General features: G+C 46.5%; 3 protein-coding genes across 3 annotated transcripts; all 3 read left to right on the top strand.

Annotated features, from left to right (window-relative positions):
- The first annotated feature begins 37,553 nt into the window (after nt 1-37,553).
- Slc18a3 (solute carrier family 18 member A3) lies at nt 37,554-39,245 on the top strand. The gene has a single exon (XM_051202601.1). The coding sequence runs from the start codon at nt 37,646-37,648 to the stop codon at nt 39,242-39,244; it is 1,599 nt and encodes a 532-aa protein (XP_051058558.1). The 5' UTR covers nt 37,554-37,645; the 3' UTR covers nt 39,245.
- A 1,966-nt stretch (nt 39,246-41,211) lies between these two features.
- Nucleotides 41,212-93,023, top strand: Chat (choline O-acetyltransferase). Its single transcript, XM_051202579.1, has 15 exons — nt 41,212-41,306; nt 43,226-43,326; nt 46,940-47,131; nt 47,783-47,901; nt 49,123-49,176; nt 54,226-54,406; nt 56,311-56,488; nt 75,629-75,798; nt 77,988-78,088; nt 78,868-78,996; nt 81,141-81,263; nt 82,852-82,993; nt 83,126-83,188; nt 89,982-90,119; nt 92,543-93,023. Exons 2-15 carry the CDS (start codon nt 43,264-43,266, stop codon nt 92,822-92,824), a joined length of 1,935 nt encoding a protein of 644 aa, XP_051058536.1. The 5' UTR covers nt 41,212-41,306; nt 43,226-43,263; the 3' UTR covers nt 92,825-93,023.
- Nucleotides 93,024-103,628: 10,605 nt separating this feature from the next.
- CUNH10orf53 (chromosome unknown C10orf53 homolog) lies at nt 103,629-116,409 on the top strand. Its single transcript, XM_051202552.1, has 3 exons — nt 103,629-103,725; nt 113,426-113,545; nt 116,075-116,409. Exons 1-3 carry the CDS (start codon nt 103,629-103,631, stop codon nt 116,137-116,139), a joined length of 282 nt encoding a protein of 93 aa, XP_051058509.1. The 3' UTR covers nt 116,140-116,409.
- Nucleotides 116,410-118,417: the final 2,008 nt, after the last annotated feature.

Below are 118,417 nucleotides of genomic sequence, written 5' to 3'. Positions count from 1 at the left end.
TCCCTTCCCACTCAACTTTGCATGAGTGCGAAGGGAGCCGGGCATGCAGCACCCCGACTCTCGAGGGACGCCATGATCGCAATCCAGACCCAACAGCGTCCTGCTGGCCCTGCACGCGGAGCCCCACTCACAACCCCAGAGCCCGGCCCGGGACCACCACAGCCCCGCGCCCGCCCGCCGCGCAGGTGAGAGCGTGCGCAACGCGTCACTTCCGGCTGCAGGTAAGCCCGCCGGAAGACAGCCGGCCCGAGGGCTGGACAACCCATCGCTGGCTCCGATGGGCTCCGCGGCAGAGCGCGAGAAGCCCACGGCGCGGGGCCACGGCCGCATAGGGAGGGAGACCGAGGCGCAGGCACCCCTACCTGACCTCCAGTCCGGCTGCCGAACACTCACCCAGGACCACGCGCCCGCCCAGACGAAAGCTTAGTCGCCACAGCCGCTACGGAGCGTTAGGAGAGACTGTAGCGCACGCGCCCTAGGCCTGTGATAAGCCCCGCCCCCCGGGGCGGCAGGGCCAATGGCGCATGCGCTTCGGCGTGCCGTCTGTTTGTAAGCAAGGGCGTGCCACGTGCAGTATGCAGTAACCAAAGGGAGCGGGCAGCGCCGGCCTTTGTCCCCTGGCCTAGGTTGGCCTGTGGCCATTGAGTGACTTAAATTACTCAGCGTAAACATCACCCTGTTAATGAATTAAAATGTATTTTTAAAGAAAGAGAAAGGGGCTGTCTTTGATGTCCTCACCGCTTGAGTCATCTGGCACATCTTTAAACAGAATAAAAAGAACCCTTATCACTCTTAACACTGCTCATCATCACCACCCCAACACACACACACACACCTACACCTGGGCGGGGCTTCTGGATACATGCATTTGGGGTACAGTGAATCCACATAAATAACTCGATTGCATTAACTTGTTCAATATTTGTCCAAAATTAAGTAGTAGAGAGAATTCTTGACCCGACCAAGAAGTCTAGCTTTGCGAATTAAAAAAAAAGAAAGGAAGGAAGGAAGGAAGGAAGGAAGGAAGGAAGGAAGGAAGGAAGGAAGAGAGAAAGAAATGAAAAGAGGCTTCTCATGAAGCTGTACTAAACTGGGAACCTCTCAGCCCAGGAATGCCAACAATGGAGAAAGTGGGCTTGTCAGGGTCCAAGGCACAAAACTGTGAATGGACACGATTGAGGGAGGGATGTTTGGGACTGGGTAGTGTCAGCAGTGAGAGCATGCTGCCCATCCTCAGCAGCCCAAGGCACTAGACTCAGGCTACACCAGGGTTCTTCGGCGCTGAAAGGAATTTCAAAACGAGCCAGTCTATGAAGCAGCGTTTAAAGAGTTTATTAAAGACATTTCAATAAGGGCTTAAGCTCAAAGCTTAAGGAGAGACCCTCAGAAGACATACATGAGGGCGCAAGTGGACTTCTCGAAATGCCGAGATTATAGGGTAACTGGAGATTTCTTAGATAGAATCTTAAAAGCGGAGGCTGAGCTGGCCAGGAGGCCAAAGGGGTAAAGACTCTTGCCTCAAAGCTTTAGGATAGCTTGTCTGTCTCTGACCTCCGCGCATTAAAATGATCGTTGTGCTCCTCCTGGTCTCCGCCTAGGGCTTGTAATGTTAAGCTGTATAAACTGCCTGCTCCTAGAGGATGCAATCATTTCCCTTGCTCAGCCGTCTCAAATTCCACTTCCCCCTTACTTTTCTCTTGCTGGTGCTCCTTGTGTCTTTACCAGGCAGCAGCCAAGGACTTTCTTTCCTAACTGCGCCAGGATATTAACACAAATGGACCCATGGCTGCACACATGAGCTTCCTTAGATGGGTCTGATGGAGGGGTAGCCTAACTGCATCACCCGATAATCCTATCCAACATTAATAGTTGGGATCTGAGCCCGGCCACGATGGCACACGCCTTTAATCCCAACATTTGGGAGGCAGAGCCAGGTAGATCTCTGTGAGTTCAAGGCCAGCCTGGTCTACAGAGCAAGTTCCAAGACAGCCAGGGCTACACATCCTGTCCAAAAATAACCAAAAGAAGAAGAGAAGGAGGGTAGTTTATGTTAAGAGGATGATGCCTATTCCCACATGAGTATTGCAGAGGCCTGTCTTTGTGCTTCCTGTCACTTAAAAGAGCCAAGAAGCAGAGACAGGTATTTAATCTTAAAGTTGTCCTTTTTTTCAGAGAGCCTTGGCTAAAAGTCAGAAATATCCTTGGCATGTCACTAGCACCATCCTTGTTATAGGCCAAAGATGCCACAATTGTTTAAGCTAAAATATCTGTTTTCTTCCTTATTTCTCTTCTCCTAACCTAGCACCATTTCCTGGAGGCTGTATGCAAAGATACAATTCAAAATATAGTCCAACAGCCACCCCTTAGATAAACAACTTTGAAATTGGATCTCTGGATTTTCATTCAGAAAATAGGTTATATCCTGATCTGCTCCAAAAACTAGAATATTACATACATTGTCTCCTACCTTAAAAATTAGTCCAGCTGGGTCTGTCCATCCCCTGACCAAGAAACCACTCCTCAGGAAGGCTGAATCACCATGTAATGAGGTGGGTTGGTTGATTACCCCCTTAATGACATTATTGCTTAGACTTCAAGGAAACTCTTCTCGCTTTGGTCACTTGCAGAGATTCCATTGTGTGCCCTGCATCCTTTTTTGAGTTACTCAAAAAAGTGTAACTTTACATTTTTGGTTTTTCCCCCCTTCCTCTTCTCTTCCTCCTTCTTCTATCTTTTTCTTTTGCATATTGGCCAAAGCCTCGGCATGCTTTTGCTGACACTCTGGGCTTTGTTGTTCATTCTCTTAAAGTTTGCCACACGTAAGCGTGTGAGGAATTCTGGACTTCCATTGAAAGCTTTCTCCCTCCTCTCCTCTATCTCCCTTCTCACAGCAGTGTCTGAGGTTGACAGCCCCTACCCCTTGTTTTTCTCTTCGGTTGTCCTCAATCTTCCTTTGCAGTCTGCTTCAAGATTCTTTTATTAACATGACTAAGAACTCTAAGGTCCCACAGGTAGTGATGTGCACCTTCCTCACTTTGAACCCCGCATGAGCAAAAAGAGAGTTGGGAAGGATGCCTAATCATACTCAGTAACACAGCCCCAAGTACCTTGGGCTGAAATCCCCCTAACTTGCCAGTACTTGGGATATACATCAAAATAGTTTAGAGTGTTCACATAGAACATAGTTAACTGCAATGCAGAGCAATGAGTGGGCAATGGCCAAAGGGATGCTGTGCCAGGCTGCATCTCAGACAGCAGGCTTCATTGCTGTTTCTAACCTCTTTAGAACACACTTCCTGAGGGTTTTTGTCCCATCCAGATGGTTGACAGAACTTTTTGGTTTAACTCTTTCAGGAAAGATCTTCTGAAAACAAGTTTATTCATTTACTTACTAATGGTCTTGCAGGCAGTTTAGGATGTCATGTCTTCTCTCAGGGTCAGATAGCTCAGGTCCTATTCTCCCCCCCCCCCCACACAAGACAGGGTTTCTCTGTGGCTTTGGAACCCATCCAAAACTAGCTCTTCTAGACCAGGCTGGCCTTGAACTCGCAAAGATCTGCCTGCCTCTGCCTCCCCAGTGCTGGGACCAAAGGCGTGCACCACCAATGCTGGGCTGATCCTATTCTTCTTACCAATCCCCACCATTAGCTCCCAGGCCTTGTTTTTACAGCTATTGATTATGAAGAGAGGGCTCTAAAGGGCTAATGACCTAAAAGCCTAAGGCTAGTTGGGAAACTCCTGATAAGAAGCTGACTGGCTGATAACATCTGCCTTTTGGAGCGAGGATCTGGGAAGTTTCCAACAAGGTGAATTTATGAGGGCCGCAAATCTACAGATGGAATCTTCTGCCTCTCAAGTTGCCTTCTCTGCACTATAAAGCATGGAAGCCCCCTGCACAAGGTGCAGTCTCCACTTCTGAGGAGGCTGCTGCCCTTCACTGTTCTAATACAGGAACCATGCACTTCCGGTGAGGTGGCTCTCCTTACTTCTCCTTACTTTTATCTTCACATTGCCTAGAGCAGTGGTTCTCAGCCTTCCTAGTGCTGTGACTCTTTAATACAGCTCCCCATGTTGTGGTGACCCCCCAACCATAAAGCTATTTTATTGCTACTTCATAACTGTAATTTTGCTACTGTTATGAATCATAATGTAAATAGCTAATATTTGGGATATCTGATATACTACTCCTCCATGAAAGGCTCTTTCGACCAGAAAAGGGGTCGTGACCCACAGGTTGAGAATTGCTGGCCTAGATCAATCCAGCTCCAGTGTCCTCCAAGCTAATACCTAGCCACCTGCCTAACAATACCATATTATTACTTCTGTTCCCCTGCTACCATACATCTATGTGTGATATCCCAAGTGAACATTAATGCATTTTTAGCCGGGTGGTGGTGGAGCATGCCTTTAATCCCAGCACTCAGGAGGCAGAGACAGGTGGATCTTTGCAAGTTCGAGGCTCGAGGCCAATGCTGTTACATAGAGAAACCCTATCTGGAAAAGAAAAAAGAAAAGAAAGAAAGAATGAATGAAAGGAAGGAAAGAAGGAAAAAAGGAAGGATAAAAAGCTTTACTGAATTAACAGTGACTTTATTATTTTGCTTTTTCTGAAGTAGTGGGACATTGAAAGGACAATACAACTGTATGTGGAAAGCCCATGTGGGGGACACGGAGTGAAGATGGCTGTCCACAAGCCATGGAGGGAGGCTTCTGGAGAAAGTAACCCTGCCAACAGCCTCAAGACTTCAGCCTCCAGAATCATGGGAAAGTAGAGTTCTGTTGTCTGAGCCAGCAAGTCAGTGCCTCCTCAGTAGCCCTAGCAAGTAAGCCTGAGGGGGCGGCGAGGGAGGGCACAGTTGGAAAGGAAGGACAGAGTGCAGAAAATCTGTTGAAGTAAATGCACTGACCTCCATTCCTCCACAGTTCATTTGCTCTGCCTCTCATTGTCAAAACCAACTGAAAGCCCTTACCCGTTGATTCATGGAGATTTAAGTTAGCCTCTAGAACAGGGGTGGGTGAGGAGAAATGGAGAGGGCTGGGCCCCAAACAGAAAATACACATTCAGCAAAAAAGTATACAAGCCTACTCCAAGCCCTCTTTCTGCTGCCCTGTCTGTAGGTAACAGTAAGGGCCCATAAGTAATGAGAAGTCAGACTGGATGATTCCTGTGCCCACCTGAGTGCTAAAGGCACCTGTCTTTGTAACCAGAACTTGCTTTGTGTGCTACCCATCACTTACAAAAGCCAATGAGCAAAGATGGGAATTTAATCTTTTGTTTTATTTTGTTATTTTGAGACAGGGTTTCTCTGTGTAACAATCCTGGCTATCCTGTAACTCACTCTGTTGACCAGGCTGGCCTCGAACTCAGAGACTGACCTGTCTCTGCCTCCCAAGTGCTGGGATTAAAGGTAGGCTCCACCACCACCCAGAAGGAATTTAATTTTAAAGTTATGCTTTGTTCAGAGAGCCAGCAAAATGAGAAGACAGTATGTTAGCATCATAGAGATGGACCTTCCATTACTCTCCAGCCTGCAGGTTGTACGGGGGGAAGGGGAGGGAGTTGGAACAAAGGCAGTTAATGATTCTGGAGCTCAGGCTTGCCCCTCTGGCCAGGTGGTGAGCCATGTATTTGAGACTTGTGATGTCTGTATTTCTCTCATTAGCATCCCTGGCACTCTGGATGCTTGAGCTCAATAACTTCTTGAAATGCTGAGTCAAGTTGGCTCTCATTGGTATCAACCTTGAGCTCCCCCCAGGGGCCTCTGGCTGAGAGGCAGTTAACTCGGGACAAAGCATTAGTAGTGTGTTATGCTCTGACTGTTCCTTTGCACACTATGGTATACAAGTGTGTCTTTATAACAGGATATGAAAGAGTCCTATCTGTTCCTCCTAACTGCTAATATCTTCATGAACAGCCACACTGTCAACCTCACTTAGAGTTTGGGTGTCACGCTCCAGGTGTGTGCTCAGGCCTCCTTCAGCATCACCTGTCACTCTCACATGCTCTAGTAGGTATGTACAGTCTTTTGACACAGTGGCATGACTTAAGTAATTTACAGAGTTCATATGAGAACTATGTGATCAAGTTACAAAAAAATTCGCAAAAACATATAACATTTTAAGTAAGTTTATGATTCTGTGCCGGGCCACATTCATAGCTAGATCGGAGCTTATGCAGGATAAAGGCTTCAGGCTGGACACACCTGTGAGAGCAATGTCTGCTCCTATTGCCTGTCACTTAGTGGGAGTTCCAAGAACTCTGCCACACCCACTGCAGTTGACATTCTCTGAGCTCTCCATTGACCACTACTGTTTTTATTGCCTGAGACCATAGCACTTTTGCTTGAGTCCCACAGATGTGTGCCCATCTCTAGCTTCATACACAAAAACCGTGTTGTCCACGGAAAAGCTCAACGGGGCGGATTCCATGCCATTGCCCCCACAGGCACACACACATGCATACACACACCATATTACATGATTGTTCACTTCAGTGGTAGTTCCTCAGGAGCTCACCAATGACACTGTGAAGTCTGAGTCCAGGACTTGTTTTTCAGACATGTCTGATTTCCAGTTTAAACCCAGCTTAGGAATCCCTGCATGGCTTGACAGCTAGCTGTACTTCCCTTGAATCGTTTGTTCTGTCTTCAGACTACTTACTGCCTGGATGCATAGGCATGTGCATTGCCCCCTTACACTGAACTGCCTGGACAGTTTATGGAAATCCATTGCTCTTGTCAATTCTGCACATGGACTGAGAAAAGTTCATGACTCAGGATCAGGGTACTCAAAGTACCTGTGGCTCCCGTGCTGAGCCTGGAAACCAGAATGCGTTCACAGCCACAGTTGCATACGGCTGGATTAAAACTTGCCAGCTCGGCCTGTTTCATTCTCATTTATTTTCCTCTCCTAATGTCTGGAGAGTGAAGGGATAAATGTCTGAGTCTTTGCTCACTTTCTTCCAGACAAGTTGTCAGTCTAGGAAGCTCTGCGCATTCTCCATGGTTGAGCCTGTCTTGGCTCGCGTTTTAGAAGCTTTCCATTACCTTCAAGCTGTCTGAAGTCCTCCTGGTTTTCTGTCCAGAACCACACTGTAGCACTTCGCCGTGCTGTTGAGGAGACCATCCACAGCCCCCCTCATTCCTGTAAGGTCTGTGGTTAGAGACCCACAGAGTCCTCAAGGTACTTTTTAAGGCTTCCTGCTCTGTACTGGCAAATTGTTAATCAGTTTGTGGCAGCATAAATAAAATTAGAGGCTTTAATTAAAACTAATGAACGAGTGAGCGGAGACCAGCCTGGCTGCTCTGCTCTCTGAGCCTCAGAGCAGTAGATAATGAAAATGTCACACATCAAGTGATGTGTTTTAGCAAAGTGTAAGGGCAGCAGAAAGGAGACCACAGAGCACTCCTCCTCCTGGGTGTAATTTGCAAGCTACAGAAATCCCCATTTTGATGTTTCTTAGTAACTAATTCTGCAGGAACTGTTCCAGTTTGCTGGTTGGTCTTTGTTTTGTGCTACTATAACAGAATACCACACATGGGATAATCTTTAATAAACAGATATTTGTTTCCTAGGGTTCTGGAGTCTGGGACATCCGATCCAAAATCAGGGTCTGCATCTGGCAAATGGCTTCCTGTTGCCAAACTCACATTTATAATAAGCCTACATTGACTGTAACTAAGGCAGTCCTCCAACCACAGCATCAGTCCATGCACAAGAGAAGAGTTCCCATGACTCAATCAGCTTATGAAGGGCCCTGCTCTCCACACCACTGCACTGGGGATTCACTTTGTAATGCAACTACTCCATGAACAGAGGTGATCTGGAAGTCAGAAAGAAGTTTTTGGTTTTGAGGCAGTGTCTTAAGTAGCCCAAGCTTTCACACAAGCTAAGTACTCAGCCACTTGGCCACATCTCCAACCCTGTTCTTCAGTTCTAAAGAGAGTAAATTAGTTCTGCAATATGAGTAAAATCCTACCAAAATTAGAAATGTATATCAAATAGGAGCTAGAGGGAAATCTTAGCAACAGCACACACACACACACACAAATAGTAAATCTTTTAGGAGATTTTTTTTTTTTTGAAAAGAAAATGTGGTTTGGATACACAGTGTAATTCTCTTTCAGTCACGAAGGGCATGCTGTTTGGAGGAAAATGGATTCAACTGGAGATAATAATTTTAAATTAATTAAGTCAGTTTCAGAAAGGCAAATATGAATGAGCTGGCTTTTTGGTGCCCATTCCCCATGGAGGGAAACCTTGCTCAGGTCCTGCCTCAACTTGACATGCCAGACTCTGTTGATCCCACTGGGAGGTCTCATTGAGGAGTGGATGGGGGGGGGGTTGGGTATGGGGAGGTGGAGGGGAGCAGGAGGAGGGAGAACTGTGGTTGGTATGTAAAATGAAAAGAAATATTTAATAAATACAAAATTAAAAAATAGGCAAATATATTTTTCTTATTTGCAAATTATACACAGGCTACCATGTATGTATATTTGACATCAAAGCAGAAGCAACACTATCTTGGGGAACAAAAAGACTAGTGGGGGGAGAAGGGAATGGGGAGAAATGCTCAAACAACCTTCTATACTTTTCTATTTCTGCATAGAATGCCCTTTGAAACCCAGTACCATGTACATTGAGCATATGCTAATCAAAACATTTTTAAAATAAAAATTCAGAAAAAGATACTAAACAGGATGACCAAAAATGTATTTTATGAGGATTTTTAAAAAGAAAAGAATGGTGGAACAAGACAGGGTCACTGGGTTTGCCATTCTATGCAACCTCTTTCGGGATTTGCCATGACGATCTGCACATGAGAGATGTCTTCAGAGACTGCTATAGTGCAGTCTTTATAACACTGTTCCCGTGTTTCTAAATGCACTTGATCACAGAATTGTTTTTACAGCTGGCATCTATTACTTTCTCCAGGACGTACCTATCATACCATGCATAGTTTGGAAGATATGCTTTAAAAGAAAGAATTCAGAAAATACAAGCATTTTAGTGTCACAGCAGAAAATGTTGGATTACAAATTTTCCAATGGAGGGCACTGGGCATTTCATCTCTGGTCTTTGTCTTTAAAATCAACGCAATACCTTGCTTTCTTTATGTAGGCAGGAATATGAAGGGGATGTGAGCCAACATATGATCTTTAGAAATGGAAAATATGGGAAAACTTCTTGTTTTTTTTTTTGTAAGTACCATCTTCTACCACAGCCATTGCAGTCATCACCATTGCCATAACAGAACAGAAAAGGAGACTCTCGGACTCCCAAGAGCTTACTTCTGAAGATACATCACAGTTGACCATAGGCCACTAGCCTGCCACAAGTCTAACTCCTAATGGGGCTGTAATAGAAGACATCACAAGTAGAATGTTCTTGGTACTGCTCATATACTGAATGGGCATCCTAGCTTCACACATGGTGCCCTGTACAATATCAGTGTTTTACTCCCTCAATGATATGACCAACTGGCAGCCATAGATCCCAGAGAGCACAGAAAAAAAAACAGTACTGTGCATTATTAGATCCAGAAAAGATCAACATTCAAAAGCTGATGTATACGTTATTGCTTGCACTAATGTAAAGTGAAAGTCATTAAGCCAGGGACCACCTCCATATGAACTCTTGGCTGGTACAAAGCTGTCATAAAATATCAGTCATTATTACTGCTATGATCCAGCTCCCCTCCCCCAGGACACTAGAACCAGAATCCCCATGATTGGCAAGGTAAAAGCCTTGCTCCCCAGTTCTCTCTGGAGAGCTGGGGCACTAAGAGGTGGCCCCCAGAATCCAGCCCAGGTGGCATGGTACCTGGCTCTGTCCTCTCGCACCTCTTCCTTGAATAGTTGTTGTCCAGACGTGGTAGTTCTTTTGTTTTTGTTTTTGTTTTCCCCCCTCAGAAGTCTTTGACATTTCTCACTGGAGAAATATAACATTTATATTTGCAGCTGTCAGTGACATAGGTTGGAAGGAAGAGTCAGGGTGCAGAAATCAGCAAATATCCCAGGGAAAGCCCCAACTGCATCAACAAAATCCTCTCAAACACCAGGGACCCAGCTTTAGCTAAAATATTTAAAGCAGTGGTTCTCAGGCTGTGGGTCATAACCCTTTTATTAGTCACATATCAGATATCCTGCCATCAGATACTTACATTATGATTTATAACAGTAGCAAAATTACAGTTATGAAGAGGTAGCAATGAAATAATTTTATGATCGGAGGTCAGTACAACATGAGAACTGTATTAAAGGGTCAAGCATTAGGAAGGTTGGGAACCACTGATTTGAAGCCTACCGGTGTAGGGGTGGGGTGCAAATTGGGAATCACTGCCTGTGTGGTGCGTGTTGTTTTCCGACAGATAAAGGAACTGAAGCTTTTGGTACAGCAGAGAAAATGCCGGCCTCAGCAAGTTTTCAGAGTGGGAGCAATCTGGAAGTGATTTGGAAGACTTCAATTACCTGCCCAAAAGGTCTAAACAAACCAAAACTAAAGCTTTTTATACAAATGGTTAGAAATAAAAGCAAAAACAAAAATTCATCAAAGTAAAGGTGTGTGTGTGCAACATATCGGCCCCTTGGTGTCATCTGAAGTAAATTAATGTGGAGGACCAAAGAGATGGAGTCGGCAGTATGCAACGCTCCAGGGACCCGCCTGTGAGTTTGTTCCTAGTATAGCAGAAATGAATGCTCCCAGCAAGCCTTCAGGGAGAAATACGACATGCATAAGTAAGATTAATCAGTAAAGCTAGCGTCTACCTAATGAGTTATCTTTGACATCAAGAAGCTAGAAAAATTCAGGGCTGTGGCCTGGCAGGAATGTATACAAACTCTCAGACAACACAAAGCAGGAGCCACCCATGTGTGTGGGTGTGATTGGCTCCTGAGTACACTGTCTCAGCAAAGAGGAGGTGATAGTGACCGCCTCCTGGGTGCTACTGACCACTGTGGGAAGATAGCTGGGTGGCTACAAAAGCAAGACTGGGGGGAGGGGTTCACATCCCCTCAGCAGCCCTCCTGTACTTCAGAGAAGTTCTGGAGGACTTTGTTTCTTTCCACAAGCAAGTGCAAGTCTCTAAATCAGAAATGGTACCACACACCTGTAATCCTAGCACTCAGGACACTGATGCAGGAAGACTACAAGCTTGAGCTAGTGTGGGAGATATACACAGGGAGTACTATTCTCAAAAAGAAAAGAAAAACGGAAGGAAGGAAGGGAGGGAGGGAGGGAGGAAGGGAGGGAAGGGAGGGAGGGAGGGAAGGGAGGGAGGGAGGGAGGAAGGAAGGAGCAAGCAAATCTCTAGGAACCCTAAGATTCCAGAGCAAACAGGACCACAGCTTTCTGAACTATACATTCCCAATACTTTCTCAGTTTTTGAAGTTTTCTTTAAACACTTTGGCATGCTGCAATGGACCCTCCCTCTATTGGCCACAGGAAACAGTATGACCCTGTTTTAGTTAGGGTTTTTATAGCTATGAAGAGAGGCCATGACCAATAAAAACACACACACACACACACACACATTTAATTGAGGGTGACTCGCTTACAGTTGCAGAGGTTCAGTCCATTATGATCATGAAGGGAGCATGGAAGCATGCAGGCAGACATGGCGCTGGAGTTGAGAGTCCTACGTCTTGCAGCAACAGGAAGTAGACTGACAGTCACACTAAGGGAAGCTTGAGCAAAAGAGACCTCAGATACTGCCCCCACAGTGACACACTTCCTCCAACAAGGCCACACCTCTCAATAGTGCCACTCCCTTTGGGGAGCTACTTCCTTTCAAACCACCACAGGCCCCAAGAGCCCTAAACTACTAGTTCTCCATGGTTAGAGGCCAGATCGCAAGGTCCCTTGCACAGATTCTATGGTATAGTGTACCCTACAGAGACCATTACCTGTCTCCAGTCCAGTATGCCCTGTCCATTTATCTAATTGGCAACCCAGCTTACTTCCAATTGCAGCATCCAGTGTGTTGGCATGTGGTCCCCTGGTTTACCCTGATCATCCCTGTCGAGAATGTCCCATTACGCTCTCCTCCTCAGGTCATTTGTATATAAAGGAAATGGCTTCCTCTGTGATGGTCAATGGGTGGCCAAACCGATGTGGCAATACACTCAGCTCGGTGTCCTGGGTCAGACGCCAGCGTGCAGCCTACCAGTGAGCTATCAGCACCAAGCCACCATTTCCACACTGTGGTGCTGTCCTGTGACTGTTTGTTGTGATTGTTATCTATGCCCCTGTACTGTTCTGGATGTCGAGAACACAACAGCAAGTCACAACACAACCTCTGCTCTGTCATGCAAATAAATACAATCAGATTGATGACAGAGGTACCATAGCTGGTCAGGCGAGAGGGAACTTGGATAACAGTGAAAGAAAATTACTGACAGGTGAGTTTTCAAGTGATGCTTGATCACCAATAGGAAGTCAGTTTGGAAAGCTCTAGTAAGGTGTGGGCAGAGAGGATTAGAGATCCTGCCCACCCCCACCCTCACACCCCACACCCCGTCTGTAGGAATGTGTTTCAACAACCTAGTGGATGCCTGAAACACAGTCTGCATCCTGTTATACATTCCTTAGATAAGAATTTAGTCACAGCAAGGGATTAACAATGTAACCAATGATAAAATATGAGAGTAATATAGTATGTTACATGGATATACTCTCTATGCAAATATCATAATGTGTTTCACTTTTGGGGGGGGGGGTGTTGAGACAGAAGGTTTCTCTGTGTAGCTTTGGAGCCTGTCCTGGAACTCACTCTGTAGACCAGGCTGGCCATGAACTCACAGAGATCCACCTACCTCTGCCTCCTAAATGCTTGGATTAAAGGTGTGTGCCACCACCGCCCAGCTTGTATTTCACATCTTAACAATGGCAGCATGTGATTTTTATTTCTTTCCTCACTAAATTGAGAACCTCTGCCTTTTTCCTTACAGCAAGCACTTCACGGCTTTTCTCTGGTATATTTGAATAACCAGCATCAGTGTTCTTGGGCTCTGGGGCTATACCAACCATGACAATTGATCTGATCACCAAGACAGCTACTAAATGACTAATGAATGTGTGGTGTATACAGCCCATATAAACTGTACAAAAGGATGACTTATGTCTGAATGGGGCAGAGTAGAATGATGTAAGATTTCATTATGCTACTCAGAATGACCGCAACCTAAGAATCACCAATCATTTATTTTTAGACTCATCTACTTAATATTTTAAAGCATGAATGATAGTGAGTAATACATTGCAGGAAGTAAAGCCATGGATAAGGGAGGGCACTGAACTCAATAAGCAGAAGGAGGCAGTGGGGTGAGGAAGAAGGAATGGGAAAAATGAATTGGAGACACGTGTGCGATGGGATCACATAGAGTCTTGGAGCTTGTCCTGGTCACGTTTACTATTGCTGTAATGAAACACCATGACCAAGGTAACTCATAGGACAGGGTTTATTTGGCTTACACTTCCACATCACTAGTCATCATTGAAGGAAATCAGAACAAGAACTCAAGCAGAGCAGAAAGCTGGAGGCAGGAGCTGACGCAAAGACCATGGAGGGGTGCTGCCTGTTGGCTTGCTGTTCATGGTGTGCTCAGCTTGCTTTCTTATAGAAACTCCCAGCCGAGGGGTGACACCTCCCACAATGGGCTGGACTCTTCTCCATTAATCACTAATTACTCCATTAATCACTAATTGCCTACAGCCTGACCTTATGGAGGCATTTTCTCATTTGAGGTCCCCTCCTCTCAAACGACTATTAGCTTGTGTTAAGTTGACATAAATCTAGCAAGCACAACTATGGAGTCCTCATCGTTTGAATTTTCTTCTAGGTTTAGTAGAAAATCGTTGGATGGTTTCGGTAAGAGGGATATTAGATTTTGATTTGGAACTTCAGCCCCTGCCTGCCTGCCTGTCATGAGATGGGTGGGTGATGGGGAGCAGGAAGTGAAGCCAGATGTTTTCCGAGCTACCTGGAAGCACCAAGAACCACTCCCAAATAGCAAAGGGCAAAGCACCGCATCCCTCATAAAGCCCAGTAGGAAGGCACCGGTGGGCACCAGGCAATAGGAGGCAGTCGGTGGAGCAGGCCAGGATGGATCAAATAAGAGAGAAAAATGGAAAGGGGGTAAACAGCTGATAAATGTCCTTCCGTTAGCCAAATTTTCACCAAGGATGCAGAGAGAAAGTTTTGTCAAAAGGAGAGTGGACCAAAAGCTCAGTGGGATACCAGGAGCATGCTTCACCTGGGGAAACCCGGTCTCCACAGTGGTTGCCATACAAGACTGCTCAGCACAGACTTCTGAGCACTGCTTCAGTCACTCGTCATTTATAAAGAAGGAAGCAGGGTGACGTTATTTTAAAACAGCTCCATCACTTCCAAGGGTTTCTTCCAAGTCTCCTATTTTTAACAAAACACAGTAATAATAAAAACAAAATGAGAGAGAGAGAAGAAAAAACCCACACACTTGTAATCATAAACTAAAGTACTTAACTCTGTGGTGTGTGTGTGTGTGTGTGTGTGTGTGTGTGTGTAAGAGAGAGAGAGCACTCATATGCACAGTAGAGCTAGAGACAGCTAGGTAATTAAATCAGGTGATAAACTTACCTTTGCAAATCAGGTTCTCTGTGACATAATATTCATATATCTCTCCCCTCTGGTCTCTATTTTACTTTCCCCTCCCACCCGCATCTCCCTCAAAGCTCTATTGACATTTAAAGTCTGACATGTAAACAAAACTCTGCCTGACTAAATAAGATTCCATATCGTATTTTCCAAAGTAAGGGAAACCAGGAAATCCAAATACATTACACACATTGCTTTGAATTCTCAGAAACTCCAAAGCTGGTCTAATGTCTGAGCTCTGCAACGGCCAAAGACCCACAGTGGTGTCTGAGGTCTTCAGACCTTAGTGGGTCTTGAGATTTCAGAATCAGCTCAGTACACTGGCTGTGCTGGGACTTGACAATGTCATAGCCCAGTCCCCCTCGAGTTGTTTCTGCAGTGACACATGGAGCTGCTGGCTCAGCCTCATGGCCACCCCAGCTCTCTGCCTGTCTTGGTTTAGCGTCCACTGTCACCTGTCACTCTGTCTGGACTCCAGCCAATGCAGGCTGCTCCCTCATCTTTGTACTGGGTGTGTTGCTCAATCACCGTCTATGTTATAAATTGGGGCAGGGCCTCTCACTTGAACCCAGAACTCACTGGTACAACCAGAGCAGCTAGCCAGCTTGCTCACTGGGCAAGCTGCCCTCTGAGTGCTAGAATCACAGATGTGCCATCTCACGCTTGCCTTGCACCTACATGGGCGCTGGATTCTGGACTCTGGTTCTCACGCTTGTGCAGCAAGCACTTTGCCAGCTGAGCCACTCCCCTGCCCCGCCCATCCCATTCTTGTTTAATGTGTGTATTCACAGTGTATATTTGCCTCTGAGCACTGTTGTTGTGCACCCTATAAGCTATGGTACACTGTGTTGATGCTTTCGTTCATCTGTGAGTGTTTTCTAGTTTCTCTGTGATTCGGGCATCTCTTGGTTAAGTGCATGTATTTCATTCACATGTTATGTGTGACCTTCATGTTTTCCCCCCTTCTCCTGTTTCCAGTTTCATCAAAATGCAGTCAGGAATGGCACTTGGTAAATCTTCAAACTTTTAAAACTTACTGTGACTTGCTTCTTACCCAAAATACGATCTGTTGCAGAAAATACTCCAGGTCTACTTGAAAAGAATAAGCTCCCTTCAATGAAATGCCCTCTTTTGTGTGTTGCTGTACATGTCTGTAATTGTTATCTTTCCTTGGTTAATTGACCCCCCTTATTATTATATAATGATCCTCTTTTTTACCCAAATGCTGCTTCTTTCTTTCTTTCTTTTTTTTTTTTTTTTTCCTTTGTTTGTTCAAAACAGGGTTTCTCTGTGTAGCCCTGGCTGTCCTGGAACTCACTCTGTAGACCAAGCTGGCCTCGAACTCAGAGACCCACCTGCCTCTGCCTCCCAAGTGCTGGGATTAAAGATGTGCACCACCCCTGCCTGGCACGAAGACTGTTTTTTTATTTGTTTGTTTGTTTTGTTTTATTTTCTAATACTGATGCAGCCAGTCTGGGTGGATTTGGAGAGTTTTGTTTTGAATGGAATTGTTTTAATTGCTAAGGAAAGCCAGACTTTAAAAAAAGAAAAAGGAAAAAAGAAAATACTCTTAATTGCAACAATAAAAACTTGAAATGCACACGTGGGGTGCAAGTGATGGACAAAAGCAGTTATTTCTCTCATCATAGCACCTACCTAGAAAAGGGTGAGAGGGGACCAAAGGAGGAGAATCCAGGAAGCTGAGGTCAGCAAAGAGAATCAAGCATCAAAAGTCAGGAGGTTCTGAAGCTGCATGGATCAGCACCCTCTTCTTAGAGAACACTCAAGGATGTGTCAGGATGGCTGGGTGACTGTTAGTGGTAAGTCTACAGACAGCATCTTCAATTTAAAATTTGGATTGCAGTAGGAAGCAGAACGTGGATAGTTACACTATTACAAAAGTTGTGAAAATTCAGTAAGAAACTACAGGATGGAAGAAAAAAACTAAACTAAAACAAACAAACAAACAAAAACAGGTCAGGAAGAGGGCTTCCGATGCCCCTGCTAGTCCAGTTTCACAGTGGAGGACTTGGTTTATAAGGCAGAGGATGAGGCTGGAGAGATGGATCAAAGGTGAAGAGCACTGGCTGCTCTTTCTAGAGGTCCCAAGTTCAGCTCCCAGCAACTACACCCTAGCTCACAACCATCTATAATGAGATCTGGTGCCCTCTTCTGGCCTGCAGGGATGCACAAAGGCAGAATACTATATACATAATAAATAAATAAACCTTTAAAAAAATAAGACAGCGGATGTGGGGGCGGGGTTGGAGAAGCTAGCAGAGGCAAAGGCTTTCCTCCTCCCCTCAGTATGGATCTCACAGAGGAGCCTCCCTGGCATCTCAGTGGTGTCTCAGCTCTGTGGTACAGCAGCCAAGGTGTCATCACATTCATCCAAATATCAAAACAAATTCTGCAAACCCTAACTCCCACTGTCGATTCCTATCCTAAAGTTTAGCCATTGCTGGTGCTCTTGATACCTGGCCATATACTCAGGTGGAAAACTAGACCCATAAGCTTGAAACTGGATCTTTACCTCCAAACAAAATAAAATGAGTAACAAGGTTTATAATACATGGCTCATGCTCATACACGTACAAGGAGAGACCGGGAGAGGACTTGAAGATCTCAGAAGCAAAGCTGAGTGACCCAACACACTCACTCAGGTGGGAGTCTACACAAAGAAGACCCCTCGCCAGTACAGTCACCAAGCCCATCTGTCCCCTGAGGATGACTTTCTAGGCTTCTCATAGGGTCAGAGCCTTCTTATTGTCCCCACATTTGGGCTGAGGATGACCTAGAAAAGGTTATGGGTCAAAGAGAAAAAGATAAAGTTATGGTGATATATTATTTATGATTTATTAAAGCTTGCCTGAAGGACCAGAGTACAAAGCTAGCCACAGCCATGGGAGCTGGGCAGTGGTGGCACACACCCTTAATCCCAGGACTCAGGAGACAAAAAGCAAATGGATCTGCATTCAAGGCCACCCTGGGCTACACAAGAATGAATCAGTCTAAAAGATTAACAGATCACGCCTTTAATGCCAGTACTTGAGAGTGTAGAGGGAGCTCAGTGCAGTCTCAGAAGGACACCACGTGCAATCTGGAGGTGCAATCTGAAGATCACCCCTTAGGTCTGAGTATTGGTGGAGGTGAGCACTCTCTAGTGGCTTGGCTGCTTTGTTTATCTGATCTGCAGCAAGAACTCCAATATCTGTCTCTGGATTTTTATTATTCGTGCCACATAAAGTTTCCCTCAAGACGCCTGAGAACACGGACAAGTACCAAAGCCAGTCCTCTTAAAATCTGTTCCAGTGTGCCATCTACATCACCTCCAACATGTGTTCTGAAAGACAAGCCCGGTGCTTCTCAGACATTTACTCCCTTAAAAGAAAGAAAGCGCTAAAGGTCCAAACGAGTTTGGAAAGAACAGATGAAACTTCAGAGATGTTCCAAGGTAAAAACACAGCACAGCCACGGAGCAAGTCTTTCAGTCTGCTCAGCCTGGCCCCGGTCCCTGACCTGGATCTCAGGCTTCGTCAGTGACTGAGACAGATGCCCAGAGAAGTCACACTAAAAAGTAATGCATCCATGGACAGAAATTGAAGGGCTTGGAAGCTGAAAGGCAAGTGACCCAAAGTCAAATTTCAACTTTTATAGCGTGGCACTCAGTACTACCACTTACCCAAAGGGTATAAAGATGCCTGTGCAGAGAGCTCTGGGGAGAGCACCTTTCGCTGTGCTCTGAAACGTGATCGATCCTCCATGCAGAAGTATTAAGAAGTGGTACCTGTAAGGGATGATGAGGCCAGGAGAGTTCTGCCCTCGATAATGGAATCAGCTGCCTCTTATTAAGAGAATTGGACAAAAGCAGGTCAGCCCTCTTTTACATGCCTTCCAACGTGTGAAGACACCTACAGTGGATAATTCTGGAAGCAGAGACAGGGCCCTTACCAGACACCAAATCTACCATGGACCATTCCAGCTTCTAACATCAAGTCAGTTTCTGAGAAAATAAGCGTGTGTTGTTTATGAATAATTAGTGCTGTTATAAATAGTGCAGTTTATCTGGGAAATGACTCCTCTCCTGTACACAGATGCCTGCTAAGCCTTCTCCCTGTCCTTCCTTGCAAGGGAATAAGCAGAGGCAGGGCTTAGGACATACTTCAGGACTGGCACTGTGGACCCACAATTTTTTTCCTAGGGGAGGAGGCTGGAACATTCCCCAAGTGTTATTGAAGCTTGATCCAATTGTCCAGGAAGGGCTGCAGGTAAAACTCCTTTGTTTCCCTACATAAATGCCAAGCAAGTCCCACAGTCCATGAACCAGAGCCATACAGCTACTCTGTACTCTACCTGCTCTTGCTGACAGCGCCCAGATATTGCAGGGTCCGGCACCCTCCTGTACAAATCAGAGGAAAGCCTTCCAATGGTGCTCAATCTCTGCAGCTACGTTGCAGTGAAAACACAGCACAGGCTAGCCCAGAAGGGAAACACAGCCCAGGTCTCTGCAGGCCCCAAACCTCTTCTATAACCAGGGGTAAAAGCAAAGCAGGTGGAAACTCATTTCCCTTTCAAGAAAACCAGGAATTCACTCACACAGCAAGTGGCAGATCCTGAGTTCAAATACAGGGTTTACAATTCTTAGATTCTGATTTTGATCAAATTACCTGGAGGAGAAAGAAGAGATGTTAGAAATAATTAACAACAATTGCAATGAATATAACAACTTAGAGGGGAGGAGGGACAAAGGGACAATAGTTTTTTTTTGTTTTGTTTGTTTGTTTGTTTTGTTTTTGAGACAGGGTTTCTGTGTATCCTTGGCTATCCTGGAATCCTGGAACTTGCTCTGTAGATCAGGCTGGCTTCAAACTCACAGAAATCCACCTGCTTCTACCTCTTGAGTTCTGGGATTAAAGGCATGCCCCACCACAGCCCAGCATTAAAACCCTTTATTTTGAATGTTAATTTTAAAAGTATAGATTTAACTTTAATTGCCAGAATTGGATACATTAATAATAATCCATAAATAAAAATCAGAGGCTGAAGTTGTACAAAGATGTAAAGCCTATAGGTAAATCAAATGTTCACTGGGAAATATACAAGGAAGAGAATTTACTTGTTAGGAAATACAGATTAAAATGAAACTGGGTGAGCATACATTTGATTATCAAAGGAAAAGCCTGTCATTCTCCACTGTGACCACACGGTGGCAATAAAGGCTAGCAGTGGTGCTGTCCTGGGCCTTTTCACAAATCAAGCTTCCCAGGCAATGAATAGCAGGGAACTCAGAAAAGCAAGTCTCAAACCCAGGTATGTACTCCTAGACTCTCCCGAGAGCCACTGGTTTCTCCCAGAATCACCAGGCACTATCTTCAGAATTGATTATGGATTTCTTTATCAATAGCCTCTGCCCAGCCATGAAACTACTTAGTTTTGATAGAAAAACAACACAACCAGCCGTCTGAGAATCTGCCTGCTACGCTGAGCCTCATCTGCAGTAAGGCTAGGGACAGGCAAGGATTGAGCCCTGAGTCCTCCTACCTGGGTGATGTGGCCAGTCACCTCCAGCCTACACCCCTCTCTGCCTTGATACCTGATGGTGGACTTTTCATTCTATCTTGGGAAGGAATCTGGCTCCATATTTTGTGTCTTGTCTCCTTCTAAAGGAGTTCTGTGGAGTTCTCTCTTTCCATAGTATCCTAGCTAATAGATTAGAGCAGAATCCATACCTGGCCCTCATATACAACTATACAACTATCTCTTTCTTGGTTCCTCCTCCAAATGTCTGGTAGCTCCCAGGGACCCCCATTCCCATCCTGTCCCCCACCCCACCACTTGCCCAGAGTGGATTGTCTACCCATGCTGCCTGGATATCGGTTGACAGCATTGCCAGGAGTGGGCAGAGCATTGCTCGGAGGAAGGCAGACCTACCCTAGTCTTAGCCCTGTTACTCAGGGAAGGATTTGCCCAAATCACCAAACCTCAGCTGTAAAATGGAAGCAAAGCCATGCTCTTGCTTTTCCTTGGCTGATCTGGCATCATTTGTAGGTTCCTGAGAAGTCTCCCCTTCTCTCAGGAAGTTGGGTGCTCCCATGCCTGGCAGTCTAGGGGCTGAGATGTCTATTTTGTTAGACCTCGTGAAGCTGAGATGGCAGGTATGAGTGTCTACAGGGTATTGGACACACGCAAAACCCAGCACACTAGCTGGCTGGACCTGTGGAATACAGGGTGTGGCCTTCCCTTCTAAATGAAGTAGTACTTAGCCTTCAGGATAAGAGCCCAAGTTTCCAGAGTCCCAAATGATTAAGCTCAGCCACCTGTCACAATCCACCAGCCAAGGAGAAGAGTAATGTGTAAACCAGAATAAGGAGTTCAGGTGTCCCTCTCCCTCGCCGTCTTTGGGGTAGTGACATGAACATTGGCTTAAATAGAGGAAATGTTGGGGCAGAGAGCAGCAGAATGGAGAATGAATAAATCTTGGTCAAGTACTGTAGTTTGGTTGAACATAAACTTCAGTTGGGCAAAGTGAGGGCAAAGCTTGAGAGGATGTGCCTGCTCCTATACAATGACTGCTTCTGCTTAAAAAGAGATCCTTCTGCTGGCTCTGCTGCTCCTGACATTCGAGGTCTAGGACAATTACTGAAAGCCTGCAGGTGGCTTCGGGAGTTCTGGAGCAGGACACAGCAAAAGCTGCTAAGATGCCTCTGAGGATGTTGGGTTGAGAAATTCTGTTCTCTAAAACCATAGATGGCCAGAGAGGGGTGTTTGGAGGGCATTTTGAGGACTTGAACCAGGAGTCACAAAGGCTCAGAGAAGTGGTTTCATTTCCAACTCAGCTGTAGAGGCCTAGGTGACGACTAGGACCCAGCATTGCAGGTGGATTTTAACTGTGCTTTTGGAGGACAGGAACCCAACTGGCTCCCTAGTGCAATTCTTTTCCTAAAGCCCTGCTCACATCTGTCTTCTCTGCTCCATCGGGCCCTGCAGGAGCTCCATCTCCCCTCTTATAGGAAACCACTGGTCCCAAGTGTGCCGCCGTCTGTCTTTCTGCTCCAGTAAAAGGAGAAAGCTAATGTTGTTGGGCTCTAAGGACATGTGTCTGGTGTCTTTATTGGGTAATTTGATCACTGATGTCAGCAGGACAGACTCACACTGGGGTCTCAAAGCCGTCTTAGGAGATGGGTAAAGTAGATTTGATGGCCTTCTATCTCCATGACTGGAGGAAGGGGGTCTCTGAGGACAGTTCCATTGTGTCCCAGCTCTGCCTGCTTTGCTCAGATCCTCAGTGACAGTACAGAACAGCAGTCCTTTAGCTTTAAGCTTTAGCTTTAAGAGGCACCAAAAGCCAGGAGACTTCTTGTGACTCATATGACTCTCAAGACCATCTGGACTTACATTATTTGGTGGCAAAACCTGACCCGAAATGACATGAGTCTATTTATGCACTATTGGTCTTCCAGAATAGGAATATTTGTCCACTTTTCTGTATAAATGTCAACTATTTGATCATAGGTAAATTACCCCAAACCTTGTGGAGGAAGTATAAAATGTATATGATATGTTGTACATGTATATCGTTTTTCCCTATAACATGTAAGATGCTCCATTCCAAAACTGATGAAGGCCCAGAGTCTCCAAGAGGGATTTGTGGGTCTTTGAGACTCCCACACAGGGTGGTCAGGATCACTTATGAGGCTGAGTTGTGCTCCTTCCAGTAGAGGCACAAGGCATGGTGCTGCTGGTGCTGCTCATGCTGGCTTGGCCCTGCCCTGGCCCATGTGGTAAGCAGCACACCCCTCCCAATGGCTCCAAACCACCTTTTCCTCCCTGATCTTCAGAGCATCCTCTGGGCATCACTAGTCATTCACAGTCCCCATGGGATGACCATTCTTGACACTGAAGCTAGAGACCCTGCTGTCCCCTTCCCTGCAGGGGTAAGCCCAATTGTGGCCTTCCTCCTGGTTGCTGGGGCCAAAGCATGGAGGCTCTGCAGGAGCTCCTGATTTCTGGAGTCTCCAGGCCTCCTAAATGCACCATTTGGAGATGCATTTTGGCTGTTGGGGGTAGAGGACAAACCTAGAAAAGGAAGCCAGGCCCAATGGCTCCCTTCCAGAAAGCTAGGGGTGGCTGCCGAAGTAGCTCCTGATTTTGACTTGCTCAAAGAGCTCACGTTGGCAGCTTCCAACTCCCCTGATGTCAGGCCTTATCCAAGAGGGTGGTGGCTCTAAGCCCCCAGGGCACAGGAGCCAGGGGAAAGCATCAAAGAGCCACTGTGTTGAGAGCATAGACAATCTAAAGTGAGGATGGGAAGAACTCCAACCCTTAGGACAGAGCTTTCTTCCTCAACTCTTTTTGTATAAATGCCTTCAGTTCAGGACCAGGGGGTCCTCTGCATCTCTCCTACAGGAGTCTCACAGAGAGGAAGGACAGCTTGGGCCAGCCCTTTCCTAGCACGACCAGAGGAGCCTTTCTTGGGAACCTTCCATGTAGGGTACAGCCTGGATCCCTCTTGAGATCTGGATACTCCCAGTAACCCTGCCCTTTCACCGAGGGTGACTTAAAAGTCTCTGTCCAGTCACTCAGAGGATGTCAGAACCAATCAACCACCATGCAGACTGAACGCTCCACAAGGGAGTCTGGAACTGACTCAATATCCGGGGTCAATGACAATGTTCCAGGTCATGAGATCTCCTACCAGATGGCATCTGAGAAATTCAAATGAGGAAATGGCACCTGTCATTTGGACATCCATGGACAGTTTACTCTGAGAGGATGCCTGGCAGGGCATGGAGCCAACCAATGGTCAAACATATTTCAATGGACCACACTCAGGAGACAGGCACTCTCCTTTGGGATGGATGGATGGGTGGGTGGATATATCATGATTAGACACTAACTTTAAATGAAACTTAATCAATTGCTTCATAATTACCAGGAAACAATTGTTCTGGTTACTCTTCTTGACACTCTAAGCACGTTTCCATATGAGTCAGAGTGCCTCAGTGGCCTGCCACCTCTCTGTGCTGCCTGGTCCCCACGCGCCTGTGGGAGGAAGGCTATGCCTGCATTCCTGTCTCCAAGTACAAACTCTGAGTTCCTGCCCACATCACCACTCTAAGCTCTAGCACCATTCCAGGGACTTCCTTTCCTCTGTCCAGCCATCATGTGCCAAGGATAGCAGGGGAACTTGAAACTTGTGTCCAATCAGAACAGTTCTGCATCACACTCTCATTCCACTTAGATACAGGCATTTTTCACATGCCTAATACTAGCAAGAGTTTAGAAGATAGACCCCCTACACTATCAGTTCATCGGACTTGCCGAGACCTCTTGCCATATGGGCACAATGTAACATTAAGATTTTTTTTTAGGTAGGCTTAATGACTTAGACCCTCAACAAGAAAGAATCAGAATTTTGAACGTTTTCCTCCCCGTGCAAGCCTTCACATGTGCCGAGAATGGTACCAGATAGTAGAGACACAGTGGAACAGTATCAGGCATTGAACAGCACTCATCTGGCCCACAATACTGACATTGCTACCCAAAGCTACTCACCAACAATATGCTTCAGGTACGTCGTGATCTGTTGCTCCCTCAGATTGATCACCACTGTGTCACCAGCACCTGGCAGGCTCAGTGTGACATCCTGACCTATATAGGAGTCATCCAGCCTCATGAACCACCATCCGTCATCGCTGCTTTGTGTTGGGGTTGGAGCACAGGCTCTAGAACACAAGCATGAGTTCCAACCCTGATATGGTGCTCTCTGATAATGTGATCTGGATTCTCTCTGCATCTCAGATAAGATGGAGGAGAATATCAGTTCAATCTGATGGAGGTAGTGTGTGTGAGGAGGGGTTGGTCAACAACCATTTATCTGTTTTAAAACCAAATTAGAAAACCAGATGTGGTAGCGTGAGCCTGTAACCCACATGCTGAAAGGTAGAGACAGGCTGATGTAGCGGTATATGTGGAAGGTTCACTGGCTATCCAGACTACATCATACCAGCTCTGGGGTTAGTGCCTCAAAATAATGTGAATATCAGGCCGAATGATTGCTTGCCTTTAATCTTAGCACCTGGAAGGCAGAGGAAGCCAAGTCTCTGTAAGTTTGGGGTCAGCTTAATCTACATAGTGAGTTTCAGACTGGCCAGGGCTACATAGTGAGACCCTGTCAAAAAATAAATTAAAAAATAGAACAGGACACCTGAAGTTGACTTCTGACCTCCCCATGTGAGCCTGTGCACATGTGCACACATAAATATGCACTCACACATTCATACATACATACATACACACACACACACACACACACATATACACACACACACACAAACATACACCTTCACCATCGTGCACAAACCCAAAACAAATTAGTGAGTTGTAACACTTCACTTTAGAGAGGTCTACACACATGTCTATACATGCATATTCAAAGCATTCCAGATTTCTTTTAGTCTGGGGCTCATGGTGGGCCTGAGAGATGCCAGCTGAATTTAACATGGCCAAGAAGCCTTCCTAATGATACTGGCCAATGTGCCCCTTGTTGGGAGTCACCTCTCCTTCTGGAAAAAGTGGGGGGGAAACACAGTAGGTTCTGGAGTCAGGATATCAGGATCCAGCTGCCCTGGGCAGTCAAGCCTATGATGGCCAGAAGTGCAAGGAGGAGGTGACAGGGGAAGAGCAGGCCACACACAGAGGGCCTCACAGCCTTTTACAGAGCTGATGAACTTGACTTTTGAAGCTGAGCCTGCCCTTTTGTGCCTAGGGTGAGATAATCCCCAGTGGTGATGGCCACATGGGTCCTGCACTGATGAAGAGGATACAAATATCTATTCTGTACTCATAGGTGTGCACCTAGCAAAATCAAATTATTACTCAATGTTATGTTAACCTAATTAAAATATTTGCACAGAAACTACAGGATTTTGCAGAAGTAGAATAAACTAAGGTTTCCCTTAAGTGCTGATTTCTGCCCACTTGTTAAAGCTACCCCTTATCTTGGGAAGGCAAATACCAGAAAGAAACTTCATTAAGGGGTGAGTCCCATAGCTATCTCTCTATTCCCATAGTTATCCTGTAGATCTTACTTGCTAAGAAAAAAATTGTTTATATTACTACCTACAAATGTTTTTGTGTTTTTTTGTTGCTACCTGCAAATGTTTGATCCTACTTTTGATCCTACATGTTTTACTACAAACATGTCAAATTCCTTTTGGTGGGCACAGGAATCAGAGACCACCCTCAGGTGGCCACACTGATATCTGACCTCCAAACGCTGTAAGAAATTATGAGATGCTTCTGGATCTTTCCAAAGCATTAGCTTGGAACCTCAACCTGCATGCAAATAGAATTTTGACTCTCTGGTTGCATGGTTTTCCTTCCTGGTTGCAACTCCCATAATATAATTTGGAGGCCCCAGCAAGAGTCCAGTCACACCAGCCCTTCGCACGGAGGAAACAACCTCTCAGCCAGGCTAGAGTGAAGGATTTCAAGTGAACATGCTAAGCACTGCCATTCCTCAGAGCAGTACTCTGACTCAGTACTTGACTCTACAGACAGTTGACATCCCAGACTAGACTCACTGTAGCGAGAGGGATAAACTTGACAGGAAGAACTTGCAGGATAAGGTAAGGCACAGAAGCCCTGAGTCCTACTCAGGCCCATTCTTGGGGTATAAGAGGGACCTGATCACATTAATAAAGATTTCATTCTAGGGTCATCAGGTCAGGATCCTCCCAAAAGGGCAAGGGAACATGATCACCTCTGAATGAGCATATGGATCATTGGTTTGTACTTCAAGTTCAAGTTTGTAGCTCTATGGCTAGGTGCCCTTAAAGAACCTTGTAAGCTATGGATTTCATGAGGGCTTGTCTGAAATATCATGGTGAATACATATAGCCTAACAGTGGCACCAGATTAAAGTCTGGTTGCATACCATGAAAAACTGAATCCACTATAGCAAAGTGTCACCAGAATGCCATAATGAGACATGGATAGATGAGTAACTGAAAGATTTTCTCTCTTGGAGGAGACTCCTTGTCTGTCTGTCTCACATCATCTGCACAGGAGGGGAACACTGAAAAATCTGTAAGGTGCAGTCCACAGAGACCCCTCAGCCCTCAGCACTTGGGAAATTTTTCTTTGAGGAAACCAGCCTCCTGTCTGGTAAGGCCTGGGGTCACTCTTACCTGCAGGTTCACTATTGCCCATGAAGTCTGCCTTCTCTGCACTCCAGAACTGAGCTACTGGCCTGTAGATCTCCTTTTCTTTGACACAAAAGAACCACTTGACATTCTAGGGTCTTTCCTTCTGGGGACCCCTAGGTCCTGCTCAAAATGAGGAAGCAGCTCTGGTTCATTTGCCACCATTTTACTTTTTGCCATCCTAATCCTCCATTAGGTTCTCAGGTCCCCAAGCAAGTTTTATCTCAGGCCCTTTAACCCATCTCTGTCTGAGAAGCCTGCCACTATGTGTGAGAATGGCCTGGAAGAGTCTACAGGGGCCCAGAGGCAGGGCAGCTGCTAACAGAGGCACCTGTAATCTAGTAACTTACAAGGTTAAAATTAAAATGGTTTCTGGTGAATTGAAATAAATAGTTTTTATCCTAGTGTGCCATTTTAACTCTTGTGACCAAAAAAAAAAAAAAAGTAGGTCTTAGAGAAAAAGGCATCTCTTCCCCATGGAGGGGTTAAAAGGGAGAATGTTTTCCCCTTGCTTCCCAAGGTCAGGTAGGTCCCAGAGGACTGTGAGGAAGCTCTTGACAAGTTCTGTAATTGTGGGGACTCACCTGTTCTCCTGGGTAGGCCTGGTGAACTCTAACCAGTATCCAGTCTACAAAGAACAGGGTCAATGCAAAGGAATAATTTGCTCAATACTTCCTGCCTTAGTCACACCTGGAAGCCAGCTAGTTTGTACAGGGCAGCCCTGCTCCTGTGACAAACCTGCAGTCTAACAGGCCTATGCACAGTGGCAGACTGAGGAACTTAACTTGGTTGTTCAGTAATAAGGATCGTGATATCACTTTGCCCCACTGGGAGTTATGGTGATAGTGGCCACTTTGATTTCTGTAGGACCGGCCATCATGGCTTCCTAGACTGGAACTTGGCACGGAGAATAATTCTAGCCATGCTTTATATAGGACTAGCAAGTTTGCTAAGAGGAATGACTTGCTTTCTCTAACCATTGATGTCTTGTTATCCATCCAGGTAGCAGGCCTTTTGAGGACTTCTCATACCCATAGTGTGACTGCTAACCTTACATCCCAAGTAAAGCAGATTTCTAAAATCCTTGGGCTAGTCAGAGTCCTAAGCTGTGCAGGGCTTATTCAGATTTTACATAGCAGGGTCACAATCCTATTGACATGTTTGTTACTTAGCAGACCCACTACATTAAAAACAAATGTGACGTTATCCTTTGTGGAGAATCTCTGTTGCCAGAAGAAAATGTCATATTCCAGCCAACAGTCAGAAGGCATATGCTGCCCTGTTGTAGGGTGCCCTTGATACCTGACATCCAAGTGTTGCTCATACACACACAGGACATTTGTTCTCCAAAGCCCTAGCAATGTGATAGACAGCCATATAGGGCTTCCTGGTGCCACTTTCCAGCTCCCAGGCTTGTCAAATCCTAGCCTAGCAGGTACAAGTGATCTTTCCTAACTCTTTGAGTGCCCCATCTGATTGGGATGCCCCATCTGATCACCATGCCAGGAGAAGCACATGGAAGCATTAGAAGAGTTGTCCATGTTGTGCCTTTGCTACTGGATTTGGGAATAGCACTGGGAATAGGGACTGGTATTGGAGGACTAGCATCCTCTGGGATCCAAGACAGACAACTGGTTACAAAGGTGATATAAGACGTGGGACAGGTAGCCCAGTCGCTAGGGACAATAAGAGACCAGGTAGCCTCTCTTGCTGAAGTAGTCCCCGAGACTAGAAGAGGCTTGATTTTGCTGACCACCAAGAAGGACTCTATACTTTAAAAATGAGGAATAGTGTCACTGTGCAAACAGATCTGGAATAATAAGAGGTATGGTCAAGCAACTGAGAGAAAGCAGAGCAAAAAGAAGGGATCAATCCTGGTGGCTACGGAAACAATTATTTAAATTGTTCCCTACAAATGTTTGCAGGATTTTTGTTTGCTAAATGGAAAACACCTACCTGAAAACATTCATTCCTGCCTTTGCTGTTCCTGTAAATGTATCTAACTACGTCAGACATTTCTTTCAATAGACATGAGATGCAGAGGCAACTCTCAGGTGGCCAACTGTTACCTGGCCTCTGGAAGCTGCAAGAAATTATGGGATGTTGCTGGACTTTTCCAAAACAAGAGCTTGGCTCCCAGCCTATGTACAAATTAAATGAAGTTTTCTGGTCTCTCTGGTTGCGTGGTTGAGTCTTTGCTGGCTGGAACTTCCATAACACTGCCTATGGGGGGGCCAGGAGGACATCAAGGGAAGCCCACAGAGGAATCCAATGAAATTCCAGGGCACTGAAGACAAAGTAAGTCAGACTGTGGCTTCGGCGCATCACTCCACACTTGTGCTGCTGATCTGAACTTGATCAAAGGGACTTTGGGGGACTAACCTTCCAGAGGGTGACTCAACAAAAAGCGAGTAAGGGGAAAAGTCTTCTATTAGGCTGGCCTCTTTCTCAGTGGACTTGCCTTTGGAAAGCCATTCAGAAAAACAGACTCATTGAAAATTTTCCTTCTCTGGATTCTGTTCCCAGCTCCAAGACTGCAGTGAGGATGACGGACATGAGACGCAGGCTTTGCAAAGCACCATCTTGCCACTAGAGGGGGCTTTCTCCTCATGCCTCCACCAACTGTACTCAAGGAGGAGCGGGATTTCAGAGCCGCCAGAAAATCTTGCACTCTGCCCACATTAACGGGACATATCTGGCAGATGGCCATTGTCTACCTGTTCAGAGTATTAGCCAGCCCTGTACCACATTGTGCTTGTGATAGGACATGGAGGGGCTCATGGCCCTGTTCTCCAGAGTCCCTGCCCCAAATCCACACTTTTTAGTAAAAGCAATGGTGCCTAGCCAGACCTCTTTTCCAGTCACAGCAGGCCTCCGAATCTAGGAGAGATGGCCGGCCACCTCTATTTATCTTCTGTTTTCCCAACAAAGGCAACTCTAAACTGTAAAATGCAGTTTCCTGCTTCCTCTCGCTGTGTATCCAGGGTTCCCCCCCCCCCAGGGATATGTCATCTTCTGCTTAAGTGCCCACCCCCCAGTCTATTCCAGGCTCCATGGCACTTTAACAAAATGAGAAATCCCTAATTCTTTTTGAAACAGGCAAATTTCTTGGTGGTCTGTTAAACAGGTTTTGCACCAGCCATGGAGGCAGGCTAAGTTACCTTAGATCACTACAAGGGTAACAGTCTATTAGAGAAAACAGTGTGCATTGGTGTAACATAATGTGATCCCCACAGTGATAGGCACATGGTCACAACAGAAAGGAAGACCAGTTTTACTCAGAGGTTGATTTGACACAAATGTTGAGTATAAGCCATCTAGGAAGGCAGGAATGACAGACAGTGCTTCTATAATAGACTCTGTGAGCACCATCAATGCACCCATTGCATAAACAGTAGGTAAGGTTTGGTGAGCTTTAGTAAGTCGTGCAAAGTCAGAGGTTTAGACACACAAAGAAGGAACAGCTTGTAAAAAATAGAAGGAGCAACTCTGTAAGGTTTTTAAAACAACAGATGCTAAACCCAGACCATCTAAGCAAGTTTTTCCAGAGAGATAGAAGGTGATAGAATCAGTAATTGAATCTAGGCACTGCATTAGAGCTGGGCAGTGGGTGTATCAGATAAAGGACCTTTTACATCAAGCTAAGGAACTTGAATTGTCTCCTGTCAAAGAGGCTCTTAGGGCTCTAACTGATGCAAGGAGCCTCACACTAACTTATCCTGTTCAAAAAAGTATAAACTGCCAGACCCAGAGTGAAGGTTTAGCAATAATTGTCATCTACAATGGGCATGTCCAGGGCAAGGATGGCATATTTAAAAATTCTTATGATTCAGGAAGAAAAGGACAACATGAAAGACCAGGAAAGTAAAAGAACAGGCGATTCACACACACACACACACACACACACACACACACACACACACACACACCACTCACTCACAAAGATGAAAAAGGAATGCAAATGGCCTACAAACATATGAAAAGGTTCCCAGCCAATTAAGCATTTAATGATTGAAATGACAGTGCACACTGTCTCTCACCAGACTGACAGAAGGAAAAGACTGCTAAGAGCAAGCCCGCATTGACGTGGGCTTGGGGGTGAAGGGCTATGCAACAATTTGGAAATTTCTTTTGAAGTATAAAATGTGCTTGTTGTGAGGTGGCATCCAGGAGGTCCAGGCAGGAATATCCTCTCTGAGTTTAAGGCCAGCTTGGACTGCAGAGTGAGTTCCAAGCCAGCCCAACCTACGCAAGAGACTTGTCTTAAGAAATAAAATGATGAGCTGGAGGGATGGCTCAGAGGTTAAGAGCACTGGCTGCTCTTCCAGAGGACCTGAGTTCAATTCCCAACAACCACATGGTGGCTCACAACTATCTGTAATGAGACCTGGTGCCCTCTTTTGGCCTGCAGGCATAATAATAGATAAATCTACAGATAGATAGATAGATAGATATTCATTTTAAAAATAAAATAATGCACATAGATTGCTGAGTAAGGCATGACAATCCCAGTTATTTGTTTTTCAGTGGGAGAAACATCTCCACAAGAAGAAAACATCCATTGCAACACTGTAACATCAGCAAATCAGGAAAACCCAGGTGCATCTATAGGTAGGACATCAGTGGGAAATTAATATTTTTCAAGAAAAAAATCCCATACTATAATAGCAGCTAAGAAAATGGATCTCAGGACTGGAGAGACGGGCTGAACAGTTGAGAGCACTTACTATTCCTGCAGAGGACCAGGATTCAGTTCCAGCACCCACAAGGCAAATCACAACCATTTATAAGTTCAGTTCCAGGGGATCTGGCACCCTCTCTTGACCTCCATGAGCTCACATCATGCACGTGGTGCACAGACATACAGGCAAGCAAAACATTCATAGTCCAAAAATAAATAAACCTTAAGGAAAGGAGAAAACAAAACCCCCTTTGTATAAACTAAAGTGGACTTAAGTGGAAAACGAGAGTCCCAGAATGACGCACTTATAACATCACACATTAAAATATACTTAACTAAATACAATAGTGCTTGTTAAATTTTATATGAGCTCATATCTATGCATTGAGAAGTTTAGAAGTAGCTTAGAAATACACATAAAATAGTAGTGGCAATGGAGGGGAGACTTAATATCTATAACACTATGACTTCCATATTCTCCTATTATTTGTGTGGTTTATTTTCATTTCAATAAATGTAGAGGTGAATTTGAAACCCACTAACACACCAGCTCCCATGCAAAGTGCTGTAGCCAACGCTTTAAGAGTCCCTACCAGAGCCCATCTCTGAAGAGATCTCAGGCTGGTGTGAGGGCACTTCCAGGGACGTGATAGCATACTCTCAACGTGCCAGCACTTGGGAAGCTAAAGCAGGATCATTTTGAGAGTTCCAGGATCTCAGCAACAACAAACTTGCGGGTTCCCCAGTGGGTGGAAATAAACTGCTGGGCTGATTAGGGAAGGTCTAAGAACTGGAAGGCTGGGAGGCCAATATTCCAGGAGAAGAAACTAGGTCCAGGTGTGGGGGCTCTGGTGACAAGCTGGGAATTTGCCTGAAGTTTGACAGAGTAAATAAATTTGTTGTTATGCAAGTATGCCTTGGCCAAGTGAGGGGCCCCATGGAGAGCTGTTGAATGTTCCAGTCTTGGGGAAGATGGAGTGTCTAGAGCAGCGATTCTCAGCCTTCCATATGCCGCGACCCTTAATACAGTTCCTCACTTTGTTGTGATCCCCAACCACCAAATTATGGTTATAAACCATAATTTAAATATTTGTGTTTTCTGATGTTCTGAAATGATCCCTGTGAAAGGGCCATTCGGCTTCCAAAGGGGTCAGGACTCACAAGTTGAGAAATGTTGTTTAGGGCAAGTTTTAGAAGAAGGGAATGAGCATCAGGGACTCTTTGAATTGAAATGAAAAGTAAACATGAGGGTTAAAACCAAAACGACTTGAGGCCAGGCTTCCTATCAGAATTCATGTGAGGTTCTATAAGTCAACGAGCCACAATTGGCCAGGTACTGTAGAGAACAGATCTGGGTCAACTCACAGTGAAGGAGACATTGTCCTTTTCTCTACTGTGTCCACTATATTGTCCAAGTCTGGGCCTTTAGGATGGGCTGGCCAAGGGCAGACACAGAGTTCTCTGGCTTCCAGCCACCAGACTCACAGGTTTCCGGGAAAGGCTGACACGGGCCACTCTGTTCTTTTGAATCTGAGAATATGTGGCTTGGAAGCCTAAATTAATTAAGTAATGCTGAAGCCCTGAGGTCCTCCAAAGGCTGCAGCACACGGGGGGGGGGGGTGAGGCCTAAGAACACTCTACCCCCCCCCGCTCAGTGCTGGAATCCAGAGCATCATTGGAACTAAGCCTGCATCTAAGTGCTTCCACAGAGACAAAGAAATAATAAATCAGGAGTAGGCACCCCGCCCACACACTGCCAACCACCACATCAACCTGCTTCTCCACCGATACTCAAGCAGTTCCCATCTCTGGGATGAATTTCCACAGTAAGCAACAAATGGTGAAGGTCTGGAATTGATGTGGCCCCTTTGACCATCTCAGAAAGGCAGCCCGGACAGGCTGACCCATCCCTCCACAGTAGCACCTACAGATCCATGACCTCAAGAAGGCACTGGTCCAGAATCCCCCACATCAGAACTCCCTACTCTCCACCCAGCTCCCCTTGGCACTGACCCAGAATGGAACAGTTTGTTCTTTCAAACTAAGGTCACAGTTGTGTCCACTGAATAAAATGAGAAGAAAAGTTGTCATCCAAAGCCCACCAAGACTTCTGAAGCCACTCAAGGTAATAATGAAGCTCCCATTGAGGATCAAGCATCAATCCCTGAAGACCATGGGGTGAGTCCTTTGTGCTGTCTGTCCTGCTGCAGCAGGATGGCACTGTGACTAGGAGATGGACATGGGGGTTGGGTGTGACCGGGTTGAATTACTTCACTGCAGTGTCCCTGACTATAGGAAGGCAATACGAATGTTAGTGACGTGATTAAATGACTTAGCACATGTTTAGTACACTGCCTGGCACACTGCTAGCTCATTTTTACAGGTTTGATGAACAAATTCCTTCCTCCACTCAGTCAGTTTACAATGTATGTATCCTGTAGTAACAAGCAGCTTCTACATTTTGAGAAAGGAGGGGAAGGGAATGCTTGTATTTTTCCCTCCAGGATGAATAGGAAATTTCCTCTTGTCTATAAGCTCTGCTCAAATATGAGAGTCTCAGGAAAGGAGTTTGCCAAGCACTGGGGTGAGGGGAAAGCGGCAGGCACAAAAACACAGCAGGGATGTGACCCTCAGAGGCCCCAGTCAAGCAGCAAGCTGGCCAGCACCACGGACAGTTCCAGCGGTTCCTCTTAGGCCTGGAAGGAACCCTTTTTCTCAGTTCTGACACATCTGAGAGAGGGCTTTTTGCTGAATAGATCCTCTCCTACAGGTAACCCCTGTATCCCAGTCCACATGGAAAGGCTTTTAACTTCTTAACTGGACGCTAAGGGATGACATTTAAGGATTCTGAAGGAGCCAGTCCAGTTCCATCCTCTTTCCAGTCTTTATCTGCCTCTTGCCCTTATTACCCTGCCAAGGTATGCAATGTTACAGATGGAGTGACACATGCATAATGAAACACAAAGAATACAGAGGCAGCACGAAGATCATGAAACTGGTTTCAACAGCCAGAAATCTCAGGCAAATGATTAGCTTCTTTCTCCATGCCTGGCTTCCTATGGAGGGCAGGTAGCATCTCCACTGTGCTAGCACCGAGAGAGGGTGAAGGAAGAGGATACACATGGCCAGAAGCACCCTGACTCTCTGGCTTATCTCTGGAATATGATAGGCATTGTGAACCTGGGTTCTGTCTGGGCTGGGGACTCATATAAAGCGGAGGTTGCGGCGTGGTTGCTTCTCCTTAGAGTTGGTCAGTAGCAGAGAGTCTGTTGTGAGTCCTGAAATGAATTGGCTGCATTCTCGGGAACAGCTATGGATTATTATGTGGGCTGGAGAGCTGGGAGACAAGGTCTGCTGCTTGCTAGCACTAGGAAGTTTCTTTTCTGGAAGATTCCCCTGTCTGTTAACCAATAGAAAGAAAACAGCTGCCTCCAGTCTCATCCTGCCTCCTGATTTTATTCAGACAGAACAACGATATCTGAATAATCAGTACCACGTAGGTTGGGGGATATCTCTTTAAAAGCCGTGAGGCTTTTGTAGGAAAGTCAGAAGAGCTCAGGGTTCTTAAACTCAGAGTGTCTGGAAGGCCAGGCAGGAGACAAAAGTTCACGCAGCAAGCTGAGGGGAAACTAGTCTCTGGAGTCTGTGCAATGGCAATGGATAAAGGTACAGGATAATATTTAAAGTAGTTTTCCTGCACTTTCTGCAACATGTATTTTGGTAACCTCTTAATGAACCAGGGAGGCACTGTGACTTGTCCAGGGCCATCCTCAGCCACGGCTGTCCCCATATTCAGGCTCCTTCCTCATTTAAAGCACAGTTGATCCACACAGGGCATGTGCTGGCAGCACCCTAAATAGGTGAGTTTCTCTCCCTCTCATGGGTACCTGTGTGTGGGCTGAGAGGTTGGGCACTAGACCACAAGACTGCTGTCTCTCCTCCAGACAGTCTGGTCTCCATCACCTCGTCTTGCAGCTGGCTTAAGACTAGAAACCAACTTTCCAGTTCTTTCTGTATATTCCACCAGCCCAGACAGAACCCAGGTTCACAATGCCTATCATATCCCAGAGATAAGCCAGAGAGTCAGGGTGCTTCTGGCATCTATCTCCTCTTCACAAGACCCTCCATTATGGCACGAACGTAAGGCAGCATATGCTCTGATAATAACAGCAAATATTGATGTTACAAATAAAGATGTCTCATTATGTGTGTACCACACCTTAAGCTGTGGGTACTCCTGTTCCATTTTACAGATAAAGGGACAGTGGAGCAGAAGGAGGAAACAATAGCTCCCTTGGCACTTCTACCTAGGAAGTGGCAGAGCTGGGAGCCATCCTGTCTGACTCTGGAGCCCAGATAAGATGCCTCCTTCTCGGTGGGAAGCTGGATCCCATGCTAGCTAAAGGCTAGAAGTATCTGAAGGCTCCTGTGACTCCGGAAGACAGAGAAAGTGCAATCTCAACATCAGTCCCCCTCCCGCGCCCCCCCCCCATCTCAGCTGACTGGAACCCTCTCGTGCCAATCTGTCTGTGGACTGGAACACTGGACTCACGGGCCATCTAGGGTCAAAGTTAGTCTGAAGACACATAGGGCAAAGGGTACAGCTTGATCTACTTCAGCTTGTAGGTTGCAAACCAGCCTGTGCAGCCAGCCCTCCTGGAAGGAAGGTGAGCCTTCCTGAGTTTCTACTGACGGCACTGCTGCGTGAGTCCCAAAGGCTTCCACGCAGGGCTTCTTAGCAGCGCCACACCACTTGTGAGCCCACTCAGGGCTCGGAGGCGGTTGGGGGGGGGTAATATGCAGAAAAGTGAGTGGAGGCTCGCAAGAGCAGAGGGAAGGCTTGGTCTGGAGAGGAGAGGACCTAGGAGGAGTAAGAATGAGGAGAGGGAGAGGAGAAAGGAAGGGAAAAGAGGCGGGGCTGGGAGGGAGGAGGGGGAGGGGGGACCCGCCACCGGGAAAGGGGAAAGGGAGAATCCAGGCAGGGGGAGGTCAAAAGGGGTTAGCGCTGACGTCCAGGACCCTGCGTGCAGAGAACGACTCCTCCCTACAGTCCTCACACGCGCACAGTCGGGAATTCTCGGCCAAGACATTCCGCCCAAGGGCAGGTGGGTCGGAACCAGACCCTGAAGGCTCTGTACCTTCCCCCTCCCTTCCCGGAGGAGGGGATGAGAGGGGCTGGGGGCGGGGTTGAGGAAGGGGGACGCGTGCGCTGAGCCCCCGGGTCCTGGCAGCGCGTTCCAGCTGTGAGAACAGATGGAGGCAGCACGGCTCACCTCGGGGGCTCCGTGCCCGCTGTGCGCCGAGGTCCAGGCTGAGGAGGAGGTCTAGAGCCCCCGGCTGTCCCTGCTCCCACCAGGCTGCGGGGAACCAGCTGCCGCACCCCTCCTACCAAGTAGGGGAAGAACGGGGCCTCACTCCTGTAGGTCCCAGAACAGGGGGAAACCGAGAGCCGGTTCTTTCCACAGCGCAACCATCCCTAGGGGCTTGTTTGGGACGCTTGCTCCCAAAGACCCCTTTCCCTGGCTTCCAGCCTGGGTGCATCTGATAAAGCAGACCCCTGCCCGGACGCGCCCCGCCCCCGGCCCCCGCCCCGACGACGTCGCATTAGCATGAGCGACGCCAGTGGCCCGGGCACCACTCGGGGGCCGAGACTCACCGCGTCATAGCCCCAAGTGGAGGGAGAAAAAAAGAGGCGGCGGAGGAAGAGGCAAGAACGGACGCGCGGGGAGGGGAGCGCGGCGGCGGGGCTGGAGAGGCGGCGGGCGGTGGCAGCATGCCCCTGGGCGGGCGCACACGGCCTCTGCGCTGCAGGGACTGCTCCTGCGTTCTCTGGGTACCGCGCACCCAGTCTCCCGCCTCAACCCCTCTGCTTGCCCACCTCCGCGGTTGCACCTGAAACAGAGGCAACTGGTCCCTGGAGCAGCTAAGAGCAGCAGCACCACGCGGGACAGTCCTTGCTTTTCTCTGAGCTCGGGGATATGAGCCCCGCGGCCACCTGAAGCACAGGGGGCGCTCCGCGGCTAGGACCGACCGCGCCCCCGAAGTCCCGTACCCTAGCCTCTGCACTGCGGGACGCCGGCGCCCGACTCCGGCAGAGGCATCTTCGGAAGGACAGCGGGCAGGGGTATGGAACCCACCGCGCCAACCGGTCAGGCCCGAGCGGCGGCCACCAAGCTGTCGGAAGCGGTGGGAGCCGCGTTACAAGAGCCCCAGCGGCAGCGGCGCCTGTTGCTGGTCATCGTGTGCGTTGCACTGTTACTGGACAACATGTTGTACATGGTCATCGTTCCCATTGTTCCCGACTATATCGCCCACATGCGAGGGGGCAGCGAGAGCCCTACCCTGGCCTCTGAGGTGTGGGAACCCACCCTGCCGCCGCCCACTCTGGCTAATGACAGCGCCTACTTGGCCAACACCTCGGCGTCCCCGACGGCTGCAGGGTCTGGCCGGTCAATCCTGAGGCCTCGCTACCCCACAGAAAGTGAAGATGTGAAGATAGGGGTGTTGTTTGCCTCCAAAGCCATCCTGCAGCTTCTGGTGAACCCCTTGAGCGGGCCTTTCATTGATCGCATGAGCTACGACGTGCCGCTGCTTATTGGCCTGGGCGTCATGTTTGCCTCTACAGTCATGTTTGCCTTTGCAGAGGACTATGCCACGCTCTTCGCTGCGCGCAGTCTGCAAGGCCTGGGCTCAGCCTTCGCGGACACATCTGGCATAGCCATGATCGCCGACAAGTATCCCGAGGAGCCTGAGCGCAGTCGTGCCCTGGGCGTGGCGCTGGCCTTCATCAGCTTTGGAAGTCTGGTGGCGCCACCCTTTGGGGGCATCCTCTATGAGTTCGCCGGCAAACGTGTGCCCTTTCTAGTGCTCGCTGCCGTGTCGCTCTTCGACGCGCTGCTGCTGCTGGCGGTGGCTAAGCCTTTCTCGGCTGCGTCTCGGGCGCGGGCCAACCTGCCCGTGGGCACACCTATCCATCGCCTTATGCTGGACCCTTACATCGCTGTGGTAGCCGGCGCGCTGACGACCTGTAACATTCCCCTTGCGTTCCTCGAGCCCACCATAGCCACGTGGATGAAACACACAATGGCGGCATCCGAATGGGAGATGGGCATGGCCTGGCTGCCGGCGTTCGTGCCGCACGTGTTAGGCGTGTATCTCACCGTGCGCCTAGCGGCGCGCTATCCACACCTGCAGTGGCTGTATGGCGCTCTCGGGCTAGCGGTGATTGGAGTGAGCTCGTGCATCGTGCCCGCCTGCCGCTCCTTCGCGCCGCTAGTGGTTTCGCTCTGCGGCCTCTGCTTCGGCATCGCGTTAGTGGACACGGCGCTGCTACCCACGCTCGCCTTCCTGGTGGACGTGCGCCATGTATCAGTCTATGGCAGCGTCTATGCCATAGCTGACATCTCCTATTCTGTGGCCTACGCGCTCGGGCCCATAGTGGCAGGCCATATTGTTCACTCGCTTGGCTTTGAGCAGCTCAGCCTTGGCATGGGCCTGGCCAACCTGCTCTACGCACCAGTCCTATTGCTCTTGCGTAATGTGGGTCTCCTTACACGCTCGCGTTCCGAGCGCGATGTGCTGCTTGATGAACCACCGCAGGGCCTGTACGACGCCATGCGCCTGCGTGAGCGTTCTGTGCAGGGCACGGACAGCGGTGAACCTTGCAGCCCGCCTGGCCCTTTTGATGGGTGCGAGGACGACTACAGCTACTATACCCGCAGCTAGCAGACCTCCAGGCCACCTACCCTCCCCGTTTAGGTCAAGATGGCCATTCTGCGAGAGTACTGGCCATATATGACTTGGGATCCACCTCCTCCAGCGAGTACCCTAGTACCCTCCCTAGCCTTGAATTCCCTTGCTGGGATCCCTTCTTCGTGACCCATCTCAATCTCACCGCCCCTCCCCCTTACACACTCTCATGTCTGTTGAGGGAATGGAGCAGGGAGGCATGAGAAACTTTTAGGCTCTTGGCAGAGGGAAAGAGATGTATGGGCGATCACCAAGCGCCGACAGAGCGCCCCAAAATACTCATGCAGCTGTTTGTCCTTCCTGCGGATCTTTCCAGTGCCAAACTTGGTCTGCTGCACCCCGGTGCTTCCGGCCTGAATTAATAAACCATATCTGTCTGAGGAGGCCGTCTCTTTACTGATTAGGAGTGGGTGGTGTGACACAAAACCTGAGCAGAGAGAAAGCTGGCCTGGGTTTCACGTGTTCAGTTCAGGCCTGAGGAGTATTGAGACCCCAATAGGCTCCTTTGCTGCCTGGTAAAAGAAAACAAACTCAAATAGGGCTCTCCCCCATGGATAACTAGAAACACACACACACACACACACACACACACACACACACACACACACACACCATGGTCCCTCCTTTCCAAGCTTAGTGCAGCACCTGGAGGTTCCACCCGAGGGAGCTTGTGGATATGCCCGGCCTTGGAGGACAGCTGGTACCAGGAGCTCTCCAGTGCCTGAACTGGGTTTTCACACACCCTGGAATCCCATCTTGTCAAGAAGCACGCAGGAGGGAACTGCTTTCTGCAGAGAAGGGAGAGGCAGTCCCTGCTTTAAGGGCTCCAGCCTGAGGACAGTATCCCTTACAGCTCTATTACCTGAGGAACCGGAGAGCAGTGGTTCAGTCTGTGGCAGTTTGAATGGAGATGAGAAGGAATGTGGATGTGGGAACTGGTGCCAATCCCTAGCTTGCCCTGTCCTGAATGAAATTGGCCATTCAGGATGTCAGGGAAGTTTCCCACCCTTCATTTCCCATGGTGGAAGCCCGGGTTGTAGGCAGCACTCTTATTCCTGGATCCTGCTGTCTGATCACAGACTCTGATTTTCAGAGTCAAGAGGCAGTGGGTTAGGGTAAGCTGTGTGTATACTGTTGGTGTGTGTGTGTGTGTGTGTGTGTGTGTGTGTGTGTCTGTCTGTCTGTCTGTCTGTCCGTCTGTCCTTGTCTATGAGTCTGCTTGTGTGAGATATATACTATATATTAATGAGGGTGTACTTTGCCTGGGAGATGTGTCTGTGGACCTTTGGTTGAGTTCTCAGACAATCCCTGACAGCCATCACAGTGGACCAAGTCTGTGTTTCCTTGATTCTCTTCGCTCCTGCAGGAATAGGATGGCAAAGAAAGGAAGGGAGGTCCCAGAATGGCCAACAAACTCATTAAATTATAATATTTTAAAGAGGTGCAGTAGGGTTCTAGCCTGGTCTAGCTTGTTAGCAGGGGCAGAATTGCTTCTGACCCAAACACTCCACAGGATGCTGCATAAACAGCTGCACAGGAGACCATGCAGATGGGGTAACCTGGGAACCACCGGGGAAGGCTGAGGTGAGGTGATGGGCATTAGCAGGACAATGTTCGACAATGTTCTGTGCCCCTTTCCAGAGCCTAGATGCGATGCCAGAGTACGAACTCATCCGTGAAGCTGTCTGAGACGGGTTTTGAGGACAGAAGATGGGAATCACAGGGCGGGGCGTAGGGTGGTAGAGCAGAGGACTGTGAGGAAGAGAAGGAGGGAGGGACGAGGGAGGAGGGGGAAAAAGAGAAGGGGAGGGAGGTGGAAGGGGAGGGAGTTGAGAGAGGTGGGGCTGGTTTGCTTGCTGTCAGTCGGGCAGCTGCTGGGACCCGGCAACGTCCGTCGGAGGCTCTACTACAGGGCTAGGCGGTGGCCCCAATCTCTGGTGAAGCTGCCTGGTCCTTCTGGCTCACACAGCCGCCTCCAGCCCAGCCCTGCTTGGTGTGGAGCAGCGCGGGTTCGGCGCAGAACAGCCCAGGAGAGCAGGTGAGGAGCGCAGGGCAGCAGCCCTGTGCTGGCACGAAGAGCTGAGCCGTGGTGCGCTGCAGACTCAGGCACTGTCCCTCCGGAGGAGCTGTCCACCGAGGGACAGCTCCCAGGAGACTCTCAGAGTCTCCAGCGTCCCAGGTACCAGTGATCGTCGGGGTACATCCAGGAGACTGTGGGATTCTGCTTCCTGGATGCCTGTTCTGGGAGGGCTTCATTATCAGGGCTCGGACTCCCCTGATATTTACCCGCCCACCCACGTTATTTTTACTTCACCTAACATCTACCAAGCCCAAGGTCTGTGGTTTTGGTGTCCAATACCAGGGGCCGTTGCTGTCATCCCTGGGTCCCAGTTTTCTCCAGCTGTTCTTGGGAAGGCAGGGAATGCCGGCGTGGCAGGTGGCAGTTCTGCAGGGTTGGAAGCCCAGAGAGCCTAGGCAGCCAGATCAGACTGATGTGGGACCTTCATGGCAGAGCAGACTTCTCTCAGTAGCCCTGACCAGCCAGGCCAGCAGAAGCAGAAATGGGAGGGTACCAAACCACAGGAAGACAAACACATACAAACCCACTAAGCCTGGGTAAAGGAGGTAAGGAGTTGGGGGTTGGGGGAGACAAGGGGACAGCCATCAGAATGTCAGCTGGCAAGAGTCCATTCTCCTCTCCAAGATATGAAGTCACTGCGGCCTGGCCAGTGTTTTCCCTTCCCACTGTTGAGGTGGTACAAGAGGAAGCATTTGGGTGAATAATCTGTAGAGCCTTTATCAGCTTGACCTCAGCTTAGTTGAACCCTCAAAGTAATCAACAAGACACTCACATATTCATTGGCAATTTCTAGGCACAGTTGGGCTCAAGGACTATTGTGTTGGGAGTGCACTGTAAAAGCCTGCAAGGCCTCTACATTCTCTTTCTAGTGGGGCCAGGCATTCCCAGACTTTTCTATCCTTGGGTCTGGTTCTTCCACCTTTCTGATTGGTGTCTCCCCAGGATAAACAGAGCCTTATGCCAGCACCTGACTGAGCTTGACTCTCAGTGAGGCTGCTGCTGGTGGTGGTCCAACAGGCTAAGCATCAGTTTTAGCTGCTTGGTGGAGAGTAAAGGGTAGGTTGGTAGAAATCTTGACTGCATCCAAGCAGGTTTTGGTTTAGTGGAGCAGAGGATGTACCTACCCTACAGCTCTAAAAAAAAAAAAAAATGGCCTGTGTCCTTCTTAGCCTAGTTTATTTCTAATGTGCCTTCCAAACTGGTCCGTATTTCCCAGGTCAGGAGACCCTAGAGGTCCTGACTACCTACTCTTTGGTAACATGTCCTTCCATATTCCCATTGTACCCACCCTTGGAGGCTGCTGCCCAGAGACTCCCCAAGTCACCACTCTGCTAGTTGACCCCAGGGTCTTCAAGCAGCCCAGAATGTCACACAGAATACAGGGCCTTAGAAGAATTGAGGCCACTCCAGCACACATGCATACATACTCATACACACACAGGACCTGGGGGAGGGCCTTTCTGAATTCACTTCTTCTCTACTGCACACCAGACCCAGGCATCCTAGAGGAAGATCCGAGCACAGTTTAGTATGGTTTAGCCCTTGAGGAGCTACAGTTTGGCGTTATCAGTTGAGTTCCAGGAGAACCAAACTACTGTTCTGACCGTGGTAGGTTGGGATGGGCAAGGGATGGCCAGTTAGCCTTGAGTCACATCAGCTTCATAAAAGCCATCAAGTTGGTGACTCAAGGCAGGATCCACTCTCTCCCCCCTCGGGATTCACAGAGGTCACTGTGCTCAGGGGCACAGGGCTGAAGGAGACTACACACTAGTGACAGCCTCTAGTCTCCTTCTGGTATGCAGGTAATGCAGTGGGAGGTGAAGGATTCATTCTGGCCTAAGTGGCTCATTGTGATGCCGCTTCTCCTCTGTTCCAAGGTCTATAGCTCTGCTACTCTGGAGCAAGAATCACCAAGATGCCCATCCTGGAAAAGGTCCCCCAAAAGATGGCTGCAAAATCTAGCAGTGAGGAGGAGCCGGTGAGTAACTTTCTGAGCCATGTGTCTGATCCCTGATCTCTTCTCTCACACACTCTTATTTCCAGAACAGTCTTGAGTGGCACTGGTCTCTGGATTGTTCCTCAGCTTTGTGTTCCCCTAGGCAGAAGGCCTCCTTCAGAGGAGTCTGATTGGGCCTGAAGGGCTAGCGCCCTGCTTCTAGAGTTTTAAGGCAGAAGTCCCAGTTCTGGTTCTAGAAGTTCCAACTGGCTAGACTAAGCCATCTGTCCTAAATATATCAATTAAGGGGGCAAGATGGTAAGAAGGTAGAGAAAAGGGACTTAATCAATGGACACATTGGGAAGATGAACAGGTAAAGAGATCCAGTGATCTATCCTAAATCTATCCTCAGGGCATGGCCATAAACTGGAAGTTTTAGAGGCAGAATCAGCATGGGAGCAGAAATATTTGCAAGTAAAGAGTCATGGTCAAGACTAAAGATGTGGTCTGGTTGATCATTATCTCAGCTAGGATTCTGCACGATGGTCAGAAGAAGTTGCTACTGTGACCATTTGGGGGAAGCAGTTTGTTTTCCAACATCTTCCTGGTCCAGAGGGAAGCTTCCTTATTTGGATAATTGCCCTGCTTTGCAGGGTTGTCTGCTCATTAAAGGCTTCAGATGGTGCTGTTTGGGGAATGCAAAGTAATTGGTGTTTAGAACAATGAATGGAGGAAAATCTGTGAGAGATGGTTAGGTTCCTCTTTGTTTTGTTTTATTTTTTTGAGATGGGGTTTCTCTGTGTAACCCTGGCTGTCCTTGAACTCGCTCTATAGACCAGGCTGGCCTGGATCTCAGAGATCCACCTGCCTTTGCCTCCTGAGTGCTGGGATCAAAGGTGTGAGCCATCACCACCAGGCTAGGTTAAATTCCTCTTATCTTTGTACTTTCAGCCATGTAGAAGGGTGAGTTGGGTTAGGTGTTGCTGTTGTTGTTGTTGTTTATAAACACTCCTTGAGTGGTTATCATAACTACATGCATGAGTCTTACCCAAACTAAATAGAACACACTCAAAAAATGAAGGCAGAGGTATCAGGCTTTCATCCCATTCTTAATTACCTTGTGGACCAAATGAGGAGTCAATGCTTTGGGAGCATTTTCTGCATGCCAGCTGTAGCCTCAGGCTGCTAGGGAATGCAGATGACTTTCTGAACCTCAAATTCAAGGGGAACCCCTGGCACCATTCAGGCACCATCTCCTTCACCCTATCCTAACCTCACTGTACCCCAAGTTTTCTTCAGATGGCTTCAAGCCCAACGTGCTTGCCTAGGCAAGGCTGAATCCCCTTCCCAAGCCCTGGCACATCCCAGCAGCATCTGCTGCCACCGGTTCAGCCCAGGAGCATTAAGCATCATCTTTTCCATTGGTCTGAAACAACATTACCCACCCTGGGCATCCTCCCTGAGAAGGCATCCTCCCTGCTACAGCTAACCTTGCAGAGATAGAGCAGAACATCTCTGTTCAAGTTCCGGCACGTGCTGGTTGGTGCCTCTGCCACACTCATCAGAACGTTCGGGCTTCTGTCCTTGAACCTGCTCCTTACATTGCCCCAGCTTCTATAGCTGACCCATGCTACTGCTGCTACAGCCCACAGCGTGTCCCTCTTCTTCCCCTGCTTTAGGATGTAGCATCCTCCACTGTCTCTAAGACTAGCCCAGGACCTGGCTGTGAGCCACTCAGGAAATAATGTGGACTCTGGGATTCTGAGCCTTTGCAAGGCTGGGGGTTCACAGCCATAAGAGGAGGAGCCATGCCTGGAGCTGAGATTTGTTCATCTTATGCATCACTGTTTCCCTCTCACCCAGGCTGTGCCACAGCACAAGGGAAAGCCCAGACACTCTAGTCAAGCCTGCCAGGAGATATGCATGTGCCTGTCCCATCCACACAGACCCCCATAAATATAAGAGGAGGAACAAGAGCGGCTGAGGGGATGTCGGCCTGGTTTGCTTGAAGTGGACTAGACAACCTGGGACACTGCCCAGACCTACCTTGTACTTGTAGTGACCCCAGGACAGCAGCCCCAGAAGGTGCAGGCTGACACTCCACCTCCAGCCAGAGCCCCAGAGACAGGATCAGACAGGTGGCAACTTATCCATGGTACTTGTTCTGCCCACCAGCCAGGGCTGAGTCTCAGGAGAAGGCAGGTGCTTTCAGCAGCCCACCGTGGGGGTGAGCCTTTGGCTACCCTATGGAAACTCGACTCACCACCTCCCAGACAAGAAACCCCTGAAGAAAGACACCCTGCTGTGTGCCAACAATTTAAGGGAAGATCTGGCTTCCCTATCATCAAAGGCTGAGAGAGGGAAACCCAAAGGGGAAAGCAGAAAGGTTGTGAGGAGAGGAAAACCCCCAGAGAAAGGAGGAGAAGCGAACTGGGGGTGTAGCTCAGTAGTGCTTGCCTGGCAGGCACAAGGCCCTGAGAGGGGAGAGGCAGGAGGGGAAAGGAGGAGAGGGAGGGGAGGGGGAAGGAGGGGAGGAAAATACATTGATTTAAAATTACTACGTGGCTAGAATTAGTCTCTCCATACTTTGGGCTTCAGTTTCCTCATCTGTAAAGACAAAAACCCCTGCCTGGCTATGTGACACTTGGGAGATACAAGCACACAAGACCCCTAGTCAACCATGGTTGATTAACGGGAACAGGCAATGCTCATGTGGGAAGATGCCAGTGCGGGTTCCTTTCTGCCTCACTTCACCTGGATTCCCGAGACCACAGGCTTCTCCTTGGGGTTCCCTTTGGATGGATAAGGCCAGTTAACCAAACCTTATATATGTTTATTGGAGCAGGTTATTTTTCTCATTTGTTTTCTTGGGATCCATGAGGTAGGAAGACTTTGTTGTTTGTGTCCGGAGGGTGAAATGACCCATGGCTTGGAGAGGTCTGAGCAGGAAGGACTTCCACTCCAGTCCCCTGCCTGGGTTTCATACCTGGAAGCGTGGGACAAGAAGCACAGGGCAGAAATAGCCACTGCCCAGGGAGCCCCGTCTCCATCCAAAGCCGCCTTAACCCATTCAAGGCTCTCTCTGTAAGAGTAGTCCTCCAGTCCAGGGAGCACTCAGAGCCCGGCGCACCAGCTGGGAAGAGTTCCCACATGAAGAGTGACCAGCAGTCAGCAGCCATGCCAATGATCTTTCATCCCAGACCCATCCTTTACGGGCTGTGAGCACATTCTCATCTGTCATCCGTTCCACCCTGTGAGAGGATCATTTGTCATGGGAAGAACTGGGCCCAGGCAGAGGGAGAGACTTTCCCAAGGACGTATAACTGATCAGCAGCAAGGTCAGGGTGTGAACCCACCCAGGCCTGTCTGGTGCCAACAGCAGGGGCAGGGTGAGTCTAGGTCTATTGTCTGCACTATGCATTCCTGAAACCCAGGTAGAGTGTGGGGCAGGGCGAGGGGCGGCAGCGGGGGGGGGGGGGCAGGGACAGCAAACAGGAAGGCTTTTAATTTACATCTCTGCTGATCTCAGCCCAGTGAACAGGTTCTGGAATGGGGAGTGGATGGGACAGAACGGGACATGTCCTGACATCAACTCAAGGACAGGTATGGGCCATATTAAGGAATGGGGTGAGTGCCCATGAACCCTCTTTTCCAGGACCTACCCAAATTGCCAGTGCCCCCACTGCAGCAAACACTGGCCACCTACCTGCAATGCATGCAGCACCTGGTCCCTGAGGAGCAGTTCAGGAAGACCCAGGCCATTGTGACGCGGTTTGGGGCCCCTGGAGGCCAGGGTGAGACCCTGCAAGAAAAACTATTGGAGAGGCAGGAAAAGACAGCCAACTGGGTAAGGGTTGCTGGACAGAAGCTGACAAGAGACCTCTGGAGGGGAGAGGAGGAAGATGAGAGGATGTGGGTGAGGGTAATAGGTTGGCGGTGGGATTGGGAGTGGGCAATGGATGGGGACTGGCTGGTAGCGCAGGTTGGGTGGCCGCAAAGGAGAGAGGCAGGCAAGATGGAAGATAAAGGGAAAGAGGAGGACAGAGAATGTGAAAGGTAAAGACAGAGGCGAGAGACTGGGAGAGATGGGGCCCAGAGCTGGGGACAGGGAAAGGTGGGGATAGAGATGAGCTTAGTTGGAGGCAGGGTGGGGTGACAGGTAGTGCAGGGGTGTATCACTGAAAATGGGAAAAGAGGAAGGAATAAGGGAGACAATGTGGGGTGGAGATGACAGGTGTGCTTGGAGGATTAGGAAGATGCAGGCTCAGCACAGAGCTGGAGCTTTAGTGCATTTGTGGAATGAATGAATGAATGAATAAATGAATGAATGAATAAATGAATGAATGAATAAATGAATGAATGAGTGAATGAACTATCCACAGGATGGGGGTGCTGATCCAGGGTAGGCAGACTAGGACTGCTGACCTCTGGTACCTGTTTAGGAGGGGTTTGAGGGGATTAGATGATGTAATGTACCTAATGTACCCTCCCCTGGCAGGTATCTGAATACTGGCTCAATGACATGTATCTCAATAACCGCCTGGCCCTGCCAGTCAACTCTAGCCCAGCTGTGATCTTTGCGCGGCAGCATTTCCAAGACACCAATGACCAGCTACGGTGAGGCCATGGTGCTACGGGGTGTGCATCAGAGGAACCCACCCAAGATGTGGGGCCAGGAAGGCGAGAACAGACTTTGTGCAATGGCTGAGCTTGCCAGGGCCAAGCAATACAACACATTAGCTCCCAGCGCCATCAGGCCAGGAGGGAAGTTAGGCACGGCATGGTAGTATTCAGTAATAAACATAGTCTTGCCCCAAACACATTATCGTCATCATTATCATCATCATGGGAGCCATGGGCCCCAGAAATCCACATAGTAGTTTTGACCCCGCCGGAGGAGCTATGAGCTGTCATTTAAAAGTAGCCCTGGCTGGGACATGCTGCTCCAGGTGCCTGAGAGTTCCTCTGTGTCCCCTGGAGCCCTGCTCCAAACAGACTCCTGGAGGAGGGACATCCCTCCCTGGCAGCACAGCTGCCATCTGCTGCAATTTCAGAGCTCAGTGAGCCGCTGGAAAGGCCTCTAGGTGCACTGAGGATGGCGCCAGTGGTGGGTAGGGGCACTTTCGGAGTCTGTTAGATTTTCAACCTTTTCATGTCTCAGCGGGGTGAAGGCAGGCACAGTCCAGGCCTAGCTCCCCCCTGCCCCCCTTTAACCTAAAAGAAAGAACGAGGATGGATAGATTCTGAAGACAGTTCTCCAAACTGCATCTGAGGGGCATTCCCCCCCCCCCACGTAATTAAGCGAGGCCTCATCATCCACGGACAGTTAAGACAGCACTGTCCCCTGGCACCCGTTCCTGAGGCTTTCCCTCCTGGGACTCACTCACTTTCCTTTTCATTAGCCACTAAAAGGATCCAAATGGCAGGCTTGCCCCCAGAAGACTGCATTTCCCAGAAGATCCAGCCACAGGGGGGCCCCAGGGGAACCCCAACCCTCACCTTCCCTTTCCTGCAGCTCACTCTGCCTGCCTGGCTTCCTCTCCCCACCCCCCAGAGCTAAGCCATTCCCAGTCCTCACCAAAAGACCATTTTTAATCCCAGGCTGTGGTGGGTTGACAGCACTGGGGGAGGGGCAGCAAGACCATCTCCCATTAGTGCACATAGGGGCCGGCATATGGCAGGCGATAGATGGGTGAGTTTGAAGCTGAGGGAGGGGCAGGGAGAGAGATGGAGGAGAAAGGAAAGGAAGAGGAAGTTAGAAAGGAATAAGGAAAAGTTGCGGGGGTGGGAGTTGGGGGTCTGGCTCACAAGACTCCTTGTCTCTCCGTGTCCCTGCAGATTTGCAGCCAGCCTCATCTCTGGTGTGCTCAGCTACAAGGCTCTGGTGGACAGGTAGGCTGGGCGCCCAGGCTGGGAGGGAGGGGGTAGGGCCCTGCGTGGTTGTCCCCTCCCACATCTGTCTCCCTGCTGAGATATACAGGGTGCTCCAGAGGGCAGGGAGTTGGTCTTTTATCCAGCTGTGTGGTGTCCCTTGCCACTGCTCAGCCTGAGGATGGCCTTTCTCTGACCTTTGAAAGTGCCCCTCCCTCCCAACCCCATCTTTTCTACTGTGGTATCAACCAGACCATTTGGGTCTGGAGATCCCAGGAAGGGTGGAGAAGGAAGCAATGATAAGAGGTGGTAAGCTAAACGGTACCAGCAGGATGACAGTCTCCACACTTTGAGCCTTAGCGTCCACATGCCCACCCTTGCTTAGTGAACGTGGCTACTCCTATAGGTGGTGGGAGCTGTGCAGGCAGTGAGTTCTCCTCAATTCTAGGAGGAAGGTCCCCCTCCTAATCAACCCCAGGACACTAGGGACACCAGGCAGGGCAAAGAGCCACAGGTGTTGGAATGAAGGAAGGGCCAGTAGCAGAGTCCTATGCATACATAAGAAAGAGAAACTCAGAGAGGTTTAGTAACACATCCATGACCACACAGCTGAGAAGTGGAAGGACGAGGGCACAGGGCAGCCTTCGCTTTCTGTTCTATGTGGATTCAGGTCAGTGTTTACCCAACCTTGGGACAGAAGCTAAGACACACATTGTCTCTGGGGAAGAGGCGAGGCTCTGGACCTGGGGTCAGCATACTTGCATCGGAATTGTTTACGACAGTGGTAGGAGCATTGACTTGGGCCAGTCTGATAGCTCTCTTTCCACACTGGCTACCAGGGCTTGTGGGCTGCCCTTCTCCGCCATATTTCCAGAGCTTCTTCTAGAACTCACTTCTCCATTCATGCACCGTCTCTGTCTTCAGAGAGCCTGTCCTTTTCAGTGCCCCTGCTGCAGGGTACAGGAGGGAAGATTCCGACCCTGGCAGCAGAGCCCAGGGACCACGGAGCCATTAATTACTAGCAGGTTTGACTCCCACCTCTTACAGGAGTGTACAGATACACATTACATGCACACACACACACAGGCACCTGTTTCCATGCGAGCCCACATAAAGGTTCCTGCGTCCTGTACTTGCAAATATCATAAGGCGGGGGCATTTGAAAGTGCCTGGCTAGGACGCTTTAGTCATTTACTCATTCACTTTTCAGTATGTTGGTATGGGAAGAGCACAAGAAGTTGGGCCTCTCACCTGCTCCCAAAAGGTTCTTGGGTGGACACAAAATAAAACCCCATTCCTTTCCCAAACTCCAGGCATCCCCACTGGGGCACCTTCTGGTCACTACAAAGGGGTCCAGTGAGCTTTGTATACTTCTTCCATGTGCACTCAATGCTGACCCATCCTGCCTTCTCTGTACAGGCAGTAGTACAACTGCATTGATAGATCCTCGAGTCTCTTGTGGTCACTCTTTCTCTCTGCGTGACATCCATGGTGCTCAGAAGTGGCTACCACCTACCCCAGCTGGCTCCCACACATCCCTCCTAGCTGGAGCACATTATTTCCCACCTTGACTGTAGCCTTCTTCCTGGTGCTTCCTGGAATAGACTTTGGTCCTCTCCCTACAGAGGCTAGGTCATTAAAAAACAAAACAGGACAGGACATGCTGGGAATATAGCTTGGTGGTAAGAGCACTTGCCTTGCATGGGTGAGGCCTTGGGTTTAGTTCTCAGTACTGACAGAACAAAACGAAATAAAATAAAAAAAACGCCACACACACACACACACACACACACACACACACATGTGAGCATACACAAAAGCCAGCGCTGTGTTTCCGTGATGGTGTGTGTGCTTAGCATGGGTGAGGCCCTAGGTTCAACCCTTAGCTCCAAAAGAAAAAAAAGCAAACGTAATTCAAATCATGCTCCTGCATGTCAAAGCTCCTGGGGCTTTTGAATGCACCAAGCGTAAGCTGCCAACTTCTATGCTGCTACCACAGCCGAGGGCCCCATCCCTTCCCATTTTTGTAGTCCTTAGTCTTCACTCAGCTGCAACCCTGTCGGCTTATTTTCTGCATTCTGCTAGTCCAGTGGTAAGTTTCAAACTATCTCTGGGGAAGGGTCTTTGTTTTCAAATTTTGTGAAATGCAACAAAAAAGTAGTCACTACACAAAGTTTATGAAGGTGTAAGCTACAAGATTGCAAGGTTTCGTGTTGAATTCAATTAGCATAAAATCCCCACCACTGCTACAGATGCTTTTGGATTCTGGACCATCTTACCAGAGGTCAGTCATGACATTTCCATGCAATGTCCTCACTTTGTGTGGCAGCGCTGTGAGCACTCCACCTAGCCCACCTGTCTGGAAGCTTCTTACACTTTGGGCTCAGCTCAGTCAAGCAGGCTTTCATGAGACTTTCTCTTAGCCCTGAACTCCTGCCCCTGCCAGCCACTCAACCTACCTGAAATTCTCCTGATGGCCATTTTGCTATATTTACCCCAGCAACACATCTCAGGACCCATACCCAGTCAGAGTGGAAAAATCATGTCTGGTTAACATTATCTTCCCCAGACCTCAGAATAGTGCCTGGCATAGAACTGCCTAGCAAAATTCGAAAGCTGAAAGAGCAAAAGAATAAATGGATTAGTGGGTGGAGAATAGGTAGATGGATGGTGGGTAGATAAATGCATGGTAGATGATTGGATGTACAAAGGGTAGACAGAGAGTGATGGATAAATACTCAATGCATGAATGGACAATTGCATGTGTGCAGATATGCATGGTAGAAGGATGAATGACTTGATGGGTGAGTGATAGATGAATGCATGGGTGTTGGATGGTTATATGTATGGTAGGTGAATGGTGGGTAGGTGGGTTCGTGGTAGAGCAGTAGATGAATTAGTTCCTTTGCTGTTGTTGTGACAAAATGCCATGATCAAAAGCAACTTATAGAAGGAAGGGTTTGTTTCCGCCTATGGTTTCTGACAGGGAGTCCATGATGGCAAGGAAGACATGGAAAAAGACAGCCAGATCAAAAAGAAAGCTGCCTAAACACATTTGAACAGCACATATAAGTGAGAATGGAGGAGGGAGTGGGAGGAGCTCAGGAAAGTAGAGGGAAGCTATAAATTTGTAAAGCCCACCAAGTCTGTGCCTCCTAAGAGTTCTAGGATCTCCCCCAGATAGTGCCATCAACTGGAGGCCAAATGTTCAAACACATGAACCCATGGTGGAACATGTCTCATTCAACCTACAAGAGACAGATATATGGTGAATTAGTGGATGGATGGGTGGTAGACAGATGAGTGGATGGATGTGTATAGAAGATAAATGTATCTATACATGCATGTGGGTGGATGCATGGATAGTGAATTGATAGATGCATAGATGGGTTAATGCAGTGATTCTCAACCGTCCTAATGCTGCAACCCTTTAATGCAGTTCCTTATGTTGGGGTGACCTCCAGTCACAAAATTGTTTTCATTGCGACTTCACAACTGTAATTTTGCTACTGTTATGAATCACAATATAAACAGTGGTGTTTTCTGATGGTCTTAGGTGACCCCTATGAAAGGTTGTTTGATTCCCCCAAATGGGTTGGGACCCACAGGTTGAGAACCACTGGGTTAATGCATGATCATGGTATATGAATGGATGCATTGATAGTAGATGAATGGATGACTAGATAGAGCATGTATAGACATGATAGATAGATAGATAGATAGATAGATAGATAGATAGATAGATAGATAGATAGATAGATGGGTAAAGGAATGTATCAGGCTTTTTCATTTCATGACATGGAGACTTCTTACTAGTTTTGAATGTTCTGCTTGCTTAGGCTCATTTCTGACTAGCTCTTTTAACCTAAACCGTTACTCTTTACCCACATTTTGCCTCGGGCCTTTTTTATTTTCTTTTCCTTCTGTATAGCTTACTTTCATTGCTTCTCATGCCTGCTGGCTGGAGGCTGCTGGTCCTGAGCATCTCCCTCATTCTCTTTTCCCTCCTTCTCTTGTTCTTTGCTCAAGCCTGGATTCCCCTCTTATTTATTCTCTCTGTCTGGCAGCCTTGCCTATCCCTCTCCTGCCTACCTACTGGACACTATTTTGACCAATCAGGTGCCTTAGGCAGGCAAGGTGAAACAAATGCAATGTATCTTTACATAATTAAACCAAGGCAGCATAAACAAAAATAATACACCTCTACATAGTTAAAGTAATATTCCACAGCATAAACCAATGTAACACATCTTTGCCTATTTAAAATAATATTCTATAATAAGGGATGTATGGATGGATACATGATGGTTGTAGTTGGATGGTGGATGTATATATGGATAGATAGATGCATGGTGGATGTGTGGGTGGTTGAATAGTTGATGGATAGATGCATGATGGATGGATGGATACATGGTGGTATTGGATGGATAGATGGATGTGTATTTGGAGAGATGGATAAATGGATGAATTGACAGATTTGATAGATAAATGAGCAATGGGTAAATGAATGACAGCAAACATAATTATGGGATGGATGGATAGAATAATAGACATATCATTCAGAAACCACATGACAAAAGAATTTTCTACTTTGAATTTTGAGAAGGTTTCAATAAGACATAATAAAGAATCGGCTCTTGAAGGAGGAGTTTTCTAAAATACAATGGAGTTCAAGGGTAGAGGGAAAGGTGTGCCAAGAAAAGATTGGTGTAAGCAAACAGGGCATTAAAAGGCAAAAATTATAAGTGCATTGTCTGAGACTGGGGTGAGGGTGGAGTTCTGAAGGTTTGGGGAAATTTTGAGGTGCTCTATGGGCCACAGAAATGGAACATTCTATTACTTCACAAAATGAAGCAGAGCTCTACCATAGTCCAGTTGTAAGTTTGGTATCACAAAAAAATCAGGGGGTAGTAGCCCAGTGGTAGAGTATTTGCTTAGCATGCACACAAATCCTGGGTTTGAAGCAAAAACCTTCAAAAAGGAAAAATAAGGTTACCATAGAACCCATCCCAGTGCCTTCTTTCCTCCATCCCCTCACACCCACCTGTCACTCTATGCTCCTCCTTCTAGCCATTCCCTCCCCACTGACTGGGCCAAGGGTCAACTCTCAGGGCAGCCCCTCTGTATGAAGCAGTACTACAGGCTCTTCTCCTCTTACCGGCTTCCTGGCCATACCCAGGACACACTGGTGGCCCAGAAGAGCAGCATCATGCCTGAGCCTGAGCATGTCGTCGTGGCCTGCTGTAACCAGGTAAGTGGCCCATTTCATAGGCTCTCACACTTAGAGAGGGTGTGGAGCATATAGTGCCCATCCATTCCCGCTTCCTCACAAGCAGGCAGGCTGGTTTCCTGAGTCATGGTGTTCCCCAAATAGGATTCCCTGCTCAGTCAATCCATTTCTCTTTGGCAGCTGTATTTTAAGAATGAAAATAATATTCAGTTATGGAATGTACCCCCTGGGTTCTTATCCCTGAGAAACCAAGTCAGGCTGGAGACCCATCTAATGAACCTTCGTCTTCACAGCTATTCATTTCCATGCCCTTCCTGGAGACTAGATGGATGGGCAGAGTGAGAACTAACAGAGAAGACCTCCCACATGTAAGACTTGGGTCAGGAACTTACATTTTAGTTCCACTTAAGTATTCACAATGACCCTGTAGAGGATGCCTTTGAGTCTTCATTGGCAGGCAAGAAGATGAGGCTTAGGGAAGTTACTGGTATGTGTAAGAAAGATTCCAAGTCCTACCAACTGCCCAAGGTCGGGCTCTATATCCTAAAGTTCAGGTTTTCAGATACAGTTCCACAGGACCAGAATGGGTTCCCATGGCAAGAGAACAAGATGAGCATGAAGGCTACTGACCCCTTCTCAGTACTCACTACACTATATATCCTGTATGCTGATACTTCAAATATTTCTTGTAACAGAAAGTGGGGGCTCAGGGGTCTTCCTGACTTTTATATTGAAAGCCTAAGTTTGACAACCATTCCTGATTCCCAACCACCCTCTCTATTTATTGTCTAATGTTTTCTTCCTGGGCTCATGTCAGTACATTGAGAGCTTGGGGAATGTCTATTGTCTGGGGGTAGCTGTGACCACTGTTTGCTGGCTGAAAGGTTAGCAGGATACTCTCCAGCCACCTGATACCATGACCAGTCGGACACAAAGTGAAACCTTTCTTCGTTTTCATTCAAAGAAAGTCAAACCAAGCATTTCTCAGCCTCCATATGACACATTACCCAAGTCTTCTAGAAACAGCCATTGGCCAGACTTCATGGACTTTGTTGAGTATGATGGGTGGGGCAATTACTCATGTCCATTTGCTGAAAGGGATGCAGCAGGCGGTTGTCAAGGATAATACCCTTTACCAAGTCCAAGGCCCTGGCTTTCAAAGCTACAGAATCACAGCATCACAAGGTATACATGCCAATATCATGCATACATGCACAAATATACCCCATGTTTTGTGTGTTGGCTTTCTATTTTAATATTTGTCTATGACTGTTGGTTTGCTGTTGCTGTTGTTGTTGTTGTTGTTGTTGTTTAGATCCTTACCCATAACTCTGTCTGTAGCTGTTTATTCAGGTTCATTGTGCAATGCACTTTTACTTATCCAGTCTATTCCAAAAGAAAACCCAGGCTCTTTATTGTCTTGATAAAACAAAAAGTCTGATTTGCACACACTCTTTCACATTCTTCAGTACACATGAATGTGATTCCCTAAGCCCTAGGCTAAACTCTGCATATGCAGGTACAGCTGCTGAGTCATAGACAGGCACTTTTAGATTTGACTGACACAGCCTTCCAACAGTGCTTGTACCAGTTTATACTCGACTCTCTGCAAACATGATCATTTTGCATGCACTAGAAACCACAAAAAGAAAAAGAAAAGGGAAGAAAGGAAGGCAAGCAGGAAAGGAGGGAGGGAGAGAGGGAGGAAGGAAAAGGCTTTCTGGCAGTTAGGTTTAATCTAGCCTGTGCTAGGGAGAGCTTGGAGTCAGGTACAGTCAACAGCTTTGGATGCCCTCCAAAATAAGAAACTCAGAAACATTAAACACCCTGGGATCCTTGGGCCTGAGCTTAGTAAAGGCTCCCTGAAGGCCTGGAGCCTTGAGCTGGCTGCCACAAGTGATGTGTTTGACCTGTTTCCCCCACAGTTCTTTGTCTTGGATGTTGTCATTAATTTCCGCCGTCTCAGTGAGGGTGATCTGTTCACTCAGTTGAGAAAGATAGTCAAAATGGCATCCAACGAGGATGAACGCTTGCCTCCAATCGGCCTGCTGACGTCAGACGGGAGGAGCGAGTGGGCCAAGGCCAGGACGGTCCTCCTAAAAGGTTAGCTGCAGCACCCAGCCCATCTCCATCCCATCCTCACGCCCATCCGCTTTTCCTTCTCCAGCGTTTCCATCAGCCACAGTGGGGAGCTCAGGACTCCTTCCAGCTCAGGGTGGGGCAGCAGGGAGGTCCCTTGAAACAGAAGGGACCTGTTGGACCTTTGCCTTCTATGCGATGATACTCTATCTTTCTGGATGAAAGAAAGGAGCCCTAGAATCGTGGGTCATCTGGCTGTATGGAGTGCTGATGACAGCCAGAAGCTGTGTTTTACTGGTGTACTGTGTAGTGTTATTTTGGAGACTTGAGTCCTTAGAAGAGAAGGCAGATAGGAATCTGGTATAGGGCCCCACTCTGGGAGTATAGCTGGCTCCTTCTTCGCCTGGCCTCTCAGTCCTAGGACTTTTCATCTTCAACCTAATGCTCTGGCTGTTCTTATGAAGCTTCTAAACATCCCCATTAGAAATCCAGTTATCTACCCCACCCCCATACACCCTCATGTGTGTGTTCATGTTCATGTTCATGTGCATGCAGGTGCACGTGTGTATGTATGCATACACATGAAGGTCAGAGGACAGCTGTCATTCATTGGGTGTTGCCGCCGCCCTCCTTTTCCCCCCCTACACACACACACATACTCTGAGACAGGATCTCCCACTGTCCTGGAATTCAGAAAATAAGCAAGACTGGCCTGGCCAGAAAGCCCCAGAGATCCACCTGCCTCGGCCTCTCCCCATGCTGAGATTACAAATGTGGTATACTATGCCCAGAGTGGTGTTTTTTTTTGTTTTTTGTTTTTTGTTTTTGTTTTTGTTTTTGTTTTTTGTTTTTTGTTTTGTTGTTGTTGTTTGTTTGAATGTTTGGTTTTTTATCAGTTTAAGTTTTTAATCATCTTCTAGAAGCTCCTTTTGAAACCAAAGCCATTCACTGGAGGAACAGCTTCCTTTCTTGCCTCTGCTGGATGTCATGTAACGAGAAGCCAGACTTCTAGGAGTCTTTGCCCACTGCTAGGGACCTCAAAGGACCAGGCAATAATTCAGATTCTGTGTAACTGAGGAGGGAGACACATCTGGGGTGTGAGAGTCAGATAGGACAAAGCCTCTGCCCCTACGGAACCCAGTGATCGGAGAAGGCATGAAGAGGAAGCCCAGGGACACAGGAACACCATCTTTACCCATCTGAGGAACAGAGAGAGCAGGGACCACATGAATGGTCCAGGGCTTCAGAGAACAGAAGGAACACTTCCACACAGGATTTGAGAGGCTTTGTTGGGAAACTATGAGTGAGGAGCTGGTGGAGTGGAGGATGACGTCTAGTCAGACAGATTAGTGTGGATGAGGTGGGTCACATTGTGGGGCCGCCAGAGCAACTGGTGAGCAAGGACATCTGGGTGGGCTCTGATTCCCAGATGATAAGTGTTTCTAGTCCCTCTTCCTAGAAAGCTCTTTCCCAAGAATTGGTCGGCCCCTTGTGCCATGCCGAGCTCAACTCTGATGTGCAGGCTCAGACCCTCCCTAAGCATTCTTCCTTGCTGTTAGCATGCAGTCACCTTGCTCCACTTTTCTTTGTTAAGATTTATTTATTATGTATACAGTGTTCTCTCAGCACATCAGGAGAGGGCACCAGATCACAATATAGATGGTTGTCAGCCACCATGTGGTTGCTGGGAATTGAACTCAGGACCTCTGGAAGAACAATCAATGCTCCCAACCACTGAGCCATCTCCAGCCCCCTCGATCCATTTTTTTAAAGATTTGTTCTATTCTCTCTCCCCACTCCTGGGTGTGTGTGGGAGTGTGGGCACATGAGTGTGGGTGTCCATAGAGATGGGAAGAAGGCACTAGATCCCTGAAGCTGGAGTGACAGGCAGTTATGACCCACCACACATGGGTGGGTACTGGGCCAAACTCAGGTCCTCCGTAAGAACAGTAAGTGCTCTTAAGCCCTGAACCATCCCTCCAGTCCCCCTGACTCATTTTCTTATCTTGAATGACTTGCCACACTGAAGAAAGCTCTGCTCTTGTTTGGTCAATGCTTGGCCTCCCTGCCTACATCCGGAAGGTCTGGTAGGATAGGGTCCTGTTTGCTTTAACTTCCAAATCTACCAGGCCAAGCACAGAAGCAGAACAATTACACATGCCAAATAAAACGATGACGAAGGGTTAGTAAAGATACTAGGTGCAGACATATTTACCACTTACCAATTAATCACTCTTTCATCCAAATACTGAGCACCCACTGAATACTTGGTCCTAAATAGAGGGCTGCAGAAACGTGTGCCCCAAATCTGTCTTCACGGACATGACCGCCATGTTGGGGAATTAATAGACTGTAGTGAAATCACATCCTACTCTTTTTCCCTCTGGGAATGGAGACAGGCATCAAAATAATCACCTCTGCAGCCCAGATAGTTTCCACTTTATTAGGCGGCCAGGCCCAAGATGACTGAACAGGGTTGCCTTAAGGTCTGAGTGCATGGGCAGCACTAATCAGAATTAATTTGTTAATGGGGTTTGATCTGGCTTTCTGAATGGAAGTGCTGTTTTTAAAGGAAGTTCTGCAGAAAGGGATCACACAGCCTCCCCCTGGGCAAATCAATTAATCCAATTAGCACCTCTGGCAGTGCCCTCTGCACAGCAGGAAACCAGTTCTTCCCAGAAGGGCGCCCTGGCCCCTGGACCACCACGGAAGGGAAGCTGGAAGCCATTTCAGAAAGTGTTTGTTTCCAAGTGAGAGTGGGGATGAAAAGATTCGGGAGAGTCTAGACAGGTCTCAAAGCAGAAGCGTCACCAGCCAGGAAAGGGAGGGAGGGAGGGAGGGGGAGCCCTGAGTTTCTTATTGGAGCCACTGAATGGACACTAGAATCATTTACTGAGATGGGCAAGGGGTTGAAATGGAGAGATCTTGTCCAAGCACACTTGATTTGAGGCACCCTGAGTCCTCTAAGTGGAGGTGTCATGTTAGATCTATGTGTCTGGAGCTCCAGAGAGATTTGAGAGGCATTGGAACCTAAGTAATATTTAAAGTTATGGGCCTGGATGAGATCATCTGGAAATAAAACAGGGTCTCAGAGGTCAAGCGAGAAAGGCGAAATGAGTGAGAAACAGCCTGGCAAGTGCAGGCACCCAGGAGCCCAGTCAAAGATTGAAAGGGGGAGGAGGGGAGAGCATTCAGCCACGGGGAAGGCTGGGGAGAGGTTAAGAAGGGGCTGCTGAGCTCCTTGGCGCGGTCCCTGAGCTCGATAAGGCTGTGGTGAGAGGGTAGGGATTACCAGCGCATAGGCGGGTAGAAGCAGCAGCAGGGAATTGTTGATGAAGAGGTCAATGACCAGAAATGTGAACATTTCTAAAAGGCAGAACAACGGGACATTTTTGGAAGAGGAAAGGGGCCAGGGAAGTATTACTGGTAGGAAAGACAAGTGCATAGATGTGGGCAGGCAAGTGCCATGGAGGAATGGAGTAAAGGAAATTGCCGATGAAGAGGGTATGGGATGTTCCCAAAGGCAAAAGCAGGTTGAAGCAGGAGATAAGAGACTTTTGTTAGGTCCGAGACCCATCCCCACGGGTCTACAGCTGCCATGGTGGAGTATGAGGAGACTCCCAAAGCTGGCTGGCATCTGGTCAGGGATAGGTAGAGGCACAGTGTGGGTGAGAAGTGAGGGTGGGATTCTGAAGATGGAGGAATATATAAATAGCCTCTTGGGAAATGGGAAAGAATCTTCCTCTGGATATGCAGATTTTTGGACTGTTTGGGGCCCACATAGGAGGGATTGGAGAACCATCAATCTTAGTGAAATCTCCTTAACATTGTTACAGGAGTACACACACACACACACACACACACACACACACACACACACACACACACACTGTTCAGCTTCTCAGATTCAGGAAAGGTGGGTACCTGCCATTTAGCAGAGTTGTTGAATATAACTAGGAGACAGGTAAGGCAAGCGGTGGCTATGACACTGGGGTCTGAACTGACTACATTGCTGTAGTAGTCGGTGTGCTCAAGCTGCCGTGGCTAACCATAGAGTAGATTGTTTCACAGTTCAGGAGACCCACAGGGCTATTTTCTCCCGAGGCCTCTCTTTGTGCTTTGGGAGTGACATCTTCAACCTGTGACTCCACATGGCCATTCTTCTGTGTGAGTCTGTGCCCTAGCCCCCCTCTTTTTATAAAGGTACTAGTACTGTTGGATTAGGATCCATGCTAATGAGACCTCATTTAACTTAATTAGCTCCTTTGAGGCAAGGTGCTTCTAATAGAGCTAAGTTCCCCATTGGGTGTATGGTTACACTGCCAGAGATGAGTGGGCCCAGGAATAGAGAGGAGACAGCATGGACTGCTTAATCCACAAAGATGTTCAAGTTGCAGGGAATGGGGATGAGAGTAGTAAGGGGGGGGAGAAGGTGATACAAGAGCCCAGACACTCAGGATAGGAGGCTGGGAAGAGATGGTTACCGTGTAATGGCAAGGAGACAATGCCTGGGGGAGGGGGAGAGGAGTAAAAAATAATTACAGGCTCTGGATCCAAATGTTAGGGGATGAGAGATTGCTGAGAAGCACCCACCCAACTTGGCCCTGGATATATGGATGTAGTGTCCTATCGCAGGGCACAGGGGTGGGAACCTTTGGGAGCATCAGGCTCCAGTTGAAGCATGTGGATGGAGCATTCACAGACGGGTTAGCCATGCTGAGAACTGGCCCATCACGAGGAGCAGTATGATTTGTTCAGGAAGTAGCAAAGGACAGGAGACTATGGCCGAGTGCTCTTAGGGGATGCATGAAGATGGCGAATGGGAGGAATTGCTATAGTCAGCCATGGTCCTGAGTCTGTAAAGTCCTGGAAGTTGCAGCCTGCCAGCTGGCTGTTACTGGCCAAAGTAACTCAGTGCTGTGATTGAGCCATTTCCAGATGTCATAGATCCCACCTCTCAGCTGAAGCCGGAGAGTCCCACCCCTCTCTCATGGATTGGCACAGGGCCAGAGAGGTGCTGTCCAGCAGACTGACGGACACTCCCCTTCTCTCCCTGGCAGAGGGGGCTGACCATGGACACTGCTCATAGGAAATGTGTCCTCTAGTCAAAATGAGTACTCCTCCAGCCAGCTGAGAGACAGTGGGGCAGAGGCTTGGATACTTCAGCCCTTTACATTGTCAACCCTTCTACTTCCAGACTCTTCCTTGATCCTCTACACAGCCCTCAACTAGAACTGTTCCCTCTTGAGCTCCCAGGTCAGTGAGCCCATCGCCCTGCCCTGACATTGAGTGGGTCTCATGAGGGTCCAGCAACCACCAGGAGGCATAGCCCACTTGGGGAGCAGACTGCCTATTGCCAAGTCCCTCCCTTCCCTACGCCCACATTGTTTCCCCTTCCAAGTTCACTCAGACACCACACCCTAGGCAATGCTAACAGTCCTCTAGGAGGCTTTGGTGCCAGAGCGTGCAGGCTACAACCAGAGAAACATTTCAGACAGCATCCTGAAGGAATGTAGAGCCACATACCTGGCCCTTCCATAGCTTAGGATGCAGTGGAGCCTGAGGCCCAGCAAGCCACACCATGAGATTAGCTGATGACATCAGAATCCTGTGCAACACTGCTGGAAAAAAATAGAGGATTCCCAATTCCCAAGCCCCAGGGGTTTTCTAGTGGGGTTGGAGTGGACTAGGATTCCATTTAAAAAGCACACTGTTGCCTCCAAGTGAAGCTATGGTTGGAACCCACTTACTCATACATCAGCCTCAGCCACACACCAAGCTCATCTTGTTCCTGGCCTCAACCTGGGCATTCCTGTCCTTTGCCTGAGTTTTCATTTTGCCTTTCATTTTGAAGTAACGATTTTGTGCGTGCGCATGTGCACATGGCTTGTGCAGTGTCCTAGCCTTAGAGGTAGTGGCCGGGAGCACCTGGTACCCAGCTATCCAGCCTGGGCGCCACACTACAGGGGGAGAGGGGAGAGTCTGAAGGAGAACTTGGTACCTCAGAAGGGTCTGCTCATCCTTAGAGGACCTTCCTCCTCATCAAACTGTGAAACTGTGGCCTCCTGAACCCGGGAGGAGCTAACACCATTATCATCGTCTGGAAATTTAATTAGACATTCAGCCCTGAGTCTGGAAGACTACAGTGCTTGTCAATTTGTAGGAGAAGTATGGCTAGCTTGGAGAGGCCCCCGGAGCTCTCTAGCTTTCCTGGGCGCTGTGTGGCGATCTCGGGAACAGACCTCACAGGCAGATGCTCTCCGTTTACACAGCCCCATAAATATTTATCCCCAGCAGCCAATTAGAGCCAAGGCACTGCTTCCAAGGAGGGAGCCAACAGAAGGTGGCTGCAGCTGCATAAGGCTGTGGTGGTCATGGTTTACAAGAACCACTCAGGAAGGGAGTAAATTCTGCTTAAACATTGTCATCCAGAGCCCAGCAAGTCTGTTGGCTTTAAAACCAATTACACATTAGCAAGAACAGCCTCTCTGATTTAATTGGCCCAGAAATACCTTCTGAGCTTTCAAATTGGAATACAATTTTCTTTCTCCTGGGATGGGGTGGGGGTCTGGGGCTGTGCTCTCCTCCCCCCCCCCGCAGTTGAAGCACAGAGGCCTCCGTGATGAGCACATCCAGAGGAGGAGTGAGAGATCCAGAGCAAAAGCTCTGGGGTGGACCCGTCAGCTGCAGCCTGGGGTTCCTACTCCATGGTGGGGACCACAGCCTGCATGGCAGGTGCCTGGTGCACCAAGGGTGTTCACTAAATGAGAACTCTTATTAGATTTAGGGAAAATCTCTGGGCCACTTTGCCCAAGGCCCACATGGGCACTGCCCATGTAGTCAGAGACAATGGCCTGCAGACCTGTAGGCTGTGTGGCTTTCTTCCTTACATGCCATGCTACTTATAAGCCTTTTACCTTGGGGATATTTTGTGTTCCATGCCTTCTACATACCATTTCACACACATACACACACGCACACACGCACACACGCACGCACGCACACACACACACACTTTCTTTTTAAAAATGTCTCTGACCTGCTCTTCCCCAGCCTTTGCCTCACATTTTAGGTGTTTGAAGTCTAAAGCATGTGGGAAGTGCGTTTTTGCTTCTCTGCCCCTGTGGCCCACCTGCCACCTTGTCCCCAGTCCTAGAGCAACAGAACTCCTTATGTTCTCTCTTCTTGGAAAGGGGGGGTTACAACCAGGAAAAAGAGCTCAGCTTGATTCTTGAGGGATTATATTATTATTATTATTATTACATTACAATCCGGTGGAGTTTTTTTTTTTTTTTTAATGAATTTTGGTGGCTGGGGCATGGTAGCACACACTTTTAGCTCTAGCACTCAGGAAGCAGAGGCAGACATATTTTTATGAATTAAAGGCCAGTCTGGTCTACATACCGAGTTCCGGGAGTCAGGACTATATAGAAAGACCTTGTCTTAAGCAGACAAGAAAAACAAAATCCAAAAAGGAAGAAAAATTTTCATATAATATATTCTGATCACAATTTCATTTTCCACATCTCCTCCCAGATCCTCCCCCCATCTCTGTGCATTTCTCTCTCTGTCTTTAGAAAACAGACAATTATAAAAACAAACTAGAATAAAAACAACATCAACAACACAGAGAAAGCACAAGAAACACAGACATACATATATAGACATAGATACACACACACACTTACAGATATACATTCACAAATACAGATATGCACACACAGATACGCACACACATACAGATATACACTTACATATACAGATATGCACACATAACATACACACACATAACTTATACACACACATACAGATACACACACACACAAACCCACAAAAAAAACCCAAAAACCCATAAAAACACAAAATCAGAAATTACAGTAAGATAAAAATGGCCAAACAAAACAATATGAACAAAACATAATCTACAAAAATAACATTGAGTTCATTTTGTTTGTATGAGCCATCTACTGGGCTTGGGGCCTACTCTTAAGTGTGGTTTATATACCCAGTGAGACTCTCCTGGGGAAAACTAATTTTCCTTTGCAAATGGTTTTCAATTGGAGATAGGTTTTTTTTCCCTAAAGATTTATTTATTTATGATGTATACAGTGTTCTGCCTGCATGTGTCCCTGCAGGCCAGAAAAGGGTACCAGATCTCATTACAGATGGTTGTGAGCCATCATGTGGTTGCTGGGAATTGAACTCAGGTCCTCTGAGCCATCTCTCCAGCCCCTGGAGATAGCTTCTTGATTAGGGATGGGGGTTCATGCCCACTTTGCTTCTTGGTGCTGGGACCCCATCTGTCTTGAACCTGTGCATACTGCCACGGTCTCTGTGAGTTCATATGTGTATAGTCCTGCTGTATCTGGAAGACACTGTTTCCTTGATGTCATCCATCCCCTCTGGCTCTTACAGACTTTCTGCTTTGTCTTCCTCATAGCTGCCTGAGTCCTGAGGGGAGGGATTTGATGGAGACATCCCATTAGGACTGGGTGTGCTAAGGTCTCTCACTTTCTGCACATTGTCTGGTTGTGTGTGGGTCTCCGTAGTTCCCATCTACTGCAAGAGGAGGCTTCTCTGGTGATGGTTGAGTCAGACATTGATTTGAGTCCATGTCCCCACTGAGTTCATGTGGCTATTGGGGGTCCCAGGTAGGAAGTATTTCCAGGTATCAGGGTCTGACGCAAAGGAACGGGAATGGGCTGAAAGGGTCCACGAGAATGAGAAATGAGTGCACACCAAGTTTAGGCAGGGTCCCCAGGAAATGGAAATAGGGTGCAATCTACAAGCAGTCTGTAACAGGCTGGGCATGAGACTTGCAGACTGTGATGGAGAATAGGAAGGGGAGTGAGAAAGAGATCTTCTTTTTTCCAATAAAGTTAAATTATTTTGACATAAATGTAAGTGTTCCCAATGTCGTGAGAAATAAGACGGAGAGAGGTCACATGTCTCTGTTTACCCCAGAGCTAACATTCTGGAAAACTAAAGTAGAATGCCATACCCCAGAGGGCTTATAGTCAATTGCAGGGCATCTCTGCCAGCTCAGGAATCCCCTGAAATAGATTTTGAGACACCTTCTCCTACCTCAACTCCTCTATAGCCCCTGGAAACCACAGATCTCTCCACTTTTATAATGTTGCTTTGAGAATATTATAGAAATTAAATCCAATAGAAAGTATGGTTGTCAGAATTTTTTTTTTTTACTCAGCATAATACTTCAGTGATTTATTTATTTTTAAATGGTGGATTTGTTTTATGTTAGGGTTTCTCTGTGTAATCCTAGCTGTCCTGACACCTGTTTTATAGACCAGGATGGTCTGGAACTCAGAGATATTGCTGACTCGGCCCCCTGAGTGTTGGGATTAAAGGGGCGTGCTACCGCCACCCCCCACCCCCTACCACTCAGTTTATCATGTGGGTTTTTACAGGAATGTGTTACCATTTCTGGAGCAATGTTCAGGCATGAAACTAGTAGGACATAATATAGTTGCCTGCTAAGCTTTTATTTTATTCGTTTTTATTTTATGTATGGGTGCTTTTGCCTTCAAGCATGCCTAATGACAGTGAGAATCTTTGCTGTTTTCATTTTCCATGTGTCCTCTTGGATGACATCATTACACACCCTTGTCTATTTGCTAACTGGATTTTTCTCACCATGAGTTTTGAGAGTTGCTTATATATTCTAGATGCAAGTTGTTGGATACATGGCTTCCAAATATTTCACACTAGTTTATAGCTTATCTTAATGGAACATCCTAACGAGCAATGTTTTTATTTCATTGTGGTTAAATTTATCAATTATAGTTGTGTGTTTGGTGACAAGACTACAAATTTTTTTGCGTAGGCCTAGATGCCATGGCTTTTCTCCTGTATTTTTTTCTGAAAGTTTTGTAGCATTACAGCCTATGCTATTAAGACAGGAATCCATCTTGAGTCAGTTTTTGTATAGGGTATAAAATTAATGTCAAAATTTTCTTCCGTTTTTCCTATGGGGACCCGTTGCTTTGAGAACCTTTGTTGAAAAATGGCTCACCTTCCTCCACTGAGTGGTCTTGGCAGCTTTCTCAGTATTAGCTGGGCATATTTGGTGCATCTGTTTTAGGGAGTTCTCTTTATATTACTCCACTCACAGGTGTGTTTATCCCTTTGCCAATACGATATGGTCTTGTTTATGGAGATATCTATACAATGGTCTTGAAATTCAATATACTGATTCCTCTAACTTTATTCTTTTTCAAACTGTTTGAGCTATTTTACTTCCATTGCTTTTTCACACAGACTTTAGAATAATCTCATCTCTATCTGCAAAAATAAAAAGAGATAACCCAAGTCTGCTCAGAGCTTGATGGGAATTCTGCTAAGCCCATGTATCCATTTAGGGGACACTGAGAACATCACGATGCTTTCTTTCTTTCATTTGTGTTTCATATTTTCAGCATACATTTTTGCTAAATTTACATCATGGTATTTCATTTTTATTTAATTATTATAATCAAGGTTTATATTTTATTTTTATAAATACTTGTCAATGGGATACAAAACTATACTGACCTTTAGTGTGTTGATTGTATATTTCATAATATTGGTGAATCCATTTATTAATTCTATGAGTTATTTTTTACATCTATTTGGTGTGTGTGTGTGTGTGCGTGTGTGTGTGTGTGTGTGCGTGTGTGTGTGTGTGTGTGTGTGTGCATACAGATGCCACGGCACACATGTAGAAGTCAGAGAACAACTTGCAAAAGTCAGTTCTCTCCTTCCACCATGTTTCAGGGATCAAACTCAGATAGTCTAGCCTTGCAGCAAGGACCTTTGCCTGCTAAGCCATCTTACTGGCCCTATTCTTAGTTTTCGAAGAAATTTCATCATGAATGAATGTTGGATTTGGTCAATTTTTCCCCTTGTATCATGGGAAAGATGTGATATTTCTTTCTTATAGGAGTCTGTTGCTCACTTGTATTCTTTAATATATAGTTTGGTGTTTTTGTTGTTTGTACGTGAAGAACACAAGGTCTGGAGTTGCCTTGTTCTCTTGTACTGTATTTAAGCTGAGCTGGCAGTAGGGTAATACAGTGCAATGTGTTCTTCTTATATTTTATGGAAGAAATGACACAGATGTGATGCTCAGTCTACCTTAACTATCTAGTAGAATTCTTTAGTGAAGTCATCTAGGTCTAGAGATTTATTGTTGGGGAGGATAAACAAACAAAGCCAATTTCCTTAACAGAGATAAGACCATTTCAATGATCTATTTCATATGTGGGAGTTTTATACATTTCAGGAATTGGTCCAGTTTCTTTTTCTTTTCTTTTCTTTTTTTTTTTTTTTTTTTTTTTTTGGGGGGGGGAGCCTTTTCAAGACAGGTTTTCTCTGTGTAGCTTTGTAAACCAGGCTGGCCTCAAACTCACAGAGATTTGCCTACCTCTGCCTCCCAAGTGCTGGGATTAAAGGCATACACCACCACCGCCCAGTTGAATTGGTCCATTTTCTATTACTTGTCAGATTGATGTGTTTAGATGTTTATAATATATTAATTGTGTATTTATATCCATGGGATGCTGATATTGGTAATTCATTCTCTCTCTCTCTCTCTCTCTCTCTCACACACACACACACACTTGGCACTTTAAATTACCCTTTAATTGCTTTAGCTGAATCTAATTTTTAAATTGTGCATTTTTAATCTTATTCATTGTGGTGTATTTTTCATAATTCTCTTATGACTTTCCTTTTAACTATTGACTATGTTCAAGTGTATTATTTAGCATGCCAATGTGTATCATTTTCTTTTATTGATTTCTATTTCATTTCCATCATAATTAGAGAACACACACACAGTACTATTTCATTCTTTTCTACTATTGAGGGCTGTTCTATGGCTCTAGATGTTATCTGTCCTGGAGGGAATGCCCATTCTGTTATTCTTGGCTGAAATATTCTGTGAGCGAATGTCAAACACATCCTGTTGGGTGGTGGTGTTGTATTCTGTGTCCTAGCTGAATTTATACCTAGTTCTATCAGTGGCTGAAAGACAAGTGCTGATGTCTCACCTCAGTAATGCACTCCTGGATTCTTCCTTCCAGTTCGGTTACTTTTGCTCCACACACTTGCAGTGTGTTTGTAACCCACAACACATGCATGGCCCTGACATCTCGCAGGGTTACCCTCTGTTTTTTATGTAATTTGCTCCTAGGTCTCTAGTCCTGTTTTGTTCTGAAGTGTATATCATACTAATTCAGATTCTTGATTTCTGTTGATTAATGCTTGCAAGAAACAGTATTTTCCTTCTTTTTGCTTACAGCAAATTTATATGATATTTGATCTGATTTCTTTGTAGGCAGCATGTTGCTGGGTAACGTTATAATAGATTCTACCACCACCTATCACCATTTCTTTCTCTCTCTCTCTCTCTCTCTCTCTCTACCTCCCTTTCTTTCTTTCCTGTTCCTTTCTTCTTTCTTTCTTTCTTTTTTTCTTTTGAGACACGGTTTCTCTCTGTAGCTCTGGCTGTCCTAGAACTTACTCTGTAGACCAAGTTGGTCTTGAACTCGGAGATCTGATGCCTCCCAAGTTCTGGCATTAAAGATGTGTGTTTCACCACTTCCCAACCCTACTATTTCTAACTGGTCTATTTAGATTATTTATGTATACAATAATTGTTGGCATGTTTGGCTTAATTCTGCCATTTTATATTTTTGTTTTCTGTTTTTAAATTATTTTTTCCCAGATTCTAATTATTTTTTCTCTTTCTTGCCTTCCTATAGATTACATGGTCTTTTTTTTTAAAAAAAAATCTAGTGTTTTAACATTTTCTGTTTGTGTAACCTTTTTGGGATGTTCATGTAAGCATTTCCTTGAGTATATACAACTTACCAGTCTGTTGTGTTGAAGAAACCAGCTCTGGTGATGGGTAGGAAGCTTATCACTTTCCCTTCACTTATGAAGTGATACACTCGTCATTGTATATATTTAGAACCGTGTCAAGCATTGTTATAGTTAGCTTCATACTAAAACATAGAAACACAAATGAAAATGAACTTTTCACTCAGCTTTTACTCTTCCCAAGGTCTTTTATTCCTTGGTGATGTACTGGTATCCCTTTAATTATGTCCCCCACGCTGCTCTTTTTTGAACACTCTTTAGTCGTTCTTTTATGGTTGACAGGCTGGAGATATATTCTCCCCCTACCCCAGGATCAAAGGCAAGCATCCTACCAGTGAGTTACCCTGTCTTATAAGTGAGTTACGCCTCACTTTTAAGGATGCTTCGATTTCTCTTCCTTTTTAAAAGGATTTTTGTTTGGGTGTAGAACTCTGTATTGACACGTTTTTCACTCCTACTTCTGTCCAGCCCCTTTGGGGTCTAATAAGAAGTCTGCCGTCGCCCTAACTGCTTTCTTCCATAGATCATGCCATTTCTGTCAATGCTTTCCTCCGCTATTGGTTCTCATACACTCAGCATGATGTATGTATATAGATCTTTTTAACCTACCCTGTTTGGGTTGCTAGTCTCTCCAATCTTTAGATTAAGGAGTTTTAGCCATTGCTTCTCTGAGTTCTTCCTGTTCTACCCTCTTTTTCTCCTTCTGGGAATCTGATGACATGGAAGTTACATTTTCTGTGCTGCAGGCTCCATAGGTGCTCTCCTCTCTTTCTAGTCTCTTTTCTTTCTGCTGTTATTCCATCTGCAAGCTTGCTTTTACCTTCTGTGCTCCCCACATTCTGCTCTAAAATCCATCTACTGATTTATATTTTATATTTACTGGTATTATGTTTTTCATTTCTAAATTGTCTATTTGGTCCTTTACATTTTTTTTTCTGAGTTTTTATTTACCTGCTGATATATTCTGCCTTTAAAAAAAAAAACTGTCTTTTCAAACATGTTCAGAATTGCTTGTTGATACCTTTCATGAACATTGGATTTAAAAACATATGTCACGTAACTTGAACACTTCTTTTACTTTGTTAAAGTCAAAATTTCCCCAGTTCTTGATGTGGTGAGTACTTTCTACTAGAACTTGAGTGACTCATGTTAAGAGGCCCTTAGTGTTATGTGAACCCAATGATTCAATTGTCTCATTCTCTTGCTACTGCAGCTGGTAATGGTGGAGATGTTACCTTATCATATCCTGGTGAAGGCAGAAATCAGAGGTCTTCTTCATTCTGTTGATACTCTGGTGGGAGAGGTAGTCCTTATTACTGCTAAATGAGAATTCAAGGTCTCCACATGCTTTCTGTGGGTGCCATGTAAAAGACGGTGGGATAGACTGGTCACCATTCAGTGGAGATGGCAATTGCAGCTCCCATGAGAGAGTGTGGCGTCTTTGACATTCACAGAGGTGGAGGCGCCTCGATACAGACCAGTGATGGCAGACTGGTTCTCCATTGGCCTTGAGCTGGCAGCAGGGGGTGGAACAGGTAGGGTGTAGGTGTACATAGAGTTGGGGACTTGCAGTTTTCCTGGTGATATTTGGCTGAAGCAGAAAGGCTATTATCTATGAGTTTTCTTTCCTTTTGCATTTATTTATTTATTTTGGACAAGGTCTCTCAATTATGTAGCCCTGGCTGTCCTGGAACTCACTAAGTACACCAGGCTGCCTTCAAACTCAAAGACGTCCACCTGATCTGCCTCCCATGTGCTGGGATTAAAAGCAAGCACCACTACACCTGGCTTATCCATGCATTTTCTATTTTGCTGTGGATTGAGAGAGCAGGTCTGTGTAGGGGGCGTTGCCTTTGCTTGTGTGTGTGTCCCCGTTTGTATTTTCATGTCTTTGATTTCTTTGCATCCAGACATGGACTATTTTAGATGAAAAGGAAGGGGGGACTCTCACGGTGTCAGCTCACTTGAGACTGGTTGAAACTGGAGTCCAAGAGCGGCACAGCAGCAAGGATGGTTTCTCCTGCAGCCCCACTCCTTGGTTTTCAGACTGCCACCTTCTCACTGTGTCTTTAAAAGACCATGCCCATATCATTGGTGCCTCTCCTTATATGGGCCAGACCTATGGGTGGATCACAGTCCCTGGTTATGACTTCATTTAACCTCAGTTACTACTTGAATGGTTCTTTGTTACGATCAGTTTTCCCACCAGTCTGGTCCCACAACTGCGCCAGCCCCAAATAACACGCAGAGATATAAAGCTGTTGGCCAGTTACTAGCGTTTGTTATTGGCTAGCTCTGTCTTAAATATTAACCCATTTCTATCAATCTAAGTATTTCCACGTGGCCTTATCTTACCAGAGAGAGGGTCCAGAGTTCTGCTCTCTTGGGTCCTACATTTTGAATCTCCTCTTACCTCTCTCCCTGAATCCTCCTTGTTTCCTAGTCAACAGTGCTTTGTTCATTAACCAATAAGAGAAACATGTTTACAGAATGACATCTCCCATCAGTTTTCTCTCAAAATTCAGTCATAGTGTAGCTTAGATCTTTAATATACAACTTGCATGCAGTACAGTTCAATCCACCACACTCAATGGACCTGCCACCATGCTGCTTTTTTTTTTAGGTCATAGGTCCCTGTCTGGCATGCTTTCTTCTTTTCATCTTCCAGATCTTCTTATGTTTGTTTTAAATATAATATTTAGCCAGGACATCCAGTGGGAGGGATGAAAAGAAACCTAGTCCATTTTTCCTGGAAGACAAGACTCTCCCTTTTGAAAAATTTAAAGGAGATTTTATAAGTCAATTCAGATTGATTCTGATTCACAAGAGACAGGTTTCATTGATAAAGACATACTTTCGTTGACATCTCAGCCACTGGGAACTGGGATGATAAAGTTTACCTCCCTAACTCCATAGATTAGGGGAAAATATCAATTGTTTGATGGAAAATTTATCTCCCAAAAGATGTAATCCCTTGTCCTAGGAAGGAAAGTCGTTATGATGGACATGACAAAAGATTAGAAGCTCTGTGTCTCTAAGAGGAATTCTAGGACCTCACCCTCTGGAAGGAAATATGATTTGTACCTTTCCTGGTACAGACCAGAGAAGGCAGGAGTCCTGGGAAGGCTGGGTAAATTTTTGCACAGGTGTGCACAAATGTTAAGAGGGTGGGATCTGAGAGTCTGGCCCTTCTAAGACAGAGGCATGAGGTGTGTGTTATATCTTTGCACACCTGAGTGAGTCTAGAAGCTTCTGACCTCCAGGCCTCTGGAATTTCCACACCACTGTACCTGTGAGGGTCAGGAGAAACTCTGTATTACTCACCTCCCACCTCCCACTAGTAAGTAGCAGCTGCTTGAGGAAGATTGATTCGATACATTAGGTAAGCTCCAACATACCCCACGAGGAGGTCACAAGACAAACAGCCCCTGCCACGAGCTTCCATCCCACCACCCAGTATTTCTATTACACTTGGGCCACAGTCACGGTAGATGAGTTTGGATGTACTTCATTTCCTGCCTTATACAATAAACTTGTCAGTATTTGACGGATCAGCACTTGCATTCGGGGAGTTCATTTGCAAGGGCCACCTGGCTTCCCAGCTCTGCTGTCCTGCTCCCATTTCATCTTGCCTAATGAGCCAGGGCCTGGTTCCTGGTGAGTGGTGCTGAGCTTCTGGGCCAGACATGGCCAGCATTTGATAGCAAGGCCTCGGCCCCTCAGGGATCCTTCTCATCCGTCTGAAGGAGGTCAAGCTACTAGCATGGAGAGGAGCTGCAAGCTTGTGCTGCGCAGCTAGGAGGAGCATGCCAAGCTTTCACTCTCCCAACAGGAGGTTGGATTAGGCTTGCTGCAGCTTCCTGCTGGACAAGCTTGCTATGGGTGTCTGCAACTCTGGTTTGGGCTTGCTTCTAAGAAACTCTGGTTACGGAAGATACAAAGCCAGACTTTCAGTGCTCACTAAAAAACAGAGAAAAGAAATGACATAAAGCATTTGAGCTGCCTGTGGCCCCTCCATAGCCAGCAGGGTCTCATTCTTCTCATGTTCCTAGGCATCCCTGACTCTACTATAACAACATAGCTTTGGCGCAGGACCCTTCAGTGAGTGACTCTTGTGAGAACTCCTCATTCCCAAGTCTGACCTTCTTGACGCTCTGCTCTCAACCTGTACTTGGGCTTACATGACTGGAACAAACCCAGTCTTTTCCAGTTACTGGGCAATTATTATCAAACCTCGTGTTTAAGTAAGATCTTGGAAATGGCCTACAGTCAGGCTATTTATTTTCTTTTCTCCTCGCCTGCAAATGGGACATGATAATGTTACCAGTCTCCTATTACAGTAGGCATGCTTAAATTGGCACCTGGCATATAGCAGGTACTCAGCAAAGACGGATCATCACCTCACAGCATCATGGTCATCTGGCCTCATCCCAATCCTAGAATTTTTACACTTAAGTTGGAGCCTATTGGTTTACACACAAGTTCTGCCCACAAGCTGGAGGCTGTTTCCAGCCCTCCCTCCATCCTGGCTATTATCTCCTTCCTACATGCCTCTCCTTCCCCCTCCACTATCTGAATCTGACACTGGTCTGGCCAAGCATACCTCCCCATGCTCTGAAGGCATTGTCTATACTGGGAGTCTAAAGGGACTCCCAGGCATAGCACACCATCTAAAGCTTAGCACCATAGCCATCTTCAGGGATTCATGCTGGAGAAAAGAGAGGCAGGGTGTGGCGAACCCTATGGTGGAAGAGGACCCATCCTGTTCTGCATGACAGCCAGAACCTGGAAGATTTAGGATGGCAGACGGGGAAGGGTGGCATAGCCTGGCGCTCTGGACTTGCACGGTGTGGAGGAAGGTGGGAAGAGTGGCCAGGAGTACTTGCTACTTCTCTATACGGTGGCTTCCTGGAAGTAAAGGGAGGGATCTGAGCCTGTGTGCCCTCCTGTGCTCTGAAGGCACTGGCTAGCCTGGGAGCCCAAAGCCCACCCCACCCCTGTCCCTGCTGCCACAGAGCACACAGTGCAAAGCTAAACACCATGGCCATCTTGCAGCCACAAAGACAAGGGGGCAAGAAAGCCTCTAGATTTTATTGGAAGAATTTAGACTTTTGCTTGCTTCTAGCTGAGAGGAGGCTGGAAGTTGCAGCCATAACCAGTAGCCCGTGTGCCAAGCTAAAGGCAGGGCCCTCTGAGTAAAGGGAACAGGAGCTGTAGGATACAGGCGGCGACCCCTGCCACAGAGTGCATGATGGTGCCTAATGCCACATCCCAAATCTGCTGTGCACAGAGCACTCTTGCCCTGCCCAGAGGCTAAGGGTACCTGTCTCCATCCGGTCACTGAATCCAGCTCTAAGCTCAGAGTCCCCAGGCCATGCTCAGTCCTCTTCTCTGGCTCTTGAAGTAACTCCTTGGAATTTTAGGTCAAAGTCATGAAGTTCGGGCTTATGGTGAACTTAAAATTTTGACAAACTTTAAAGCAAACGATGAGTTAGTACACCCATAGCCAGCATGGAATGGCAGAGAAAGTGACCACATCCAGAAAGCCCTGTGTTTGGAAGAAGGAAAAACATGGCAGCAGTAGCAGGTGCCCAGGATCAGTGCCACCTGCCGAGTGGGCTCGCCAATCGCTTGAGGAATGTTAGATAGAGGCTTTGTGTTAGGACAGGATAAGCTGTAGGCCAGGATGGGCCCCCAGTTGACATCTGTCCTGCACAACCAGTGGCTTCTAGCCTATTTGCTCTGATAAGTGAGTTCTGTGTGCCTTAACCAGCCCCAGCTAGCTCACTAAGGAACATGGTCAGCTGTAGCCTTGCCCATCCCCCCTGCAACTCAGACTCTGAACCAACAACCTCGGGGTGGAGGGGGGTAATGGATGACAAGCAACCCCTTTCCTTCAGATTTCGAGTGGGATTGTCTAATTAAAATTTTTTTCAGGAACAAATTTAAGTACCTGGAAAAATAATCAGAGTCGATGATCAGTATGTACAGCTACGGTAACAACTGTGCCGGAGAGAGGGTGCTGTCAGACAAGGGAGTGGGATCCTGGACAGGACTGAGAACTGAAGCATCCCCCTTTGTTGGGGCAGACAGGACCAGTGGCTTCAGAGTCGGTGAAGCACTGGGCACTGCTAGGTTTCAGCATTCTTCCAGAGAGCCGTGGGGGGAGACCAGAGGCTCAGGACCATGCATCTGACTGCATGGCCCTGTCAAGGCTGCCTGCAGCATGTGGGACTCTATAGGCACCCCAGTCCTGAGGCCGCTCTCTCACCTGTCCCACAGACTCCACCAACCGGGACTCCCTGGACATGATTGAGCGCTGCATCTGCCTGGTGTGCCTGGATGTTGCCGGTCCTGGGGATCTCAGTGACACCCACAGGGCGCTCCAGCTCCTTCATGGCGGAGGCTGTAGCTTGAATGGAGCCAATCGCTGGTATGACAAGTCCCTGCAGGTAAGTGCCTTCCTTGTCTGTGGCCCTGCAACTGTGTAGCGTCTTGTGGGCTTGGCCACCAGCACATGATCTTGTGGTCTTCTATCACTCAGACTGTACTAGTGTTGTCATCTCTAAACTAGCCAGAGATCTTCCCAGAAGCCGTGTGGTTGAACCCAACTGAGACTCTCTGGATGTCCTGCTAATGTGTTAGAAGAGCTTGGTCCCACCATTATCACACTCTGGGGTGGAAAAGGGCCACGCATTCACCCACTAAGTACTCAACAGAGAACAAAACAGGATGACTCAGGTCTGACCAGAGATGCCAGCTTTTCTGAATGTCCACCACCTAACTTGACTATTTCAGCACATGCTGAGAAGCAACCGAGCACCCCCTAAATACATCCTAAGGTACAATCAGATAATCCGTAGCCTTTCATGCACACGCATCAGGATAACACCTTATGTCGGTTTAGAGGAAAACACCCATGCAAATGGGATATGCTCTAGGTTGGCCATTCATTTCAGACCTTTACCCCTGCCCCACACCCTGCAACCCCATGACATGTCAAAACCTAATACAATCTTGTTTATTTACAATGCCACCACACTCTCACAGTGGCCATAAAAGCAAGTTAACCATCTCTCTGGGTTGGGACAGCCCACCTCCATAAGCATTTCCCAGAAGTATCTCATTTTCTCCTCTCTCCATCCCTGAGTTTCAAGGGTTATTTTCTTTATTGGTTTGCATGGTAATTCTGTCCTTTCTGATGAGTCTGTCACTACTGTGCTGGCTGTTTAGCCTTCACAGTGGTGCTAACGGCTTAGAATCATTCACAGAGCAGTGGTGGGAATGAAATGATATAATGGATGTACAGGACACAGAGCATAGTAAGCGTTGGGAACAGTTTTTCAAAGACCCATTTTCCTCCCTTCCTATAAGTGACAGGGACAGAGAGGCACTCATAGGGAGTGGGCACAGGTTCCCTATTGTGTAGACAGGACAGAAAATAGATGAGCCAGGGGTGCTACTGAGGAGTCACGGACCTGAATTTTGAAGGATTGAAGGCGAACCTCTGCATGGAAAGAAAGAGATTCCTGGTCAAGGGAAAGAGAGAAAGATGTACACTAAAGATGCTCTGTGGGTGTGTGACTGTTTGTTGGCTACATTACTGGAATACACTGAGATTCCAGTGTCTGGCACAGATAACAGGCTAAGACTGGGGGAAGGCATGGGAAGAGGCAGCTCAAAGTGTGTGTGTGTGCGTGCAGTCCCGAGAAGTGCTTTCAGTAAACACCGTAAGAGCTCCTCATTTACCCAGGGCAGTCTGAGTGTGAGGAACTCAGAGTGGCCCCACTTCTCGTGGGATGCACCTCAAGAGTCAAGCCTTGTCCTTCCCATTCTTTTCTCTCAATACTTTTGAGCCCTGGGACTATTCCTTCCCCAAGTCAGTTCACTGTTGTCTGTAGAACTATGTAAAGGGCCCAAAGAACCTTACAGCATCTGTGGACCCTCCCTGCCTCTCTAATCTTCATCTCAGTCCTGTGAGCTGCTCTGCGGGGCTAGTTTAAATGAGTCATGGCTAGAGGCTAGAAGAGTCTGGTGGATGCTTCCTCCATAACCAGACATGACAGCAGACTGAGAGGCAGTGACTAACAGAACATTCTCCCCACACCTTTCCTGCCAAGGAACCTCTCTACAAATCCTCTTACCAACCAAATCACATTGTTATTTCTTATTCATTCATACAACTCAATTACCCGGCAGCTGCTCTGGGATGGATGCTGGTCTAGATCCTGGGAATAAAATCAATGGTGGCCCAAAGAAGCAGTCAGTCCATTAGGCAAATGGTTACACAAAGCAGTCAAAGAATGGTGTCTGCTGTGCATGCAATTAAGGACAAACAGGAGTGAGCATCCATTCAGCCCTACTGTGCATCAGACAGTATGAGCTCACTAAGAACTTTGCACTGCCACAGTTGGGAACTTGGGCTGCCCCTTCACTGACGGGAGCCCTATTGGAGCTTCTTTAACATTTCCACATTCTCAGGTGTCTGCAGCCACCTGCAGCATCCTAGGCAGGAATCAGTCACACTTACATCCTTGGAGGAGAAATGCCCCCACAAGGTCAAGTGGTCCTAACCCAGGGCCAGAGCCTACTTTGAGATGCTGCTGCCAGGGTTGGCTCACCTGCCTCTTCCCTGTTACAGTTTGTGGTGGGCCAGGATGGCACCTGCGGTGTGGTGTGTGAGCACTCCCCATTTGACGGCATCGTCCTGGTACAGTGCACGGAGCACCTGCTGAAACATATGTGAGTCTGGGTGAGAGCAGAGGAGGACTTCAGAGGGCTGCCATGAAAAGCCAGGGGGTACTAGGGTGTCAGTCCAGAAAGTGGTTGAGCCAAAGATGAATTTGGAAAGAAGCCCCAAGACCGCAGAAGAGCTTTTTGAACCATAGGTGGGAGGTACAGATCTGGCAGAAACTCAGGGCAGACAGGAGAATCTGGGGGTCCAAGCTTTGATCTAGGGAAGCTCAGATCAATCTTTGTTGTTGGGCCTGAGACCACCAACAGACACCTGGTAGCCCAGCACAGAGGGAGGTCTCCTCCATCACAGACTAATTCCCCAGCCTGGCAAGGGCGAAACTTGCTTTTCTGTTCCGTAAGCATGCTGTATGCCTTCTAGCTTTTATGGTTTTACTCATTCTCTTAGTATCTCCTCCATGCATATAGGTTCTCTGTCACTTCCACAGTCTTTAGAGTGGCTGAGACACAAACCAGCCTTCGGAGACAGAGCAACTCAGCTCGCTACCACATTTCCAAGTCTTCTACAAGTACAGCCTGAACATGGTTTAACACTAGGACACACATGAGCAAATGGTGCACTTTGGAGCCAGATGGAAGTGGTGGGAATCTTGGCTCTGCCCCTCACTGAGTTTGATCTACCTGCTGAGTGCTTCTGTGGGCAGCTCAGGCTCCCTAAAGTTCACACTTAGCTGCACACCAGCAGCTAAGATAATCGAACAGGAAAGCATTGTTGCCCACAGCCCCAGGTTGCAGAGTCTCAGGAGGTTGTCCCTTTGTGTCTGCAGGATGAAGGGCAACAAGAAGCTGGTCCAAGCTGACTCAGTGAGTGAGCTCCCTGCCCCCAGGAGGCTGAGGTGGAAATGTTCCCCAGAAACTCAAGGCCACCTTGCTGCCTCGGCAGAGAAACTTCAAAGGTGAGGGGAACCCTGAGTTTCCTTTAGGGGCCCATTGTGCCCTCTCAAGAGTTGATGAAGCACTCTGAATGATTCCAAAGGCCATTGGGACTCTGCTCCCTTCCCTGCTCCCTTCTCACCCCCCACTGGAAAAGCAGCACGATGAAAGAGAGTCATGGCTCCCAGGAAGTAACCTTGCTCAGATATCCACCATTTCCATAAAATGCAAACCCGAAGCTATTTTTTTCCTGCAGGTTTCACCTGACTAAGCAGAGTCAAGGCTGGGAAATGATGCCCTGCTTTGAGGGAGTAACAAACAACTGCTTTGAATAGCTCATTTGAATCCAAGCTATTTCAATTTGCTTGACTTTACACTGCAACCTGATGAGGGGGCCTCTTTCCCAGGGGAGGGGCTGGTTCGGGCTGTGACAGACGAGGCAAGCAGAAGGGCTGGATCTGAACTGTCATTGTCAATCGCTTCAGGAAATGAGTGTGAGAACACTCATCCACTCACTCATCACACTTGTGGAGCTCTAGTGTGTGTGCCGGGTCTGTGGGGAAGCAGAAATAAATATGGCAGACCCTAGATCAAATCATGTACGAGGCATGAAGTGTTCAAAACAGAGAGAGGCATGCAGACCCAAACCTCAAGATAGACAAGAGGTTGAAGTCTGCCTGGACAATGGGGGGGGGCCTTCTAAGGTTGACTAGCAGCTTCAGGGGCTAGCAGGCAGGGCAGTGGCTTGTTAAGCCTCTGTAGGCTCATAAAGTTCCAGGCTGGGGTGGAGACATCAAAGGAGAAGATGGCTGGAACTGGGACATGACAGAAAAGCTGTGAAAAGCCTGCCTTGCCTATGATGAGGAGCCCCTCCTCCGCAGGAGTTGTGGGGGAGCCAGTGAGGCATCTGTGGGTAGCATGGATGAGCAGGACAGCGTGGCCAAGCTGGGAAACCTAGGGTAGAGACCTTCCTCACTTGGAGCTGCTGTGGAGGCTGCCTAGCTTTAGGGAATGTAGAAGAAGTCTCCGGGTTTCCATGGAATGGTGCCAACATCTCAACTTTTATGATGGGGGCCCAACGTGGGTGGGTTGCCAGAAGAAGGAGACAGAGAAAAACAGTTGAAGGGATCTGCATATCCTCAGGGGCCTGAGCTGGTCCGCGGTGTGCTCCTAGGTCCCCAGCTTCTTCCTGACAGGGCATGATGGGTCACCTGGACTTGTACAGTCTGTGGGAGTTGGGGGGCCTAGGTGAGCAGACTGTGGGAAAGGGGTTTCTGAGTGGCCATGGTGAAAGAGAAATTTGCCCAAGGAATCTGTCAAAAGGTAGGGATCTCTCCTGTCCCAAGCAACTGCATGACTCCTAGGAGTTCAGCTTCTGTGAGGCAGGAAGACTGATTTAATGTGTGCCAGGGGGCAGCAGATGTAGTGTCCAGTCCCAGGGACAATGTAAGTGGATAGGTTACTCCTCTGGGACCTGAGACAATGGCATACACCTTTCTGGAAATGCTCTCATGACAGTCATTATAAAGGGGACACTGGTCAATATTAGGGCAGCACAGGGAAGCTTCCTGACACTCTGAGGATGAGAGGCACGTCCCGGAGACCTATCAGCTGTCACTAGATACAATGGGATTTCTGTCACAAGTAAAGCAATAGATGAGCAAAGCCCCAGCCCTCACTGAAGCTACCATGACAGTCAGTCAGATCCCAAGTCCTTCTGCCCCATAGCAAGTAGGGATGAGTATGGGTGACAGCTGGCCGAGAAAGTAACTGTTAGGACAGCTGAGAATCCACAGGGACATTGGACCCCTGCTCCTACACAGACCACATAAACAGTCTCGTTCAGCCTTGCTTTGTAGGCAGCCAGCAGTTAGGAGCCTGTGGGTGAGGCTCACCCTGCCCATGCAAATGTCTCATTTCCATGCTCCTCCCACCTCATTGCTGCAGCCAGGCCCTCCTCGCTGTAGAAGGGGCCCTCTGGGCCAGGTGCCTTCTGCCACTTGCATGGATGAAGGTAGGCTTCTGATACCCTAGGGTATTTCTGAAGGATAAAGGCTGTGCACTCACCTGCAACACTAGTACATGGACCAGGATCAGAAAGCTTGGGTGGGTTCTGCGATATAGGTAGTCTATCTTGCAGGCAAAATATCTTCTTTTTCTTCCACAGAATAGTAAAGAACCTGGATTTCATTGTTTATAAGTTTGACAACTATGGAAAAACATTTATTAAGAAGCAGAAATGCAGCCCTGATGCCTACATCCAGGTGGCCCTCCAGCTGGCCTTCTACAGGTGGGTGAAGGCAAGAGGAGCCTGTGCCCAGGTCAACCTTCAGATTGGGTGCTTTAGAGTCTAGAAGCATCCTGAAGGGAGGTGTGGTTTTCAGGGTCAGGGAAGAGGGCTGGAGCATGGCCAAAGGCAGATGCACAGAGATGTTGCCATCTGAACTAGGTTTCAGATCAGAGCCAAACTCCAGAAGGATGGTGTCATAACTGGGGTATCGCCTGAGCTGGGACTCAAAGGGGCTGCCATGTGGAAGCTAAGGAGAATCGGGTGGGTTAGGCAGAGACTGCTCTCCACCTGATTTCCTCCACATCTGAGTCCCTGTGGTGTGACTCCTACCTCCCTGGTCTTTCTATCCCTGTTCAAGACATGAAATCAATGACACCCACCCCACCCCCCCCCAAGTTAGTCTAATCAAAGACTTGGTTCTTATTGATCTGTCCCTTTATTGTACCCACATATCCCAGACATCTCCAGATGTCTCTCCAGCCTACTGTCTGTCTTCACCACCACCATCGACCCCTCTGAAACTACCAACAACCTTTGCTTGGCCAGCTGCAGCCTAGGTCCCACAGATCGCTGTCCCTCTCTGTGCCCCCTAGAGCTATGCATTCATGAAGAGTGGGCTTGGATGTATGCAAACAAGACTAACACTTACTGTCTGGTATTCCTGGGGACCACCCTTGTGACCTCCGGTAAACTCTCTGGCCTCCAGATCTTTGCCTTAGGTGTGAATCCTCACCTGTCACCTCCAACTGAAGTGTCACCTTTCAGAGAACTGTCTGGAGATGCTCTCTAAACAGAAGCAACCATCTTGGGCTCTGTTGTCCCACCAGGAACTCACTCCTACAAAGGCAGTAAGACACAGGGCTACAACTTAGGTGACACTGGGCTTTCACTGGCGTTAACTTGGTCTTTTCTTCTTCCTTATTATCAGCTCCATGAACGTTACTGGCTGATGGGAAGTGAGAATTCTGCTGGTCAGGAAGCAAGCCTAGAGGTGTTCACCTGGTTTCCATGCACAGGGAGAAAGGCTTTGCAGCTATCAGCATACACTCTGCCAGAAAGGCCAGGGGACTAAAACAATGTGTGGGGTTCCCAACACCATTTTTCCCATGAGATACACTTTGACGTGCTTGTGGGCCTGGACATCTGTCCGCACTCTTCACCTGCTTTGACGAGCAGTCGTGCTGAGCCACTTAAAATAAAGCAGGTTTTCCTGAAACCTGCACATGATGAATTGCACTTTCATCTGACGCTTTGATATTAACCAACACTCATTAGGGCTCACAGAGAATCCCAGGTTGCCCTACAGATTAGTGGTGTTTTGTTTTTCAAAAACAACCAGTCACCTCTTCATTTTATATCAACACAATGTCCCCAGTGTGTAAAAGTGTGCATGGCTCTTCACATCAAAGACTTTCCAGCATCCATCTTTGGAACTCTCCTCTAGAATTCTATTAACATTAAAATGAAATACTATGCCACGTCATGTCAGAGCTATGAAAATAAAGCCTGCTGGGGCTATTTTTCTTCCAGTATTTATGCCTCCCTGAGAACAAATTACTGTTTGCCATCCATCTTTTATCTTGTTCAGGCTTTATCAGAGACTGGTGCCCACCTATGAGAGCGCATCCATTCGCCGGTTCAGGGAAGGTCGGGTGGACAACATCAGATCGGCCACTCCAGAGGCTCTGGCTTTTGTGCAAGCCATGACTGACCACAAGGCTGCCATGCTGGTAAATCCCATTCTGCCTTAAGGAGCCACAAGGAGGCCAGTGAGGCTGCTGTGGCTGCCTGTGCATTTTGGTCCATGACATGACGCGATTCTCTGGCTCTGGCTGCTCTTATATCCCCTCCTTTGTTCACAGGCTTGTGAGAAACTGCAGCTGCTGAAGTCAGCCATCCAAGCCCAGACTGAGTACACAGTCATGGTGAGTGGTGGTGCCTCCCTGACACCAGGGGCCCAGCGACTCGGCAAGGCCACCGGCCTGTAGTTTTGTTTATTTTTGTGGCAGGCACCAGGGATAGAATCTGAAGTCTTACACATGCTAGACAAGTGCTACAGCACTAAGCTATATGCCAAGTCCTTCCCTCTTTTCACTTTTCATTTTGAGACAGTCTCATTATGTTGCCCAGGCTAGTCTTGAATTCACTTTTAGCTCAGGTTGGCCTTCAATGTGGGATCCTCTTACTTCAGTCTCTCAAGTGGCTGGGATTGGTTACAGGCTTCTACCACTGCATGGGTCCTCTTATTTCTACAGCATCGGCAGTGCGTTTGTCCTGCCTACCCCAGGTTCCACCAGAGAAAGCAAGTGGTGTTTGAAGTCTGTCTATAACCATAATGGTAATAATAGTTCACACTACTGTGGTACTTTATAGTTTACAAGAACTATCAAATTGGGGTGGGGTCAGGCAGCCTGATGAATACTGGTAGCTTGGTCCCTGGCACACTGGAAAAGAGTCACAATTCATTATTACCCAGGGCTGAGCTTCCCTCTTGTTCATTCATGCTGCCTGTGAACTGAAGGTCTTTGCTGAAAATTAGTAGTGAAATCAAAATTGTATGGGGACTACTTCTCTAGTTGGAGGGAAATTTTTATTTTTTTTTTAATATTGCAAAGCCATCGTTTACATGCAAACAATGGGGAACTTGAGCTAGTGATCAATATGTTAATTATAGAACACTCGAAAACAACCAGAAGGATACTCAAATCTATGAGAAGGATTGATGAAATTTTTCTCTAACTTGAAAGCAAATACAACATATTTCTGGGTTTTAGAACTCACCAGTGTAGACTTTGCTATAACTGGTCCCTAATTCATCTTAATACCTATGTTTGTTCTGTTTAAGCACTGCATTAGCCTGTGCTCCAAGTACTCAGGAGCCTGAGGCAGGAGGATCACAAGTTCAAGCCCGGCCTGGTATATGAGTGAGAGACTCTTGTCTCAAAATCTCACTTTTGCCAGGTGATAGTGTCACTCACCTTTAATCCCAGCACTCATGAGGCAGAGGCAGGCAGATCTCTATGAGTCTGAGGCCAGACTGGTCTACAAAGTGAGTGCCAGGACAGACTCCAAAGCTTCAGATGCATGAGCCTTTGAAAACACATCAGATCCAAACTCCAGCAAGTGCCCTCCCTGTATCCCATGAATTACTCTTGTTCCTGCTTCATGCAAAGTGCTGCATACGGGAAACAACCTAAGTGCTGTCAGTAGGGAATTTAACATGGAGTTGGGGTGGAGGTGCTTCAAAGTGATATCAAACCCACATTAGGAGAGTCCTGAGAAATTACACAGAACGTGGAAGAGCAAGATGTCTCCTCTCCTTTGAAAAGCTGAAATGAATTTCCAGAAGAAGCAGTCTTGAATGTGGGGTGGGAAGGACTAAGAAAGGGAAGGAAGCCCCAGTTGGTGGTTCACGCCTTTAATCCCAGTATGCAGAGGCAGAGGCAGGTGGATCTCTGTGAGTTCAAGGTCAGCCTGGTCTATAGAGTGAGTTCCAGGACAGCCAGGACTAGGACTACACAGAGAAACCCTGCCTCAAACAATACAAAACAAAACAAAATGGGAAGGAAGGGCAAGGAGAGAGCAGCATTTGCAAAGGCAAGTGTCTTGTGAATATGATGCATCTGATGAAAAGAGCAGCTCGGTGTGTGCAGCTTGCAAAGGACTGAGCAACAGGAGAGCTGGACTGTCTGTTATACCAGTGTGGGACAAAAGAAGGACAAGTTGCATTGTAGGAATGGCTTGGCAAGCAGAAGCTGCACGATATTGGAGAAAGCTGGTGTATGGACTGTGTGGTACTAGAGAAAGCTGGTGTATAGACTGTGTGGCACTGGAGAAAGCTAGTGTGAGCAGGGTCAAAGGAATGGAGAGGAATACTTTTGATTCAACGTGGCATGTTGAACATAGGAGTTGAATGTCCCCACTCTGAAATTCTCCAGAACACTCAGAGGTATTTTAAGCCATACACATAGGAAAGAGAATTGGAGAAAAGGTGACAGCAAAGACGTAAGAGCTGGAAAGTAGAATATATAGCAGCTGGCTAAAGGCACAGGCAAAGAAGCAGAAACCCACCAAACTGCATGACAGCAACTAAGGTAGCTCAGAGACCAGGGATGCACCGAAAGTAGGGTTGTGTGAAAGAAGAGGTTGGTTGATGGGATTTTTGTTTGGCTTGCTATAATAGAATCCCTTGTACTGGGTAATTTACAAAGAACCAGGATTTCCCACACTTCTGAAATCTGGGAGTCCAAGATCACAGGGTCAGCCAGTGAGGTTGTTGGCCCCTGCTTCCAAGATAATGCCTGCTGCTGCATCCTCCAGAGTGGAAGGATGTGCTATGCTCATGTGGTGAAGGTAGAAGGCAAAAGGCTGGAAGCTCTGTGAAGTCTCTCTCATAGGAGCCTTAACAAGGACAGAGCCCCAGGGACTAACCCCTTGTAAAAGCATGGCCTCTTAATGTATTTCATTGACTAGTAACTTTCACAATTTCTTATTTAATAAGAACCGGGAAACCCTAAAAAAAATACTATCAAGAAATAAAGATAGTTTCAAGTAGAATATAATAGAAAATTTCAATGGAAATATTGGGAGAGACAATATTTGTGCTTTAAACACAAACAAAAAATGGGTGACACACAAGAAAGATGGGGTGGCTTAGTTGGGGTGAGCAGTATGCAGGAACCATCAACAAAGTAACTCAGGGAAAATATTAAAAGATGATTCAGTGGCAGAGAGCTTGCCTAGCAGGCATAAAGCCCTGTGTACTATCCCCAAGCACTAACAAAAATAAAGATTCTTTAAAACTGCAGAAAAATTTTCTACATTGAGGGAATTGACTAAGCATCTTACATAATAGAAAATTCTCATACCAAGGCAATTTCATGACACTACAGACAAAGAGAAGATCCTACGTTTCTCAGAGGAAAAGAAAAAAAGGTCATAAAGATGGAACGGATCATCAGAAGGTACATGACAGTGGAGCAATGCCTTCAGATTCTAAGGAAAAACTATCTTCAACACACTTTCCATACCTAGCTAAACTGTCATTAGATTTGTAGGCAGAATAAAGACATTTTAGACAGAATTTTGTATTTCACGTATTAAGTACTAAGTAATCTTTCTTACAAAACTGCTAAAGGCTACATGTCTCTAAAGTGAGAAAATCAAACATAAAAGCTAATAAAACTAGAAGATTCAACATATACAAACAAAAATGAAGAAGACTCCCCAAGATGATAATAAAAGGAGACAAGAAGTCAAAGCTACTTAGTCGATCTAGAGAGTACATACAGGAGGGATAGTAAAAGGATAAATGAAATGATGGCCGCATTTAAGAACTAACTAGAAGAAGATACATAAAAAGAAAAAAGAATTAAATGATTACCAATTAAAGGGAGGGAAAAACTTAATAAGAAAGGAAATCTATGTCTGGGAACATAGCTAAGTTGGTAGAGCACTTGTCTAACACGTAACAGGCCCTGGGTTCTAATCTAACTTATGCTACAAGACCCAGCTGTGAATGTTTGCATAATGACCTCATCTAAGCATTCTCTGCTTCGAAATCAACAAAGAGTTAAACTATGACTCTACTGGAAAGACTGAGCAGTAGAAGTAGGTAGAGTAAGCAGAAGCTAATGTTTTATTTCTTTTTTGTTTGTTTGTTTGTTTTTTGAGACAGCATTTCTCTGTATAGCCCTGGCTGTCCTGGAACTCTCTTTGTAGACCAAGCTGGTCTTGAACTCACAGAGATCCACCTGCCTCTGCCTCCCGAGTGCTGGGATTAAAGATGTGTGCCACCACCACCAGGCTGTTTTATTTCTTATACCATGAAGTGTTACAATAACTCTTTCCCGCCAGCCTGGTTCCATAACCACATCAGCCCCAAATGAACATTCAAAGACTTATAATACTGTTGGCCACTGGCTTGGGCTTCTTATTGGCTAGCTCTGTCTTAACTACTAACCCATTTCTATTAACCTAAGTATTTCCACATGGTCTTCTCTTACCAGAGAAAGCTCTGGGCACTTGTTACTCCTCTGGCATCATACATGGTGACTGTTCTCTGCCTACCTTCCAGAATCTTCCTTGTCTCCTAATCCCACCTGTCATTCTGCCTCATTGGCCAAACAGTGCTTTATTCATTAACCAATAAAAGAAACATATTTATGGAATGACATCTCCCATCAATGAAGTTTTTAAGTAAGTCTGGAAAATGCAGTCGCTGTATTCTTAAGCACGAATTCAGGGCAATAAACATAACATCAGAAAGGGCAGATAAAAGGCCTTATCCCTGTAGGGTTGGAATCAGACAAAAGTAACTGAATCAGGAGTGGGCAGTAGAGAGAGGAGAGCTAGGAGGGCAGCTGGCCAGTGGCACCAATACTCAGTCAGCCATGAGAACAGGGGAATGGCACCGGAAACAAGAGCCTCCCAAAGCCAAGTGTATTTGATAGAGATAGAAGGAAAGATCCCCTCCCCATCCTCGCCCTCTCTCTACTCCCTGTCTCTCAACACTCCTCCTGCCCAGCCTTTATTTCAGTTTATAGCTACATGCAGGTCACATGCAGGTGACTACCCACCTACTCTGCTCTCTGCCTTCCATGGTAGCATCATCAGACATACAGTAGCTCCTCCATGTCCTAGAGGGAGGACTGAACCAGGAGTCCTTGTACTCATTGCTACTTGCCACTCTAAACAATGGTTTGTTTAGTTCCTCTTGTCACATTTCATTGACAAGAGCAGAATGGTCAGGCTGCTTTACAGAACACCTCCCTCTGTGGACCTTCACAAATGAAAAGACAGATATCACCAGAGAAACTGAGAGGGTTTACTATTGCAGTACTTCTATGTCCCAACAGGACATATAAAAAATAAACCGTGGGACCTGGCTACAGCTCCTCCATGGTAGAGCACTCGTTTAGCCTATGAGAGGCCCTCGATTCCATCTCCAGCACCACCCTACATAAATAAATTACTTAGGAATAAAGTTAGCTGAAGTTTTGTAACTTGTCTTTCAGACTATAATTAGATGCCTTCAGAGAGACCAGAGCCTGTGCATCATCTTTATGCGTTGTTCTCAACTGAAGGACAGGAGCTGTCAGAAGCGAATACGTGCCTTGTAAACTCAAGCAAAGTTCGCTGGGAAAGGGCAGTTTCTGTCCACGACAACTAAATGGCCACCACACATAGGAAACCTCGAAAGTTTAATTACACTGGTGGTGATTTATTGGTACAGGATAGGAGGAGTCCCCCATTCCCCACTTCCTCAATTACCCTAGTAAACACATAATCACAAACAAAATGCAAACAAAAGGGTACAGATGCTATTCACCCTGCTTCAAGGTGAGGAGACCTAGAACAATGTCCTGGCTCCACTTCCAGTCCTGAGGCCTCTCCACAGGCCATCCTGATTTCCCCCTCTTCCATCCATCCAGTGAACTGAGAAGAGTTCAACTATCTCTGAGGGGGGGGGGAGGAAGAGAGAGGGAGGAAGAGGGAGGGAGAGGGAGGGAAGGAGGAAAAGAAAGGGAGAGAAAGGGAGGGAGAGCAAAAGAGGGATGGAGGAAGGGAGAGACAGAGAGAGAAAGCTGGGAGGTGGTGGTATGCACCTTTAATCCCTGCACTTGGGAGACAGAGGCAGGCAGATCTCTGAGTTCCAGGACAGCCAGGGTTATACAGAGAAGCTCTGTCTTAAAAAAAAAAAAAAAACATGCGCACATGTGCACGCGTGCGCACACATACACACACACACACGCGCGCGCGAGCACACACACATACACACACACGCGAGCACACACACAGACACACGCACACACATGCACACATACACACAGAGACACACGCGAGCACACACAAGACACACGCGCGCGCACACACGTGTGCGCACACACACAGACACGCACACACACAGACACACACAGACACACACGCGCACACACAGAGACACACACGCGAGCACACACACAGACACACACACACAGACACACGCGCACACACACACACACAGAGACACACACACAGACACACACGTGCACACACACACACAGAGACACACAAGCGAGCACACACACAGACACACACATAGAGACACACACGCGAGCACACACACAGACACACACACGCACACACACACACAGAGTCCACATCATCCAGCTAGCACTTTCACCTTTAACATCAGCCGAGCTTTAGATCAGCAGTCTACTTCCTGACTTAATTTCTGAGATTATGAATAGAATTTAACTGAGTCCACACATAGCCCCTACTGGGACATGAACCCTGTCCCAGCTTTGTGCTTGAGGACGAAGAATTAGTTATGGTGTGATTCTAGCCCTGACAGTTTGGACACCTCTCCCCTATGCCTGGACCCAACACATGAGCCAGGCTTCTCCCACATACTCTTTCCCTGGCCAGAGCAGGTTGGTGCTGGGATAGGCGGGCTCACACATTCTTCTGTTGGAGTAGCATGTGCATGCAGCTGTGTAGTGGCAATGGCCTCACCTACCTGTCATCTTGACATTCATACGGTAGATCCCGGCCTTCTCTGCACACAGCTTGAGTGTGTAGCAGTATGCAGGAGCCCAGGAACAGAGGCTGCATAATAAAGCAGTCAGCCTTAGCAGATGCTCACATAGCCTGTCTATCCAGAACAGTTTAAGCTGCTGGAGTCACCACTGGCCTTGGACTGCACGTCTCATTGTCTTCTGTGTTCCTGACCCTCAGGCCATAACTGGCATGGCCATTGACAACCACCTGCTGGCACTGAGGGAGCTGGCCCGGGACCTGTGCAAGGAGCCGCCTGAGATATTCATGGATGAAACATACCTGATGAGCAACCGGTTCGTCCTCTCCACCAGCCAGGTACAGCCTCTGTGTATGTGGCCAGGGCCTCACAGTAGAAACAAGGAGTTTCTGAAGACATTAATGAGTTGGAATCTGTCTTTGTCTCTGCTTTTTTAAACACACACACTCTCTTGTATGAATATATTTGCCTATATTTCATATTTGCTAATTATGCAAAAATAATTATACATACTTACAGGGTACAGTGTATGCTGAATTATCTGCATGCAATGGGTAGCAGTCAGATCAGCCTAATTGGTATATCTATCAACTTGGCCATTTAGAGAACATTCAAAGTCCTTTCCACTAGCTACTATGAAATATTTAAGTTATTGTCAACTATACCCTTCCAACTGTGCCATCAGACGCTGAAGTCGACAATGTCCTCCTCACTCAACCCCACCTCCAGGCTCTTCTTTAAGAAGTTTTATCTTTACTTATGTGTTTCTCTCTCTCTCTCTCTCTCTCTCTCTCTCTCTCTCTCTCTCTCTGTGTGTGTGTGTGTGTGTGTGTGTGTGTGTGTGTTTCTCTGTGAGTGTACCCTCTGTGTCTATTGGTGCCCTCAGAGGCTATAAGAGGGTATCGGATCCCCTGGAGCTAAAGTTAAAGGCAGTTGTGAGCTGGCTGCTATAAGTATGGGGATTTAACTTGGGTCTTCTGGAAGAGCTATAAGCTCTTTTAACCACTGAGTCATCTCTCTAGCCCCAGGCTCTGCTTTTTTCTTTATTTTCTTTATTTATTTATTTTGATTTTTTTTTTTTTTTTGAGACAGAGTTTCTCTATGTAGCTTTGTAGACCAGACGGGCCTTGAACTCACAGAGATCTGCCTGTGGGATTAAAGGCATGCACCACCACTGCCCAGCTTTCTTCTGAAGAGTTTTGTCACCTACAGTACAATGATCTAAATGTTTGGGGAATTGATATTCTCCTAGCTTCTAAGTAGGAATGATAACAGGCTCCCTTAGCCAAGGCAGACAGGCTGAGAACACATCGATCTGAGGGTTCTAAGTATCATGCCTTGCTGTCTTGCCATCTGCTGCATGTGACTTGTGTTCCCCTGTAGAGGACCCTAGGACCCGAAGCCTGACAGGCCTGGTTGGAAGTTCCCCAGTTAGGTCAGGAGGATTATGATAATGAATGGTCAGGCCACCAATGGCAGAAAATCAATTGTCAACCCAACATTTCCCACCTGGTGCTGTACATATGCCGACCGTGTTAAAGGACCACAACCACAGAGACAGAATGGCATTCATTAGGGGGAAGCTGCAGGGGAGGGGAGGACACACCTAAACATGACAGCCTCCTGAAAGTTACCTCCTCTGCAAACCATTGGACGTGGGCAGCAAAGGGGGCCGACAAAGCTATGTTTGAGGATAAAAGCCCACTCAGTAATTTAATTTTGTCATTACAGCAGTGAGCTCAAAGACATGAATAAATGGGACTAGAATACTACAACATAAATTCTTCAGGAAACCATCCATGGGCATAGAGTGCTCTGGAATGGTTTTATGGCCTCCAGCCATTGTATGGCAAATTTATCTGACAATGCTGTGACTCTATTAGCAAGACTAATGGCTTGTTCTGCCCCATTAAAATGGCCAGTGTCGTTTCAGAAGGCCCGAGAACACAGCACCAGAAACCTGTGGACTGAAAACAGACCCTGGCCCACACTACACTGGCCTGAGAATCCTTTCTACTTATCCCTAAACCAGCAGATAAAATGAGTTTGGAGTGTGAGTCGTTTAGCCCTTTCCCACTGAAAGTGGCATTTATGGCTCGCGTTTTCAGAGACACGCTTTCTCCTTTTGCGATCTGGATTGAGAAGCCCCAGCCCTCTAAATTCCAAACATCTTAGATGATTAACTAAAATTCCAGGTGACAGCAGGCTTGGAGGTGCCCGGTGCTGAGTAATTGTGCATGGGTGGGCCTTGGGGAGGGAATCAGACCAGCCAGGCGGTACTGACAGTAATTAAGGATCTGGGGGAAATCAACAGAGAAGATGGGCCAGATTTCCTCCAGTTCATAAATTACTCCCTGTGGGAAGCCATCTAATGGTTGGGTGCCACCAGGGTGCCGTTTAGTAAATTAGCCTGATTGCCACAGTGCCTCAAATGGCCCCTAGATGAAGGAAAGTCTTGGCTCAAGCCAGAGCAGCAGGTCACCCTGGGAGCTTCCAGCTCCACAAGCGGAGCTAATTGCACAATGGGGAGTGGGTTGGGGTCTCTCTCCCTCGACGCCATGCACCTTGACGGGCTCATCTTTATTACTGTAGCTATGTCCTTTCATTCATGGCAACACAACTCAGTCTGGTCAAATCCAGGATGAGGAGACAGACGGGAACAAATGCCATGGAGGTCTTAGGATATAAGGATTCACCCACCATGTTCTAGCAGGTTCCAGGCTGTCAGGATAGGTTGCTTCTGACCTACGCTCTTCTCCAGGTGCCCACAACCATGGAGATGTTCTGCTGTTACGGTCCCGTGGTCCCCAATGGGTATGGGGCCTGCTACAACCCTCAGCCTGAGGCTATCGTCTTCTGCATCTCCAGCTTTAACAGCTGTAAAGAGACCTCTTCTGTGGAGTTTGCAGAAGCCGTGGGAGCGAGCCTTGTTGAGATGAGAGATCTCTGCAGTTCGTGGCAGCCTGCTGAGGGCAAGCCACCAGCAACAAAGGAGAAAGCTAAAGGCCCACCCAGGGCAAACAATCTTGACTCCTGCCACTAGCCTGACCTCCTGCAGGAGCCAGACCCTACCAAGCCCTGCTTCCCATCCCCACCCCAGCCTTTTGTTGCTTCCCTACCCCCAAACCACAGACTGTGTGGGGAGGCATCACACAAAGCTGGCATGTTAGGAAAATGAGTCCCTCGTTATTTATCAAGGCAGCCTTGGGCCTTTACAACTGGAACAGAGACTAGCCCAGCTTGGAAGCAGCCTGGGTAGGCTTGGACCCTCCTCTAGGATCTTCAAGAACGGAATATTCATGCTTCTTTGCCAGCAGCACCCAGTGGTGCACATGGTAGCTCTGCCTAATGAGAGGATGAATCGTCTCATCGCATGTTATGGACCCAAATAAGTCAGGCTAGCAATGCATCATTACCTGCCACTGTCCCTCCATAGGGAGAAAGGACACTCACATACACACATACAGCCCAAGCTCAATTAAAACACTGTGGCCCACACCCCCCAAGACACATCTTTCATCTTCCATAACAGTCTTCCCTAAGTTCGGATAATCTATTCCAGATATTCAGGAAAAAAAAAAGAAAGAAAGAAAGAAGAAGAAGAAACCCACCATTTTCTTCATTTGATAATGGCGGGAACTAAGTCTGAGGGCAAGGCTGTGAAGATTAAAGCTTGGGTTGTGGGAGAAGGGATGCATGATAGCACTGGTGCCCCCTTTGGGATGACACTGCCCAACAGACATTGTTTGAGTGATTTTTCTCTTAAACTATTTACAATGATCTGGAAGAACCAGGCCTATACTTGCAATTCTCTGTCTGAAAAGGAACTCACTGTATTTATTGGATATATCAAACCATGCACTGTGTGGGCAACAAGACTAGTGAGTGGCAGACCCTTGGCTGGAGGGAGCACCTCCTCCCTTAGGAAGGGGCTGGAAGCTGGCCTTCCCCCTCCAAGAACAAAGGAGCACACTCACCTTTATGCAAAGGCGACACTGAGCCATGGCCACAGGCTGCTCTGTGGGGACCCCGGGAAAGGAGACTGTTCCATGTGTCCCTAAAGAGATGGAAAATGAGACCGTTGTTTGAAGCAGTGATGCATCGTAAGTATGGCCACCTTATCATACTGCTAAATTGCCAAATTATATATGAAGTTGATATTTGGGTTCTATTTTTATAATATAGTTCTAGATTTATGGCAATATGTACATTTTAATTTATAGTTCCGTGCTTTAAAGAAATACATGTATGAATAAAGAGCAGTATATTGAAAGTATTCTATTCAAGGTATTTAAGGACTCTACATCTGTATTCAATAAAATGCAATGCCAATAAAGATGATGATGTCATCATTTCTCCTGACAGACAATATAAAGCCACAGCTCAGTGGCCTGTATCTAGACTCTGCCAGCACCAGGGTCTGAGGGTGAGGCTGGAACAGGACATAAAGTCAGGAGTTTGAAGCCAACCTGGGCAACAGAAGATTCTGCATCTAAAAATAATAGACACTGGGCCATGAAAGAAAAGGAAGGAGGAAATGTCTCTGCTAGTGTATGTGTCAGGCCATATTGTGATTAAGGAAAGGCATGGGTTTCATGTGACATTTTAGTTGATTGACAGGAACTCAGTGTAGAGATGGATGCTCCCTGTAAGGCTGTCCAAACATGGGTAGGCAGCAGAAAGTAAAGATAAAACTCCAGGCTCAGAGGCTAAATGCTTGGCTAACAAGCCCAGTGGTACTCCACATTTGTTATGGGTCGCATGAGAAGTCTTATCACCTTTGAAGACCATAGAATCCTTATCTGTAATGTGGGAATGTTGAGGTCAACACTACTAACCTCTGGGGTTCAGGACAAGATGATATGAGATTGTTACAGGCTCACAAAGTGAGCAATCCAATGTGCCAGAATGGAGAGTCTTCCAAATGGGAACCCTGGAGCTTTCCCAGCTGAACTCTGGAGTATGCTTGTTAGAGAGCCAGGATGTGGGAAAGCCGCTTTTCAAAGAGATAATAGCTTAGGATATTCCAGGATGGAGAAGAGGATGAAAGTAATGTGATTTGTTTTTATCTATCATACATATGGCAGATGGCCTCCAAACAAACAGATGTGAAAATCAGAAAACACAGAGAACAGGAAGCAAAGACAATATAAAATTATGCCTCCTTTCCATTGTTTGGATGCTGATATCCAGAGAAGGCAGGTAGACTCCCTCTGAATGGCACAGGAGCAATGAGAAGTTTCCACATTATTCTGGAGCAGTAGTCTCCTTAGAGGGAAACCCCAGTGGCCATTCCCTTTGCCAGTTCATTCTAAACACACACACACACACACACACACACACACACACACACACACACACACACACAATCCCCTGAATTTCTCTTTCAAAAAGCCCTTTTACATACCAAGGGTGAGCAGTGCTCCTCCTGGGAGGAGCTGGCCTAGGAGGAGCTGGCCTCACATCACACAAAGACCTTTCTAAACCAACTCTATTGATTCCACTCCTATTATGTGTTCCTCCCATCTCTTAAAGGGATTTCTGTTCCTACCTGTTCCTTACATCAGGGGCCCCAGACTTCTGTCTATGTTCTCTATTTCTAATTAAAAAGTGATGATATGGCAGGCTGAGTTGATGCAGAAGGGCTCCTCCAACTGTGAAAACATATACTTAAAGGGGAATTATTTAAGCTATATACTGGCATTCAGAAGAAATAAATAAATAAATGAAATTCCAGCACTTGGGAAGCTGAGGCAAGGAGATCTCTGCAAGTTCTAGGCCACCCTGGACTACAAAGCAAGTTCCACGACAGCCAGAGCTATGTAAAGAGAGCCTATCTCAAAAACAGAGAAAGAAAATAAGTGCTCACATTCCAGAAAGAAGCATGCCCATGGTTAGCAGGAGCTTTAAGTTTACACATGACAGGTTTATCTTGTCCAGTGCCCTGTCCAAGAGCAACATGCAGGAGGAAAGGGTTTATTTAGCATGTTGTTCCAGGCAGCAGCCCAGGACTGCCAAGAAGTCAGGAGGCAGGAACTTCCAGCACCATATTCACAGTCAGGAGCAGAAAGAGAAGCAGCCCGTGGCCTGCTTCTGTGCATTGAGGATGCTCAGCTGGCTTTCTTCTCACAGTTCAGGGCACAATCCCATGAAATGGTGTCACCCACATTCAGATGGGTCTTCTCATCAATAAACAGTCAAGGAAATTCTGAGGACGAGACAGGCTGGCCTGATTTATAGAATTCTTCAATTAAGACTCCCTTCCCAGAGGTTCTAGGTGGTGACATTTACAACTAGCCAGCCCAAGACCCCTCTGGCCCACCCAGCACACCATCCCTTGGGGTTGACAGGATGTGCAAGTCCATGGATGTCCAGCACAAAACACAAAACCAGTTCCCAGAGGTATCTTCATCCTGTGCAAAGGACTAGAAAAACTCTTACCATCAGTTCCCTCCCTGCCCCAGGCAAGGGCAAGAAAGCATCTACCACTCAAGGTGGTAGATGTAGGGGGAAGAAACGCATGGGAAACCAAAACAACATAATTTATCATGGGAGCATGGGGAATCTGATTTTACACAATCATTTTAAAAAGCCAAATTGGCCTGATACAATAAGACCCAGAGAAGCACATATAAAACCACTTTCCACCTTGGACACATCAAACACCCACAGTGGGAAACAGTCTATTGCAGATGAGCTCACAGTCAGAAAACAAAGCTAGGAAATAATATGCACTACAGGAGAGCAGCAGAGAAAGCAAATAGGAGTCAGTACCACAGCAGCTTCAGATAATGGGCACTTCAGGGAAACCAATAAACAGATGTGTCTAATATTGTTAAAGACGTTGTTGAAGGAAGACAAAACCAGGAACTTGGACGAACATGTGAGAGTTGAAGGGGAAACAGTCTAGTTTGTTTTCTGTTACTGTGATAAAGACCATGGCCAAGGGAGGAAAGGATTTCTTCGGCTCACACATCTCGGCCATGGTCTATCACTGACAGAAGAGACAACAGGAACTCAAGGGAGGAACCCGGAGGCAGGCACTGAAACAGACCATGGAGAGATGCTGCTTACTGGCTTACTCTCATGGTTTTCTCAGTCTGCATTTTTATACAGTCCAGGACCACCTGTCCAGGGGTCATACCACCCCCAGTAGGCTAGACCCATCTACATCAATTAATCAAGGGCATGTCCCCACGAACCTGCCCACAGGCCAATGTGATGGAGGCAACTCCTCAGCCAAGGCCCCTTCCCAATGACTCTAGCTTCTGTGGAGTTGACAACAAAACCCAGCACAGGGAAACATTAGACAGAATGTGGGAAAACAGTCAGTGAGAAATGACTGAGAATATTGCAGCACATAGTGAAAATTTTAAAACTCATGGGTCAAAGTAAAGAAGACAACACAAACTTTAAAATGCTTAAAGAATGCTAAAGGTACCACATAACAATGCTGCTCCCAGAATGTCTCAGGGCCAAGTGTAGGATACCTTATTAAGCGCCCCCCCAAACAATACAGGCATTGCATTCTTCTTGGTTACCAACTAGAACTAGATGACCCTATTGTTGAAGACATCACTTGATTTGGTCTCAATGAAGCTTAAAATGAGCTGAAAGTGTTCTCCCTTCTGGCTAGCTTTCACACTGCCTAGATGTTCTATATACGTAGTCTGCTGGGGGAGGAAAGGCATTAACAATCTTACCTGGCTATGAGCCCTGTGCACCATTCAGTACCAATTTGCCGGGCACGTGTGCTCATTGGTGTAACAGTGGCATGACTGACATGGAAGCGTCCAATCACTTCATTGTTGGATTTGAGGCTCTCTCCACAAGAGGAGTTCACGTCTGCTACTATAAACCTGGCCAAAAGCCACAGCTAGGGAGGTCCTAGACCCTAAGGCAGGAGCTAACTGCTACTGTTTTGCTTAATGGATATGGTGCCAAACTGCATTCCAGCATTAATACCCATAGATTAGTGCCACTCTCTGAAATGGTCAGAGAAGTTTTTGTTTGCAGTTGATGCAGAGGACACATAACTGTTGAGTGCTTGGCCCAAAACAGAACAACTACCTCACTTCCTCCAAGGAATGCTGTGGAAGAAGATATGGAAAGAATGTAAGAGCCAGAGGATAGGAAGGGGTGCTGTGGCATACCATTTTCTAACCATGGCACTCGGAAAGCCAGCCAACACTTGCAGCTATGGTACCCGCGAACTGACAGCAGTAGTGGCTACCTGCATAAGACTGGGCCTATCACACTCCATCACAGACTGGGAGGGATCCATGGAGCTAGAGGAACTTAAAGGTTGCTGGGGTTGAAGGAGCCATATTCCCCAGTGGTAGAGCCATTGGTAAATTTTTCTTGATCAAGCAAATAATCTCCCACACCCGCTCATGCAGGCAACTGTAACTGGATATAGTAGGTGAAACAGCAACAACAGAAGACACGGATGTGAGAGAGACACTTATTGGGAGGGAGGAAAAGGGAGGACAGTGGGAGGGGAGAGGCTGACAGGGGACAGATCAAGACATATTAAATGTGTGTATGAAATTGTAAAGGAGGAAATAAACTTCATTTGGAGGTACCTCGTATCAAAACCTTTGGGATGCAGTGAAAGTTTTCACAGGCGAGTAATACACCAGAAAGGGACATGATAAAAGAATGGGTGAGCTAATTATATATTTGAAACAAAAAAGGGGAAAGTCGGACCTGGTGGCCCATGCCTATACTCCCAACACTTGGGAGTTTGAGGCAGGAGGATTAGGAGTTGAAGGCCAGCCTAGGCTACATAGTGAGTTTAGGCCAGCCCGTGCATCATCGTAGGACCTGTCCAGGACTGTTAAACAGAGAAACCCTGTCTTGAAAAAAATGAACAAACAAACAAAAACTGTAGAAAGGAATGCCTTTTAAAGACTTTCAGTTAGAAGGAACCAGTGACCTCAAATGAAGAAGAGAAACCCAGACAAAATCAGTTACCAATGAAACAGAAAACAAAACCCAGCAGAAAAGAGAAAGAAAAAGCAGACTGTTTGAAAAGACTAACAAAATACACAAGTATGGCAAAACTAGTTTGCAATAGTTTAGTTTCCTGTTGGGGTAAAATCTCTGCTCAGAAAGCTGCCACCTTGGCGGTAGGAAGGAAAAGTACGTCAGAAAAAAAAATTATTTCTTTTGGAAGCATTTTTGTTAAGCCATCATGAAATTATTTTTTAAGGACAAACATTTCCATCTAAAATATGGCCTATTGTACAGGATTTTCACTGTGCCTGCCATCTTCAGTGTTCTGGAGAGGTCATTAAACAAACGATATGGAAAGAAATTACCAAAATCCACCAATGCTTCCACTTCCTTAGCCAAAGACACTGCCTTCAGTTCTTCAGCCTAAGATGTATGTCACATGGAAAACATCAGTTTATCTCCTTATAAAATAGTCATGGGGCATCCCATCAAAATGGAGCGACTGCAAGAGGCATTATAAGGTATTTTTCAAACGGTTACTAAAAATTCAGAATTGGCTACAGGGACTGTGAAGAAGACACTGCATGAGAGATTCTGTTCAGCCACAGTAAGAGACATAGCAGGCGCTCCGACCCACCTCTTGTGCTGTGAAACTCCAAGAGAGAAAGCTTGGGTGACTTGTGCCAGCTTGTCCTGTGGGCAAACACACATGGACTTCAGCCAGGGCTCCCTGATGCTTATTCCCATTTCTTCCCATCCGTAACTGAGAACACCAGCTGGGCACAAGGGGACTCAACGCTCCTCTCACCATTTCTACTAACTTCTACTCCTTCATAGCATCTTTCCAAAATCCTTTTATATTTAACTATTTAAAAAAAATCATTCCTTAGTCTATTTTTTCTAAATGAGAGAATTAGTGATGATTTGGGTTTTAATGAAAATAAAAATGAGGATGATATTAAGTCCTCACATTAATGACATTGTTATGATGTTTTGACTCTTAGCTTACCCAAACCTTCTGCTTTATTTGAATCAAGTTTCCAGTCTTAAAAACAAATACAAAAATTTCACTACCTTCACAAAATAACTACCTTATTTTGGAGAAAATACAAATTTTAGACGTAATAGGACAGAGGCTTTGTCTTTAGATTTGTCTTTAATTATGTAGTACATGTATGTTTGTATGGGTGTGCATGCAGAGTGAGTGTCAGGTGTTACAGAGTCTGTGGGGGTGTGGGACCGAACCGGGTCCTCTGTGAGGGCAGTACTTACTCACTCTTATCCACTGAGACATTGTTCCAGACCCATAGAGACTACTGTAAATCTTCTAAAAGAGCTTTGTATTGTAGGTTACCTTTCTCTCAGGTGAGATTGGGTGGGTTTAGGCTGGGATGACTGTAAACCATATCTTTATTTGAGATCTAAATTCTTATAGATAAGAACAAAAGAACTGCTTATATATTGTTTTTGTATGTGTGTATACACATTTGTTTGTATCTGTATCTGTATCAAGATTCTAGAAAGATCCTCTTGTCTCTGTCTTCCCTGTGCTGGAATTGTAAGTGTACACCATCACGCCTAATTTTTTTTTTTTTTTGTATGGGTGCTGAGGCTTGAACTCTGGTCCTTAGGCTTGCATTCCAAGCACTTTACCAATAGAGCTATATTTCCCCAGTACCCCCAAAAGAAAGAATATATTAACTGGGTCCAACCTATTGGTTTACTATGTTGCTACTAATACTAAAAATGTTAAGATAGAATAAATCAAAGCCTCTAGCTAGTCCTATAGCATACTCAAATTTATGCCTACTTCATGGTAACTTTGACATTTGTCAGGACTACCCAAGATTTAGGTTGACATTTTTATTCAAATTATGTAAAAACAGCATCCAATGACAAAAACATTTATAAGGATGTTGTTGTTGTTAGTTAGTTTGTTTTTTAGTAAAACTTGGCCAAATGCTAGAATCAAGAAACTTCTGTGGGTACTGGCCTATGAATTTTAGGACAAACCCAATCTACTGAAAATAATTTTAAAAGACATACTTTAATGTATGTTTTCCTCTATAAGAGTTGCCATGGTCATGGTCTCTTCACAGCAATAAAATCCTAACTAAGTCACCAGTCTAGCAAAATCAGTAAACTCTAAGTTCAGTGAGAGACCCTGTATCTAAATCCAAGGTAGTGCCAGGCACAGAAGCACATGCTTCTAATGCTATCACTTAGAAGGCAGAGTGAGGCCAGTGTAATTCTAAAGAGCAAGTTCCAGGACAGTCAGGGTTATAAGGAGAGACCGTGTCTCAAAAAAACCAAAATCAACAAACCCAAGTGGCCTGATAGGAGGACTTGGTGAATCCAGGCTCTTGGCATTAAGGCTCATGGCCTCAGTTCACGTCCTGGAACCTATGTAGAGAGTCGAGTCCCACAAGTTGTCCTCTGACCTCCACATGCATGCCACAACACACATGCATGCCACAGCACATATGAACACACACACACACACACACACACACACACACACACACACACGGAAATGAAATATGAAAACAGATTAGTAGTGAAATCAAGAAAGAAGTCCTTTCAAATGCACTTAACAAAGTTAATAATCCAATCCATAGTATTCCAATGAGGAGTAGATTGTGTCTTCTAAAAGTGCAAAAAGTTTAGGGAAAACCAACTATTAGTCTCTTAGGGTAACTATTGCTCTGATGAAACATCAGGACCAAAAACAAGTTGGGGAGGAAAGGGTTTACTTGGCTTATACTTCCTTATCACTGCTCATCATTGAAGGAAGTCAGGACAGGAACTCAAGCAGGACAGGAACCTGAAGGCAGGAGCTGATGCAGAGGCCATGGAGGGGTGCTGTTTACCAGCTTGTTCCTTTTATGCTTTGCTCAACCTGCAGTCTTATAGAACCCAGGACCAACCCAGGGATGGTTCCAGGGACAAAGGGCTGGGTCCTCCCACATCAATCACTAAGAAAATGCCCTTCAGGCTTGTCAGCTTACAACCTGATCTTCTCTAGGTATTTTCTCAATTGAGGTTCCCTCCTCGGGGATGACTGTAGCTTGTGTCAAGTTGATGTAAAACAGGCCAGCACAATTAGGTCCTTCCAAAAGGCATGAGGCCATACGACCAGGACGATGTGCTGTTCACTGTGCTCATCTGTGGTGTGAGTCACTTTCTGCTATTCAGTGGGGCTGTAAACTGAAGTTCCAGAAAAAAAAGCCACACCATGTAAAGGATTCAGCATGGTTGATTGGTTGATTTGAACTTCATGGTTATAGAGACTTGTAATGTTCAGATCCAGAGCCCAAGTTTTAGTGTATTATTGTTGGTCCCTTAATATTCATTCATTGCTAACTGATCTAACATCATTTCAGCTATTATGTAAAATCTTTGGAATATATTAACAGATCGTTAGCTTCCACAACCCCAAAGTTAAAATATCATCAGATAATATGTGAAGCCTGTCACTGAGCTGCCCCTGCCTTGCTATAACTGGCACACACACTGTGCCCACTGATGTATTTGGTAAATGTTTTGCATTATGACTTCCTTTTGTTTTGTGACTATAGAAGTTTATTTAAAAATAAAACAATTTTATGTCAAAACTTATATTGGGGGAAACCTGAATTCATGCCTCTGGGCCACAGTTACTGGTATTTGGCTTAGAATCAACTCTTCCTATTAGGTATTGCATTGCCAGTGTGAAACAGTGTACTAGGGGAAGTTCTTTGTGCCCCTCCCAAAGTCAGAATCCTACTGGCAATATGGATGAACCAGTATGTGTCACAGAAAAGCAGACTGTACACGTGGAGAGAATTCATATTAAAACACAACAGTAGCATATGTTGGGAGAAGAATTAATGGGAGTTTTTTAATCCTTGCACTTTTCATAATGAGTATAAAAACATCAACTATGTTGGTTTTTATAAATGTGTGTTGCACTCACAAGAAGGTAATTGTTGGGCTAATGGCTGTGAAAAACAAAACAAAACACCCCTGAATCTCAGGACGGGAGAATAGATGCTTCCTCCTTCCTCTCCCAGAACAAAGCAGGTTGCTGAGGCTGTGTCCAGGGATCCAGCTTCCTCCCTCTGGGGGGGGGGTCTCTCAACCATGGACCTCCAGGTTCTCCCTGGACTGTCCGTGATCTGCAGCAGGGGGGGGGACGGCAAAGGTTGGAAAAAGAGAGAGGTAGGGAGGGAGAGAGACAGGCAGACTGACAGTAAGAGACCCTTTTGAGTCCTTATCCCAATCCCAGAACTGAGAGAAGAATGTGAGCTTGGTGAATCTAGGTTTTTGTCTCAACCAAACAGGTCAACTAGTAAGGAATGGAAACTAGGGAAATGGACTAATAGAAAACATATCAGTACACATGGCACCACATGCCTGTAACCCCAGCATCTGGGCGGTTTCAACAAAACAAAGATAGGTCTATTTGTATATATGCATAATCAACCAATCAAACACAGAGCAGAAAGTAGAGAAAACGCGGAGGTTTCCCATCCACTCTGCTTTCCTGCATGGCCTGGCAAGGCCCCTGGGCCTCAGCTGAGTAAATATGAAATGCAGGCTGCAACTCACCTTTAGCCATGATGGTTACTGACAAAACGAGGCAACTTCGGAAAGCGCAGGCAGACACGTGCTTTCCATAGCTGGTCAGTGTTAGTCATTCACCCATTCACGCTAACACTTAGTGGAAATGGAGTTAGTTTATGAGGCTGTTTAGCAACTGTCCTAGGCCAGGGGACTTGGGACGAGAAACCCTTGGCCCCGCCCAGCGCGCAGCCACGCCCACCCCTCTGAGGGCCGGAAGGGCAGTTGCCTAGCAGCAGGTGTTGCTCAGAGTCCCAGACAGCCTCCAGCCACCAGGAAGAAGCGCCATGCCCAAGCAAGCTGTAGTGACCTTGCGCTATGGGCCCTACAGCGCAGTGGGTCTGTCCGTGGAGCACCGCACCTACCGACTAGAGGGCCTGCAAGGTGGGTGGGCCACCCCACTGAGTGCTTCTTTTTGAGCCTCAACCTCCCTGACTCAAGCTGAGTTCTCTCTACCTAGGTCTTCCCTCCCCAGACCCCAGGTAAGTGCCAGTTTCCCCAGGAAGCCTTCATAAGATGACATAGCACCTCCCTCTGGCTCAGTACTACTTGGATTTAAACCTGAAAATGAACATGATGTGTGGACACCCTGAGTGTTAATAGGCAAAATATACAAATAAAATGACTAGGATAAAAAAGTACCTAATCCCACTTTACAATTTGGGAACATTAGAGTCAGAAATATAAGTGCCCTTTGTAAGTACTGGCTTAAATACGGAGTGACAGGGCTGAGATTCCATCCCTTGCTTGCTCGTCTACACAGCAAGGCCTGTGTTAAACATCTGTGTGCATGGACTCAGGCAGATGGGTTCACTGTTGAACAGGATGTGTGCAGGACAGCTGAGAGTCATGCCTAAACCCTGACAGACTAGAGGGTGCATGGGAATATATATATATATTTATATATATGAATTTATTGGGATGACTTACAGGCTGCAGCCCAACAATAGCTAGTTGTGAATGGAAAGTCCAGGAATCCAGTAGTTGCTCATTCCACAAGGCTAGGTGTCCCAGCGGGTCCTCTGTATGTGCTGAAATCCCCAAATAGGCTCAATGGATGCTCTGACAAGGCGAGGGCAAGCGGCAAACAAAGGAACCTTCCTTCTTCCCTTGCCATTATGTAGGCTTCCAGCAGAGGAGTGGCCCAGATTAAAGGTGCATCTTCCTGCCTCAAGGTCTGAATTAAAGGCGGGGTCACCCCACCTCAACAGCTGGATCAAAAAGGCACACTCCCTTCCTGCCACAAGATCTGAATCACAGGGGTGCCCTCCATATCTGGGTTTTAGTTCATTCCAGATATGGTGGAGTTGACAACCAAGAACAGCCATCGCACCACCCCAATATGATAATTAAAGAGATAAAGGAGAGAAGCAGAGCGCTTTAATTAGTGTGCACACTGGGAGGAGGGACTGATAGACGGTACAGTGAGCCCCAATCCATCCCTGGGGTGCTGCCAGCGACAAACACCTTCAATTCCAGGACTCAGGAGGCAGAGGCCGGTGAATCTCTGAGTTCACAGAGTGAGTTCCAGGCCAGTCATGGCTACACAGAGAAACCCTGTCTCAAAAAACAAAAAGTTGAGGGAAGAATCAGTGCAGGAGGTGAGATGTTCATATGCTCAAGCTGCCCTGACAGAGCAGCACCAGAGTTGAGGAAGACTCCTTGAGTGAGGAGCCAAGTTAATCGAGCAGATGACCCAAAGTAAGTGAGGCAGATACAAAGCAAAGGCAGAGATGCCAGACTGATCTCAGTCTGAGTTACCTTGTACAACCTTGTACAACCAAGTGGTAACTTGGCTCTTTTTAGCAAAAGTAGTTTCTATGTGCTTGTCAGAGTGCTTGTAACTGTAAGGGATTGAGGATAACTTTGAGTTTAATGTTAATGAATGGAGATTGGCCAGGTAAAGGGAGGCCAGGGAATTCCGGGGCAGAAGACCTGACACTTTTGGAAACGGGTGGTATGAATGAGTGTTGTGAAGTTGAACTGATGGAAGTTAGGCCAGAAGGAGCTACCTGAGAGCTTCAGGTAGGGAAATGAAACCTCAGCTGCTCTGAACACAAGCTAGAGAGAGGGTAAAGAGTGGGAGGGGGCAGGCAGTAGAAGGGCTTGCATAGTGGCCCTTTCTAGCTACCTCTTTTTAATTAATTGATTTGTCCACCTTTTGCCTTACGGCCTTTTACTTTTCTTTCCTTCTATATGTCTTACTTTCATTGCTTCTCGTGTCCGGCTGGTGGTGGCTGCCTGGCTTCTAGACTAGGAGTCTCCCTCATTCTCTTCTCCACCTCCTTCTTCTCTCCTCTCCTCTTCCGAGCCTAGATTTCTCCTCCTATTTATCCTTTCTGACTGCCAGCCCCACCTATCCTTTCCCTGGCTAACTATTAGCCACTCAGCCTCTTATTAGACCAATCGGGTGCTTTAGGCAGGCAATGTGAAACAAATGCAACACATAGTTAAACACGCCTCCTTACATGATTAACCAAATGCAGTATAAACAAATGTAACACGCCTTTACATGGTTAAAGTAATATTCTGCAAGCATAGACAAATGAAACACATCTTTACATAGTTAAACATTCCACAACACCTGTGCAACTTCCAAGTTTAGATTTCTAATATGCGTTAAGTGTGCTATAGCCTTTCACTGCTTCTTATAGATCTTCACTATGGCATTAGCAGAGGCAAAGCACAAGGGGCTCTGAGGTTGAGCTGTCCTAGTTGTGGCATGGCCTCCACTACTCACAGACTTATAGTCAAAGTCGAGTGTTTTTCCCCTATGAGCCTCACTTTCCTTGTTGGTAAAGGAGAATGTGACCCCCCCCCCACTGGAGTGAATCTGATGAGAAAAGCATAGAAAGGCACATGTGACAAGGACTTACTCTGGAGACGGACATTAGGAAAGGAGAACATTTGTGGAATCGTAAGTTGTTTGGGATGGCAGAGGATGGTTTATAGCTAGAGAGTTGGGTCTGTTTTGCCCTTGACCTCAAGCAGTCGGGCAAAGGTGAAGACCCATGAGTTAGTTAGGCGTGATGATGTATGCCTTTAATCCCAGTATTTAGTAGACAGAGCTAGGCAAATCTCTGAGTTTGAGGACGGCCTGATCTACAGAGTGAGTTCCAGGACAGTCAAGGCTACACAGAGAAACCCTGTCTTGAAGAAGAAAAAAAAAAAAAAAACACCAAAACAACAACAACAAAACCCACCATAATTTGTACTTTAAGGTTCCATTCTGAAAGGAGAAATTGGAGAAGAGAAATGGGAGACATGGGATTATTAAGAGACCAAACCAGTGTGTGGAAATCATGTTCTAGAAGAAATGAAGGCAGGAGCCATTCTGACTGTAAACCAGACCTGGATAATGATGACATTAACTCCTACCTTGTCTGTCTCAGGTCCTGGCTGCTCTCTTTACACTGTCACTATGCCCAGAGCCCTGCACTCGTTTCTCATTCCTCCCTCCATTATACCTACTACTAGGACTGTCAGTCCATCCCAGTCTTTGTCCTCAGCACGTCTGTAACCCAATCCTTCGTAGACCTGTAACCCTTCCTCCTCCACTGTTCATGTCCAGTCACCATCACCCTCTGTGATGACAGTGGTCTCCTTAGACTCAGCAGAACCAGAGCTGGATCAGAACATAGCTTCATTCCTGGGTGACAGTGACTCCTAGCTTCTAGAAGCCAAAGACCTTCCAAGGCTTTGAGGCTTCCTTGACCTCCTTACACACCCCTTCCAGCCACAGCCACATCCTCACTGACCATGGAACTCTCCGGGGATCCCAGGAGCTGCCACCGGGCACTAGCAGATGCTGTACCTATGATGCCTTCTCCCACATGATCTTCCCTTTCCTCCCTCAGCCTTCAAGTCATCAGCTGCGAAAGTCACCCTCATGGACAAGACATCCTGGAGTGTGTGGGTACTGGGTATCGAACTAAGGTTGGCAGACTTGAAAGAAATGCCTTCACCCACTGAGCCGTCTGAGCACCTCTGCCCCCTCCTTCCTCATCCCCTTCCTTCCTCCTTTGGTCCTTCTTAGCGGTTGTAGGCATCTGCCCTAACACTGATGTCACCTCCTCACCTCACACACACTTGGATGTAATCTTCAGAGATTCCCTTCTGTCCTGCTCCCTGTGGAGTCCCAGGTCCTAGGATTGTATCTGGCATATGGAGAAAAGTTGCATGACTTTTCCGGGGGAGGTATGAACAAAATATCTAATCACCAAGGAAACAGTTCCACCCAACTGTAACTTAGCCAGTCAGCTGGCTTATTGGGATTGCCTGCTTAGAAGAGCGTGAGTAATTCAAAGACGCCTGCCTCATAGGAAAGCCCGCCCTGCATGGGTGATGACTCACAAAAGCTGCATCCTTGGAGGTCCCTACTGAAGTGTATTCTCTCCCCCAGTCATGGTCCACCGCTTATGTGACCTCAAATCTGGGGTCTCTTGATAATGTCACTTTCTAAATATTCCAGGAGGGAACATTTTGAGGACATAACTACTCATCAGGAAGATAGAGCCACATGCCGGAGGGCGAGATGGAACCAGGCAGCCTGGAGAAAGAAGTATTGCCTAAAGACAGTGCTAGGAGCCGGGGATGGGGAGTGCAGTGTGGGAGACAGTGAGGAAGGAAGTACCAGAAGGCAATGAGATGGGATTCCAGAAGAAACAGATCCTAAGCTGTTGAGCATGAGTTGTCTCCAGAGCGTTGTTTCCACAGCTGTCAGATGTGGAAGGATTAGAGAATGAATATTCTCACGTGTTTCCAACTGGAAAACAAATTGGGGGTGATAGTAGGCTGGGTTGGGTAAGCACGGCACTAGAGATGAGCCTGCCCCTGAGTCCCTTGCACACTGTGATTGCTCTTCCCTTGAATGGGCAGATGATGGAAGACACACATAGGGTAGAGTCAGGGTGGTTTCTAAAATTTTGTTCTCATCTGTAATTCCTAAGGTTTTTTTTTTTTTTACAGAATCATGAGTTTGCTTTAATTTGTAATATGATGTACTTTTTTCAGCAAAAAATGTATGAAAGAAAGAATCATAGAGCCAATGCACATCTGTAATTGTGGTACTTGGAAAGAAACAGAGCCTGTGCACCTCTGTAATCCTGGCACTTGGAAAGTAGAGCAAGGATGAGTAGTTCAGGCCAATCTGGGCTACATGAGACTCTGAAGAGGGGAGAACAACAGAAGAGAAAGATAGAGAATCAGCCAGGGTAGCACACACCTGTGATTCAGCATCCAGGAGGCTGAGGCAGGAGGATCATGAGTTCCAGGCCAGCCTGGACCATTCAAGAAGACCCTGCCACCACCCCCAAAATAAAGTAAGAAAGATGGGTGAGGGTGAGGGAAAGGAAGGGTAGAGGAAGGGAAGAGAGTAGAGAAAGCAGACATGGATTGGAGAGGGGTGTGGAGATTGATGAACTACTGAATGTGTGGTTCTCTGACCCCAGAGAACCACAATCATCAGAGTCAGATGTTGAGCTGAGGCCTCAGGCCCAGGCTGCTGCTCCCTCTTGGGGAAGGAAGAGTATTTTGATGGCTGGCAATGTTTGTAAGGTATCTGCAGGTGGTTGATTTGTAGAGAAATCTGTATACACCCATGCTTGCTAACACGTCTAATAACAGCCGCCAACATTTACAGAGGACCTGATGACAAGGGCCAATGTGTTAATAGCAACAAAGCAGGGAGCATTTGCTCCACATCCCTATACCCCCGCTTTAGATCCAGTGCTAACACTGAGGCAAGCAGGTCTACTTGCAGGCCCTCCTCTGTAAGACCTGCACCTGAATTCTGCATGTGACTTTTAAAAATCATAGCCCTTTATCGTTTCCTGAAGCCCCACTGTCTTTGGAAGGATGCCTGATCTTTTCTGAACGTATCATGCCCTAAGCAATCTGAACACTCCTGTTCTTTATTATCCATGAATTATAATGGCTCAGCAGAAAAATGACTACTAAACCAGCACTTAAAAGACAGCTAAGTAATTGCCCTGGCTACAGTTACTTCTTGTCTACTGTAGTTGAGACTGCCAAACAAGCCCCTCAAAGGGATTAGAAGGCACTGAAACTGACCATTAAAAATAGAATCCATCTTTATTTAGTCAAGGCACCCAAGTGCCATCCTCCATCCCCAGCGATGCATTAGCGGCACTCATCAATGGCCACTGGCATCATGTCTGCTCTGAGTAAAGGAGGGAAAGAAGCCAGTGTACCTTGGCTTCCTACCCAGAAGCATTTACATCATCCACAGATGCTGCACAACTCTGCCAGCTCAATGAGGACAGAGCCTTTCCCCTGTCCCTTCGCTTTATCCAGATCTCCCGTGAGGAATGAGGTGCCACTTCAAAGAAGTGGGTGGTCTGCGGGTGGCTTACCACTTCTGGCTGATTTATGCTGGAGTTTAGCCACTGCCTGTGCACAGACTTTGTTTCAGGGAACGTATTTATCTGACCTTTCTTTGAATAGACAACCCAGGGGCAACTCAGGAAACCGTGGCCCCTCCATGCCGAGTGGTGGCATTTGGGTGAGCTGCAGGGATTCCAAAGTGTCTTCTTCTCTCCTCCCTTAAGCCTACACCAACCATGTTATTTATGGTCAGCCTCACCATTACCCGTCACTCCTCTCTGACAGGAAGAGGATGGTGGCCTGAGGCTTACAGTGTGACAGACTCTGCATCTGTTGTCACTTGAGTACAAATCAGGCAGGTAACCAATAGCCACAAGGGAAGTTGGTGGTACTTGACATCCATCTATTTGCTGCTTTGAGAAGTCAGGGTTGACCTCAGGTACCCAGAGGAAGGTCAAGAGCCTGCCCTGCCTAGCTCAGGGGCCTGAACCTGGGAGCCCCTAGAAGAGAACCCTTTCTTGTCTGCCTCACTTGCTCCCAGGGACCCTCACTCTCCAGCCCCCGACTCAACTCCACGGGGTGTCTCATTTTGTAGATCAAATCCATTTTCTCAGCCACACCTTGTCATGGAAGAGTAACTCCATCTCTATGAAATACTTCAAACCCAAGTGTGATCTGATCTAGGCCTTACAGGCAACATCGGGGCACCTGGGAGGAGCTTACCTCTGAGGTCTCTCGTGGGACCACCTGCCTCTGACTCTCAGAGCCTCTTGGGCCTTAGAAAGCTCGTCTTGAGAGTTTGCAGCAGAGTGACAGCTAGGCTCCTGAGTTGTCCTTGTCAGATTCCAGTCCACTCCCCAGGAGGGTCTACACACAATGCAAAGCCTACATGTAGCTACTTTCTGTTGAGGAGGCTGATGCTATGGGCAGAGGAAGGTGACGCCAGAAATCTCTACCATGGACTGACTCATGTCCCCCTAGATGATGAACTGCCTTTCCAAACCATCTGGACCACTTCCACTTAAACAAGTCACTGGTCCAGGCTGAGTGCCCTCTTCAAAGATGTTTAAGGTCAAGATACTTAAACAGGATACAATAGCATAAATATGCCAAGGAAACAATGCGGGCGTTCTTTAGAGAGAGGCATTAGCTGAGGCAGGTCAATTAGGGCCACCCCGGGTGCCTGAGGAGTGTGATTGTGTTAATGGAGATCCTCACTGAGTCTTTCTCAAGTTGCTTTCCAAAAGTGAAATCAAAATTATGCAATTAAAATGCTCACAGCTGGGGCTGGATGTTCTCGAACTGATTGAAAGATGAAGAAGTGGACAGGACAGCATTTTGAAACAGCAATTGTCTCTGTAATTAAATGCAATTAACTGACAGAAATGTCTGCTTTTCCCATCCTAAAACTGATTGGAATGCTAAGACTTTAAAAAAGGAGACATTACCCCCCCATGGGATGCCTTGTTCCTTCTAACCCAAATACTCAGCAGTGCACATGGGATGCTAAAGGTGAACAGCATACCAACTCTAAGATGGATGGGGCAATGGGCACATCAGAGGAAGATGGCACTGGGCAGGATAGCTGTCTAGGCTGCTATTCGTTCTAACCACAGACAAGAGACTGAGTAGGCTGGGCTGTAGTGGAGACTTGCCTCCCATGCTGAAGGCCTAACTAGGTTCAATCCTCGGGGGAGGGAGAAAGAAAAGCAAGAGATCAAATCCTAACAAATCACCGTGGCTGACCTCTAGGAAGGAGCCACCAGATGTAAGTGCTAAGCAGACCCCAGACTCACAGGTGAGAATAGTGAATGCATTTTCTCAAAAGTTTTCTGAGCTGAGCGGTGGTGGTGCATGCTTTTAATCCCAGCACTTGGGAGGCAGAGGCAGGTGGATCTCTGAGTTCAAGGCCAGCCTGGTCTACAAAGCAAGTTCCAAGACAGCCAGAACTACTCTGAAAAAGAAAAAGAAAACAAGTCTCCTGACTATTATAGACATTATGGAAAGTGCTGAGATAATAAAAATAAATGTTCCACATAATCTCACCCCAGAGAGAGAAAGAACCACTGAATTCCCCCCCCCTCTCTTGAATTTTGAGATGGGCTCTCATTTTAAAGCACAGACTAGCCTCTAAGTCAATACCCTTTGACCTCGGTCTCCCTAAACCTGGGATTATAGGTGTGTGCCACCACACAGGGCTCTTCTTTTTACATATGTATTTTAATTAATAATGGGTGTGTATATATATACATATATATATATACACACACATATATAGCCTTAATATGTTATATATTCATATCCTGGTTTTTGTTTTTGTTTTGCTTGAGACAGGGTTTCTCTGTGTAACTCAGAGATCTGCCTCCCTTTGTCTCCTGAGTGCTGGAATTAAAGGTGTGCACTACCATTGCGCTCATGGTTTTCCACCCAGGCACCTTTGCTGACCGATTGATATCAAGGGCAAAACAAACCCAATTCTTTTGCTATACATTGTTCTTTACCAGCCTGAACTGCTTAACATTCCTCAAATGTCCTGAAAGGCCCCATCCCCACTGCCCAGCTAAGTTCCTATACATGTATTTATAGTGTGTGTGTGTGTGTGTGTGTGTGTGTGTGTGTATGTACATCATATGTCTTAACTAGGGTTACTATTGCTGTGCAGAGACACCATGACCACAGCAAGTCTTACAATAGAAAACATTTAACTGTGGCTGGTTTACAGTTTCAGAGGTTTAGTCTATTATTGTACTATTAAGAATCATGGCAGCCCACAGTCAGACATGGTGCTAGAGAAGGAACTGAGAGATCTACATCTTGATCCACAGACAACAGGAAGTGAACTGTCCCACTGGGCACGGCTTGAGCATAGGAGACCTCAAAGCCCGCCTCCATAGTAATACACTTCCTTCAACAAGGCCACACCTCCCAACAGTGCCACTCTACACGGGCTAAGTATTCTAACACATGAGTCTATGGGAGCCATGTCTATGCAAACCACCGTATTGTGACACACATGTGAACATCAGGAGACACCTGCAAAAGTCAGTCCTCTCCTTTTACTATGCAGGGTTCAGGGATTGAATTGAGGTTGTAAGTCTTGGCAGCAAGCACCCTTAACCAATGAGCCATCTCACCATCCTATAATTTCCAAATTAAAATCTCGTTATGAACACATAGCATTATTTACTCAGTCATCCTTTTAGTATCAGACTTATGAATTGTTCACAGAATTCTGGTATTATACTATAAAAAGAACATATTGTAAAAATCTGCCTGTATTTCTGATTTTTTTTTTCCTTACAGGGTTTCTTTTAAGTACAATGTTGTCACAATATGTTTTTGAAGGTTGTGGCCTATGCTGTGGATTGCCCTCTAGAAAGGCAACCAATTTTTATTTTCATAAGCAGGAAAAAAAATGCTGGATCCTGGGTCCCCTCCAATACTGAGCACTGTCTCTATGAGACTAAGCTGTGGCCACTTCTGAGAGATGGGTCACTTCCTAACAGATCCTCTAGGTCTGGGGTAATTCACAATCAAGAGATGTGTCACTAGGGTATTTGTCTTTGCTTTCCTGAGATGATAGGGACACATGAAGATCAGGGACCTGCTAAGTGCCCAGCAGGTGGTTATGACCATAAACAGCCATGGAAGAGACAAGCTGCTGTCATGTGTGAGGACATAAACATAGGCTAGCCTGGAATCTGCCCCCATGTAACCCATGTCCCTCCCTGTTTTCTAGCTGTGTTGGCCAAAGATGGACATGAGGTCATCCTGGAGCAGATAGAAGATTGGAATCTGGTAGAGCTTGTGGTAAATGAAGAAACAGTCTTCCGGTGTGATATTCAAGACCTGGAGTTTGGTAAGTCTATAGGAGGCCTCTGCTCAGCAGTCAGCCTCCTCCAAGAAGTCCCTCAGTTTCTAGTTGAAATTGTTAGGGGTCCATGCCTAGAACCAAATTGGGGTTCTTTAAGCATTTCAAACATGTACACACACATGCATGAATGCACACACACACACACACACACACACAGACATTCACAGACACATACACATATACCATGGCACACACACACACACACACACACACACACACACACACACACCACAGACATATACTCACACACACATTCACACATACACATGCCCCATGGCACAAACACACCACTATAGGAATGATAAGATGATAGTTTATTGAATCTACTTTTAAAGTAAAAAAAAAGCAACTACTAGTCTTAATATTTTACACTGGTATGGATTTTTTATATTGATACAATTTAAGGTTATATATATATATATATATATATATATATATATATATATATGCTATTTAAGGTATACAGCTCATTTTAAAATGTAATGCTAAGTTTAGTCCTTTAAGGCTATTATTATGAACTGTTTAGGATAACTAAGAAATGTAGGTTAGTAGTTAGTCATTTATAACAATCAAACTTGTAGACATGTAAGTATGTTTTCAAGGTTAAACAGATATATTTTAGATAGATAAGTGGTCTTCAAACAGTTCAGATACTTACAGAATATGTCATTCAAGATGTTTGAATAACATAAGCCTTTTCATGCAGTGAGACACATCCGCTCCTGGCAGCACCAATTTACTTGAAAAGAAAAAAGATGATGGGCACCAAAGAACCTCCATAAGGAGTTTGCCTTCAATGTGGCAAAGCTAACCATGGGGCAAAGAAACTGTTCTTACCTTGACTGCTGATAGTATGTTGTCCAAATTGGACAAGCAAGGCACAAAAGAAAGCAACTGCCAAAGACAAGTTAGAACAGCCCTTCAAAATTCCTGCTTCCCAGAGAAATCTGTCAGGTGTTCTAGGCCTGTAGGCCAAAGATGGATGCCCCAACACCGCAGAGGAACCTTGGGTGACTGTCCAGGCAGGCTGCTGTTTCTGTTGTCTATAGTTTTGGAAGTTGCTTGCTCTGCACTTACATTTACTCAGGTGATATTATATCTTTCTCAGGTCTCTGATGAGGCTGAAGACAAATGATTATAGTTACAGTTTTCCTTGTTATCAAATTCAGAAACACACACACACACACAAACTTATAAAAGGGATACAAAGTGTATAAGGTTGAGAGACATAAAATCTTGTTATCTAACTAAAAAACATTCTAAGGTCTAAAAAGGTATTTTTATGATGGTCATACAAGTCACAATAGAAAATGGTATAGTTATAAAACTTTGAACTCATCAAGATAGGATAGATAATAAAGTAATTTCTCCAAATTTGCCAAATAAAAATGGACTTGACACTGAATGTAATTTTTACTTGATGATTATTTTTATTGTATATAACCTTACTGTATTAGAGTTTAAAACCTTCCTATTTTACTTATAGACAAAAATGGGGAAATATTGTGGGTTATTTGCATACTGTGTGAAGATGTATTGCTGTGATTGGTATGATTAAAAAGCTGAATGACCAGTAGCTAGGCAGGAGGTATAGGAGGGATTTCTGGGCAGAGAGAACTCTGGGAAAATGAAAGGTGGAGTCACCAGCCATGGTAAGAGGAAGCAAAATGGGCAATGGGCAATGTAGAGATGAGGTAACACCATGTAGTAGAATTTAGATTAATAAAAATGGATTAATATAAATCATAAGAGATAGTTGAGACAAGCCTAAGCTAAAGGCCAACCTTTCATAATTAATAAGTTTCCATGTAATTATTTGCGAGCTGACTGCATACCACACACATACACACACACTCTCTCTCTCCCTCTCCCACACACACAAACACACATATACACACACACACACACAAACTCACACACACACACACACACACACCATGGCATACACACCACACACTCAAACATACACATACCATGGCACAAACACCACACATATACTCTCACACATGATCACACACACACACACACACACACTGAAGTGTTGTGGTACCCAGCTCCTTTCACAAACACTGCAAACAGCAGAGGAAGGAGAATGAAGCTGAGCCTAGCTTTCATATGTGATAGAATTGGAAGAAAATAAGATTTTGTGTTTAGCTTCTTTTTAAAACTTTAATAATGTGTTCTATTCTTTCTTTAATGTGATTTTGTTCCATTTATTTATTTTATATAGACTTAGAAAATTAGAGCATACTCACTGTGTATGGTATTATCAGCTATAGTCTGCATATTTCTTTGCCCTGGGGGGCTTCTGGCCCATAGGCTGGCACCATGTCTGCCTCCCTGTGCCTAAGAGTGAGAGCTTCAGGAATCCACTAAGACTCTGCTAGAGGCTACTTAATGTTTTACATGCCTGTAGCCTTTGAAAAGATGCTCCTAGAAGATCAAGGTATATTTAATACTACATCAAACTGTACATAAAGCTGGCCAAAAGATGCGTGTTATTTATTTCCCTAGGGGGTGACGGCAAACTAGACCCGCTGTGTGAAGAGGCCAGGATTGCTGTGCTAAATGCCTTCTGATCTCATGGAGCAGGCAGAAGAAAGCCAGCTATGCCCTCCAGTCTACAACTGGGTACATGGGTAGTGGGTTCCACCAATTAGAACCTAGCAGAGACACCCGTGGTCTAGTCCAGACAGCTTGGGTTTCTCATCTGGCTGCATAGACACTCACAAAAATAATAAAAACCACCTCACTGGCAGCATCTCTCAGTCTCAACCCACAGGGAGAGCCCTCCAATATCATGTGTGTGTGGACCTGAAGGAAATAATAAAATGCAATCTAATAACCGAGCGCCGTCCCCTAATAAAGCACCGTTGCCAGAAGCATTAGACATCCCATTCCAAAGCAAGCTAAGAACTTGGAGTAGATGAAATTAAAGCGCGCCTGGGTAGGGGGTGGGAATGAGGCCTTTGGAAACCTGGACCAAGCCAGTGTCAACGAAGAATTGGGAAACCTGGCTGTCTCTACAGATTTATTTCTTGCTCCTTTTGGAGTACATTCTTGATCACTAGTATAAAATTAGGTGAGATCAAATTGTCACTTGTCCCTGTTGCAAACAAGAAGGGCTTCTTTTGCAGTAGCCAGTTCAGTCAGATGCTCTGAAGGAGGCAGGAGACAGTTTGGGACGATGACAGTGGCTCTCGGGATTCTTTGGTGGAAAACACAACCTCATAGAAAGGGACTTTAGCGAAAGGCATTGTACAAAAAGAAATCAGTGAAATGATTTGTGTTTGCTTTCCATGTCCTATGTTGTGTGTGTCTGTGTGTGTGTGTGTGTATAGAATTTTTATAAGAATGAATATACACACACACATATTTATTCTTAACTATAAAGCCTCAAAAAGGGGGAAAACAGTATGGTGTTTGAAGGTTGTTTGAAGCAGCATCTCATATTTTAGAAGACCCCAAGGGAAGTCAAGAGACTGCACAGAAAGAAAGGTGCTTCCACACCCTGCAGGGACCTAACCACCTGGGAGGCCGTGCTTCCTGACACCCAGGGAAGCCTCAGGTTCCCACATCCCCAAATTACAAAGGCCAACAGAGTTTCCAAGTGCTGAATTACACCCTTGGCCCAAGTTTCATTTGTCAGAGTCGATCCAGATTACCAATCACTCAGACCTCTTCAGAAATATTTAATCATCTCCTTAGTAAGAAACCCAGGCTCCAGAGTTACTATATATATATATATATACACGTGTATATATATATATATATATACGTGTGTGTGTATGTATATATATATATATATAATTTCATCTTTATTTCAATATAAAATTTTAGAGGAATATATTTTCACTAGAAAACTATGGAAAATACAAAGTAATGAAAAGTAATGACTACAAATTCAACATCATTTTGGTGTATTTCAGGTTTGGGTTTCTTCTATTTAGGTCTAGATAGTCACAGAAACAAACATACATAGAACTTGACTAGCCTGGTCAAGATAACATTGTAATTTCTTCTTTCAACTTAGTGTTTTATATTAAGCTTGTTCCCATGTGGCTGGGCATTTACTAACTGTCTGGACATCGTGTCTAAATCAGGGAAATTATCCCTCCGTGTGAGTGTGTATGGAGTTTTCTTAGTCCATGTCGTGTTCTGTAACTCAGCATCTGGCCCGAGGTAATGCATGAATATAAAAGGGTTATTTGGCTCATAATTCTGTTTGGTAGAAAGTCCAAACAGTATGATGCTAGTATCTGGTGATGTGTCATTACATGACGGATGACATCCCATGTGAGAGATGAAGCAAGAGATAAGAGAAGGCCTAAGCTTTATAAGAACATACTCTTGAGACCCGTGACACCTGATTCATGATAGCATTATGATAGCATTCATGATACCACTAATAATAGCATCATTAATCTCTTCCACAAAAAAGCAATCATGATTCATCTACTGCCTGTTAGGTTTCACCTCTCAGAGAGCCAACTCTTGCACTGAACATTGAAAAATAAATTTAAGGGCCAGCAAGCTGACTCAGTGGATAAAGGTGCTTGCCACCAAGTCTAGCGATCTGCATCCAATCCCCAGAGCTCACATGGTAAGAGGCTCCTACAATTGTCCTCTTACACACACACACACACACACACACACACACACACACACACACACGTTAAAAACTAAATAAATACACTTAAGATTTTGGCACGGGAGCCCCCTATCCACATGGCCCCTCTTAGGAAATAACTGAGGGCATGTCCCTGCCACTCTTCTGCCTTCTCTGTCTTCCATCTCCCTGAAGACATTTCCCTGTAGAGAACCAGCAGCCTGCTTGCTCCCTGTCAAGACAAAGTG

Source organism: Phodopus roborovskii, unplaced genomic scaffold, assembly GCF_943737965.1.
Source record: "Phodopus roborovskii unplaced genomic scaffold, PHOROB, whole genome shotgun sequence".
Taxonomy (NCBI): Eukaryota; Metazoa; Chordata; class Mammalia; order Rodentia; family Cricetidae; genus Phodopus; species Phodopus roborovskii.
Note: the sequence above shows the minus strand (reverse complement) of the source record. Positions and strands in the feature narration are given on the sequence as shown.

What these genes read in the sequence shown, in the direction of transcription:
- Slc18a3 (XM_051202601.1), top strand. Translation starts at nt 37,646, where the DNA reads ATGGAACCCACCGCGCCAACCGGTCAGGCCCGAGCGGCGGCCACCAAG.
- Chat (XM_051202579.1), top strand. Translation starts at nt 43,264, where the DNA reads ATGCCCATCCTGGAAAAGGTCCCCCAAAAGATGGCTGCAAAATCTAGC. An exon ending in GACACCAATGACCAGCTACG is followed by an intron (nt 47,902 to 49,122) that starts GTGAGGCCATGG and finishes GTGTCCCTGCAG; the next exon opens with ATTTGCAGCCAGCCTCATCT. An exon ending in GAGCACCTGCTGAAACATAT is followed by an intron (nt 78,089 to 78,867) that starts GTGAGTCTGGGT and finishes TTGTGTCTGCAG; the next exon opens with GATGAAGGGCAACAAGAAGC.
- CUNH10orf53 (XM_051202552.1), top strand. Translation starts at nt 103,629, where the DNA reads ATGCCCAAGCAAGCTGTAGTGACCTTGCGCTATGGGCCCTACAGCGCA. An exon ending in CCGACTAGAGGGCCTGCAAG is followed by an intron (nt 103,726 to 113,425) that starts GTGGGTGGGCCA and finishes CCTGTTTTCTAG; the next exon opens with CTGTGTTGGCCAAAGATGGA. An exon ending in TATTCAAGACCTGGAGTTTG is followed by an intron (nt 113,546 to 116,074) that starts GTAAGTCTATAG and finishes TTATTTCCCTAG; the next exon opens with GGGGTGACGGCAAACTAGAC.